Source organism: Euleptes europaea, chromosome 2 (assembly GCF_029931775.1).
Source record: "Euleptes europaea isolate rEulEur1 chromosome 2, rEulEur1.hap1, whole genome shotgun sequence".
Lineage (NCBI taxonomy): Eukaryota > Metazoa > Chordata > Lepidosauria > Squamata > Sphaerodactylidae > Euleptes > Euleptes europaea.
The window spans coordinates 114,085,176-114,229,354 of record NC_079313.1 but is presented as its reverse complement, the minus strand read 5'-3'; the positions used below and the strand labels follow the sequence as shown (position 1 = coordinate 114,229,354).

Here is a 144,179-nt window from a genome sequence, read left to right as displayed (position 1 = left end):
TGTGTGTCCCACACTTTGCCTTAAGCATGGGATCTGTAGCCTATGTATATCAAGGTCCAGATTCAGATCAACACTTGGAAAAACGAGGGGGGAGCTCTTAAACAAATGTGGGTTTTATTTTATGAACAGCAAAACAGACCAAATTAATCAATGCAATGTAGAAAAGGTAGCAATAAAAGTCAATGCCCTGAGATTTGAGAAATGTTAGATTTGCTGTAATGAACTGATCATCCCTGGAACTTTTCACTGTGGCTCAGTGGGTTTGAGTAGTAACTTCTTTTCTTTGCTTCCTGGGCACTGAATAGCACACAAAGAGTCCTTAGCAAAGGGGCTGCCAGGAGTCACCTGCCTGGATGGTAGACAAACACGAATGTATGCCCGGATAGCTATAAGGAAATGCAGTAGATAGCATTCAGTTTGCAGGGATTTTCAAAAGATCCTCCAGCCTGGAATAGCTTCCAAGCAGGGGAGGGAGAAAGAGGAAGGAAAGGAAGAAGGAAAGGAAGAATTTGAAACTATATCCCCCTGCCTTTGACTGCAAGGATGCAAACGTGGTTTCAGAACAAAATTGCTGAAAATCCAGACCAGAAGCTCCTGCACAGCTGAGCTGAACCCTGGGAAAAGACAAAGGGCTGAGTCACAGCAAAAGGGGATTCATCCCAGGATACTGCCTTCAGAGTTTTCAATGCAAACTTCTAACAGAAGACGTACAGAGAGATACATAATAGGTAAGATATATAACAATGAGCCTTTGCAGGTTTCCGTGACCCGCATAACTGTTTGCCAACTGAATTGCTTGCAGCTGCGAACCAACACAGGATTTGCATGTAAAACTGTTCAGCGTCAAGAGTATATATAACCTTCCAGATGCCACAAAACTCTTTGTGAGAAAGAATTGCAGGCATAGCCTTTCCCAAGCAGAGTCAGGTTCACTGAGGGCAGAACCTGAAATACTGAAGCCTGCCCACTGTGTGTGTTTGAGTATGTGTGTGTACGTGTGTGTATGCATCTGCCAATTTTTATGTGATTTTTTTTCTAACACATGCAGCTAATAGCTTGTGCAATCTAGACCTTTTATCTTGTCCCTACATGGGCTCTACTATCTGAGGTGTTTTAATGCAGAAGTTGTAGTACTGACAACTGCTTAGATTATTTTAAATGGAATAGAATCATAGAATCATAGAGTTGGAAGGTGCCATAAAGGCCATCTAATCCAACCCCCTGCTCAATGTAGGATCATCCTAGAACATCCCTGATAAGTGCTTGTCCAGCCGCTGCTTGAAGATTGCTGGTTGGGGAGGGCCTGTGGCTCAGTGGAAGAGCATTTGCTTGGCATGAGAAGGTCCCAGGTTCAATCCCTGGCATCTCCAGTTAAGGGACTAGGCAAGTAGGTGATGTGAAAGACCTCTGCCTGAGACCCTGGAGAGCCGCTGCTGGTCTGAGTAGACAATACTGACTTCCCCAAGACAATCCAATCCCCAAGACTGATAATGCAATCCTGAAGGCCTCTTTAACCCATGGACTTCAATGTATTTACTGACTTCATTTATACACCAGTTTTCTTCCCAACCGGGACCCAAAGTGGCTTACAACATTCTCCCCTTCTCTATTTTATCTACACAACACTCCTGTGAGGTAGGTTTGGCTGATAATATGTGACTGGCCCAGCCAGTTTCTCTGGCAGAGTGGGGATTCAGACTCCCAGATCCTTAGGCTTGCCAACCTCCGGGTAGTGGCTGGAGATCTCCTGGGATTATAACTGATCTCCAGGCAACAGAGATCAATTCACCAGGAGAAAATGGACGCTTTGGAAGGTGGACACTATGGCATTATACCCCATTGAAGTCCCTCCCTCCCCAAACCCCACCCTCCTCAGGCTCCACCCACAATATCTCCAGGTATTTCCCAACCTGGTGTTGGCAACCCTACAGATCCTACTCTGACACTCTGATCAGTACACACCACACACTGCTTAGGATTGTACTGTAATTCTTTTTCTGGTGTCATAAATCAAGTTTAGGATCGCACTGTAATTCCGTTTCTGATGTCATAAATCAAGTTTATGGTTATATGGGGCCAAAATGGCGTTATAAATTTGATTTATGATGCTGCAATATTGTGCACTGTAACTGGCTGCAGCCACACATTGTAGGATACAGCGCTATCATTGCGCTACTAGCAATCATTCACAACTTGAGTTGCAAATTATCGCTATCGTGCAATGATAATGCCATATCTAACAACGTGTGGATGCAGCCTTTGAGAATACCATCCTAAGCAGAGATACATCCTTCAAAGCCCATTACAAGGGCGGGGCAGGGGGGAGCAGGCACCCTGTTTTTGCCTTGTCCCCCTTTGGGCATGGTTGGGAGGAGGGAAAAACAGCAAAACTACACCGGAGAAAAAGGTTAAACCCCTTTTCCTTCCACACCACAGTTGTGATCTGAATCAGGGCCCCACCCAGCCATTTTCAATTTTTTTAAAATGCTGGGCTCCATCTTTTGATCTCCTGATCTCTTGTCTAGCTTGGCCTTAAAAAAAAAAAAAACCACACACGCACACACACACACACACAAGGCCTGTTTGTTCCGGAATAATTGCTTACCTTACCCTGGGAATTAATCTAAAAGGTTATGAGACACTCCCCAAAGCAGAGCCTTGTAAATGAAATAAAGGGGGGGGGGTGAACGCAATACCTTTAGAAACAACACCCAGTGTGGCTGCAAAATAACTATTTGTGTCTTTCATTATAGGCGCTCTGAAAGGGGTGTTCTTGCCCAACAGGTTTGCTACATGAGCTCACTCTTGTTTACTGGATAAGACACTGTGTCACTCCGTCTCTTTGGCACCTGGTTCTGGCACCACACCCTGCCACGCCCCGCACCCGAGTCCCACACCCTTCCTCCCTCCCCTTCCAGGAAGGGCTCAGGTTGGCCTCACCTGACAAGCCTATCGGAAGGAGGCCAGGCCTCCGCCCGCGGGACTGAAAGGTGCTCTTTGTTCCTCCGGGCAATTACATCCACAAGAGGGAATAAAAATGTGTTGCAAGTGCCGGAGTGAAGGGGTAGCCTCTCTGCTTCTTGTTTTTTTTTTTTTTTTTTTAATTTTTAAATTATTTTCCACTTAAATCACATTTCGTTTCATCATTCAATTAACATATTTGTATAACGTAAACAATTTATGTCTGATCGCTACAAATAATTCTATCTTATTGAGTTCCCCTCTCTCCTCCTCTATCTATTTAATATATCTGTGGTTCCCTTTGTAATTAAGTTCTAATTCATCATTCAATAAACATATTTGTATAACATAAACAATCTATGTCTAATTGCTACAAATAATTGTATCTTATTGACTTCCCCTCTCCCCTCCTCTATCTATTTAATATATCTGTGGTTCCCTTTGTAATTAAGTTCCAATTCATTATAATATTTCATATATGTTTAACTATATATCACACTATCTTATAATCTAAATTATAACAGTAATATTTTTTTCTACTTGGATCGTTTGAATTAGATCAAAACATAACCTTTAATAGTTCCCAAGTCAAATTCATTAACACAGTATGTTGTCCATGCCTCCCATTCTCCCATAAATTCCACATTTTCTTTTTGATTTACTAATGCTGTACGTTGTGAAGGTTTAAAAAGAAAGACAGAAAAACCACAACTCAGCTCCAATACTAACAGTGAACCCTTTGTTTCCCCTGGCGTTTCTAAGCTTTTCGGTGCTGGTCCCCCCCACCCCGCCCCACAGGAACGGATTTTAAACGTTAACTGGGAATAATCGGTCGTGATAAAACAAGCCTTGTGCCTCGCAGAAATTAAGAAGAGGGCAAAGAACATCTTGAAACATTCTCATTCATACGCAGCAGAGGATCAGGCTTTATGGGGGATTACTAAGGAACACCGTTTCCTTTTCGTTTTTCTAGACAAGCACAAAAGCTGTCTTCTCGTTGCATATAAAAATATATCTCAGACTGGAGAAAGTTATCAAAACTCCTATTTATGAGGGAGAATATTGGGGTGGGGGGCGCACACAGCACCTTCCCTTGCTTATAATGCAATGTTTATGTGCTTTATTGGAAGGATAAAAAGGTGGCATAACTGGTGCTTGTGAAACTTGTGTGTACGTGCATGCCCTGCTTTCCCCCCCAATGGGGACCCAAACAGCATGCAACGTTGCTCTGCCCTGCTCCATTCTATCTTCACAATATGGTTGCTTACTCCTGCTTTGGAAATTTGCAGAGATTTGATGCAGCGTTTGGGGAGGGTGGGGTTTGGGAAATGGAAGGAATGCAGCAGGGATTTGATGACCTGGAGTCTGACCCCCAAAGCTGCTGTTTCCCCCAGGGGAACCAATCTCCATAGTCTGGAGATCGATTGTAATTCCAGGAGAACTCCAGGCAACCCTGGCAACCCTACTTTACAAACACACCTGCGAGGGAGGTGAGTGAGAGAGAGAGCAACATAAAACCCTAACCTTGTGATTAGGGTTGCCAGGTCTCTCTTCGCCACCAGAGGGAGGGTTTTGGGGTGCAGCCTGAGTAGGATGGGGCTTAGGGAGGGGAGAGACTTCAATGTCATAGAGTCCAATTGCCAAAGTGGCCATTTTCTCCAGGTGAAGATCAGAGTAATAGCAGGAGATCTCCAGCTAGTACCTGGAGTCTGGCAACCCTACTTGTGAGTTAGGTGGGGCTGAGAGAATTCTGAGAGAACTGTAACTAGCCCGAGGTCACCCAGCAGGCTTCACGTGGCGGGGTGAGGAACCAAACCCGGTTCTGCAGATTATAGTTTACGGCTCTTAATCACTACACCACGCTGGCTCTCAAGGTGCTGGTTTTGTCCTTTAAAGCCCTACATGGCTTGGGACCATGATATCTGATGGACTGTCTTCTCCCATATGTTTTTGCCTGGGAATTAAGATTGCGGGGAGAGGCCCTTCCTGACTGCACCAATGAAAATCGCTCATTTGGTATGTACAGGAGACAGGGCCTTTTCCGTGGCAGCCCCACAGTTGTGGATCAACCTCCCACGGAGGTGTGCCTGGTCCCCTCATTGTTGATCTTCAGGAGGCAGTTGAAGACAGTTTTTTTAAGGGCTGCGTTTTGACTGATGTAGCTTTTATCAGCAAACCACCTCTGAACTTCTCTTGCAGTTGAAAACCCTACAGGGTCACCGTAAGTCAGCTGTGACTTGACAGCCAAACACACACACAGCTTTTATTATTGGCAGTCCAGTTTGGAGTTTTTAGACTGTGACTTTAATGGATTTCATCATTGTTGTTTAATTGTGCTTTTATCATGTTTTATTTATCCTGTAAACTGCCCTGAGTTCCGCAAGGGAGAAAGAGGGCTACGAAGGGTTATAAATAATAAATAAAAGAACCCTACATGCTAATAAAGATGCACTGAGCACTAGAATTTATATCTATAGCTTGTCAAAACTTGGCTGCCTTGCCAAACAGGTACAAGAGGCACCTGTTAGAACTTGCAGATATCAACATGTGCCTGTATCCTTACCGACTTTCTTGCTGTTTCCTCCTTTAAAGAAGGAAAACACGGAGAATATAGGACAGAAAACTTGGGTAAAATGCAGAAATACGGGGATCTAAGTAGATATACCAACATTCCTCAATGTGATCTGAATGCTGTGGAAATTTAGTAATTTCAGGCAAGGGGCAGGGGGACTCATGCCTGCAGTGAAAGCAAACTGATTGCCATTTGGCCCAGAGCTAGGGTTGCCAGGTGCCCGGTGGTGGCGGGCAAACCCTCGGCAATTCGCCCCTCTGCCCACCGACCACCTGAGGGTCGGCAGGCAAACATGCACGCGCATGCCAAAGTGCCACCTTGCGAGGGGCCTTTTCCTCTTAGTTTGAGTGGTAAAGGGCCGCTTTACCACGCAAACTAAGAGGAAAAGGTCCCTCGCGAGGCGGCACTTCCGGCTGTAAACCAGAAGTGACGCGCACAATCACACCCACAGCCCCATAGCCTCCTGCCAGAGCAGAGGAGGGACCTGGTCAGCCTACCCAGAGCTCATTTACTGCATTTGGTTTGATGTGGAGATGGTAGATGGTTACACACTAGGACCAGTCTCTGCAAACATGTTGTTGCTGTTCCAGCACTGAGTGTAATTACCATGGAGGAACCACACCTTGGTTGGTATTGCACCTTTTGAAATAATTTACTTCCTAATTTTGCTGTCCACATAGGACCTCTTCTGTTGGCAATGGCATCATGAACCCATTCCCTTCTGTTTATTTGCACTTGTGGAGGTAGGCCTTCTTCATTTACATTTCCAGTTAGAGCTGGGAGCAAGAATATCTTCTAACAGTAGAAACACACACACACACATCATGCTATCTTGAAAAAATGGTCAACTAGCACAAAGACCAGTCACACAACAGAGACTGCTTGTATTCCATGCACAAAAAATCACAACAAATCAGCGTGGTGTAGTGGTTAAGAGCAGCGGACTCTAATCTGGTGAACCGGGTTGGTTTCCCCACTCCTACACATGAAGCCAGCTGGGTGACCTGGGCCAGTCACTGTTCTCTCAAAACTCTCTTAGTAGGGTTGCCAGGTCCCTCTTCACCACCAGTGGGAGGTTTTTGGGGTGGAGCCTGAGGAGGGCAGGGTTTGGGGAGGGGAGGGACTCCAATGCCATAGCGTTCAATTGCCAAAACAGCCATTTTCTCCAGGTGAACTGATCTTGATTGGGTGGAGATCAGTTGTAATAGCAGGAGATCTCCAGCTAGTACCTGGAGGTTGGCAACCCTATCTCTCAGCTCTACCTACCTCACAAAGTGCCTGTTGTAGGAAGAGGAAGGGAAGGAGATTGTAAACTGGTTTGATTCTCCTTAAAAGGTAGAGAAAGTCAGAATATAAAAATCAACTCTTCTTCTAGAAAAAAATGGAGCCATAATAGGAAAAGAACAAAAGAACAGCAGATTGAGGACAACAACATCTGGAACCTCTGTGTGTACAAATAAGGGTAATTGCTCTACATTTTGCTCAGGTAGAACCACCCCTTATTAATGTTGTTGTCTTCCTATAGATATTACAAATTTTGCCAGGGATGTGTTCGACAGCCGGACTTATCATGTTCAAAGGCATCTATCAGAAATGAGCCTATCATCCCCCCTGTTTGGGTTAATGCCAAACAGCTGCAAATACTGCCAGACAGGACTGCATCTCTCTCTTTCTCTCTGAAAAACTGCACATGTGCAAAGATGCTGCTGATTCAAACCAATCAACAACCAATACACTGAAGCAACCTGCTGAATAACTATGAATGGACTGATGAACATTTAAACTTGTCATAAAAAAATCAGTTCCCTGTTCACCACAGTAAAAAAAGGACCTGAGGAAAACCTGCGGATGTTCAAGCATCCTTGCCCCTAAATGGAAGTAGAATGGTACACTGTGTTAACCAGTTTGATTCCTCTGAAGTAATAAAAGTAATCTTTATGCTTTATGCCCCTTTTTTTCAAAATCTTTGGTGACAGTGCTATGATTGCCCATTTCTTCTGTTTTTCTGTATCATCCTTTCTGTTTTTCTGTATCTGCTTCACATCTAGGATTGCCAGCCTCCAGGCACTAGCTATTACAACTGATTTCCAGCCAACAGAGTTCAGTTTCCCTGGAGAAAATGGCCGTTTTGCCAATTGGACTCTATGGCATTGAAGTCCCTCCCCTCCCCAAACCCCACCCTCCTCAGTCTCCGCCCCAAAAACCTCCCGCCGGTGGCAAAGAGGGTCCTGGCAACCCTATTCCCATCATATTGGCTGCATTGGAATATTGCGCAAAGCCGGGGGGGGGGGGAAACCAATTAAAACAATCACAATCACATGGAAAGAATTGCAATTGTGTCTGCTTTTTTTATATTTTAAATGTTTTTGCATTTAGACAGTGGCACAAATTATATTCAGAAAAGCTCCATGCAAACATCTACTTTTGAACTGGGTGGGGGGAGGGAAAAGTTTGTGCAAAATAGTTATTATTGGTGGGATCTAGCTAGACCTCAATAGGCCATTGCTGGAAGAGGCATGGCCACCCTGGACCACTGCCATTGATTGAAAAGTGTCACGTTTGCTCTTACTCATTTTGGGTGAGCCATAGGCTTTACCTCCCAAGGAGGGCAGAAATTACTTTCCTAGCTGATTTCCTCCATGACTCCTTCCAGTTCACCTCCTCCGCTTTGCCATTCCACGGCCCAGTTGGGGGGTGGGGATAATCTCCAATTTGCCAAAACGCCGGCATTTGATCATCGCAGCACACTGGAGCAGCATCAGACTGGGAAATGTTCGAGCAAGCCCCCACACGATAGAAGAGGAGGCAGGTGGCAGGATCGAGGGGAGCGTGCGAGCACGGCGAAGAAGCTGCGTTTGTGCGCGACCCAGACAAACATCTGTTTAATCAGTTTGTCATCACAGCTGATTGTAGCCATACCGCCTCCTTTGCGCAAGGGATTAGAAGCGTCGACCCCTACGCATGGATCACACACCTTGCATTTACACAGGCAGGCCCTGCGCAAATGTCCTACTGTATACACGGACCGTGGGCACGTGGAGGAAGCGAGGCCAGCTTTTGCAGTCATGATTCCCCCTTCCTCCACATGAATATTAAATGACTGAACATCTGTACAGGACTTGTGAGCGACAGAAAGAAAGCTTTTGTAATTATGCTGCATTATGCGACAGATTATGTTCAGCTCTAAAGTATATATTTCAGAGAATTTGGCTCAGCAAAAAATGCCCCTTTTGTTAGCCAGATTGTCTTCCTGATAAACAAGCTTTTCTGGTAAACAACCAACAGGTTTGTTCCTGTCATTGATGGCTTTTTTCCTCCCAAAACACTTCCCTTTAATCTACCTATGCAGGCTGCAGATAGGGGGCCAGTAAATGCAATCTCTTGACACCTATTTATTGGCTGCACATTTCTCCCAGCGAATGAATGCCATTCCTTTGTTCAGCTTGGTTTGGTTTGTTGATTTTTCTCGCCCATAACAAAACAGTGTTACTTTGCGTGTTTCCTCTTTCCGTAAATCTGAGCAGGGTATTACTGCTGTTGTGAAGGGCCATGGAGTTTACCTTGTATATATTTGAGCTTTGCATTGAAACGCCACCGACTTTATCTCTTGCATTTCGTTCAATTTTGGCCCCACTATTCACAATATTTTCTTTACACATCGGGGAATATATATGCATCCTCAACTGAGGACACATTTCATATATCTGATGATATTGGTTTTAGTCCAGGAAAGCATGTGCTGCAATAAGTCTTTGCAATCCCAAATAGAATCACACCCTTCTAAGTCCACTGAAGATTTAGAAGGGTGTTATTCTGCTTAGGATCGCACTGAAAGGTGGCACAAGACTCACTTTAGTTTTTGCTCTGATTTTTACAGCTGGTTGTCAGAAGACTGACAAAGTTCAATCTGTGTGTTTTTAAACCAGCGGTCAGGACCCTCCGGTAAGTTATGGAACCCCACCTGCTGGGTTGCAAGCCCATTTTTTGCATTCAAGTCACAACTGACTTATGTCAGCTCTGTAGGTTTTTCAAGGCAAGTGACTTTCAGAGGCGGTTTCCCATTGCCTGCCTCTGTGTAGTGACCCTGGTATTCCTCAGTGGTCTCCCATCCAAATACTAACAGTACACTCCTAGGGGAGGGGCTGTGGCTCAGTGGTAGAGCATCTGCTTGTAGGGCTGCCGAACTCCAGGTACTAGCTGGAGATCTCCTGCTATTACAACTAATCTCCAGCCGATAGAGATCAGTTCATCTGGAGAAAATGGCTGCTTTGGCAATTGGACTCTATGGCATTGAAGTCTTTCCCCTCCTCAAATCCCACCCTCCTCAGGCTCTGTTCCAAAAACCTCCTGCTGGTAGCAAAGAGGGAACTGGCAACCCTAAGCCTTGTGCTTCTTATTGCTGAATTGCCTTCTCACGGGCCCACTTTCTCTGTCACACTCACCGGATTGGGGGTGGGGGAGAATTGAGGGACTGGTAGTCCAGGATTTGGTCCTACAAGGCAGGGAACTGGATGTCCTGAATTCTAGCATGTTGAGGGCATTGCCCGAAGCTAAGCCTTCAGGGGTAGACCCGTCGACTAGGGTTGTCAGCTCCAGGTTGGAAAATACCTGGAGATTTTGGGGGTGGAGCCTGAGGAGGGCAGAATTTGGGAAATGGAGGGACTTCGATTGGGTATAATGCCATTGAGTCCACCTTCCAAAGTGCCCATTATCTCCAGGTGAACTGATCTCTGTTGCCTGGAGATCAGTTGTAATCCCAGGAGATCTCCAGCCACCACCTGGAGGTTGGCAACCTTGCCTTCGACTGAGGCCTTGGGATCCAGAGGCTTTGGGCCTGGAAGAGGCTCTGGGTCTGGAGGGGGTCCAGTACTGTTGGGTATCCCCTGAACTTCCTGGTCTTCCCTCAGAATGGCCTTTGGCTCCCCCTGGTCATCAACTGAGAAATCTACCCCCGAGTCTGTCCCAGGGGGTAAATGACAGGTGAATACTCAAGAGAGAGCATTAGGAGTGGCATCATCTAGATCACTGGTTCCCAACCAGGGGTCCATGGACCCCCAGGGGTCCGCGAGAACTAAATTAAGGTCCGCGAAACAAAGTTATAAACCCATAATAAATTAATATTTTCAATTAAAAGTTCTCTATTATAAAAAAAATATTCAAATATTATTCTAAGCTTAATGTTTAACTAACAGTTATGATTAAAGTTTATTTTCAAATTCTTGGAATTTTTATTTTGAATCTTGGGGTCCCTGCACTGAACAAAAAAGTCCTAGTGGTCCCTGGTCAAAAAAAGATTGGGAACCACTGATCTAGATGGTGGAACTCCAGGGAGGCCCATTAACCTCCCTTTCTCCTAGCTTTCATGTTCCTGGTTAAAGCAATCCTTTTCAAACAGGCATTTGGCATTAATTAATGTTAGCTTTCTTGCTCAACTGGGTGTTCTTCTTTTGTTTTGTTTTCCTCTGCTGGGCCTTGAGGCTGACTAATTAAAGGTTATTCTTTATTGGTGTCCTGTGGGTTTTTTTTTTTTTTAATTATTGGTTTAAATTTTGTTTCTGGTTCCAGTAGGCCAAAAAGTAAGGTAGGCATTTTAAAGTTCAGTACAAATTAATACTTAGCTTTGTTGTCGTGATTAATGGAGGTCCGCAATAACGTGAGCCATGTCTTGGATTTATTCTGAGAACAGTCCTATATAGCTCTATGTTGGCCTGGGCAGCTGAAGAAGAGTTGGTTTTTATACCCTGCTTTTCTCTACCAAAAGGAGTCTCTAAGTGGCTTACAATCACCTTCCCTTCCTCTCCCCACAACAGGCACCTTGTTTGTGAGGTAGTTGGGGCTGAAAGAGTTCTGAGAGAACTGTGACTAGCCCAAGGTCACCCAGCAGTCTTCATGTGGTATCAAACCTGATTCTCCAGATTGAAGTCCACCACTCTTAACCACTACACCACCCTGGCTCTTTAGGGTTCTGTTAACTACAGTCTGATGCCTTTAGGGGACTGTTAACTATATGTAGGGTTGCCAGGTTCCTCTTCGCCACCGATGGGAGGCTTTTGGGGTGGAGCCTGAGGAGGGCAGGGTTTGGGGAGGGACTTCAATGCCAAAGTGGCCATTTTCTCAAGGGGAACTGATCTATACCAGCTGAAGATCAGTTGTAAGAGCAGGAGATCACCTACTACCTGGAGGTTGGCAACCCTAACTATATTCCATAAAGCTTTAATACACAGTTCTACACTCTCACATTAGAAACCACGCTACGTGAAAGGAAGATCCCATGGCAATTGGAGAAGATGAAATTCAGGTTGCCTCCTGGCAGATTGGTGGTTGTGGGAGGAGGGACTGTTTATAGAAATGCTGCAATCTGGGTCTCTAAAGCAGAAGCTCTAAATTAGGATGTTAGGAACGTACGTAACTGGAACGTTTTCATGGTATCTATGCAAGTGTCAATACCTTATGTGTCCAGGAAAGACCAGATGACGGCAATGCGAGCAAGCAACGTATTTTTACACTTGTCTAAATTCCAATGCTAACCTTTTGTGCTACTTTGAATCCTTGTAAATAAATGGCTTTGCCTGAAATAAGATATGTTCTATCCTAGATTGCTCTTTAAGACTCTGCTTGCTCACAAAGCTTTTGAGCCATCTAGAAAATGTCCTGCAAGTTTCAGGAACAACACCAGAGGGGCTGGTGAGAATTAAGCCCAATAATTCAGACCACAATCCTGTGCACACTTGCCTGGAAGGAAGCTGCTTTGAACAAACTGTATACTTCCAAATAAACATACTTTGGGTTGTGTTGCATAGTACAGTTTATGCTGCAGTTTATGTACACTTTTATGTACACGAGAACAAGTCACATTGAGCAAAATGGCTAGGGTTGCCAACCTCCACGTACTAGCTGGAGATCTCCTGCTATTTCACCTGATCTCCACCCAATAGAGATCAGTTCCCCTGGAGAAAATGGCCGCTTTGCCAATTGGACTCTATGGCATTGAAGTCCCTCCCCTCTCCAAACCCAAAAACCTCCCACTGGTGGCAAAGAGGGAACTGGCAACCCTAAAAATGGGGCTTACTTCTAAATCAACACACATAGATTTGCACAGTAAAGCCACTTAAAGCGCTATTCAGCCCCTCTTAAAGCTCTATTCAGTGGCAGAGCACACGTACTGCATACAAAGGATCCCAGGTTCAGTCCTCCATATCTCCAATTAAAAGGCTTAGGAGCAACTGATGTGAAAGTCCCCTACCTATCCAGGTGCCAGTCTTAGAGTAGGCAATACCAGCTGGCCAAAATGGTCTAGACGACAGGCAGCTTCATAGATTCATTGTTATCACACACATGGGAGAAAAAAAAGCTGTTGTGTTGATATCACATTTCTGAAGCAACTGATGGTTATGGGAAAAGGCTGGTTTAATACCACATTTCATCCTTCCTGCATTTTGCAATGCATGTGTGATTTTGGTGCTAGTTGGTGGTTTCCACTTACCTGGAATATGTAAAGAAGCCAGTAGGTGGCAGAGTGGGATCTCCTCAGATTTAGTAGTATCAATGTAGAGGAGGAAGTTCCATTTCCCCTTTCATGAAATGGATGAAACATCCCATGCAGGCAGTGACCCCCATGAAAGTAGAGTAAATGGTCTACTGAGGATACTAATAAAAATGGATATTAGTCATGATGCATACGTATTATCTCCAGAATCAGAGGAGCATGCCTATTATATTAAAAAGGTAAAGGTCCTTTGTGCAAGCACCGGGTCATTCCTGACTTAATGTGTAAAAAGGGCAGGTGAAGCTCTTCTTGGTGTGGAGGCAAATAACATCACCTGGTACATGAGAACATAAGAAAAGCCATGCTGGATCAGACCAAGGCCCATCAAGTCAAGCAGTCTGTTCACACAGTGGACAACTAGGTCCCTCTAGGAAGCCCACAAACAAGACGACTACATCAGCATTGTCCTGCCTGTGTTCCACAGCATCTAATATAGTAGGCATGCTCCTCTGATCCTGGAGAGAATAGGGATGCATTTATACAAGCAGCCATGAATAGCCCTCTCCTCTATGAACTTGTCCAGTCCCCTCTTAAAGCCTTCCAAGTTGGCAGCCATCACCACATCCTGGAGCAGGAAGTTCCACCATTTAACTATTTGTTGTGTGAAGAAATACTTCCTTTTATCAGTTTTGAATCCCTCACCCTCCAGCTTCAGCAGATGACACCACATTCTAGTATTATGAGAGAGGGAGAAAAGCTTCTCCCTGTCCACTCTCTCCATACCGTGCATAATTTTATAGACCTCTATCATGTCTCCCCTTAACCCTAGTAAATAACAGCCCATTACACACTCTTTAAGAGACAGGACATTTCCCTCCAGACCAGTCTGCAATAGGGTTGCCAGGTCCCCCCTGGCCACCAGCAGGGGATCGGGGCGTAGGGTTGCCAGATCTAGGTTGGGAAACTCCTGGAGATTTGGGGATGGATCCTTGGGAGGACAAGGACCTCAGTGGAGCGCAATGCCATACAGTCCACTCTCCAAAGCATCCATTTTCTCCAGGGCAACTGATCTCTGTAGCCTGGAGATGAGCTGTAATTCTGGGAGATCCCCAGGTCCCACCTGGAGGCTGGCATCCCTAGTCTGCAACCTTATCCTACCCACATCAGCTTTTAGTTTTAAAGTGATGCTTGAGTTGAGTTCTACCTCATCCAAAGGAAACCAAGCTCAGATAGTGTTCTCTCTGAAACTTCTCATAACCCAGGAGAATAAATACCCTTACAACTATGGTTGCCAACTGGCTGAGAAAAGACTGTAGACCTGTTCCTTTGTGTGTGTGAAGTGCCATCTAATCACATCGGACTTATGGCAACCCCAGAGGGATAAACAGAGATAAACAGAGTTGTTTTTGCCAGGACCTCCCTCTGCATACAGACCCCGGACTTCCTTGGTAGTCTCCCATCCAAGTGCTAAGCAGGGCTGACCCTGCTTACCTTCTGAGATCTTGTGAGAATCGGGCTAGAATGGGCTATGGAGGTCAGAGCCCGGTTCCTTTAGCAGAGGTTAAATATCATGGCATGGAGCCAAATAACATCACCTAATAATTGCTACACATCAAACTGCTATTACAGGGACATCTGGAGGAACCAGTTTAAAAGCTGTCAACCCGAATCACAGCAAGAACACACCTATGGTCCCTAGAATCTGTACGTACATCCCATTTTCTAGGGAATGGCTATTAGACTAGGAGAGACATTCAATCACGTGAATCTCTACTTAATATCTGAACACTTTGACCGTGTGCTCTGCTGACGGTGTGGTGCCCTGGGACTTCACAACTCTGTCCTCATTTAAATGTTTTCCCAAGTGGCCTAAAATAGCCCTCCACCGGATTGTGTCCTGACCTAGACAGGCCATAAAGCCTTCAGGCTTGGCTGGGTGCCTAAAAAACCAAGTGCGTGGCAAATGTTTATCAACAAATAGCATGCTGATGCATGTGCAAAGATGAGAGGTCAGAAGGGCCTTTTTTCAAGCTTGAAGACTGCCATTTAATAATTAACCACGGGCAGTTTCCAATGAAAAAAAAAATATCTGGCGCACCCCAGCAATCAACATTTATCACAAAGGACACACTGGGAGTTATATTTCAGGGTGTGGCTGGTTCTTATTATCGAGCATTTGGGTTTTCTTCCTTTGACCATAATGTGTGCTTGGTCGCAAAGTGGAGTAATGTATGCAGCATCCCAGATATGTAGGTATATTAGGATTGCAAGTTTTCAAATTGCACAGCACTCTTTTTCAGGCAAAACCACGAGGAGCGCTGTGCAATTGGGCAGGTTGCTATTGTAGGAAAACTGCCCCAGCTGTGTGTTTGACAGTGCAGACAGGTCTGTGAGGTTTACTTGGCTTCATTTTCTAAGAAGAGGTTATTATTAGAATACAGAACTGTGCACGGGTAGGGAGACAAAGTCTTCCTGGCAGCCAGGTCAGGAGAGAATGTTCCAAGCTGCATCTGACTTAAACTAGCAAGTCAATAGAAGCTTTCTAGCCAGTCAAAGGGCTACACTATAGGCCAAAAACGCATGGTCCCTTAATCCACTTTATTCCCTATCTCAGCCAGGATCACGTTTACCCGGGCTGGGGGGGAAACTGTATGTATTACCTTGAAAAGCAAAGACGAAACTGTGCCAATCGATCCATGTAAACAGAAAGTGCGGAAGACACGAAGTTCCTGTTTAGTTTGGCACACACACACACACACACGGTGATTGGTCGTTTCAAATTGACCAATGAGGGCCTTCCCTGCCCCGGGAAACGACCAATCACCGGGGGTGGGGGTGTTGCAAGCTCAACAGGAACTGTGCACGTCTCCCGCACTTTCCGTTTACATGGATGGATTTGCACACAGTTTCGTCCCTGCTTTTCAAGGTAATGCGTACAGTTTCCCCCCAGCCCGGGTCAATTTGATCCTGGCTGAAACGGGGAATAAGTGGATTAAGGGACCATGCGTGTTTGGCCTATATACATTTTCTCGATGCTGTTCTTGAACAGGCAAAGCACCTGATGCAAACAGATTTCTGTTGCAGTCGGTGCCTGTGGATTAAACCCTTGCCACCAACTTAAACTGCAAATAGCCAATTAAACTCCTACTTTAAGAGACGCTGTGTTGGCTCAGACCAATGGTCAGCATTCCCCCAGCTCCTGTTTCCTGTCGCCACTCCACTGACTTTTTTTTTTTTTTTTGGTGCTATCAAGTCACAACTGACTTATGGCTACCCAAGGCAAGAGACATTTGGAGGTGGTTTGCCATTGCCTGCCTCCGCGTCACAACCCTGGTATTTCATGGAGGTCTCAGGGCCAAGCTTGCTTAGCTTCAGAGATCTGATGAGATCAGGCTAGCCTGGGGCTATCCGGGTCAGGTCACTCCACTGACTGGCAGGAGAGAAAAATTGCAGTTGGCGCAATGGCATTACATCACTTCTGGGGAAAACCGAGATGTGACATCAGTCCACTCTAGGAATTGCTGGAAATGCTATGGTAAAAGCTGATGGTGTTCCCTGGGTTTCTCCGTCCTCCCCCAAAGTCCCAATAACCCTAGTGAGCACTGCTGGTTTAGCAGTTCCTCTAGAGTTGGGATGGGATGGCCTAGCTTCCCCCTGAGTCTTTAACAAAATTATGATTTGTTGAAACCCACCGCTGAAACTTTTCACAGCATGGGGGAAAGTATTGTCACCTGTGAAGTTTGCCTCCCAAGCCGCTGTTAACGACTTAGGAGAAAGTTAAAAATGTGGCAACCTCACTTTCATTTTGCTTGCTGTGATGTCTGAATTCGGAGGCACAATCCTTAGGGTTGCCAACCTCCAGGTAGCAGCTGGCTCTCCTGCTATTGCAACTGATCTCCAGCTGATAGAGATCAGTTCACCTGGCTGATACATGCCAGGAGTGATTCAGGGTCCTCCCCCCCCCCCGCCGCCGCCACCCATTTCTGAACTTCTAGAGCTAATATGCCAATCAACGACATAGGACTGTTCCACCCACAGGCTGGTGGCTCCTCACAAAACAAGGCAGCGTCTGCCCCTCCACCCCCGCTGCTTCTGTTCTCTTGGGCAGCAGCCCGACAGTGACCAAAAGCTGAGGAACTGCTCCACCTCCTGGATCGCAAGCGGAAAAGGACAGAGCCCACCCTAACATCAGAAAAATGACTCCAGAAACCAGCCACATAAGGTGCACAATCCAGCTTGCCTGCCAGCTTGCCAGGCAGGATGGTGCTGCTGCGCTCGTCTTGTTTGTGGGCTTCCTAGAGGCATCTGGTTGGCCAGTGTGTGAACAGACTGCTGGACTTGATGGGCCTTGGTCTGATCCAGCAGGGCCTTTCTTATGTTCTTATGTGAAAGACCTTTCTCTGCCTGAGACCCTGGAGAGCCACTGCCGGTCTGAGTAGACAATACTGTGTTCATGATGCATACCTATTCTCTCCAGGATCAGAGTAGCATGCCGAATATATTGGGTGCTGTGGAACACAGGCAGGATGGTGCTGCTGCAGTCGTCTTGTTTGGGGGCTTCCTAGAGGCACCTGGTTGGCCACTGTGTGAACAGACTGCTGGACTTGATGGGCCTGGGTCTGATCCAGCATGGCCTTTCTTATGTTCTTATGTTCATTCTTGGCAATATTCTGCCACGGTACCACTGCTGTTTCACTTCTGTTCCTGCTTCCATTCTAATCTTTTTGGTAACTCAGTAAGGGTGCTGTTACTCTTGTGATTCTACACAATAAGTGACACAAGCCGACTGTCGTATTCTTGAAATTTATTTACTTAGTGTATACCCTGCCTTTCTCCCCAGTGTCATTAGAGATACTCAAATTTTTAATCTCAGCTTTTGTATATTCCTTTAAACATATTATGCCAATAAAGGTATTTATATTGTATTGTATTATTAGAGATAGAAGTCCATTCTGATATTCATCCGCTGCCAATCAAAATGAACAATACAGACCTGTATGGATAGATAGATAGGGTTGCCAACCTCCAGGTACCAGCTGGAGATCTCCTGCTATTACAACTGATCTCCAGCCGATAGAGATCAGTTCACCTGGAGAAAATGGGCGCTTTGGCAACCGGACTCTAAGGCATTGAAGTCCTTCCTCTCCCCAAACCTCACCCTCCTCAGGCCCTGCCCCAAAAACTTCCCACCGGTGGCAAAGAGGGACCTGGCAACCCTATGGATAGACCAAGGGTCTGAGTAAATATAATGCAGCTTCATGCATTCATGTGACTTCAGGGGAATATGGAAATGCATATATCACATATCAAAGGTTAAAAAACTAGAGGACCACAGGCCAAATCCATCCTACAGACAATGGCCAGTTTGCCCAGTACTTTCCTTTGCACATTTCCTAAAAGGAAACAACTGATCTCTGTCGCCTGGAAATCAGTTGTAATAGCGGGAGATCTCCAGCCAGCACCTGGAGGTTGGCAACCCTATTCCTGGGATGATAATGCTACAAGCCTTCCTCATGACAGATGTGATATTATTCACTGGCATTTGAGTCAAATATACTAGCTCAAGCCACCTTAAGCCCGATGGACAAAGCATCAGCGAAATAGGAAAATACCGGAATCCTATTTCGGGCTTAAAATATTCTAAGGAAATTCTCCTCAAAGTAAAGGGCAATTTAGCCCCAATTTTTGTTACAATTTACTTTAAAATCAAGTTTTGGCTCAAAATTCTTCGGCTACATACAGCCAATATCGATCTGCAACTACCTTTGCCTGCAGTACCTGTTTCATTTGCGGCTTGGCATGCCGCTAGTGCCGCCCCAGTGAACGGATCTCCAGCCTTCACCTGGAACTTGGCAACCGGGAGACCTCACCTGGCGAAAATTATTTTCACCACGGGACTTTGTTTGCTTCTGTTTCACTGTATAAGGTTTGATTTTTATGACTGAATTATAAAAAGTCTTATTGATGTTTCCAGTAGCCATCAGTGCTTGTTATTTTCCTTCAGCACCTGGAGGTTGGCAACCCTATTCCTGGGATGATAATGCCGTGATGTGAACCCGCTTTCCCTCCTTAATAGCTCAAGTGTTAAAAACACAGGATTGGGGCCAGCAGGCCTGTTGGCAATCCTGGCCACCAGGAAGAAGACAAAGAGGTGATGCGATTCAAAGCTGCCGGGAGCACGACATGATAACGTCACCGCTTGCCAACTTGCAGCTCATTTCAAACAAGCTTTGTTGGCAAGGGAGAAAATATCCCGGCACTGCCAAAGGATACCAGAAAGTGAGATGCAGGAGGATGAGGGCCAGCAAGCATGGAAAGATGGGAGGGGGAGGAAGTGTTCCAATCACCATGTCAGGGGGGCTGCTGAGCTTTTCCACCTCCCCGGCTGAAGTGAAGGCTTTACCATTCCCAAAAGAAAAAAGCAGATCACAGTGAAATCTGACTCATTCTGAGAGGAGCAGAAACTTGGGGGACCTGCGGGGACTCACATGGGAGGGGAAATCCCATTCTCCCCTCCTCTGCTGGCCCAGTTAGGGTTGCCAGGTCACTCTTCGCCACCGGCAGGAGGTTTTTGGGGCAGAGCCTGATGAGGGCAGGGTTTGGCGAGGGGAGGAACCTCAATGCCATAGAGTCCAATGGCCAAAACGGCCATTTTCTCTAGGGGAACCGATCTCTATCGGCTGGAGATCAGTTGTAATAGCAGGAGATCTCCAGCTAGTACCTGGAGGTTGGCAACCCTAATCTCCCCCCTTTGATTCCAATTTCCCTCCCATCCGCCTTGCTCCAGCTCCACTTCCTTCCCTCTCCTCCCCATTCTCCTTGCTGGCTGCTTTCCCCCCTACTCTCTCTCCAGCTCTACTCTCCCCCCACAGCCTCTATGGTTTCTCCGCCCTGCCCCCCACCACATTCCACTAATGGTAGCCATGGCTTCGAATATGCAGGTTTATTTTTTATCATTTGTGGCAATTTTAACCCCAATTTGGGAAGGGTATCAAAAGCTAGTTTTTACTGCAAATCTAGATTTGCCTAAATCCTTTCCCTGGCTGGTTGCATTATGCAGATTTTTTGATCCACCTGAACATTAGGGTTGCCAGCCTCCAGGTGGTGGCTGGAGATCTCCTGGGATTACAACTGATCTCCAGGTATGGTCGCCAACCTCCAGGTACTCAATGACCTTCAACATACAAAATGCATCATGTGTCAGACGTAAAAATATGTGATACAGTAAGGTGAGTACACTTCAATTATCAGCCTTTCTTTTTTCACAGAGGCAGGTATGCATGGACGAGAGGATGTCAATGGACGAGAGTTCATCAAGAGGATACGATCGTTTCGAAGTCAAAAAATTCAAATCTTCATCAGTCCTTCATCACAGCGTCTCATTATTTCATATATCATCATCCATAGCATAAAATCCCCATAGGGTAAACATTCAAGTATTGCAGTATCCAATATATCCCAAGGAGGGTAAGATCCAGAATTCCTTCCACACCGGGTAAGGTCTGAAAAAGGTCATTGAGACCACCATTGTTAATTAATGTGTTTAGCTGTAATATATTTTGCTATTTTTCACTAGTATTCGTTCCTGTACTGACTTCCTTATCCTCCAGATACTTGTGCAGAGGTGTCGTTTTTTCTCCTCAACCTCCAGGTACTAGCTGGAGATCTCCTGGGATTACAACTGATCTCCAGCCGATAGAGATCGGTTCCCCTGGAGAAAATGGCTGCTTTGGAAATTGGACTCTATGGCATTATACCCCACTGAGGTCCCTCCCCTCCACAAATCCCACCTGTCTCAGGCTCCCCTCCCAAAATCTCCAGGTATTTCCCAACCCAGAGCTGGCCACACTACTGAACATACATGAATACCTGTCTTATAATGAAGCAGAATGTTGGTCCATCAAGGTCAGTATTGTCTATTCAGGCTAGTGGTTGCTTTCCAGGGGTTTCTGGCTAGGTTTTTCACATCACCTGCTACTTGATCTTTTTATCTGGAGATGCCAAGGATTGAACCTGGGACCCTCTACACACCAAGCAGTTGCTCTGCCACTGAGCCATGCCCCCAGCCCTACCCCTTGGCTATTGGATATAAGGATGAGCAGATTAGGGTTCCACTTGCTTTGTGGCTTTGTGAATACTGAACGCCTTGTGGTTATCCTGGTCTGCTTCTGTTCCATCCTCTATTCTTATACAACATTCCTCCAGGATGAGAGGAGCATGCCTATTATATTGGGTGCCGTGGAACACAGGCAAGATAAGGCTGCTGCAGTGGTCTTGTTTGTGGTCTTCCTAGAGGCACCTGGTTGGCCACTGTGTGAACAGGCTGCTGGACTTGATGGACCTTGGTCTGATCCAGCATGACCTTTCTTTAGTTCTTTTGTTCCTAGTCTAGTTGTCCTTTGTAGGGTTCATGCAATCATCTCCCGAAAGCAACAGTTATTCCGTAAAACTTTGCTCAGGTGGGAGAGGTGGAAAGGATCTCCTCTGTGCTCAGGCAGAGGGAAGCTACTCAGTTGCTCTTTTGTGCAGAAATGTGAGTCAAAAGGTTAAGGCCGGCCATTCCGATAACAGTCAAGCCTGAAATGATTAATAGTTCCCACTGGGGAAGCGTGAACCAGACAGTGATAAGGGAAGTTCTTTGGCTAATTTTCAGGTGCTTTCCAAAAGAGGTGTGGGTGGAATACATCTCTTTAGTTCACATCTGCACAGTCCAGGTGCTTAAAACTTGGGATCTTGTGGTGATGGAGATCTCTTTCATGGTTAATCCTATGGATTCAGATTCTAAGTTCTCTCACTTTCTGGACAAGTAGATGCCTTTTATTTCGTATTTGAAGGGAATGGAATGTCATAAAGAGTGGGAAATCCCCTCCAAATATAGGTTTCTTTTTTCATAATGTTCAATTTGTAGTCCCTGAAATTGTGTATTTTACTTGCTTGGTCTAATGAGCATAGGATTTGACATTATGTCCAAAGTCACCACTTTGTTATGTGTGCTGTGTTTTATTTGAAAGTTTGTTGTTTTTCTATAATTTTTTTTAAGCTTAAAAAACACACCTGTATTGTCCAGGTTTGTTTATGTTGTGTATCTGTTGGACGTACTCCTTGTGGTTCCTCCAAAGACCTCAGAGCAGTTTAGAAAAGCCTCCCGGGTGGTCTCCCAACCAGCCAGCTTACGAGGCAAAACTTCCTTATCTGTGACCCCGGAGCTGCCTTGAGGCATTCCTTCGCAATCTTCTCTCAACTTTCACCTCCCCCTCCAATACATTTGGAGAAAATTATAGGCCAGATGTGAGAAGAAGAGCCTTGGTCACAAAAGCAGATGGTGCTGCACTTCTATTATCTTCAGAGATGTGGCTTCTTGTTTGTCGCTTCCATAAATCTGACCATCTTTAAGGTGACCCAAAAACTCCTTTTGGTCCATGTCTCCATTGTGCATCCCATTGAGTGTTCAATGCTGGTGGTGGAGGGCACTGCTCAAGAGGAACATAAGAAAAGCCATGGTGGATCAGACCAAGGCCCACTTGGATGGGATACCACCAGGGAAGTCCAGGGTATCTATGCAGAGGAAGGCAATGGCAAACGACCTCTGTTTGTCTCTTGCCTTGAAAACCCTATGGAGTTGCCATAACTCTGCTGTTGACTTCATAGCATTTTACATACACAAGATTTTAGGGCAAAGCTAGATCTGTCATTTTTCCAGGATCATCTCCCTCTTCTCTAGAAGGTAAATCTTGGATATAGCAGAAGATGGGGCCCTGGATAGTCCCCACTGAGGTACAGTTGAACGTGTTTTCTGTTCATGCTTGTAAATGAACATGGAGGCTATGTGTAATGCACAGTGTTCAGTTTCACACCCTGCTGCTGCGGTGTAGATTTTTAATTGCTGATAAGCTATGCTAGGATAATTTCCTTTCTCTAGCATATCTTTAACCAAAAGAACAAGCACACTCTTGTCTGTTACAGGACAGCCGATTGCAGAATGAGCAGACCGAGCATTTGGCAAAGCACCCAGTGGCGTAGCGTGGGTTGTCAGCACCCGGGGCAAGGCAAGTAATTTGCGCCCCCTAACCCGTGGATTTTAGCACTCGAGTCTCTTCCACTAGATTAGTTAAAGAAACCCTTACCCCCTAAGCACATGTATTGTTTGTGCTGATGTAATTAAAGTAAAATGACTGAACCTGGGGCCTTCGGTATACCAAGCAGCTGTGGGACTTGCAAATACCTCTGTACTTAATAATTTGTGTTTAAGAGGTGTTTGGAAGATGCAATACAAACCTTATGCCTGCTTGTCTTTGGGCCATACTCCTCCTGTGTTGTTTAGGTGGAAAGCAGCCACTGGCTTCCTTTTGGGACTTCATGTACCCCCCCCCCCATTCATTTTCATATGCCCAAAACATATATTTACTGTTTACTGATATGATGCTTGCTATACACCTCTGTGCACATCCTGGCCACAGGAGGCAAAGATGTATAGTAAATTGGCCCATGCTGCAAAACTAAATTAACTGTATACAATTCAAATTCACCAATTAGTAATAAGTGGAAGATGAGTTTGAAAAAGAAAAGTCCAGGAGGCAATTCTCACTAAGCATCAAATTCTAATCCACAAGTGGTTTCTCTAACAATGTGTGTGTGTGTGTGTAAAGTGCCGTCAAGTCGCAGCCGACTTATGGCAACCCAGAGGCCACTTACCGGCATCATCTTCGCCCCGAACCGCATTGAGGCGGGTGGCGCCGGCTCCCACCACCCGGGACCGAGGCGGAGACCAACGGCCGAGGCCTGGAGGAGTGCGGCGGCCTCGCGTGCCCAGGAACCTGTTGCAGGCGGCGCTCCCGGGCCGGTGGGACGGCCCTCGCGGGACCGGCGCCTCTCTCAGGGCCCAGCGCCGCCCCGCGCCCTTCAGCTTTGTCTCGCCTTCGCCCCCCACCCCTCCTTCCCCGCCGCCTCTGCTCGCCACAAACAAGACGGCCGCCGCCCTCCAGCCTCCTCTGAAACTCCCCCCCCCCTTCCGCTGGCCCGGCAGGGAGGAGCTGCTGAGTCCCACCCCCAAGGTGGGCTGGGCCGGGTGAGGCCGACGCTGTGGGCTCCGCCGTGCGGCCCTGCCTCAGCGGCGAGGGGGAGGGAGATTAATGCCTGAGGCGGCCCTGCCGTGAGTTGGGGAGCGGGGCCGCGGCTTTCCCGCCCCCTGGAGGCCTGCTGAGAGTTTGAAAATGTTATACAAAAAACACCGCTTTGAAAGGGTTTTTTGGATACCGCGGCTTATGAATGGTTGGAAGACGTCTTCACTGCAGTGAGAGAGAGTGAGTGAGTGAGCCAGGCAGGGGCAGAGAGCTGCGAGTGCGCCCCCCCAGATGTTGCGCCCGGTGCGGCCGGCCCCCCCTGCACCCCCCACGCTACGCCACTGAAAGCACCACCTTCAGCGATGTATGATGGTCGGAAGAGGCAAAGCAGCAATCCTTGGTGCGAGAACATAAACGTTACAGGCAGGTCCCTGTTTTCATCTGTGTAATGTTGGAAAGCAAGCAGCGGTTTTTTTCTAGGGTTGCCAACCTCCAGGTACTAGCTGGAGATCTCCTGCTATTACAGCTGATCTCCAGCTGATAGAGATCAGTTCACCTGGAGAAAATGGCTGCTTTGGCAATTGGGCTCTATGGCATTGAAGTCGCTCTCCTCCCCAAACCCCACCCTCCTCAGGCTCCACCCCAAAAACCACCTGCCGGTGACGAAGAGGGACCTGGCAACCCTAGTCTTTTCAGGTGATCATTTGGATGTCTATATGCACACACATGGAAAATTGAATTATTTGCTTCTCTACCGCAGAAGATCCAGGCATTTCCAAGAGAAGGACTTCTGTGAGGGTGTTTTTTTTTTTTAAGTAAGAGTCCAAGGCACTTAAAAGAATAAGTTCACACAATATCAATTAAAACCATTCAAACCAAATGAAAACCTCCAAAATTACAGCTTGTCAAAACCTTGGCAGATAAAATAATTTTAACCTGGTACCTAAAAGATGTCAGGAAGGTGTCTAGTCAGTGAATACCTCTAGAGCAGGCATCTTACAGGTGAGACCTTCAGCAGAGAGAGCCAGTCTTCCCACTTTGCCTTCCAAGGAGGGTGTACCTTCTCAGAGCTTTCCAAGAAAGCCTTGACAATCTGGCAGGTTCTTTTGGGAAAAGGCTGCCCTTCCCCCAGATAAGGCCAGCCCTTACAGTCTGTCGTGTTTGTCAATAATTAGTGGAATGCCTTTGCAGGAGAGAATGTGGTTTTGCAAGCATCCCAGACCCTGTGACGTCACATATGTGAACAGTGGCATACCCCACGTGCTGTTAGCCTTTGGTAAACTTCCAAAACATTTGTTGTTGTTAGAGACTGTACAGTCCTCCATTGTGCTGCTCCAGAGCTGGAGTGCTAAGCTAAAGTTTCAAGCAAAAAGGTGGGGGGGGGCAGTGATGAAAGCCCCTTCTCTCCCTATCAGTTCCAATTCCATTTTGAAAACCTTTTCGCTATTTCAATCAAGTGGCCAATGTGACTCTTTTTATATACAGGACCATCTACATCCTTGGTGCATCACAGTGAAATACCACCCTGTAAATTATATAGGGAAGAGCCCTGTGGTGCAGAGTGGTAAGCTGCAGTACTGCAGTCAAAGCTCTGCTCACAACCTGAGTTCAATCCCGACGGAAGTCGGTTTCAGGTAGCCGGCTCAAGGTTGACTCAGCCTTCCATCCTTCCAAGGTCAGTAAAATAAGTACCCAGCTTGCTGGGGGTAAAGTGTAGATGACTGGGGAAGGCACTGGGAAACCACCCCGTAAACATAGTCTGCCTAGTAAACGTCGGGATGTGACGTCACCCCGTGGGTCAGTAATGACCCAGTGCTTGCACAGGGAACTACCTTCTAAAAGCAAGGCCACACAGGTTTTCACAATAAAAACAAACAAACAGAACCATCCCACATCTTTACCACCAAGGAGATTACAGGATGAAGGTTAATGAGGGAAGGGAAAAGGTTACAAAGGAAGGAGGTAGACGTATTTCGGTTTGGGGGGAATGGATGGACACCTATCTCTCCTGCAGCAAGGTTCAGATATGAATATCAATGGGGGGAGGGGACAGGGAGCACTTTGGCCTCCGTGTTGGTTTTCCCGTGTGAGAGATCCTGCAGACTTGGTCTGATCTTGCAGGCACCTTCTTACACTTTTTAGCAGTCCTATCACTGGTGCTAAATTGATCCTCCATCTTCAAAGGCAGTCTTTCCCTGATTGTCAGTTATAGAGGACAATAACAGGTAAGGTTGCCAACTCTAGGCTAGGAAATTCAGAGAGATCTGGGGGTAAAACCTGGGAAGGCCAGCGTTTGGGAAGGGGAAGGAGCTCAGTGGGGATGTGATGCCACAGAGTCCACGCTCCGAAGCAGCCATTTTCTCCAGGCAGCCTGCTCTCTGTAGTTTGGAGAGCAGTTGTACTTCTGGGAGATCCAGGAGGTTGGCAACACTGCTGACAGGATAGGCTCTGGCCTGTGTCTCTGCTGTGCGCTTCTGCACACATGATGCTGCCTTATGCTGACTCAGAGCATCAGAACGTCAGCTTCACTATTGTCTACTCTGAATGGCAGTGGCTCTCCAGGATCTCCGGTAGAGGGGTCTTACTCAACTCCTACCTGAGTCTTTTAATATGAACTGCAGGGGGATGGGACTCAAGTCTTTCTGCATGCCAAGCTAGGGTTGCCAGGTCCCCCATGTCCACTGGCAGAAGGAGGGTGGGTAGGTTTGCCCGATCCAAATTGGTTAACGTCTGGGGCTGGAGCCTGGGGAAGGCAGGGATCTCACACTTCAAAGCATCCATTTTCTCCAGGGCAACTGGTCCCCGTACTCTGGAGATGAGCTGTAATTCCAGGGGATCCCCCTATCCCACCTGGAGGCTGGCATCCGTATGCCAAGCAGCCTATGCTCCGCTGTTGGACCACCTCCTCCCACCCCGGGCCGGCCACTGTGGGAAACAGGATGCTGGATTAGCTGGTCTGATCCAGCAGGGCTTCTCACATGCTTGTTCAAGCACGGGAGGGTGGTTTTCTCCACGTTTTTCCCCCTGGGGAAAGGCCCTCTACCAAAGAGAGCCCCTAGTGTTCTCTGAAAGAGAAGAGGAAAGCCAGAAACTGTATTTCCACGAGGCTTCCTCTTTTGCAAAGGGCACAGCCGAGACGGTCATCAGCCACAGCCTGGAAAGCCCCCCCCCCCATTCTCATCCTTCCTGTTTTTGTAGCTGTTGGAGGGGTCAAGAAGGAAATTGAGAAGTATGTGGGACAAAAGGGATTTGCGTGTAGAAACAAGCCGTGCCTGGACGTCGCTGAGATGATCTGGCTCCCTCCAGGTCCGTGGGACAACTGGCCCCTCCCGCCACCCTACCTGGGGGGTCAGGATGACGCTGGGAGCCAGAATGAAAACAAGAGACATTTCTCGGAACCTGCATGGGGATGCAAGTTGAGAGCCCAAGCGGCAGGTGGCAGCAGATTACAAAACGAGCCCCAGGGAGTCACCCGTCCAGCCTCCTTTTTCAGTTTAATAGGATACAATTCGCAAAGTTGGTTTTTTTAAATGTCTTTTTGTCAAAGGCTTTGATGGTCAGAGTTCATTGGTTCTTGTAGGTTATCCGGGCTGTGTGACCGTGGTCTTGGTATTTTCTTTCCTGACGTTTCGCCAGCAGCTGTGGCCGGCATCTTCAGAGGAGTAACACTGAAGGACAGTGTCCACAGCAGTGTCCACAGCTGCTGGCAAAACGTCAGGAAAGAAAATACCAAGACCACAGTCACACAGCCCGGATAACCTACAAGAACCAGTGTTTCTTTTTGTTTTCTTCTCTATAATTTGCCGCACGGTGGGTACACCAGGTGCCGCGTGTGGCTTCTAGGAGCCCAGGCTCCGAACTACAATATTAAAGAGCATCGAGGGTGTTTACAGCTCACCGGCATCTGGCTTTGCTGGCAAACACGTCTAATAATTTATAAAGCCCTGATCCCAGGCTAAGCCCAAGTCGCTTCGGGAAGGCTCAAACCTGTCCCTGCTGTTGCTTTTCCACCGGCGGCAAAACGCCCCCCCCCCCCTGCTGTTTCCCGTAGCAGCATCCGACAGGTTCATATTTGACGAAAAGGCATCTGGAGCCCCGGGGCTGGCGAGCAAGCAGCTTGCGGGGATGCTGCGGGGGCCCCAGCTGGAAGGGTTCCGTCCCTCCCCACCCTTTCTCTTAGGGTTGCCAACCTCCAGGAACTAGCTGGAGAACTCCTGCTATTACAACTGATAGAGATCAGCCGATAGAGATCAGTTACTCTGGAGAAAATGGCCACTTTGGCCACTGGACTCTATGGCATTGAAGTCCCTCCCCTCCCAATCCCCGCCCTCCTTAGGCTCCGCCCAAAAAATCTCCAGGTATTTCCCAACTCAGAGCTGGCAACCTTACTTTCTCTGCATGGTGTAGTGGTTAAGAGCAGTGGTTTGGAGCGGTGGACTCTGATCTGGAGAACCGGGCTTGATTCCCCACTCCTCCACATGAGTGGCGGAGGCTAATCTGGTGAACCCCACTCTTACACATGAAGCCAGCTGGGTGACTTTGGGCTAGTCACTCTCTCTCAGCCCCACCTACCTCACTTTTACACATGAACCCAGCTGGATGACCTTGGGCTAGTCACGCTCTCTCAGCCCCACCTACCTCACGGGGTGTCTGTTGTGGAGAGGGGAAGGTGATTGTAAGCTGGTTTGAATCTCCCTTAAGTGATAGAGAAAGTTGGCATATAAAAACCAACTCTTCTTCTTCTTCTTTAAATCACCTGCTCCTGAAGACACTGTGCAGTGGTGGTGCCACGCTCATGGTTTCGTTACTTGCATTTCTGTACCACACAGAGAGAGACAAGCAGCATCGTTTTAATAATCAGTCAGCTTTTGATACTCACTGCCTCAAGGTGTGGTGCTGGCCCCTAGATTCGAAAGCTTTAAAGGGAACTGGAAAAATTCACAAAGCCTGGATTTATCGATGACTAAATGGAACCTCCATGAACAGAGGCAATGTACCACAAAATCCTGGTGACTGGGAAGCAACAAAAGGGGAGGGCTGCTGCCTTCCTGCTTTTTTTTATAGGATTCCCGGGGGCATCCGTTAGACTGCTGTGTGATCCAGAATGGTGGTGGAAAGTACCATCAAGTCACAGTTGATTTTGGGTGGGCTGTATGGCATTGTACCCTGCTAAGGCCCCTCCCCTCCCCAAGCCCCATCCTCCCCAGGCTCCACCCCCCAAAAAAAATCTCCAGGTATGTCCCCATCCAGAGCTGGCAACCCTAACATTTGACTTGGATCCTGCTGGTGGCAGTGTGGGCCTAAGAGAGGATGGGTGGACATTGCTAGGGGGTGGTAGAGGAAAGTACCATCAAGTCACTGCTGATGTACGGTGACTCTGTAGGGGTTTCAAGGCAAGAGCTGAACAGAAGTGGTTTGCCTGTGCCTGCCTCTGCGTAGCAACCCTGGACTTCCTCGGTGGTCTCCCATCCAAGTACTAACCAGAGCCAACCATGCCTAGCTTCTGAGATCTGATGAGATCAGGCTAGCCTGGGCCATCCAGGTCAGAGTACGATCCCATATAGCATCTTCTTATATTAACATGTATTTCAATCCTAAAAGAAAAGGTACTAGTGCTCAAACCTAGCTCATATTCCTTCTCCTAGATTGTGAGTGAATAGGAATTGGTGTGGTCAAGGATGGATTTAAGACATGCTAAGGATCTGACTTGGCTGCCCTAGGCTAGCCTGATTTCATTAGATCTCAGAAGCTAAGCAGAGTCAGCCCTGGTTAGTAATTGGATGGGAGAATGCCAAGAAATACCAGGGTTGTTGTGCAGAGGAAGGCAATGGCTAAACCACCTCTGTTAGTCTCTTGGCTTGAAAACCCCACACGGTTGCCATAAGTCGGCTGCGACTGGACATCACTTTACACATACACAAGGTTCTAAACCATGTCCAGTTTAAGAAACTCCACAGCATCACCAAAAATGGTAATTCAGTAATCTTCCATTCGTTGTTTGTATATTAGAGGCTCGTCGTAATTATGCCCCTAAACTGTACTTATTTTGATAACAGAAAGCCACTCTGCACATGCTCGGAGACATTCTTGCCTGTCTTTAGTTCACAAGTTGCAGGTCGGCCTGAGCTCTCACACTGGAAAGGGGTTCCAGGTGTGAAGTCTGCACAGTCCTCCCTCACATTAAGTGCTGCCAATACTGGGTACTGGTTAAACTTTGTTTAAAAAGGTAAAAGTCCCCTGTGCAAGCACCAGGTCATTCCTGACCCATGGGGTGACGTCACATCCCGATGTTTCCAAGGCAGACTTTGTTTGCGGAGTGGTTTGCCAGTGCCTTCCCAAGTCATCTTCCCTTTACCCCCAGCAAGCTGGGTACTCATTTCACCGACCTCAGAAGGATGGAAGGCTGAGTCAACCTTGAGCAGGCTACCTGAAACCGACTTCCGTCAGGATCGAACTCAGGTCGTGAGCAGAGCTTTTGACTGCAGTACTGCAGCTTAACACTCTGCGCCACGGGGCTCCTATAAACTTTGTTTATAGACCTATAAAAGTCTGCAATTGAGAAGAGTTGTTCAAGTGTAAGCTGTTCCCACAGACTCAGGTGAAGGTATCTGATGCAGATCACGCTCGAGCTGAACAGATCTGGGCTCGGCAGCTATCTGGAGGAGACTGGCCTGAGTACAGAGCAGGTATCTGGATGTAAAAGCTACCAGGCCACACCAGATCTCTATCAAACAGTGAGCATTTTGATTCTCGACACTTCCCTAGCAACAGTTTGGCGGGGGTGGGGGGGGTGGGAGCAGAAATCAGATGGGATCTAGGGCCTGCCTTCTCTTTCCATTGGAACAATTTCCAGCAGGATAGCCATATTAGCCTGTTGCATCTTAAACAAGAACCCTGTGGCACCCTAAAGACTAAAACATTGATTGTAGCAGTGTGGTTAACACCAGTGGTTTGGAGCAGTGGACTCTAATCTGGGAACTGGGTTTGATTCCCCACTCTTCCACATGAGTGGCTGACGCTAATCTGGTGAATTGGGTTGGTTTCCCCTCTCCTACACATGAAGCCAGCTGGGTGACCTTGGGCTAGTCACAGCCCTCTTAGAGCTCTCTCAACCCCCCCTACCTCACAGGGTGTCTGTTGTGGGGAGGGGAAGGTGATTGTAAACCAGTTTGATTCTTCCTTAAGTGGTAGAGAAAGTCGGAATAAAAACCAACTCTTCTTCTTCTAGCACAATCTTTCAGGGGTTCAAGCCCTCATTCCCTGAGGTGGCAAAAGGAATCCTCTCACAAAGAGATATTTATACTGACTGAAGAAAGGTAGACATGGTGAACCTTCACTTAAGCCGTTTTGGATTATTTATTTTGTTTTATTTACTTTATTTATACCCCACCTTTCTCCCCAATATGCCATTTATATGCACAACTGGAAAATAAGATAAGCACACAAGTCTTTCACAGCCACCAAGAGAGGTGATAACGGAGTGGTTCAATTTAACCCAAATATGGACTGAGAAAGTTATCAGATCTCTTGAGTCCTGGCCAAGGCAATCAAACCTGTTGATAAATCCCAATTCAGCCATTTCCTGTCGGAGTCTCCCTTTGAAGTCATGACTTTGAGATATCCAGACATGTTTGTCTTTTTTCACCACACAACCCCCAGATCAGGTGCCGGAAGGGGGTGAGACCCAGACTTTAGGGTTGCCAACCTTCAGGTGGGGCCTGGAGATCTTCTGGAATTACAACTGGTCTCCAAACAATGGAGATCAGTTTCTCTAGAGAAAATGGCTGCTTTAGAGGGTGGGCTGTATGGCATTGTACCTTGCTAAGGCCCCTCCCCAAGCCCCACCCTCCCCAGGCTACCCCCCCCCCCCAAATTCCAGGTATTCCCCCATCCAGAGCTGGCAACCCTAACATTTGGCTTGGATCCTGCTGGTGGCAGTGTGGGCCTAAGCGAGAATGGGTGGACCTTGCTATGGAGTGGTGGAGGAAAGTACCGTCACGTCACTGCTGATGTATGGTGTAGGGTTTTCAAGGAAAGAGCTGAACAGAAGTGGTTTGCCACTGCCTGCCTCCACATAGCAACCCTGGACTTCCTTGGTGGTTTCCCATCCAAGTACTAATCAGGGCCGACTCTGTTTAGCTACCGAGATCTGATGAGATTGGACTTACCTGGACCATCCAGGTCAGGACACTTTGCTTAGGGGTGACAAGTTTTGCCTTGAACTGGCTCCACCTGCCACTCTCTCTTTGCATGGAGTATCCAGCAAGGTCAGAGGCCATGCCAGAGAATCCTTCATGATGAGCCAAATAAGGGTGATTTACCTAAGAGATCCCTGACCTTTCAGAGGTTCCTCATTACTGAGGTTTACCTGACAACCAGAGTGGTGTAGCAGTAAGACTAAGGATCTAGAAGACCCAGGTTTGAATCCCCTCTCTGCCATGGAAGCTCACCAGGTGATCTTGAGAAAAGGGAGAGCCAGGGTGAAGTAGTCTTTACTCGGCCATGACACCATACCCAGACACACATACTCTTGGCTTCACCTACCTCATCAGATTGTTGAGATGTGAAAATGGAGACTGGGAAGACGATGAATGACAGCACCACCTTGACCTCCTTTGGGAAAGTACAGAATTTTAAAAACATGATAAAAACTCTGTTACTCTGCATCCACCCCACTCAACATTACATATACTTCTGCAGTTCTTCCCCTCCCCCTCCAGTAAAACTGTGGCTTAGGATGGAGAAGAGAAACAATGTGGGGGGGGGGGCTTCTTAACCTTTTCCATCACAGCTATTTGTCCATTCAAAAATCTTCCTCCCCAGCTGTTTGGTTGTTTGGCCAAGAGAGAGCCCACTTTCCGTTGTTCTCATTGCAGAGAAAAGAGGTGAAGCAGCCAGCCCAGATAGTGGTTTTCTTAGCCCAGCTGTTACAAACAAGTAGAACTGCTTCGTGACACCTCCCTGCTTCTGTATGGTGCAATCAGGCCCTCCCTTCACTCTACCCTACTGCTCTTGGTAATACCGTTCTCTTTCTGAAAGATCTCTCAATAATTTTCGATAGATAGATAGAGAGATAGAGAGATGGTGGACGGATATATCACCAATATGTTGCATAGTGCCATGAGCCAGCATGGTGTAGCAATTAAGAGTGGTGGACTCTAATCTGGAGAACCAGGTTTGATTCCCCACTAGGGTTGTGCATATCGATAAACCCGAACCGAAAATAAACCTGAAATTAGCCATTTCAGCAATATTCGGGTTTCAGTTTTACCGAACACCAAAATCTGGGAATAAAGCCAAAGCTGGATAGCCGATCGCCGCGTCAGCCAAATAGGTATTAAGCTTTTTTCAGCTTCGGTTTTCCCCAGGCTTTTTCCTATGGGAATTTTTTTTAATGAGCTCTGGGGGAGGCATTTGTGGAGATAGAGTTCCGAAATTTTCAGGGTAGCTTCAGGGGACTCTCTTTGCATTAACCGCGACGTTTGGTTAAGATTGGGTCAGGGGGTCCAATTTTATGTGGTTCGGAAGGGGTCACCCCCTCCTCCATAGAGAAGCATTGTAAACTTTACCATACTTCTCTATGTAGGAGGGGGCAACCTGTTCCAGAGCCCATAAAATCGGACCCCCTGTCCCAAACTTTACCAAACATTGGAGCTCATGCAAGGAGAGTCCCTTGAAACTACGCTGTGAATTTTGTGACTCTACCTCGAAAAATACCCCCCACAGGAGAATTTTAAAAAGAGTTACTTTTCACAGTCTGTAATGGCTGCTTCCTCTCCAACGAATCGTGGGAAAACTCAGTTTCCCATGAATGCTTGCAATGGGCCAGTCACAGTTCTCTCAGAATTCTCTGAGCCCCGCCTACCTCACCTCACAAGGTGCCTGTTGTGGGGAGAGGAAGGGAAGGTGATTGTAAGGTGCTCTGAAACACCTGAAGTTAGAGAAAAGTGGGGTACTACTCTTCTTTTTCTTCTTCTAGTAACTGGAAAGGTCCTCCAGATGCTGCTAGTCATGTGCATGAGCTTCCTAGAGCATTTGCAGTAAGAATATATGAAGCTGCTTTATCCTAGGTCCAACCATTTACTATCAGTATTGACTTCTTTGAATGGCAGCGACTCTCCCAGGTCTCAGACAGAGATCACCTAGTACCTGATCTTTTTATCTGGAGATGCTGGGAACTGAACCTGGGACCTTCTGCATACAAAGCAGATGATCTGACCCTGAGCCACAGCCCTTTCCTCTGATGATGCTAGGGCTGCCAACCTCCTCAGGCTCCACCCCCGAAAAATCTCCAGGTATTTTACTACTCGGAGCTGGCAATCCTAGTTGATGCAGGCTTGGAACTAATGTCAGATCTGTTCAATTACTACAGTCATCTGCAGCGGCCCATTATGCAACGATGAATTCCATAACACATTATGTTCTCTGAACATTCGGGCTTTCCCTGCCTAACTTTTGCACGCTATAGCAAATGGTCTTGCATAATCCCAACCCTTTCTTTCTGCTGTTTTCAGATCCATCTTGCCCTAGCGAGGCCTTCAATGCAAGACTGCCTGCTAAGCCTCACAGCTGATGACAAGTTGGACAGACTAATTGCCCAGCCTTGCACCCCGCATGACGCTGGGGCAAGCAGAGCACTTGCCATTTCAGGCAGCCACCTCCCTTTGACTCACAGTTACTTCTGCAGCGGTAGCAGCCATGACAGTGAAATGGAGAGTAATAAGAGGTCAGGCCTTAGGGTTGCCAGGTTCCTCTTCCCTACCGGCGGCAGGTTTTTGGTGCAGAGCCTGAGGAGGCCAGTGTTTGGGAAGGGGAGGGACTTCAATGCCATAGAGTCCAATCGCCAAAGCGGCCATTTTCTCTGGATAAACTGATCTCTATTGGCTGGATATAGGGTTGCCAGGTCCCTCTTCACCACCGGCAGGAGGTTTTTGGGGTGGAGCCTGAGGAGGGTGGGGTTTGGGGAGGGACTTCAATGCCATAGAGTCCAATTGCCAAAGTGGCTATTTTCTCCAGGTGAACTAATCTCTGTCGGCTGGAAATCAGTTGTAAGGGCAGAAGATCTCCAGCTACTATCTGGAGGTTGGCAACCCTAGCTGGAGATAAATTGCAATAGCAGGAGATCTCCAGCTACTACCTGGAGGTTGGCAACCCTATCAGGCCTGGAGCAGGCCAGGGGGACAAAAAACTCCACAGAAGCAGGCAAATTTGCAAGATAGCCGGACAGGAGGAAAAGAGAGTACAGGGGCCAATTACACACTTGAGTTTTAAAAAGGGGTTATAGAAACAAAGATTCGTCTCTTGTGATGTATGGCTCTGTCACACCCAAAGGCAGCCTGCCCAGTTCCTTTGCTGAGTAGGAGTTAAACCCACAGAGTATTAAGTCTCACCTAATCCCCATCACTGGAAAGATCCCAAGCTTATAGCACTGTTGAAAAGAGATCATCAAATCAACCCAGCTAGTATAACTGGAGAGACACTGTCAGCTTGAAGGGAGGACTGGCAGCACAGACTGAGAAACTGTGCACACATCAGACATTGCCCTGTTTACTCTGGTAATCATTCCAGAGGGGGGGTAACCACATTGCAACCAAAGTAAACAGGGGTCATATTAGGGTTGCCAACCTCCTGGTATCAGCTGGAGATCTCCGGCTATTATGACTGATCTCCAGCCGATAGAGATTAGTTGCCCTGGAGAAAATGGCTGCTTTGGCGATTGGACTCTATGGCATTGAAGCCCCTCCTCTCTGCAAACCCTGCCCTCCTCAGGCTCTGCCCCAAAATTCTTCAGGTATTTCCCAACCTGGAGCTGGACACCCTAAGTCACATGGCACCTTGAAAACTAACATGATTTTATTCCAGCATGAGTTTTCATGGGCATGAGCCAACTTCACCCAATGAATGCAGTAGATCCTCATAGGGTTCCTCCCTCCCCATAATCTGATATGTAAATGTCTGCCTAGTGAGTACCCTCTACACCAGTGGTTCCCAACCTTTTTTTGACCAGGGACCACTAGGACTTTTTTGTTCGGTGCAGGGACCCCAAGGTTCAAAATAAAAATTCCGAGAATTTGAAAATAAACTTTAATCATAACTGTTAGTTAAACATTAAACTTAGAATAATATTTGAATATATATTTTTATAATCGAGAACTTTTAATTGAAAATATTAATTTATTATGGGTTTATAACTTTGTTTTGCGGACCTTAATTTAGTTCTCGCGGACCCCTGGGGGTCCACGGACCCCTGGTTGGGAACCAGTGCTCTACACACATATAATGAGAGAGCTCTAACAGAGCTGTAACTTGCCCAAGGTCACCCAGCTGGCTTCATGTGTAGGAGTGGGGAAACAAATCCAGTTCTCCAGATTAGCCTCCGCAGCTCATGTGGAGGAGTGGGGAATCAAACCCGGTTCTCCAGATTAGAGTCCACCACTCCAAACCACCACTCTTAAACCACTACACCACGCTGACCCATTGAGGTAGGTTAGGTTCAGCGAAGTTTATGCTTGCTTATTGATTTATTGATTTATTTACTAGCTTTATTTACATCCCACTTTTCTCCCCAATGGGTCCCCAACGAGGCTTACAACAAAGTGGCTTCTCCATTTCATCCTCACAACAACCCTATGAGGTAGGTTAGGTTAGGTTGAGCGTGTGTGACTAGACCCAGGTCATCCAGTGAGCTTCCATAGCTGGAATGCAGGAATAAAGCCATCATTATCTTCTCCTCCTTTTCTTTCTTCTCATCATCATCATTTTATACACTGCAATAAAATCTTGTCAGTCTTTAAAGTACCACGAGATTCCTGTTTATTTGGGGGGGGGGGTTTACCTCCAGGTTGTGGCAAGTTTATCACCAAGCATGGTGATTCCCAAACTGCCCCAAGACAGACTGGTGTGTTGCAATGACCAATACACCAAAGTCGCCATGTTGCTCATATCACTTGCCCTAAGGGAACTGGGTGGCTCTTACATAGGGTTGCCAACCTCCAGGTACTAGCTGGAGATCTCCTGCCATTACAACTGATCTCCAGCTGATAGAGATCAGTTCACCGGGAGAAAATGGCCGCTTTGGCCATTGGATTCTGTGGCATTGAAGTCCCTCCCCTCTCCAAACCCCGCCCTTCTCAGGCTCTGCCCCAACAAAAACTCCAGGTATTTCCCATCCCAGAGCTGGTAACCCTAGTATGGATGCAGCTGGATTCCCCGGCAAAGTCTGCATCGCAGGTAACAATTGTGGAGGAATCCTAGGGGAAAATATTGCAAGTACCCAGAAATCAAGGTACCATCCCTGAACCCTGGCAAGATATGATTGCACTATCCTAGAGTTGCAGAAAGGATGCTTTCCCATTGTGGTAGCTGCCCAAGAAGAGAACTCTTTAAAAATGCAAGCCTGCCTCCAATCTTACTCGGGGGGGGGGGGAAGCTGTGCCTCAAAAGTCTAAGAAACTTGCTGCGTGTAAGGACATGAGCGTGCAGGTCTCTGTGCAGTGCTCAATCCTCAGGCATACGCCTTTGCCTAGGAATGTCCCTGCCACCTCCCATAGCCCCTGGCTCCTTTAATCTAGCTCTGGACCTGATACTGGCTGCCCTCTTCCTTGGACAGGGGTTCCACAGAGCCTTTCTACAAAATAGCTCAGCATGCAAGGAATTGAGCAAGACACCTCTTATCTTTCCCCTGTTCAGAGGAATTCCTCCTCCTTCTCCTTTTGTTGGTGCATCATCTCCATAGTTTCCATCTCTGGTTAGGCTTCCCAGAACTCTTTTCTGTCTGCCAGAGACCAGATGGGAGTACCGCTTCGGAGTTGTGAAACTGACTAAGGAGGAGATCCTAATCAGTCTTCTCCCTGGGCTGTTTCCCCACACAAAGGCCCAGTTCAGGCACCATCATGAACTTGATCAAGCCTCTCTTTTGGGAGCTTGGGAAATGGCCGCAGGGTTCACAGGCACGCTCCTCCCCTCTCAGCATCACCTCCGCTTCCTGGTTTTCTCTAACCACAGTTTGTCGGGATGTCAGAACTGGCAAACGATGGGGAATGCAAACCTCGATTTGAAGCATGGCTTTTGAAGAGGATGTGGAAGCATGCAGAGACCCTAGTTTTTCAATTCAGACAGGAAGGCAAATAGGATTGCCAGGTCCCTCTTTGCCACCGGCTGGAGGTTTTTGGGGCGGAGCCTGAGAAGGGCGGGGTTTGGGGAGGGGAGGGACTTCAATGCCACAGAGTCCAATTGCCAAAGCGGCCATGATCTCCAGGGGAGCTGATCTCTATCGGCTGAAGATCAGATGTAATAGCAGGAGATCTCCAGGTCGTACTTGGAGGTTGGCAACCCTAATTCTACCTTACAGGGTTACTGTTATGAGGATAAAACAGGCAAAGGAAGAATGATATTGTAAGCTCCCATTAGGGAGAAAAGCAGGGTAAAAATATCTAAATAAATTTATAAAAAGAAAAGCCTCAGTGAATAGCCACTGAGGAAGTTCAAAGAGACTTTATTATATGAACATGAACAAAGGTTTTTGCACCATACATTTTTGAAGTTGTATTTATTGTTATTGAGCCACGTGCTGTTGTTCTTATCTACTCAGTTCTTGTCAGCATAGGTTTTGTGTTCTTTTTAGAACCTCCAGGTACTAGCTGGAGATCTCCTGCTATTGCAACTGATTTCCAGCCAATAGAGATCAGTTCCCCTGGAGAAAATGGCCACTTTGGCAATTGGACTCTATGGCATTGAAGTTTCTTCTCTTCCCAAACCCCGCCCTCCTGAGGCTCCGCCCCAAAAACCTCCCAGCTTGCCAGGTCCCTCTTTGCCACTGGTGGGAGGTTTTTGGGACAGAGCCTCAGGAGGGCAGGGTTTGAGAAGGGGAGGGACTCCAATGCCATAGAGTCCAATTGCCAAAGCGGCCATTTTCTCCAGGTGAACTGATCTCTATCGGCTGGAGATCAGCTGTAATAGCAGGAGATCTCCAGCTAGTGCCTGGAGGTTGGCAACCCTAAGGCACGGGTGGGAGGGGCGACAAGAGCACCTCAGCCTATTATGCTGAGGGCCCGATGCCTTTTAAAACTACTTTAAAATGGCAGCAGCTACCTTGTGGCTACCATGAGGACGCCGTGATGTGTAGTTTGGCCCTGAGTGATTTCCTTGATGCAATTTTTTTCTGTACAGTCCTGTGTGGGTACCTCTCCCAGTGGGCAGGCAGCAAACACTTCGGTGTTTCCAATCCTTGGGAGTTGTTTTCACGCTCCAGTTAAACAAGCTTGGCAACAGCCTTGCTCATCCCTTTGCAGTTTTTTCCCCTGGATTGTTTTCTCCCCCGCCCTCCCAGTATTGCTATTTCATCTCTGTGGTGTTGGGAAGTACATTCACGGATCCCAAGAACGGCTGGCAGATCCTATCGCAAACCTTACGATTGCATATTATTAGGGCAGTGCTTGCAGCCCCTGTCTAAATATTAAAGTTTTTGTTTTTATCAGTGTCAGCCCAAAGAAGGGACAGTCAGAGCCATTAATAGGGTTAGGCTCTCGAGACAAATAGCAGGAGGAGCGAGGGACAAACTAAAGGAGTCAGTAAAGAGTCAGACAGCAGAATCAGCCAATGCAGCCCCTGAGGTAGAACTGGGGACACTTGAATCCCTGCCAGTGCTCTAAAGCAGCTGCATGGATTCTCATTCCTGCAGGATGCTCTAAGATCAGGACACAGGCTATGTGCACTTAATAAGGCTGCCAGGTCCTTCTTCACCACCAGCAGGAGGTTTTTGGGGAGGTGCCTGAGGCGAGCGGGGTTTGGAGAGGGGAGGAGGAAGAAGAAGAGTTGGTTTTTATATGATGACTTTCTCTACCACTTAAGGAAGAATCAAACTGGTTTACAATCACCTTCCCTTCCCCTCCCTACCCTGTGAGGTAGGTGGGGCTGAGAGAATGTGACTAGCCCAAGGTCACCCAGCTGGCTTCATGTGTAGGAGTGGGGAAATAAAACCCAGTTCACCAGATTAGCCTCCACCGCTCCTGTGGAGGAGTGGGGAATCAAACCCGGTTCTCCAGATCAGTGCCCACCACTCCAAACCACTGCTCTTATCCACTACACCATGCGGGGGGAGGGATTTCAATGCCATAGAGTCCAGTTTTTCCAGGTGAACTGATCTCTATCCGCTGGAGAGCAGTTGTAATAGCAGGAGATCTCCAGCTAGTACCTGGAGGTTGGCAACCCTTGTACTTAGCAGTATACCCTTCCCCCACCCATTAAAATTTTGTACTCAGACAATCCAGATTCTGTACAGACTTCTGCAGCCTGTGTATATTATGCAAACTGAGAAGATTTTCATAATTTCTCTTCTTTTATGTATTTATTCTGGTGTTGGTTTTTTTACTGTTTTGTGTCATTTATTTAGTGAGACAGTGTGGTAAAATAGCTGAAGAATGTCACACTAGTTCAAATCCCAACCCAGCCCAGAAGCACACTGGGTGACCTTGGGCCAGGCACACTTTCTCAGCCTAAACGGATCTCACAGGGTTGTTTAGAGGATAAAATGGGAAGGGGGAACCATGCACACTGCTGTTGTGAGCTCCTTGGAGGAAGGCTGGGGTAGAAAGGTAGTAGATTCCGGTTTTGCTAGTCAAGGAGAACTGCAACATTTATGGACTACAGTTGCCCAGTTGCTCACCACTGACAATCTTATTCCACCCTCCTACTATCTTCAATATGCATTGGTCATAGCTTTTCAATCATATCTTTACAGTCCTGAGGATGAGAAACTTTCTTTCCCCCCCCCACACCCAAATGACAGCCAAGAGTCTAACCAGACAATACACAGAGAGTTCCATGTACAAGTTTTTTTAATTCACTTTAATAGGGTTGTCAGGCAAGAGACCAGTGGGCATGGGCAAGGGGTATCAGTGATGGCATGCCATCCCTTCTGCAAAACCCTGGCAATGATGTCATGCCTCTCTAGGAACCACTGGGAACTCTATGGTAAAACCATAGATTTTTCTGCCATTCCTAGAGAGGAGTGATGTCATTTCTGGGTCCCATCCCCCCAAATGATGTCACACTATCAACCTGACGGCCATTTTTTAAAATTTTTGTCCTTCTTCCAGTATGAGTGGTGTGCAGGACCTTATTCAGATTAGAACCATAGGAGGATTGGTTAAGCCTCACCTCTACGGTTGCCAGGTCTCTCTTCACCATCGGCGGGAGGTTTTGGGAGTGCAGCCTGAGGAGGGCAGGGTTTGGGGAGGGGAGGGACTTCAATGGCATAGAGTCCAATTGCCAAAGCGGCCATTTGCTCCAGGTTAATTGATCTCTATAGTCTGGAGATCAGTTGTAATAGCAGGAGATCTCCAGCTAGTACCTGGAGGTTGGCAACCCTACTCACCTCTGCTATTTCCTGAAGTAAAATGGGCCATAGGGAGTATGCCATTTGTCCCATTGGGGAAATGGGCATATGGTGGATCTGATCCTTAAGAAGCTGTATTCTGCAATCTTTACCCAATACCCCATTAGGAACATTTTCTTCACTCCTAAAAAACTGCAATGTTATGCTCAGCCTTAGTTGGGATTGGAAACAGAGGGATCCTTAGGGTTGTCAACCTCCAGGTAGTGGCTGGAGATCTCTTGCTATTACAACTGATCTCCAGCCGACAGAGATCAGTTCAGCTGGAGAAAATGGCCACTTTGGCAATTGGGCTCTATGGCATTGAAGTCCCTCCCCAAACCCTGCCTTCCTCAGGCTTCGGCCAAAAGCCTCCTGCCAGTGGCGAAGAGGGACCTGGCAACCCTAGGGATCCTACAAGATGTTTCAGGGCCTTGCTGACAGTGTTCTTTGCATTGTATAAATCATACAAAGAGAGCATATGTGTGAATAAATGTGACTATTTTGATTTGGTTTACTGATGCCTCGGCTTGTGTTAAAACAGGAAGACCCTGTCTTATGGCACAGGGCAGAATAAAAGCCAAAGTAAATCTTCTCTCTTGCAACCCCTTCTCTTTGCTTTTGAATCTCCACCATGTTTTCTTTCTATCCTCAAACTACAGCTGTTTTGTTTCCTTTGGAACTTGCTTTGCAAATGGGGGAAAAAGATCCCACTTGGACTCAGGCCTGAGCTCAGCCTCCTTCCTCTGAAGAGCATACCTGCGGCGCACACCTGAGCAAGCCACCTCCTCTACCAGCCCCGGGGCTTGCCCCCTCCCTCCTGCAGATTTAACTCCATCATCCAAAGGCCAAATTGATTTCTTCTCAGATCCAATTTGCAGGGGCTTTAAAAGGGGCTCATTCGCTCCAGGGAAGGGGAACAGCCTGGCTGTATGGAGCAGACAAATAGAACAAGGATTACATCACTTTTGGTTTAACATAAAGGAGCAGCCTTAAGAATCACCTCAACACCTGGAGAGCTTTGCCAATCCTGCACTCTTGGCTTTTTGCTCCCTGGCTCACTTCCAGAGAGAGCACGACGCACTGCGCAATAAGGCAGCACATCATTTCTGACAAACCCTGAAGAACAGAGCTGCAAATTCTGTTGCCAGTTTTTACAGTGATTACAATGTACTAGAACTGCCATAGTTTTCTCCACAGGGGCTTGGGGTCTTAAAAGCAGAATCGATAGGGTTGCTTCCGAATGGAGACGATTCCCCTTTCTGCTGTCGTTGACACTTCTGCACAAGAGTATTTCTTGCAGTAAGAACATAAGAACATAAGAAAAGCCCTGCTGGATCAGACCAAGGCCCATCAAGTCCAGCAGTCTGTTCACACAGTGGCCAACCAGGTGCCTCTAGGAAGCCCCCAAACAAGACGACTACAGCAGCACCATCCTGCCTGTGTTCCACAGCACCTAAGATAATAGGCATGCTCCTCTGATCCTGGAGACAGTAGGTATGCATCATGACTAGTATCCATTTTAACTAGTAGCCATGAATACCCCAGTATCTCCCCCAGATCCCCCATTTCCTCCTGTCAGTGCCTGAGTGCTTTTTTTTGCCTCCTTTTTAGAAAAAAAATGTTTGTAGCACTATAGTGGAATGATGCTACAGCAATGTATCTACTATTGATAACAATAGCCAGCAAAAAGTCTGCCAGCAGTATGATGGTGAGGGTGAGGGTGGTGGTGGTGGTGGTAATGGACTGAAGGAAATGGACCCAGATGTGGTATCTAGTGTGGGCAGGGAGGTGCAAATACCCACACTTTCCTGTCTACACTTTTCCAAAATCCACTTGGTGTACAAAGATGGTACCAAAGCAGGTTTGTGACATAATAATGGAGCTGGCAAAAACCTGCAAGGTAGGCAACCACGTGATAAATGTCATGTGGAAGCCCCAAATACAACTGTTTTAGTTTTTTTGGGGGGGACGAAGATGTGAAAGCAACCCAGGAGAGATCAACAAGGGACTTCTTGCCACTAGGATGGAGTGACAAAAACTCCAGAGCTCAAAGTAGTGAGAGATCCAATACAGGATAGTGTGGTATAATCCTACATTTTGGGCTGGGGATACCTGAGTTAGCCATGATGTTCAGAGTCACACGTAAGCAGTCTATTGTACCTAGGGTTGCCAACCTCCAGGTACTAGCTGGAGATCTCATGCTATTATAACTGATCTCCAGGCAATAGAGATCAGTTTGCCTGGAGAAAATGGCCGCATTGGCAATTGGACTCTATGGCATTGAAGTCCCTCCCCTCCCCACACACACCCTCCTCAGGCTCCACCCCAAAAACCTCCCGCCGGTGGCAAAGAGGGACCTGGCTACCCTAATTGTACCTCACGTGATTGGTGTGAAGATAAAATGGGCTAATCTCCACGTACACCTCACTGAGCTCTATGAAGGAAAAGTGGAGTGTAAATGGAATTTACTAAGTAAAAATAAAGTAAGACTTCACACAGATTCCACAGCTTTGTCTCCTCCGTCAAATACCTGTTCTAGACTTTGCATTACAGCAGCTAAGATGTTGGATTTCCATATGGGTTTTCCACTTAACGCCCTAATCCTCGGATTGTTTACTGAGAAATAAATCCCACTGAATTATGTGGGACTTGTTTTTGATGTTTAGAATGGCAGCCCTGCCTTCCAATCCCTGCTCATCTTCGAAGTTCTCTCTGGGTGGCCCTTGGCAGGTTGCTGTCTCTCAGCCTAACTCTGCTGCAGAAATGTTGTGAAGGTAAAATGAGGTCAGCATATACCTTAACCTGCTCTGAACCCTCAGGCTATGGAGGGCAGAAGGGGGGAAAAACCCTAAGCTGCTAAAAAAAAAATTGCCTTCTGTCATCAGTCTGTGACAATAGTGCAAACTGGGGACAAACCTGCAAAAGAACAACAACAGACAGACAGCAAACCAAATACTTACACGTGAGACACCGTTGAGATGTTGCTGTACACAACACATAGTTAAATTGTGGAACTCCCTGCCCCAAGATGTGGTGATAGCTGACAACTTGGAAAGCTTTAAGAGGGGAGTGGACATATTCAAGGAGGAGAGGGCTATCTACAGCTACTAGTCAAAATGAATGCTAGTCATGATGCATACCCATTCCCTCCAGGATCAGAGGAGCGTGCCTATTATATTTGCTTTGCATGCAGAAGGTCCCGGGTTCAATCTCTGGCATCACTTATTAAAAAGAACCAGTAGGGATGTGAAAGACCATTGTTTGAGAACCTGGAGAAACACTGCCAAATAATACTGACCGTGAAAGACCAATGGTCTGATTCAGTATAAGGAGGTAGCATGTGCTCATGATGATCCCATGATTATTCACCTGTTGTGTAAGCACATGATTTGGGCAACCAACGTAATCAGAACTTCCAGGTGTTACCAGCTGTGATCACTAATATGTGCACTTGGGTGCAATCGTACCCACCAATGTGTTCCCTGGTACCCAATTCCTCCTTCCCCAATGCAAACAGACAGTTTGGGCTTTTCTCCATCTTCTTAGAGATGCTTTCAAAGAGTCCAGGAGGCATCCATTCATGTCTGCGCTGGGAGCATCCATCCAGAAACAGCTGGCCCCACTGTAAAACAATGGTCAGCTTGAAAAATCCCAATATTTTCTGACTGGCTTCAGCCCACAGGCAGCCATTTTGTAGTGGCCCCACTGCGTGGCCTCATAATTCCAAACATGTCCACAAGAAGAAGAAGAAGAAGAGTTGGTTTTTATATGCCGACTTTCTCTGCCACTTAAGGGAGAATCAAACCGGCTTACAATCACCTTCTCTTCCCCTCCCCACAACAGACACCCTGTGAGGTAGGTGAGGCTGAGAGAGAATGACTTGCCCAAGGTCACCCAGCTGGCTTCGTGTGTAGGAGTGGGGAAACAAATCCAGTTCACCAGATTAGCCTCCGCCGCTCATGTGGAGTGGGGAATCAAACCCGGTTCTCCAGATCAGACTCCACAGCTCCAAACCACCATTCTTAACCACTACATCAAGCTCAATATAGTTGGAACCTCTGGGCTAGAGTCTTCGACTAGGCCATGAGGAAACCAAATTCAAATCCTTGCTTGGGATAAAATGGACTGGTGAGCTTGGGCCAGTCATCCTCTCGCCATCTGACCTACCTAGCAGTGTTCTTGGGTGGATACACATTAACACGTGAAGCTGCCTCATACTAAATCAAACCCCTGGTCCATCAAAGTCAGTATTGTCCACTCAGACCGGCAACTGCTCTCCAGGGTCTCAGGCAGAGGCCTTGCACATCTCCTACTTGCCTAGTCCCTTTAACTGGAGATGACGGGGATTGAACCTGGGACCTTCTGCATCCCAAGCAGATGCTTAGCCACTGAGAGGAGGCGAGAGACATCTACGTTGCCCTGTACTCCTGGGGGGAAAGGCAGAATAAAAATGTTCCAAATAGCATAGCAACTACATGAAACAAGCGAGTTTTGGTGGTTATCACACTGCATCAGGAACTTAGGAACTAGGTCACTGAGAGAACCTTTGAATCTCCAAACTTTCGCCCTATGTAGGTTTCATGGTATATCTTCTAAAACTATTGCAAGATCTTCTTATTTGATATATAGGGGGTCTGGGATGAGCCTATGACTCTGTGTTTTTAGTTTTAAATTATTCATCTGTATTTTTATTAGCCTTCTTAACATGTTTTTAAAGTCCTGAGTCCTGGGAAAGACTTTGAGACTAACAGTCTAAAGCAGAGATTATTGAACTCTGGCCTAGAGGGGGCAAGGTTGGGGTGGGGGATTGGGGGCGTCTTCAAGGATGGCTCTCTTCTGTTGACGTGATGGAAAAAAACCAGGGCTGCCATCTGGTCTTCTCTAGGATTGCCCTCCTAGCCTTGGGGGAGGGTGTTAAATGTTTGCTCTGTATTGAGAGTAGGGAGAGGGGGTGTTGGCCCTGTTGCAAAGAAGGAATTTTCCTTTCTCCGGTGAAAGCAAGCTGCACAGGAGATAAACACCAACATTAGTAACAGCCTGACCGGAAACCGCTCCTCCAACTTGTGATGGATCATGTTTCAGTATTGCAATCCTACTGTTTCTCCAGGGGCACAACTGAAAAAGGAGGGGAATCAAAACCAAGATTTTCTAGTAACAGAAAGGCAGGAAGTGGGGAGGGTTAGCCTTGTAGCATCACTCTTCAATCTTCCTTTTACCATTTAGGGTCACTGGTTGCTGCCTACACGGGCTGATAGGATTGTCGGGTCCCAGATCAGGAACATTTTTAGAGGCCTTGCCTCATCCTTACCTAGGATTGCCAACCTCCAGGTGGTACCTGGAGATCTACCACTGTTACAAATTGATCTCCAGACGACCAAGATCAGTTCCCCTGGAGAAAATGGCCACTTTGGAAGGTGGACTCTGTGACATTATACCTTGCTGGGGTCCCTCCCCTCTCCAAACTCCACCCTCCCCAGGCTGCACCCCCCAAATCTCCAGGTATTCCCCTACCCAGAGCTAGCAACCCTACCCTTACCCTCCCTTTGCACATATGCAAAGCCAACACACTGATTGAAAATTGCGTCCGTATGTAAATACATGACCACTGTCCCTCCCCTCTCTTGTACCCATGAGATTTCAGTTAACATATTATACACTAAATGGATAGCTCTATATCCCCTTCAGGTTGTGAGAGTAGGATGTTGGTTACCTGAGGGCCAGCTAGGGTTGCCAGGTCCCTCTTCACCACCAGTGGGAGGTTTTTGGGGCAGATCCTGAGGAGGGCAGGGTTTGAGGAGGGGAGGGACTTCAATGCCATAGAGTCCAATTGCCAAAGCAGCCATTTTCTCCAGGCAAACTGCTCTCTATCGGCTGGAGATCAGTTGTAATAGCAGGAGATCTCCAGCTAGTACCTGGAGGTTGGCAACCCTAGGGCCAAACCATATTTGGCACTGGAAGCTTCAGGTCTGGATAATGGGTCCCTGAACCCATTTCAGTGAGGAAGACTGCACGTTGGGAAGTCTGAAACCAATGCTTCCCTTCTGCCTCAGTACCAATCCAACCCAGAGCCCCATGTGACTGGTACCAGAATATAAAAATCACAGGGAGCTTCATACACAGAACTCCCTCTCTCTCCTCTCGTGAAATTGGCCCCAAGAATATGATGTTTAACAAGGCACTTTGGTCTCACCTGCCCTGTTCAGGGCAGATAATGCCCATTACTTAGACAGATCCCGGTACTGACTTCGGTTTCACAGGCCATGTGTATCACTGTATACAGTGGCTGTCATAAATAATCTACAGAGTTCTATAGTCATTTACCATTGCGGAAGATCATTTCAAAGTGTGGAATGGCACGGGCTGCTTGCATGATGTTGGAGTTCTGGATGAAGTGAGATCAGTACAGCTGCTTGATCATGCTGATTCATGTCCTGCAATGCGACACCTCCCACAGCATTTCTCAATGCCAAATCACTCCCTCAAGAAGTGGAGGAGAGGAGGATGCATGGGAAAATTCTTCCCAACCCGCTTTGCTATCACTTTTTCAGTCCAAGAACGTAGTCCAAGTGGGTTAACATGCCATCTGGATAAGAAAGTTTGCATTTTTTAAAAAGTCTCACCCCACCCACATCAGCACCATTCTCCTTTGGTTAGCCCCCCAACACCATGAGCTTCCCTAATTTGCCACCAGAGGGCTTTAAAAAAATTAATTGCTAAAGCACAATATATACCCTGACCTGGATGGACCAGGCTAGCCTGATCTCGTCAGATCTCAGAAGCTAAGCAGAGTCAGCCCTGGTTAGTTTTTGGATGGGAGACCACCGAGGAAGTCCAGGGTTGCTGCGCAGAGGAAGGCACTGGCAAACCACCTCTGTTAGTCTCTTGCCATGAAAACCCCAAAAAGGGGTCGCCATAAGTCGGCTGCGACTTGAAGGCACTTTACACACACACACAAAGTACTATAGCAAACATCTGTCCAGTGGCAGTCTGCGGGAGAAGATGTGGGGGAAATGGCAGCTGATGGAGGAAAATGCAGAGAAAAGTCCTGGGAGGGTGCTTCGTTGCCAAGATTAATGCTTTTGTATTTGCGGTGGTAATGAATGCAGAATGGAACATCACCACTTTGTGAATGCAGCCAATGGAAAAAAATGTAGAATTTTCATTCCACACTAACCATCCTCAGTGGCAGAGGGAGCAGCATGCAGTCTTTGATATCCAAAGTTGGGACAGGGAATACAAGAATACAGGAAGCTGAATCAGAGCATTTGCCCATCAAGACTAGTAGTACTGCCTACCCAGACTGGTGGCAGCTCTCCAGGGTCTCAAGTGAAGGTCTTTCACATCACCTATTACCTGATCCTTTTGAACTGGAGATGCCAGTGATTGAACCTGGTACCTTCTGCATGCCAAGCAGATGCTCTGCCACTGAGCCATACTAGAGGGAATATGATAACCATCTCCAAGTACTTGAAGGGCTGTCATATAGAAGATGGTGCCGAGTTGTTTTCTGTTGCCCCAGAAGGTCAGACCAGAACCAACGGGTTAAAATTCAATCGAAAGAGTTTCCATCTAGACATTAGGAAGAATTTTCTAACAGAGTGGTTCCTCAGTGGGACAGGCTTCCTCGGGAGGTGGTAAGCTCTCCTTCCCTTGAGGTTTTTAAGAAGAGGTTAGATGGCCATCTGTCAGCAATGCTGATTCTATGACCTTAGGCAGATCATGAGAGGGAGGGCATCTTGGACATCTTCTGGGCATGGAGTAGGGGTCACTGGGGATGTGTGGGTGAGGTAGTTGTGAAATTCCTCCATTGTGCAGGGGGTTGCACTAGATGACCCTGGTAGTCCCTTCCAACTCTATGATTCTATGAGAGGAAGTCTGACTAGAGACTGCAATGAAGATACAAAGAGAACCAAAGCAACACCAGGAAATGTGAACTGTTGCAGGGAGAAGGGAATTAATGGACATTCTTGGCCATTTACCATTTCTGATCCAGTTAAAGAAATGTGCAGCTGTAGCCAACCCAAAGTTCTCTACTTATACTTGTGTCAACAGAGCTTCAAGTGGGTGTTAAGCTATGTGGAAAATCCTGCTGGGTTTTGTGGATATTCAGCACTTTTCATAAAGACTCATACTTGGAAATAAGTGCAGTTGGACTCTGGGACTTAACCCTGTCAGATGATGCATTCAGGATTGTAGTCCTAAATGCAGAACAGAATAGCTACATTATGAATAAGATTTTGATAGATGAGATGTAACATTAAGACCAAAAAGTAATAGTCTGTATTGTGTTTGTAGGGTGTCAGTATGGTGTTTGTGTTTATGTTGCTTAAAGTTTGAAAAATAAAAAAATTATCAAAAAAATAAGGAGAAGAGTTGGTTTTTATATGCCGACTTCCTCTGTCACTTAAGGAAGAATCAAGCCGGCTTACAATCCCCTTCCCCTCCCCACAACAGACACCCTGTGAGGTAGGTGAGGCTGAGAGAGCTGTGACTAGCCCAAGGTCACCCAGCTGGCTTCATGTGGAAGAGCAGGGAAACAAATCCAGTTCACCAGATTAGCCTCTGCTGCTCATGTGGAGGAGTGGGGAATCAAACTCGGTTCTCCAGATCAGAGTCCACTGCTCCAAACCACCGCTCTTAACCACTACACCACACTGGCTGTCTTTGTAGTCCTAAATGTCATTGTAGCTTGTTTTGCAGCAGAACCAGAGAGATTAGCTTTCATCCTGCACTCTTAAGGGTTCAAACATGTCACATGCATTTCACAAACAGTCTTTACAATCTTATATGGAAGGTCAACCCCATCTTGTAGATAAGACAAAGCTTTAGAGGAAAGGACCAGTTCAAGGTATTTTGTTGGCCGAAGCAAGGTACAGCTGTGATGGGCTTTCCTGGTGGGCTAGACACCAGCCCACCCTGACCTGGATGGCCCAGGCTAGCCTGATCTCGTCAGATCTTGGAAGCTAAGCAGGGTCAGCCCTGGTTAGTATTTGGATGGGAGACCACCAAGGAATACCATAAGAACATAAGAAAGGCCCTGCTGGATCAGACCAAGGCCCATCAAGTCCAGCAGTCTGTTCACCAGGGTTGCTGTGCAGAGGAAGGCACTGGCAAACCACCTCTGTTAGTCTCTTGCCATGAAAACCCCAAAAAGGGGTTGCCATAAGTCAGCTGTGACTTGAAGGCACTTTACACACACACACACACACACACCAGCCCACAGGATTTTCTCTGTCATAATTTCCTGCCTAGCTCAGTGCAAAGGGGGTTCCAATGTGACTGAAAAAAGACTGAGGGAATAGGATCTGACTCTGGTGTAAACTCGCCGAAGCCTGGATTGATAGCCGACAGATAGCATTGTAAACTGACAGGCACATGAAGCACAAATCAGTGGTAAATATTACTTAACCAGGAGCTGTAGGATGTTAAGTTTCAAACAGTACATGCCTGCGGAAAACCTCTCAGGCAGGTTTGTGACATACAGCACTCCACCGCAACTAAGTTGCACACCATAAGAACATAAGAAAGGATCAGACCGAGGTCCATCAAGTCCAGCAGTCTGTTCACAGAGTGGCCAACCAGGTGCCTCTAGGAAGCCCCCAAACAAGACAACTGCAGGAGCACCATCCTACCTGTGTTCCAGAGCACCTAATATAATAGGCATGCTCCTCTGATCCTGGAGAGAATAGGTAAGCATCATGAATAGTACCCATTTTTACTGGTAGCCATGAATAGCCCTTTCCTCCATGAACATGTTCACTCCCCTCTTAAAGGCTTCCAAGTTGACAGCCATCACCACATCCTGGGGCAGGGAGTTCCACCATTTAACTATGTGTTGTGTGAAGAAATACTTCCTTTTATCAGTTTTTTTGAATCTGTCACCCTCCAGCTTCAGCAGATGACCCCGCGTTCTAGTACTATGAGAGGGAGAAAAACTTCTCCCTGTCCAATCTCTCCATACCATGCATAATTTTATAGACCTCTATCATGTCTCCCCTTAACCGCCTTCGTTCCAAGCTAAACAGCCAGAGTCAGCAAAGTGTGCTTGTCTGCTCTCACGCGTCAGTACACTCAGTTCAGGAGGAGGAGGAGGAGGAAGAGGAGTTAAATTTTTATATGCTGACTTTCTCTACCACTTAAGGAAGAATCAAACCGGCTTACAATCACCTTCCCTTCTCCTCCCCACAAGAGACACCCACTGAGGTAGGTGGGGCTGAGAGAGCTCTAAGAGACCTGTGACTAGCCCAAGGCCACCCAGCAGCAGGCTTCATGTGGAGGAGTGAGGAGGAAACCAACCCGATTCACCAGATTAGCGTCCGCCGCTGATGTAGAGGAGTGGGAAATCAAACCCGGTTCTCCAGATTGGAGTCCACCGCGCCAAACCACCGCTCTTAACTACTACATCACTTTGGAGTTATTCCTCCATCCCTTCACCCCATCAAGGGAAGTAAACTAGAGTGGACTACCATATCTGATACAAGGCCATATTGTAGCTCTGCTGGTATTTGAGCCTCCTGTGAACAAGCAAACACTCTGGTGACTTTGTACAATAGCTACCCAATTACTACTGGTTTGTGACGCTGCAGTTATAACCCTGTCAAGGAAAAAAAATCTCTTCCTCTCTCCTAGATGCTGGAACCAACAACTATTTTTTGGGAACTGAAATGCTCTTTTGAGATGGCTGCCTACAGCAGCTTGACTACTGGGCTGGAATCTGCAAGGGTTTGAAGTTATTTTTTGCCGAGTGGAACGACGCCATGCATTTTCTTCCAAAAGGAGCTGATCCATGCCAGTTCAAATGCCAGCAGGTTAAGAATGACATTAAGTTCCATCTCACAGATCAGTTGTGGGGAAACCGGGCTTTGCAGTGCGGAGGCACAAGCTGTTGTAATACACAGCTAGTCTATAGGATACAGTTTGGAAAGCAGCAGTGCGAAAGCTGAAAAGGGCTTTCTTCATTGGATTGTGGCAAGACGACCACAGTTGGTCTCCACTTGCTGAAAAGCCCCCTAGCAGGCCAAGATACCCAGGGCTTTCTTTGCAAAGCAACACACGCCTTTGTACTTCTGTTTCTCTGTTCCTTTCCATGCTTTGGAGCATTCAGACAATTTCTTTGGCTCAAAAGCAGAGCTAAGCCTGAATGGGAAGCTTCTTTATTCATAAAAAAAAAAACCCTCCACACTGTAAAACAAGGTCTTGGCTTTCCCAGACCTCAGAGCCAGTGCTATTCACGAGATTTGCAGTGGAGGGGTGTCCTTCCAAAAAACTACTTTCCATCTCAAATGATCATATCATTAAAAAAAAGATTCTTGAGACTAAAACTGGAGGCTGAGTGTTTTTGATGGAAATAGGACACCAACACTTTGACTGCAGAGATATCTGAACACCCTACTGGCATCATATGCCGAGAGGGGAGAGCTGTTCACATGTCATTTTAAGATTCCTGCTGTCTCAAGGTGAGTCCAGCATTTTGTTTTTGGTATATGACCAAGCCATAAAGTAACAGCCTTCTCCCATCACAGAACCACAGATGTAGAGGTACAGCGCCCCGGCACATGGACTTTCCTTTAAATTCGCCATTATATTTACTGACCCAACATTCACATATGTGCATGATGCTTCCAATTCTTGCCCTTGTGAAGTAGATTAAATGGTGGCTATTAAGCTTCAATAGGAGCCCCGTGGCGCAGAGTGGTAAGTTGCAGTACTGCAGCGAAAAGCTCTACTCACGACCTGAGTTCGATCCCGACGGAAGTCGATTTCAGGTAGCCGGTTCAAGGTTGACTCAGCCTTCCATCCTTCCGAGGTCGGTAAAATGAGGACCCAGCTTGCTGGGGGTAAAGGGAAGATGACTGTGGAAGGCACTGGCAAACCACCCCGTAAACAAAGTCTACCTAGGAAACGTTGGGATGTGACGTCACCCCATGGGTCAGGAATGACCTGGTGCTTGCACAGGGGACCTTTACCTTTTTTTATTAAGCTTCAAGGTCTAAAAGTGGCAATAGCAGTAGTCACAGGATCCAGATGTAGATTGGACACCACACAGAGAGGTGTTGCTCTGGACTGAACGGGACTAGCTGCTGCCACCTCAGTTCCACAGCTACTTTGGTTGCCAGTGTGGTGTAGTGGTTAAGATTGGTGATTTGGAGCGGTGGACTCTGATCTGGAGAACCGGGTTTGCTTCCCCACTCCTCCACATGAGCAGAGGAGGCTAATCTGGTGAACTGGATTTGTTTCCCCACTCCTTTCCATAATGAAAAGGTTATCAAGGCTTTCAGTAAAGGGAAAGGGGAAACAGTAGGGGGAAAGAAAATGAGACAGAAGTTTTTGTTGGTCCCCTGCTAGGAAGTTTCTCTAAAGATCATCCCCTTATACCCATAAATGTGATGTTTCTCTTCTTAAGGGCACTTCAGTCTCAGCTTCCTCATTCAGGACAGGCATTCTATGTATATAGGAAGAAGACTGGTACTACATGGGGAGAAATTTTAGGACCCTCTCTATTGATACAGGGAGATAACCCCCTCCCCCGTTAGTAATTGGCAACATTCGGTTAATCAAGACAGAAACCAATTTTAGAAAGTACCAGTTTATTTTATCAAATCAGTGACCGTGAAAACAAAGAGCAAATATACAACAAATCTCGCCTAAGCAACCAGAGGCAGATATAGGAATCGTGTTTTCCAAGTAACAGCTACAGAAAAGTGTTCAATATATTTATCCCCCACCAAACAGTTGAACTGTCCCAGAAGCTAAGTTTTAAAGACCCATGCTTATGCCAAAGCAGGTTTCTTCACACAACTTTTATTCCTCCCCCCCATTTATCCTGGCAGGTTTACAAAAACTGATCAAGTCATGGTACGACGTCACCAAGATTAAAAAGAGCGTGTTTCTGGGGTAATATTGGCAAGAGCCAAGAAGCCACAAAGTCCAGTTTTTAAAACTACTGCTCTAGGTAGGGATTCCATAAGAGAAATTCAACATTATGTGCAATGCAGGGCTTGGTGAATTCATACCTCCTGTTGTATGGCAATTCCCTTTAAAAAACATAGTTGGGGAGGACATAAGAAGATTCAACTGAGACAAGTTGGGCCCTCAAAGTGAACGTTAGAAGTGACAAAGATTTCGTGGGATACCTGATCATAACTTCCATCACGCACACAACATGATTCTGAGAATCACTAATCTCACACGGCAGGTGCCATGATGCAACATAAAGGACATTGTGAAAGCACTGAGCTACGTCCTCCCTGCATCCCACATCAGGACATTAAATCCTCTCTGGTGTAGCAGCAGCAGCAACAACCTGACCCCTGCTTAGCAAAGGCATGCCATCCGAAGGCTTCCTTATTCTTCTGCCAGGAGCAAGTAAATGGAAGCTAGGGATGCAATGAGAACTTGCAACAGCCATAGCCAAGGAGGAATCAAGATTCCCTTCAATGTGCACAAGTCCAGTCAGCAGTATTCCGGGGGAGGGGGGAACACGATGGGACACCCACACATCCCTTGTTCCCAACAGCCTTTCTTCTATAGAAGAGCAATAGCTAAACCTGCCATTCCGAACTGTGAAAACCAATGGCCTCAACTAATACAGTCTTGAAGTCTATTTTAAGAGCTTAATACAGTCTTGAAGTCTATTTTCCCCCCACCATTAAAGCTGAGAACTATAAGTGTTCGTACCAGGTGCTGCCAAAGTTTTCTTCCTACCACCTCTTGAGCCGGCTTGGAGACATCTACAGGTGAGAGGCAAGAACCACAGGATGTGGCCCAGCTGTACCCAACCTGCCAACAGAGAATTCACCCTGCCCAGGCAGTAGAAGCAAGTGCAAGCTCTACATCCCACCCTTAGCCCCCTCTTGTGGAATTGCTCCGCTGCCATTAATTGGCGTTAATTAACGTATGTGATGTGATTACTACATTCAGACTGGGAAGACATTAGAGAAAGTCCACAGATCAAGACAGAATACCCACTACCCATGCGGGAAAGATGCACAAAACCCATTCTGGTATTTACTTTTATAAAAATTGTGCACTTTTCACTGAAAAAATATAGTTCTATAGCACTGATAATATATTACAAAGCTAAAAAATGATCCTCCCCCCCAATTATTTTAGTCATGTTCAAAGAAAATCTGATTTTTGCATATAAACATTAATTCTAGTAGAGGTTATTGCCTTCGGAGTATAATACACAGAATAAAGCTTAAATAGTTTTCACAATCATTAGGAGATTCATTATATTAGTGTTTTACATATAAAAAAAGAAGTTACCAAAAAATGGAGCAGCCATTTTAGAAACTATAAATAGTTCTATAAAAAAAAATCAACACACACATCTTTGTTTTTATTCTGGAAAAAATATAAATATTTTCTTCTCAACTGCCTAGGGTAACCAATGATTGGCGCTTAGAAACCTGTAACAAACCGTAGTTGCTGCTTCAGTTCTGGCAATGAGCAATATAAAATACGCTATATGCATCTAGAAATGTCTCCAGCCAGAAGAAATAAGGGATCAAAAATCAAGTTTATGAAAATTACAAAAAAAAAAAGCATTTTATTTAAGGATGTTTTCTACATACTTTTATAAGCAAGCTATTATTTTAAAGGTTTTTTTTAAAGAAACCCTCCATTTAAAAAAAAAGTTCTTCAGCTAGAGAATGGGTTAAGATTGCCTCCCCGATCCAGCCAGCCCAAGAATTTTCTGCTTTTGTACCTACCAAGCCCTGCTCCCCATCAGAGAAGAGCCCTGCTTCTTCCTGTGTAGCTATTCCTTCCAATTAAACCCTGCTGTTATATGTAGAGATGTTCAGCTCTCCTCTCTATCAGGACAGTTACTCTGTAGTGTAGGAGACTGCATAAATAAATTCTTTACAAAAATGCCTTGAGCAACTGGCCTGCAGCAAGACTATCTTTTTTAAAAAAAAAAAAAAACCAGTTGAACTGAATTTATACCTTTTGCAAAGCAAGGCAAGTTGGATCACAGCGACCAGATGCAATTAGCTTCATACTATCTGCTCCCTACGTCTAACCTGCTCCAGTCAACCAAATATAAAGATTTGGCAAATTTGCTTTGCATTTGAAGAACACACATGTACCGCTGCCCCACCCCCCAACCCAACGGGGTTCTTTTTTATACACTGCTTTTTTTTTTTTTTGCTTTGTGTCCTCATTAGTTAGTGGGATGGAAAGGGCCACAAAACAGATTTTTTTTTTTACAAAAAAAAATCACTTTGACATTAGATCCAAGGAGAGGCATTTTGTTCAGGGCTTCCTGTCTGCGGTCCAAAAGCTTTTTACAAAGTCTGTCTCTGTCTCCCGAGTGGGTATGCGGCATTGGCAAGCCTTAGGCATAGAATTCATTTGTAGGCGCTTTCTTGTAGATTGGTTTCTTGCCAAGGTCGTAACTACCCTCATCCTTTTTCTTCATGCGATAGATCAGGAGGAGGACCAGGAAGACGGCAAACAGCAACCCGACCGCCCCACCTGCAATAAGAGCTGGGGTGGGGGAGAGAAACAGAGTGAATACACCGGAAAGCAGAGCGTTGTCATCCATACTTCTAGCAAAAATTCCTACCAATTAACTTCCAAATCCTAACATCTGAACAGTGATCAGTCTCCCTGCTGTTGACTTGCTGACAACTGCTGGGACTAGAAGCAATTTTCTACCCAGCTTTAGTTCTATTCGTTATCTCAGTTTGTATTGCTGGACGGTACTTAACGCAGTTTCTACTGATTAAGGGAGAAAGGGATTTCCCCCCCTGATTACTTCCAGCTAAAGTGGGCAACTGCTCGGTCCCAAGGGAAGCCAGGGGCTGGAAAGCCTGGAGACAGCAATTTCCTTTTTTTAAAAAATGCTTATTTAAAAAGCCCCTAAGGTTTCACACTACGAATCAGAATGGATTGGCATTCCTGCTAGAGATGCGCACTAGCACCAAAACCCAGATTTGGAAATCGGACCCTCCAGATTTTGAATTTAGAAAATCTGGAATTTCCAAAATTCCATTAAAAATCAATAGAAATGGCCATTTTCCACTTAAAAAAACAACAACACACAGTCAATACCCCCCCCCCGATTGCTTCGAGGCTTTGCTGCGATTATGCATGCCTTTTCTGACTGTCAGAGGTCGCCGTGCTCTCCCCGCCTATTTTGCCTGTGTTTTCTGGAAGCGGTTTCATCCAGCATCCAGAAAATGCGAGCAAAACACGAAGGGAGAGCGAGGTGATCTCTGACGGTCGGAAAAGGCATGCATAATCGAAGCAAAGCCCCGAAGCAGTCGGTGGGGGGGGGATGACTGCCAGGGAAACAGCCCTGCATAAAAGGCAATGGTGAGGAAGAAACCTAAACAGTAAAGTACTACGTAAGACAGATTTAGACTGAAACAGCTGGACATGTTCTTTATTTTTTAAACACAGGGCATGGAATTCCTTAGTAGCTTTCCCTATTACATAAGACTCAAGTGAACGTAGCAACTTTGGCCAGAGTTTTAACATGGATAAAATGTGCCAGCTGCTGCGTTTCCACAGTTTAAAGGTATTTTGTCCAGACCTTTTCTCCCCTCTGCCCCTTTCTCAAATAAAGAGTTCTCCTATTATTCATGTAACACTCATCTTCGACTCAACACCCGTGTCCTTTATTTTATTAGATTTTTATCCCGCCCGTTCCCAGCCAAGGTTGGGCTCAAGGCAGCTCACATCAATAACAGCAACAATACATACAATTTAAAATGCAGCACAACAGTACATAATATAATAAATTATGGTTAAAAAAACTTAAAGTAAAATCCACCTAAACAGATTATGACCGAAAATCTAGATGGCGACTGTAACACTTGGCAGTCCTGATGAAAGCTTCTCCTTAAAAGGACATTTATCTTCCCATTTTGTGGCCACGCCATTTTAAGGAATGCGAAAGGGTTTAGGGTGTTTACCTGCAAGGACTTCTGTTCTCTCGAAGATGCTGCCGGTGGCTGTGCTGGCCATCGAGATCTTGTTGGACACATCTTCTCCTTCAGGAGGCACAGCTTGGTTGGGAACTATAATCTCGTTTTCGACCATAGACGGCTCATCGTTACCCTTGCTGTCTTTGTTGCTATCAGGGATGTAATTGCTCACAGAGTCCTGAAGGGAGAAGGAGAACTGGCCTTCTTAGTATGCAGCTGATGGCAACATGCCGCAGTAGAAAGAAAGAAGGCAGAGCTGTTGGGCCCGTTTAGGAGTCAGTGCATATTTCTCTTGCTCTGAAATGATGATTGTTAGCAGCCTCTAGAGGCACTGTGGCAATGCTGACCTGCAGAAGCAAGACTTGGCTGAAGGGCAACTCAACGCTGGAATAAGTGGACAGGTTTATTATACAGCACGACAGCGTCTACTACACCGCATCCACTATGTGCATACGGGGTTGGACTAACAAGTCTTCTGCTGTCTCTCATCCAGCCTCCACTCCTTGCTGAAGCACCCACCCCGCGGAGCTTTCACCCTCAGAGGTCCCATGATCCTCTACACAGCCTTTTCAGTGGTCAAAAAGGATTTCTCCTCCCGGCTTTGCCAGTGGAAATACTGTTGACTAGCATAGTATATGGTGTGTCTGTTCATGTTTTGGAATACAACTAAACATCCCAGAAGGTAACCCAGAGGTCTTTAGCATATATCACTTACTCATGCCAAGAAATAGATACTGCATATGCATTTAACCACCACTTCTCATTCCCAATTTCCCAGGTTGTTATGGAATTCTGATTACACATTTTGGTAGGTATAATTTTCTAGTCTCTTCAGACAAGACACTATAAAATATACTAGTTTGTCAAAATGTGCACATACAGACAGACATGGTTGCTACAGCAGGGGTGGGCAGAAGACCAGACCCTCTCCAAGCAATTAGAAGTAGCTCTCCACCTCTCCTCCAGTGCAGCTGTAGTCACTTTCTTATCCTTCCCTTTAAAACTACCGCATTGGCTCCTCTCCTCTTCTATGCAAAAGAGGAGACATGTGCGAATGCGCACCTTGGCTTTGAGAGGAAAATGGCAGCACCTGCACATCCCCTCGCATTGCCTCTCCTCCTCCAGATGCATCAACATGCACCCTTGCTCTGGACAGGAAAGGAGCATGCTCTTGACTTTTGCCTCTTCCAGGGAAGACATACAGGTAACTGTATATTTTTCCCCTGAAGGGCAAGAAACAATTTTGGGAGAGGATGCTTTGGAAAAAAACACTAGAGGAATACTGCACACACACACACACACACACACACACACACACACACACACACACACCAAAAAAACCACTGCACCCAAGCACTGCAGACCTGCTCTGAAATGCTGCAATTTTTATACATTTTGTAACTGGTAGCTCCCGTGGCTATTAAAAAAAAATTAAGTGGCTTCTAGACACATGAAGTCTGACCTCCCCTGTTCTACAGTAAGTTAAATGGCTTCATTGATGCTGCTTTACAGAAGGGTATACTTCATGCAAAATGCACCTGTAAGTACTTACATCAGGATGGGCAGGGACTGAAGACAAGACAACCTCCTGATCTGTGTAACCGGCAGGGGGGAGAAAAACAGAATTTGATGAAAATAAATATAAACCGCAAGCATTTACACCATCATTAGCTTTAATTTCTGCATTTATAGGGTTTGTTTTGCCAGGCTGTGTCAATCAGCACATAGCTACATCATACAAGCTCCTTCCCCCACTCCAACTTACTGAAGGTTGCTCCCAGCAGCTGGTTACGAGGAGTTGCACTACAAGTCCACACAGTGTGCAGTTTTACTTGCTTTTCAAAGGAGCTGCCTTCTTTTCAAACACCCATACCTTGGGGATAATTGGCTCATGAAAAAAACCACCAGATATGCCTCAACTTGTCGTGTGCTAGTTTCAGAGTTGGTTCCCCCCCACACACACACCCACACACTTGAGAACACAACGTGCAAAAGGGCAACAAGTTGTTGAATGAGCCTATGCTAGAATTTTTTTAAAAAATGAGAGCATAATGTTGACTATCCAACCTTAAAGGACATTAAGAGAAGAATAGGGTTTTTGGGTGAGATACAGTCATCTGAGATCAATCCAATGAACATCAGAGGAAGTTTCCCTCAAATACAGTATCTCTCAATTGGGGACGGGGATCTGCAATTACATTCTTGACACCTTGTGGCTAAATTATCTGGTCGATGTGCAGTTTTTCCAGCTAGCTGAAAAATGCTTGTCCTAAGGCTGGTTGCTTCAGGCTTGCTTGAGGCATATTCTCCGTGAAGGGATTATGCATAAGGGGAGCCCTTGGTTTACTTTTAAGGCAGGCATGGGCATCAGAAAGGTCTACTTTCCACTTCCCCACCAACCCAACCACAACTCCCACCCACATCCCCCTGGCTAAGGGGCTATTCTACCTACGTACCTACCAACACAAAACTAGAATTCTTGCTCTGATGCCCTAAACTTACAGTTGGCTGAATAATCTTCAGCAAGACAACCAATATGGATGAGAGGCGTATTCATTTCAGGTTTATCAGCTGTGGTCTACTACAAGTCTAGACAGGAGCACTACAGATTGATCACACCCACCCACACAAAAAGGCCACTTGGCTTGAATTAAGCTAGTTAAGGAATGAAAGACCCTCTTTCCTTAATATACCTGCATCATCTCCCGACCCCGATGACTCATCATCACCTTCTTCATCAATTGTGAAGTCAGGCCTCGCATCTTCATCATCTGGCAAGTCACCAGAAGCAAACTCCTCTGGATAGAGCTGAGGGTCCATCGTCTCTGTTTCTCTCACCTAAGAAAGGAAAGGCAGAGTCAGAGATTAGTCTATCAGAATGATCAGAGTGCAGGCAATTCATTCTCAAACAAAAAGATGCAAGAGATTCAGGGCTCCAGCCTTTGTAGTGCAGTATCACTGTACCTGTTGCTTCATGTTTGCCTGCAGCAGAACAGAGTCAGGGGAGCTGCAATTTTTTGATAGATAGATGCCGGGGGTGCCAAGAAAATAACTGGTAGTGCATATTGTTCTGCTCTGGTGGCGTGCAAATACCTTGAATAGGTAAGATTTGGTTGCCCGATTATCAGCTGAAGGTAGCACCTGTCCCTCTAGGAGCCAAGAGAGAGCTGGAGGGGATACAGATGCTTCCTTCGTTGCCTTGCAGGAGACCAGCATACTGTAGCAGGCAGGAAGAGAAGGTGGGTGAACAGGAGCCAATGGAAGAGTTGTGAGGGGACGGGGCTGTGTCTTTTCCACGCCAGACAGACTTCCACCTTGCCCACACTGTCCATGAGCTGAACAAACCTCAGGCCAGTCTTCCCCACCCTGCTGATGCTTCAAGCCAGCCATGTTTAAAGTGGCATTGTTTGCTTCACTAAGGCTTTTGAATTTCAAATACCATCACTATACAAAGGCTGGAGCTGATAGATTTGTTTGCTTCCCCATCTGAAAATTCTGCTGACAGAGGATCAAAGGGGTTTTTTTTTTTGTAATAAACACTAACTCACTTGAATTAAGTGCTCCATCAAGAACATACAATTTAAAAAGCAAACTCAGCAGCTGCTCTTTGGAAATAAAAACCCCTCGATGCTGGGGCCCAATACGACGACCGATACGGGCATTAGTACACCACCAGCAGCCACAGATAAGCTGCTCGACAGCACATAAAAGCCAAAGTGACTTTGCCGTGGGTCAGATGTCAGACTGAATGATTTCATCAGAGCCCGTTCGCCCCAAGCCTTCAAAGAACCAGAGCTTTAACTCAGAGATCCAGGCAACTCCCCAGTTCAGTTTAGTACTTCTTGCCATACCAAAACTGCCAGCACCTCACCATTCCAGAATCACCAAGTCGCTTCTAGTTTGGGAGCTTAAATCTAACTGGGAGCACATGGCCGAGGAAGCAGCACTTTCCTACCGCAAACTACCTTAATATGCTGACTGAATAGCAGCAGCCACTTAATTAGAGCTTGCTAAGAACAAGGAGTAATGCCAGCTTTGTGCAAGAAGAGCTGGGGACCAGAGTGGGTTGCCAGAATCGATGGCACTAGTCACTGTAAAAAGACAATAATGCTAGGAAAAGTCAAAGGCAGCAGGAAAAGAGGAGGACCCAAGATGAGATGGATTGACTGTGGGAAGCCACAGCCCTCAGTTTGCATGACCTGAGCAAGGCTGTTAATGATAGGACGTTCCGGAGGATGGTGATTCATAGGGTCTCCATGAGTTGGAAGCAACTTGACGGCGCTTAACATACACCGTAAGGAGGGAAGAAGAAGAAGAGTTGGTTTTTATATGCCGGCTTTCTCTAACACTCAAGGAAGAATCAAACCAGCTTACAAATCACCTTCCCTTCCCCTCCCAACAGACACCCTGTGAGGTAGGTGAGGCTGAGAGAGCTCTAACAGAGCTGTGACTAGCCCAAAATCACCCAGCTGGTTTCATGTGGAGGACTGGGGAAACCAACCTGATTAGCATCCTCTAAACCGCCGCTCATGTGGAGGAGTGGGGAATCAAACCCGGTTCTCCAGATCAGAGTCCACCACTCCAAATCACCGCTCTTAACCACTACACCACCAGGGATTTATACGGGGACCAATTATACGGGGACCTTCTGCCACTCCTCCTTAGTACCAAGAAGTCTTGTTATGCAGCTCTAAACGATTAGATGCAATGCAAGTTCTGTACCAATTTCAGAAGGTGCAAAGCAGATCAGATAATGGTAGGCTAAATGGCCACTTGTCAGCAATGCTGGTTCTATGACCTTAGGCAGATCATGAGAGGGAGGGCATCCTGGCCATCATCTGGGGGTGCAGAGGGTTGGACTAGATGACCCTGGTGGTCCCTTCCAACTCTATGATTCTAGTAGGCCAAAGTTGCTTGGATCTCCGACTTCTGCCCATGCTCCCCAGAGGCTTCCTTGCTTTGGCCACTCCCTCCTCACAGCCAGTTTTAGTTCCAGTTTTGTCAGCAAGGCCATGCAGCAAAGTTCTAGAGACCTGATGCAGAATTCTTTATGCAAAACTCTGCAAGCAGAGTAAAATCCAAAGTATACAGGTGCTGGACAGAGAGGGGGGAGAAGAAAGGAAAGAGAACAAGATGCGAGTCTACATTCTGAAGTTGACTTTTGTTCTCTTTGTAGGGCAGACAGAAATAAACAGGTGTTGACTGCTGAGACACACCTATATGCCAGCTCAGGCTGTATTCACCGCAATGAATCACAGCTACGGACTTTCTTTTGTGCCCATGTCGCCCGACAAGAGGCTCAGGAGACTAAGCAGGAGGGCTAATAAATGGCTGAAAAGAAATGGGTGGCACGGATGATCAGAGCAGAGAATGAGCAAGACAAGAAGTAGTCATGTAGAGACATTCTTGGGCGCTTTGAGTAGCTGTTGCAGGAGTCCAGTCATCAGAACGCAGAGGCACTTTTATGATTCAATGTTGTACCAACCAAAGGTTTTGACCTGGGGAGGGGGGTGATAATATAGTTAGCCATTAACAAGTGATCAGTCCGTGTGCTCTAGAGCAGAGGTTCCCAAACTGTGCTCCGTGCGAAACGTCTCCTAGTACTCCATGAAGAGATTGGAAAGAGAAATACTACTGTCATTCGGTTTAGTATGTAAGTGCTAGGTGAAAATTCGTGCTCCGTGACTAATTTCTCTCCTGAAAAGTGCTCCATGACTCAAAAAGTTTGGGAAACTCTGCTCTAGAGGAACCTGGTTCTCCTAGACACAAAGTCAACTCAAGTCCCTCTCAATCTTCCTGCCCCACATCTGTAGTTTTTGAGCTATTAAAACTGTCTCCTTTAAAAGAAACATTTAATAGATGGCAGAAAGGCAACTCAGTTGCTGAAATGAACAGTGTTCACTTGAGAAATCACAGTTTCAGAGGACTCCAGGATATCCAGATCCACTCCGATAGGAAACAGGATCACGCCACATCGTTCACAGAGCAGGAGTTCGTTCTGAAATCTCTCCCCTAGCTGGGGCCTCAACCACAGCTCCCAAGGAAAGAAAAAAGCCCTGCCATGCCCTGAGGGAGGAGCAAGTCCAGCCTTGCTCAGCAGCCTCATTTCTTGCTCACTCCAGGCACGGCCCGCTCTTTAAGGCAGGTCGGTTTACACTGTGTGCTCCCCACACACACTAGGGTAAGCTGTCCTGCATGCGTTCATGCACAGTTCTTTCAAATGCAACAGCTTTGGCTCATGGAGAAATGCAGAGCCAGTTAGGGTTGCCAGGCTCCAGGTGGCACCTGGAGATCTCCCACTATTACAACTGGTCTCCAGACGACCAAGATTAGTCCCCCTGGAGAAATTGGCTGCTTTGGAGGGTGGACTCTATGGCATTACACCCTGACCGAGGTATCTCCCCTCCCCAAACACTGCCCTCCCCAGGCTCCAGGTATTTCTCAACCCAAAGCTGGATACCCTAGAGCCAGTCAATGAAACGGAGAGTTTATTTCAAACAAGTATGCACCAATGTACATTAACGTCGGGGGGGGGGGGGGGAACGAACACCCATGCTCCTGTATGAGCACGCATTCCTTATAGAGAAGGCGGTTCTGTCCCATGCCCAAGCAGACATTTAGTCATTGCTGCCTTCCCTTCTGCAAAAACTGCACCGGAGGTGACTCACATCTCCTTGCCTTAAATATGGCCCTATTTACATTACTGTTTGCGGACAGATGTTCACGCACACTGAAACTCTGCTAGCTTTTTTTAAAATCCTCTGTCTTCCTATAGATGCTTTTTTTTTAGTAAAGCCCTCTGGACACCCTTTGCTGTAGCAGAATTAGACGACAATGTCACACAGGGGACTGTTTTCATCCCTCTCAGCTTTGGCATCAATTAGACAAATTCTTCAACTAGACTTCCTCTTCTCCCCCACCAAACATTCAACAGCTGGATTTTTACTACTTTTTCTCTAGCTTGAATTTAAAATCTTTTCGAATGAACGAATGCATGCTGCATTTCTCATAGGGATCGGGAACCTAGGGAGGAATTGGGAGGGGGGTGATTGACGTGGTAGAGGGATCGAGCTGCGTTGCCTGCTAGCCCCTGACCTCACTCATCCTTAAAGCTCAGTTTCAGAGTGCTGTCTCCGGGATGCCGACTTCTACGTTTTGCTTTCCCCTTCATTATTCCAACGCAACAGCTGAACCAGAACAGGCTGGAATGCTTCTTATCACGGTCAGATTTTTGACCAGAAAATTATGGCAACATACACAAGCTTTGCTATTAATATTCTCCCTTTGGCAGAATCCTTTAACTACAGGAGCCTGTCACTTTGACGTTTAATCCATTGGCAGCATGTTTTCTGACTGTTAAGCAGCTTTTTACGCAGAAGGAGTGTCAAGAGAGATTTAAAAAACACCATCATTAGGAGAAAAAGGGTCTGGTCTACAAATTGCTGAAAGGGTTTCCTTCTCGGCTGCAGGCCTCCGAACGCACAAGCCTTGGCACTGCTAGCCTGACCTACTACTGCTGCAAGATACTAAAATATTTTGAGTATTGTGGCAACTGATTTGCACTAGAACCGGGGTCCTCAAACTACGGCCTGAGGGCCGGATCCGGCCCCCGGAGGGCTTTTGTCTGGGCCGGAGACCGAGAAAGCCAGCCCCCCCTTGCCCCCCTCCCCAGAGCTTTTCTGGGCTTCCTGGCCATGTGCGCACAGCCGGAAGCCTCCCTCCCACCCCAGTTGCCCCCTTCCCTGCTCCCTCTCCAGCCCCAAACCCCCTTTCCTGGGCGCACGAGGCGTCTTGCTGCCTCACGCGCCACCCGGTCGCCCCCTTCCCCCTCTCACCCTCCCCGGCCCAAAACCCCCTTTCCTGGGCCCGGTCACCCCCTTCTCTTCCGCAGCACGCCCCACCGGGAGACCTCTCTTATTGCCTAACTTTGTGGCCTGGCTGGGCCTGGCCTCCTCCAGCTCCATGCAGCTGCGCCTGGTCCTTCGGGCCCTCCGCGATGCAGCCCAACGTGGCCCTGGCGTTCCTGTTTTGGCTGCAGTCGGCAGCGTTCTCACTCTCCTCCCGGGGGTATCCTTGTGGCCTGGAGGTTATTGTAGGGGCCCCTTGGGGGAGGCTGGGCATATCTCCAGGGAGAAGAAGAAAAAGACTTGTGGCCATTTCTGCACGGGAGGTTTTGCCTTGGATTTGCCGCTCTCCAGATGCACATTTTCCCCATCCGAATTCTCAGAACTCAAAAGCAAGCTCCCCCCCACCCCCAGGCAGGGTTCTGAGAATTCAGATGGGGAAAATGTGCATCTGGAGAGTGGTAAATCCAAAGCAAACCCTTCCATGAATAAATGGCCTTGGTTTTTACATGCCGACTTTCCCTACCACTAAAGGGAGACTCAAATTGCCTTACAATTCCCTTCCCATACCCTCCCACAACAGACGCCCTGTGAGGCAGGTGGGGCTGAGAGAGCGCTAACAGAGCTGTAACTTGCCCAAGGTCAGCCAGCTGGCTTCGTGTGTAGGGGTGGGGAAACCAACCAGGTTCACCAGATTAGCCTGCGCTTCTCATGTGGAGGAGTGGGGAATCAAACCCGGTTCTCTAGATCAGAGTCCCCGCTCCAAACCGCCACTCTTAACCACTACAGGGGGAAGGTCCGGGCTTGCGAGGAGGATGCTTTTCCAGAGAGCCCCCTCGCGCCGCCGCCTCCTCCCCCGCACACGCGGGGAATTTGTTCATATTTTTTTCAAACTATAGTCCGGCCCCCAACAGTGTTTGAGGGACAGTGAACTGGCCCCCTGTTTAAAAAGTTTGAGGACCCCTGTACTAGAACATGCCAAGAGACAGCAGGGATGATTTCTGGTGCGGGGATTGTGGCCAAAAATGCATGGGGTGTTGCAAGCTAAACAGGAACTGTGCACGTCTCCCGCACTTTCTGTTTACATGGATGGATTTGCACACAGCTTCGTCCCTGCTTTTCAAGGTAATGTGTACAGTTTCCCCCCCAGCACTGGGTCAATTTGATCCTGGCTGAAACGGGGAATAAAGTGGGTTAAGGGACCATGCGTTTTTGGCCTGTTAGTAAAAACTACAGCTTGTAAAAAAAAAATTGAACTTCACAACGAACAACTGGTTCCTTTAGCACAGCCTAACACTTTCTACTTTAACACAGGCAGTCTGACCACAATTCGTAGCTTTTCAAAATGAGCCTCTCACCTAACCCAGCAAACACATCTGCACAGTCCACAGCAGACAACCAACTGAATTAATGGGGTGGGGGGGGGGGACGACACTACTTTTAAACCTAACCAGATTCCCATGATAGGCTATGGGATGTGGATCTGCAGTAGTGACTTGTAACGAAAAATTACGTTCCTTTCAAGCTTCTCCAAGGCCAGTAGGGCTTTGCTCTTTGCTGTTTATTCACCAGCATATGAATCAATAGGATTTCTTAAGGGACAGATTGAAGCTTTAGAGTTTACCATAACTTGCACTTCCCAGGATAACATATGTAAAGTTGCCAACCTCCAGGTAGTAGCTGGCGATCTCCCACTATTACAACTAATCTCCAGCCAATAAAGATCAGTTCACCTGGAGAAAATGGCCGCTTTGGCAATTGGACTGTATGGCATTGAAGTCCCTCCCCTCCTCAAACGCTGCCCTCCCCAGGCTCCGCCCCAAAAATCTCCAGGTATTTCCCAACCCGGAGCTGGCAACCCTAAATATATGTGAAGTCAGGGGAGCAAACAGTCAAAGCAACCAAAGTGATACCTTCAAGAACAAGTGGAAAGGATCTCTTTCACACTGAATCCCTCGGGGCGGGGTGTAGTACGTTTATTAGAAACTTGCAGGCTATAATCAGCCTTCTCAAAAAATCCACTCCAAACATCTTAGCCAGATTAACACATCCTTCATCTTGGAGTGAAATCCATATTCAGGAGGGGTGCTTTTTTTTGTGTGCTAAGGCTAGCCTGATCTCGTCAGATCTCAGAAGCTAAGCAGGGTCAGCCCTGGTTAGTATTTGGATGGGAGACCACCAAGGAAGTCCAGGGTTGCTATACAGAGGAAGGGACTGGCAAACCACCTCTGTTAGTCTCTTGCCTTGAAAACCCCATAAGGGGTCACCATAAGTCGGCTGCAACTTGACGGCATTTTACACACACACACACAAAGTGTGAGAAAAAGAATAACCATTCCAGTTTTGCCTGGGGATCCTGCTTTATCCAATGGCGAGCAAAAGGGCGTGGAAAATACACAGCCATCACTTGCCTGTGTGGGGCCAGGAAGCTTTAAGAGCCATTCAGTAAACAATATTGATTTTAATAGCCTTTGATTCTTGCAAGTCTCAATTCTTTCGCATGCTTGCTCTTGACTCTCTTCTGACTCACACAGGAGGGTGTCTGGAAAGGAGGAGCGGCAACTACGGGCTCCAGGTCAACACACCCCTGCCTCCTCCCAGATGGACTAGAACTGTCCCACAAAAGGCCTGACAAGTGTACCTTTCCTTTGACTAGCACTCAAGCATGAACTTGCACTGACAACCGTTGCACGATTTCTACTAGCCACTACTTCTGCTAGCTTGTGCCGTCTACACCCAATATCGCCCCTATCCAGCCAGCGTGGTGTAGAGGTTAAGAGAGGTGGTTTGGAGTGATGGACTCTAATCTGGAGAACAGGGGTTTGATTCCCCACTCCTCCACATGAGCGGTGGATGCTAATGTGGTGAACTGGGTTGGTTTCCCCACTCCTACACATGAAGCCAGCTGGGTAACCTTGGGCTAGTCACAGCATATAAAAACCAACTCTTCTTCTTCTATCCTATTATGATTTGATGGGGGGAGGAGGAACCTTAGTGCTAAAATGAGTACATGACACTTGCTTCAGTGTAGTAGCCGCACCAACAATCCTAAATATTTCTCCTCTTTTTCCATCTCAGCCATTACTCCATCCTTTCCCTTTCTCCCTTATTTTTTCCTTTTTTAATCTTTTAGTCTATGCATGCTCACGGTTCACCAACAGACAACCCAATCAACTTTACGTGTCTCAGGTTTATTTTCCTGTACATATATATTTCCGTTTATTTCCTGACAAGACCACACAACAAATTCACAACCCGTGCTATAAAGGTAGTAATGACAAGGATAACCCCCACACACACTCACACAGTATGCTAACTTTATTGTAATTTAATAAAGAAAAAATTAATCATGCCCCAAAACTCAGCAGCCCACAAATCATACAACGAAACAATATGCATGTATTGTACACCAGATATATAAAGACACTTAGTACTTAATCTCTTCTACTATAATGCCTTAAAGGCGCCAGTGAAGTGGTACTTTTAGTAACAAACTCTTGAAAATGTTTCCCTGGTCAAGCACAACATTACAGCAGTAGTAGTAACCTAAAACCAATCCTGCAGTCCTAAGAACACTTTCCTGAGGGTAAGAACATAAGAAAAGCCATGCTGGGTCAGACCAAGGCCCATCAAGGCCAACAGTCTGTTCACACAGTGGCTAACCAGGTGCCTTTAGGAAGCCCACAAACAAGACGACAGCAGCAGCATTGTCCTGCCTGTGTTCCAAAGCACCTAATTAATAAATAAATAAATTTTATTTGCGGCTAATATGCCAGATAAAACAGAAACTGACCATACAGAGTAGACAAAGCCCTTAATATGTTCGGCATGCTCCTCTGATCCTGGAGAGAATAGGTATGCATCATGACTAGCATCCATTTTGACAAGTAGCCATGGATAGCCCTCTCCTCCATGAACATGTCCACTCCCCTCTTAAAGCCTTCCAGGTTGGCAGCCGTCACCATATCCTAGGGCAGGGAGTTCCACAGTGGTAAGCCCCACTGAATAGTCCTATGTAGGATTCTGAGTAGACAAGTTTAGGATTGCTCTCAAGAATGATCAATTAGAAAAAGATTCACATTTTCACATACAAGTTAACGTACCCAAAGTGGAATGGAGAATTATTTCTTGATGGATAGAGCAGTTTCCCCTTTCAACCTGTGATCATGCTTCTTGACTTAATTTTCACATTGTGTTATACCACATCATTAAGCCCTGCACAAAACTGTTACACAACCAAGCAGTAAAGTACGAGATGCTGAGCACATTACAGTAGTGTAAGCGATCCCACTGGGCGTCAACGCTAGTTACACACACCATGCATTATAAAGGCCTGTCAATGTGAATGTTGGCTCTCTGGTCACAAATACACAGACTTCTCGTGAATCCCATCTGGCTTTTCAGTTTCAAATCCTTATAGATTTAAGATGGAACAGTGCAGTATATAATCCTGCCTCAGTAATGTAGACTGAGCTTGCATTCTATGTATCCTTATTGAAACAGCAGATCCACAGTTAGCCTCTTGGTTGAACTGCAACAGCACAGATGGCAAGGAAACTATAGACAAGAGTCAGCTGCTACCTCTTAATGTGGCTACCGCGGGAGAAGCAAGGCAGGTGCATTATTAAGTTACACATGCAACTTGGGTCACCAATGCTTTTGGCCAAGACACTGTTTAGCCACAAGCATTACCACCAACGCCAAGTTTACTCACTGCATTTGAGAATCAGGGACAGAAAAGCTCTCATGGCCTTCAGCGTTAAGAGCCAGCGTGGTGTAGTGGTTGAGAGCAGTGGACTCTAATCTGGAGAACTGGGTTAGATTCCCCACTCCTCCACTTGAGCGGCAGACTCTAATCTGGTGAACCAGGTTGGTTTCCCCACTCCTACACATGAAGCCAGCTGGGTGTCCTTGGGCTAGTCACAGTTCTCTTAGAGCTCTCTCAGTCCCACTGGCCTCACAAGGTGTCTGTTGTGGGGAGAGGAAGGGAAGGTGATTGTAAGGGAAGGAGATTGTAAACTGGTTTGATTTTCCTTAAAAGGTAGAGAAAGTCGGCATATAAAAACAAACTTATTATTATTCATGATTTCATCTTGGTTAAACTGGTCAGATTTTGTAGTTATAATGCACTTCTATGAAGTAATGTATTTTCTCATATAGCTGCACATTAATGTGTTCATGACTGAACTGTAGCTCTATGAGCTATTCAGTTCTTCAATATGTACATGGTTGTTTTTGTTCCTGCAAGTATTCTGAGAAAGTCTGGATTCCTTAGCTTAAATAGTTGCTCAATAGGATTATTTAGTAACTGTATTAGTAACTGTAGATAACTGTCTCTAAAAGACATCTGTCCCACAAGTACTGACTTCCCACTGCAAAGCACAGCCAGAGGAAGCACACTGAGTATGGTGCAGACTTCGCTGTCAGTTCATGCAGACCAACAGCAAAGGTTTTGCATGAACAGAATACACACACCTAGAATTTGACCCAGAACTGTCTGAAATATATAGGTTCCAAAGGTAAGGAAAGGCTTTCCTGAAGGCAGAAAGTTTGAATGGCACTGCTGACATCCATTGCCATTCTATCCATTATAGGAACCCTAGCAAAAGGAAAATAAGCAATTTCCCTCCATCCTAGACTTCACGTGCCTTCTCTGCATGAACAAGAGTCTTATTTTGAGCTCGGAGCATGACAGAAGCAACAGCCTGCCTGCTGTTGAAGTAAAATATCCTCAAATCATCTATCAGATACAGCAAAGCAGTGTGATTTGGGGAAGATTAGAGAGATTCACCACCAGCCATCTGCATTCCTCCGCTTAACAACTCTACGGGATTCATCTTAGTATCTTGTGGCTCTTTAGCTGTTGTCAAAAGTGTGTGCCTCATATTTTCCAGTCTTGTTCATGTTGTGCATAGGACAAGACCATTCCAGAAGCTAGAGCCAGAGACTTCTCAAGCATCCGTTCACATAACAGAAAGGATTCATACAGCTCAACGTTTTGAAAAGAGAACAATTCACAACTCACAATTTAATAAATTTTAAAAAGAGCTTTTACCAGGCCAAACAGAAGATCTATCCTGACTAGGGCTGTATCCTATATCATCACCAGGCTGCCCAGGAAACAGACTTGAGGACTTAAAATGTAGTCAAAACTGTTTATTGGCTAACATAAGAACATAAGAACATCTTCCTATACTCCCCTAAAATAAATTCTATACCAAAACTTGAACTTGCGGTCTATGTTGTGCTTCATATAATAAATTTGCTGCTAGTAATGGAGCAAAAGGAGCCCCGTCGCGCAGAGTTGTAAGCTGCAGTACTGCAGTCCAAGCTCTGCTCACGACCTGAGTTCGATCCCGACGGAAGTCGGTTTCAGGTATGCCGGCTCAAGGTTGACTCAGCCTTCCATCCGAGGTCGGTGAAATGAGGACCCAGCTTGCTGGGGATAAAGGGAAGATGACTGGGGAAGGCACTGGCAAACCACCCCGTAAAACAAAGTCTGCCTAGTAAATGTCGGGATGTGATGTCACACAGTGGATCAGGAATGACCCGGTGCTTGCACAGGGGACTACCTTTACCTTTAACGGAGCAAAGGCATGCAAGGTATTGAAGCCCAGCCGTGCCACAAAAATCCTGCTCCGCCACCTGCCCCAACGTGTTACCAGTGTCTACCCCTTGTGCTAACAGAGAACCAAGCCAAAACCACCAACTACACTAGGATTCTGCGGATGGTAGAAGAACATATATAATAGTTTTTAATTATTTGTACAATTAATACTGAAGTCAGGCAGCTAAGATCCCTGGCCAATGCTTTAATTGCTGTTTTTATGTTTTTGTAGATATATTAATGTTTTAATTGTTTTAATGATGCGTGGTTTGGAGGGCTTGGTTTTACAGGTTTTAAAATGTCGTTTTATCATATATGCTGCACTTTGTCAGCAGCCTTGCTGACCGCTGTGAGGGCAGAAAGGAGGGATAAATTTTGTAACAATGGTTTTTTAAAAAATAACCCCACCCCCACACAAACAGTAGGAAGAAAAGACATGCAGGTTGACGGCTGAGAGCATTGCAAGAGTAGCATGAAAAATGGGCGCAGAAATCAGCTCTCCCTGTCTGAGATTTAAGCACCTTATTTGCTCCTTCTACCACTGCAAGGACTAGAAGCTTGGTTTAAAAGAATTAAAGTAAAGATCCTGGTGTGCTATACACACACACACACACAAGAATCGGATGGTTATATGATGCACCACAGTACATACGGTGCTGGCAGTTACCAGACTCCTGACCCTAGCACCTTGGCATGCCAGTAACAGCAGCACAGTTCAAGATTTTAGTTGTCTGGATTAATAACTAGTACCCTTGCCTTCATTAGCAATTTTTTTTAAAATCTAGGAATTAATTTAGACAGGATGTAGCAGCTTTTTTCAGCTCCTCCTTTGAGGCAATTTCTTTTGCCTTTAGCTATAAAAGGGTAAAAACCTCAAAACTGGCTGTAGGCAAACTTCACCAAGCAGCATTCTCCCCCCCCCTTTTTTTTTTTTTTTGCTGTCAAGTGACAGCTGACTCATGGCAACCCTGTAAGGTTTTCAAGAGACCTTCAGAGGTGGTTCGCCATTGCCTTCCTCTGCGCAGTGAGCCTGGTATCTCCTAGTGGTCTCTCATCCAAATGGGAGACTATGAACCTAGGCAATCCATGAGAGGGAGGGCATCTTGGCCATCTTCTGGGCACTGGGCTTGTGTGGGGGAGGCAGTTGTGAGTTTCCTGCATTGTGCAGGGGGTTGGGCTGGATGACCCTGGTGGTCCCTCCCAACGCTATGATTTTATGATCCTATAAAATACTAATCAGGGTCAACCCTGATGAGTTCCGGTGAGATCGGGCTAGCCTGGGCTGTGCAGGGCTTCAAAACATATTAGCCCATGTTCACAAGCTTCAGTTCTGCCTCACAATTGCGCGAAGCTCCCTAGGTTTGCCTAACGTGACTTGAGTAAACCAAACATGCTGTTTAGACAGGACCCTATTGACAGAGCCGTAAAGGTAATCTTTGCAGACCAGCGCTGGCACTCCCCTCCACTGCTCCTCCCTCCCCCATTCGGTGTCACGTAACCACTTGGCTGTGGCACCCTCCGGACCACACGGACTGCCAAGGTAAACTTAGCGCTTCTCAGGTTCTGAAGCCGGCGCTCAGAAAGCTGCCATTTGAGACTCCCCCAGTCCATTTGGGAAGCTAGTACCAAGCAAAGCGAGTTACAATTCTGACTCAGACTTCCTCCAAAAACCCCGCGCGGGGGCTGGGGGACGGGACAGCAAGGCAGATGCGAGGTCACGGCTTAGAAGAACAGCTGAGAAGGAAAAAAAGAGAAGCATCACTTGATTCAATCTTATGACTTGTCAGTTCCAAGGAAGTTTAGGGATCCCTCCTGTCAGCAGACCTTCTGGTGAAATTACAGTCATGCGTTCATTTCGAACACGTTGAGTATCAGAGACAAGGGCTTACTGTGCAGGAAGCTGGAAGCCACGGTGGAAGAAGACCAACTACGTTTTGAAACAGCGGTTCTCTTGATCAAATGAAACCAGGGCAGGGGGCCCCAAGTAAGACAGCTATTGGGCACGAGTAGCTGTACTTGCTCTTTACTCATAGGCCGGGCTGCTAAAGCCATGTTTGGGGCAAGAGGAAGAGGTTTCCCCCACCCCAAATTATTTGAGTGTTACCATCAACACAGAAGTTGGGGAAGCCGGCACCCAGCTTTTTCATAATGGGAAAGCAACAAGACAACATCACCCAAGTAGGGCCAAAGCATCGTTTAAAAGGGCTGTTGTTTTTTTGAGGTGGGGTTGCCATTTGTCAACAAATGGTAGAGCTACATTTTTTCCCCCAGCCACAGAAGATTCATAGCTGGTTGTGACAATCATCTAAAATTCTCCCCAGCAGGCACAAAGGTGCTCACTATCTCCACGTTTTGCCTATTGCTTCATGTTCACAGCTCTGATCTGGTTTCTCGACACTGAATAAGATTCCAGTGCCAAGATAGCTCAGGTTTAATTGTTCATGTGTCTGGCACCCCAACAGTTATCAGACTCCAGATAGGCAAGGAGATCAGACGTGCTAGAGAGATTTTAGGCAGCAACTTGGCAGCTTCGCAGCAGATATGACCTGCAGGCATCTAGGCTTGTTTGTACAGCTGAGCTCCTACATAATCTTATATAGGTGTCTATTCAACACAACACATATTAATCTAATCGGGAGGCCCAGAGATTTAGTAGAGCCTTCCTCATCTAGACCCAATTAAGACACACCCAGGCAACCCTAGGCAATTCTATCTTCCGGAATAACATAAATTGCACAGGTATGGGGGAAGGGTTGCCCACAAGGTGTAAAGACCATCAACTAATAGGTACTTCATCCCAACAGCATGATAAGTGCTGCACCTGCCACAGAGCTATTTGGCCTTGAAAGTTGACAGGTCAAAAATCACACAGGGGTTCATTAATGTTAAATAAGGGAACAAGAAAGGGTTAACTGACAGCAGGCAAGTGGTGGGCTGTAGAAGCTGATGTAAGGGCCTCGTTTAAAGTTTAGACAATAACCAAGGATGGTTAACTTTGCTGGCTTATCCGCTGTCCTTACAAAACGCTTAACTGTTAAGACGGCCATAAAAGTGAAGTGTGACTTGTTTGCAGATCTCACTGAAAAGCTTGAAAGGTCAATTTTACCAAGAAGATTCAAGGTTTCTCGGAATTACTCTCTTTTTGAAGGTCTTTTTTTAATTTGTTTCAGTTTTCAACTTAAGAGGTACTTTACCCCAGCTCCATTTGATTTTTACTCCATAGAGTCACAGTGTTTTCACTACAGCCCTGCTTTGTTGAATACTACCCTTTTGTTTAAATAGTTAAAATCCATCCAAGAAAGTATATAACCGACTAGTAGTCCAAACAAGAACAAAATGATGACCAAGCACCATTTAAAGATGACTAAATGTTGTATACTTTTGAGCGTTTTCATTAAGTTCAGAAAGGGAAGCTTTGTAACTTCCACCCTCTGTTGTCTTGTACAGCACGGTTGAATAAGAGATACCAAGTTACCAGAGGCTCTCAGAGACCTCAGCACATGGGCTGGAGGGAATAAACAAATCATGTTCTGGCCTCAGGGTCACCAATGTTACCACACTTCATTAGTCCAGTTGTTAAGATACATTTCCGGCAAACCTTTTCGGCTGCATAGCGCAGGTTCACTGCCCAATCCTGCAGAGGCAGAAAACTAGAAGCATCCATAACTGATCTCACCTATTACAAAATGCCGATTAAGAAAGGGACCGTCTCAGTCTAGGATTTTAAACAGCCACTGCAATAAATGCTAAAGATGTCTGCCACCCAAAGACTAAAAGGGCGAAAACACATGGTCGCTTTAGCCTCCTTTATTCCCTGTTTCAGCCAGGATCGAATGCATGCGTTTTGCCAAACGTGCATTCTATCCTGGCTAAAGGAGACCATGTGTTTTCGCCCTAAAAGTTTTTCCAGACACGCCAGGCTACCTACTTTGGATTTAAGACTAAAACAGTGATATGATTCCCAGTGCAAAGGAAGCAGGCCCAACTCTTCACAGCACCTATTGGTAGTGAGGTTAAACCGTGGCCTCCGTTTCCTCTGAACTAATTTTTTTTATTGCCTGCAATTATAGATGCTCTAGTGAGCCATTACATTATAAAGGCTTAATCTCAGACTAGGAACAGCTTCCAAGAGGTTAGCTACATTGTCTGAAGTTTCTCTCTCCCGCCTTCCCCCTCTGTGCTCCTAAACGGTATGCCCAGGAATGTTACTGCTGCAACCGTCAACTATGATCTTTTCCCTGGAGCCATGCATGGGCAGCTTTTCACTAATACTCTAATTAGATCAAGGTTTTTTGAAGTGGAATATGTGGCCCTCCAATGTGCGTGATCTTCATTTGCTCAAATGACTCTTCCTGTCGAATAAACCCACCCATTCTTGACTCCGTATACGTGGAGGGACTGTGGCTCAGTGGTAGAGCATCGTCTGCATTGCATGCAGAAGGTCACCACTAAAAATTACAGCATCCACTGGTCCTCCTCTAATGTCAAGTTCTCCAGCCAACCTCTGACATTTCCCCTCCAGCATGCCTTTTCAACTACTGAAACAGCAACTGGGGAGGGGGGAGGACAAGGGTGCCTGTTCCCATTGTGCTGTGGCCCAAACAGGAACGGGCCCTCAGAACGCTTTTAAAAGGCCTGAGTACAGATCTAAATGCTAAAGATGTCTTTAAGAGCCCCGTGGCGCAGACTGGTAAGCTGTAGTACTGCAGCCCAAACTCTGCTCACGACCTGAGCAGGATCCCAACGATAGTCGGTTTCAGGTAGCCGGTTCAAGGTTGACTCAGCCTTCCATCCTTCTGAGGTCGTTAAAATGACTACCCAGTTTGCTGGGGGTAAAGGGAAGATGACTGGGGAAGGCACTGGCAAACCATGCCGTAAACAACATCTGTCTAGTAAGTCGGACTGTGACATCACCCCATGCGTCGGGAATGACCCGGTGCTTGCACAGGGGACCTTTACCTTTTTTACAGATCTAAAATGGCAGCTGCGTCCCCGCGCTGTACCCAGGGATGCTGTGGCATCTAGTTGCGTCCTAAGCCCCTAGCATCTCCTGTTAAAAGGAACTGGTAGCAGGTGATGTGAAAAGCCCTCTCTACCAGAGATCTTGGAAAGCCACCGCCTGTCAGACTGACCTTGACAGACTAATGGTCTGACTCAGCGTAAGGCAACTTCATGCGCTCATGCAACCCCTTTCCCGCATGTATGTGGCCCCACCTCTTTCAAATCCCATCTCTGTGAATTTTCCCACTATCCTCACTTTCAGCTAAAACAAACTTTTAAAACCATGCAACTGCATCTGCCCCTATTCATTCCTTGCTTTTCCTCCCAAAGAAGCATGAAGCACCTGCATTATAGCAGCCTAGTTTCAAGGAGTTTAAAGAAGGGGCAAAGATGGAAACAGCTAAGTAAGCAGCTCCTAGAAGCATGGGCAGTACAGGGTAACAATATGGGATCCAAAGCGAACATACTACAGTGTGGGGACATGTGCACGACTGTTGACTCCTTTCCCCTCTTTTAAATACTCAGCTTCTATGATCAGCCAGCATGGTGTAGTGGTTAAAAGTGGTGGTTTGGAGCAGTGGACTCTGATCTGAACCGGTTTTGATTCCCCACTCCTCCACATGAGCGGAAGAGGCTAATCCGGTGAACTGGATTTGTTTCCCCACTCCTACACATCAAGCCAGCTGGGTGACCTCGGGCTAGTCACAGCTCTCTCAGCCCCACCTACCTCACAGGGTGTCTGTTATGAGGCGGGAGAGGGAAGGTGATTGTAAGCCGGTTTGATTCTTCCTTAAGTGGTAGAGAAAGTCGGCCTATAAAAACCAACTCTTCTTCTTTTTCATCACATGCTGGAATTGCAACATCAAGGCACACCGAATCAGGAGCTCCACTTGTACATATGAAGAGGACATTCATTCACATATGGTGTAGCTAATGAATAAAAGAGTTTTCTAAACAACGCACAATTCTCAGAAGCCTGAGTCAAGCAAAAGTCCTGTTCCCCATTACTAATAATTCCTGGAAAAATCTATTTGAACAGTTAGCAATTTACAGCTTTACCAAGAGCCATTTCACCAAATGCACATTTACACGTATACCGTCCTGTGTGCACAGACCTCTTCTGTGGGGAAGGGCAAACACATACCTCAGTGTGCTATTCCGCTGGCCCCCCATGGCAAATCCTACACACCCCCTGGCCACTACACATTTGAACTTGCATGAGCTTATTTATGTCCAAGTTCTGCCAAGGACAAGCTCACACCAACCTTAGCCAAGCAGATACATCATTATTATTTTCTACACACTAAACCTCTGCGCTTTCATAACAAAACATCCGCAAATAATAATCTTGTGGTTATTTCTTTCCCAAAAAAGGTTTAGACTTTCCATAACAAACCCAACCCTGGACAGCTGCTTCTACTATCCCTCAGCTCCTACAGTCAAGGAGGGTAGCAGAATAGGACAAAAGAAAGAAAGAGGGGGAAGAAGCCACAGAAGAGAAAAGGAGAACAAGACATGGGCCCACCTGATCGCCACACTAGTCAGCAAACAGGTGAGCACTGGGAAGAAGCAAAGCTCTCCCTGTATTAACTTGGACAGCACGTACAAACTGTGTCCGAAGGGACCTCAACATATCTTCTCACTTCTCTACCACTAACACAGTGCAATTTCACCGCCTGCCTGAAGCAGCGTTCAGGTCCCTGGGCAAGAGAGGCTCTGCAGCCTTCGTTTCAGGGAGGCCAAAAAGGCAGCACCGGTCATTCCTGCAGGGATTACTGTGTGCCTTACTTTGGCGATGTCCACACACATTAAGATCAGTATATAAGAGGGGTCATGTTTAATGAAGTCATGGAGGAACACCTCAGAGCCATTCTTGGCTTTGTTCCCAAAGCTGCACACAGCAATACTTTCTTGGATAGGCAGAAGCACCCCGGGAAGCAGAACAGCACACCCTACTGAAGAAGAGAGAGCGGAGTAATAGTTGTAAACCCAGCACCTACTCCTGTTCCTTCCTCACCTAGCGCCTCACTGCACCAACAGCACAGGCATTATATTGAACACATGAAGCTGCCTTCTACTGAATCAGACCCTTGGTCCATCAAAGTCAGTATTGTCTACTCAGACGGGCAGCAGCTCTCCAGGGTCTCAGGCCGAGGCCTTTCATATCACTTACTTGCCCAGTCAAGGAGCCCCGTGGCGCAGAGTGGCAAGCTGCAGTACTGCAGTCCAAGCTCTGCTCACGACCGGAGTTCGATCCCGATGGAAGTTGGTTTTAGGTAGCCGGCTCAAGGTTGACTCAGCCTTCCATCCTTCCAAGGTCGGTACCCAGCTTGCTGGAGGTAAAGGGAAGATGACTGGGGAAGGCACTGGCAAACCACCCCATAAACATGGTCTGCCTAGTAAACATCGGGATGTGACATCACCCCATGGGTCAGGGATGACCCGGTGCTTGCACAGGGGACCTTTACCTATTTGCCTAGTCCCTTTAACTGGAGATGCCGGGGATTGAACCTGGGACCTTCTGCATGCCAAGCAGATGCTCTACCACTGAGCCACAGCCTATCCCTGTTGTACTGCGCTGTAAAAAAAATTTTTTGCCATCAAGTCACAGCTGACTTATGGTGACCCCATAGGGTTTTCAAGGCAAGAGGCGTTCAGAGGTGGTTTGCTATTGCCTTCCTCCGCGTCACGACCCTGGTGTCTCTTGGGAGTCTCTCATCTAAATACTAGCCAGGGTCGACCCTGCTTAACTTCTGAGATCTGACAAGATCAGGCTAGTATGGGCTATCCAGGAAAGACTTCCGTGCCTTTGTTAAACTGAATTTACCGCTTGCAAGAAGATAGCCAGGTTGGGCAGCCTTCTCCATTGACACGTCTTTACATGACTAGTTGCAGGTGAACATCAGTTAACAGAGGTAGCTTAGTTCATGGTGTGAGTTCTCGGAGTGTGATTTTTTTTATTAAACAATCATTGATTTGTATTTCGCTATATTTACATGGCCTAGAATTAAATTCTCATACTGTGTATTAATCCCTTCAAGTCAGACCTTGTGTACCCTGGTGCAATAACTACTGTCACAATTTAGTGTGAAATGTTGCATAGGCTATGCCTCTTGCCTTATCACCATCAGATATTGTGCAAACCACTTCTAGCTTGTAGAAGTGCAGGCCTAAGCAAATGCCCAAAATGGCATCACAAAAGCAACTGCCAAGAGGTCAAGCTGATTCAGAAAAGCCTTCTTCTTACAAATGTGTAACAATGCACGTCCAAAAAGGAAGGAGAGATGAGTTTTCAGATCATATGGACAATCTAGTTGTGCACAGAAGGTACCCAACACTCACCAGTTCCTCTCGTGTCAATTCCTTGCTGTTGTGGGCAGAAGAGTTGCGCCATTAAAATAGCCCTCCTACAGTACTACACAACAGGGGGTAGGGGCCGAACAGAAACATGGTGCCTTGCTCTTCAAAGCTCATTCCCGAGCGTGTTTGCAATGCAGTCTTTCCCCCGTTACCTATGTGACATAAGCACAGCGCTTGGGGATAGTATCCACCCCCAGAAGCAAGTTTCCACTAATTCACCTTCCTTCTCATGTAGCAACTTGCCAACAGTTCCCATAAACCACAGTAGTGTGTCATACTGTCTCCACATGTTTAATCCTTCCCTATCCAGTTTGATGCAGAGACAACCAGGTGTATCTGGCCAAACAAGCTGGATAAGATGGTTCTATCATTTCTCAAGCTACCGACACTTTTTTTTAAGGAACAAGCAAGTGGTCATGGCCAAACAAGCTGGACAGAAGATCCTTGTTCTTCAGCGCAAAGTCTGATATACTAAGGGCCTTGTGTCAGGCTGTCAGCATCCATCTAGCTCCTGGTATTAACAATTAAGATACAAGGTATGAACTTACTGGGTTCTGTGCTTTAAAAAGAGCAAAGATAACAATGTAACTTGCTCTGTCCTGGCACACCGCTGATGTTAGCAGGCTGAAACAAGTTTAACCATCAGCAGCATTGGTTTGGATTGCTCCTCTTTCACATGCACCCTCGGACGAGCTTAACACTAAGAGCATTATAAGAAGCCCACTGGAAAATCAGTAAGATTCAAATTCTGGGCTCCTAGCCACGAAAGTCTCGGCAGTGCCTTGAAAGGAAGGACTTCAGCAGCTGAGCAGCACAGAAATTTAACAGTCACGACTTGGCTGGCAACCCATTCAGCTTTTCCTCTAGACCTTGAGAAGTTTGTCACAACCACACATACACCAACAGGGTCATGAGCTTCTTACAGGAGAAGAAAGTTTGCAAAGCCTCCCTACAATACCCCATATCAAAGTGTGTGACTACAGACTGGCTGCTTACCTGGTGGTCAGAAAGGTTTAACAACAATGTGGTTGGCTTGGTCATCTAAATTCCCACAAAGTATTATTTCTCTCGTGCATATTATTTCTCTCCTGGCAAGGATTACGGTCTTTATCAGGTGGTTAAGGAAGGCTTTCCTAATTTCCTCTGTGGCTGGGCAGCCATCTGAATTACTGTACTGACTGCTGGCTGATGACACTGAATAGGGAACCCATAAACTGTAGTGTTTGCCAGCTAGCACCTTTCTAAAGTTTGAAATCCACACTTTCTTCATTAAAAAAAACTCATAATATCAAATGTTTGCATCCTTTGCCACACATGTACCACCAGGGTCATGAAGAGCCAGCGTGGGGTAGTGGTTAAGAGTGGTGGTTTGGAGCGGAGGGCTCTGATCTGGAGAGCCGGGTTTGATTCCCCACTCCTCCACATGAGCGGTGGACGCTCATCTGGTGAACCAGGTTGGTTTCCCCACTCCTCCACATGAAGCCAGCTCGGTGACCTTGGGCCAGTCACAGCTCTCTTAGAGTTCTCACAGCCCCACCTACCTCACAGGGTGTCTGTTGTGAGGAGGGGAAGGTGATTGTAAGCTGGTTTGATTCTTAAGTGGTGGGAAAAGTCGGCATATAAAAACCAACTCTTCTTCTTCGCGATAGTTAAATACTGGCAAATTTTGAGGTATTTTTCAAGTCTCCCATACACACTCAAATGCACAGGGATTTTTAAAAAGTGAACTGAAACCATACCCTAACCTCTAACATTATGGTTATTTATGCATTGTCTGATAAGAGAATTAGGTAGGGCATATATATGCTTCATTGTAATGTTTTTAAATAACCTTTGAGAGGATTTTTTCTCTACTCTGCAAAGGAGCACACTGGAGGCATTTTTTAAAGAAAGGAAAATCCACTTGATTAGATATTACATACCGAAAATGTATGTGATCCGTGCATAATGTGGACTTGTTTAACCTCCTATTCAATCACCTACTTCTGTAAATAAAGAACCAGGAAGCCGCAACAAAACACCGCCGCACTGCTTGCAGGGTAAGGTAGAACCAATATTGTCACCCTACAGCCAACAGGACAAGTCAGTAACTAGGGGTGGGGCAACAGCAAGGACAAAATATGACCACTAAAACAATTAGGATCTATTTTAACTACCGTATAAGGAATCTTCCCCCATCTGTATTCACCTGGAGTTTCATCCCACTGTTGGCAAGGCCTGACTTCAAATTGGGAAGCAGGACATCAGTAGCTCTCGCCATGTTGCAGTGAGGCTGGTAATGCAAGACCCTACTACATCACTGACTGATCAGACTGTGATCAAGGAAGAAAAGCTATACCACTTGACTTGCAAGTCAAGCGCCTCCACGTTCCCCACTACTCCAGTCCAAACACTGGCATTGTTCCTTTAGATCAGGAGCAGGTAACTTCTCAATTACCGTGATCCAAGAGCTGAAGCTAATTTATACAGTCAGAGAGCAGTCTTAAGGGGGGGGGGCTAACTCAGAATACTACTCAGGTCTATTCAACAGGGCTTGCTCCCAGTAAAGTGGGACAGCACTGTTCGTAGTCTGGAATCTATGTGTATTTCACATCAGTAGCACAAACCCAGCAGATGTCACTTCACCATCAATATAATCACTTACAGTATTTTTATTCAGAATTTATACCCTTCAAGTGTCGAAACCTTGAGGCAGCTTGCTACATCAGCCTATACAGAGCTAAAAAAATGGAATTCAGACTTTGCTTGTTATCTTGATCCCAATTTAATACTTTCTTCCATCTTGCAGGTGGCAAACATTCCACTCCCCAACCATGAGGACTAGAAACTTCCACAAAAATTAATAGTTGGGATTAGCAGAATTGCTAGCACCCACATGGCACATTAGGAACCATAAAGACTAAACTATACATTTCCTGAGTCAGTTCTAGAGTGCAGTGTAAGGTTCATAATCAATTCCATGAAGCTGGAGAAGACTTTGACAGACGTCAAGGCCCATTTCTTACCCAGCCTCTGTAGAACGGGCCGCTGTACACATTTGCCAAATGAGGGCGCACCTGAGCTTCATTCAGCTGTCTGAGCCTGTCAAAATCTTATAGTACAGGCTGAAAATAAAAGTTACATATTCAGGTTAACAATCCTGATTTGATTGGGAGAGACAGAAAAGAAAACTGGGCAGGAGTAGAAAGAACAAGCCCGAGGGATTCATGGCAGCAAGACGGGCCAGACCGGTTTGATCATTTATAATACTGCACTGCTTTTCAAAAACACTAAACTCAGCCAATCTGATATTTATATATTTGGAAATTCTACTACTGTTTTAACACTTCGTGAACATTAAAAAGGGAAGTCAAACTGGCATGTTTCACTCAGGCACCTTTACTTCTCATGACATGCAAGATCTAGATATAATTTTACACAGCATACCTTCCTATACAAAGAAAACTAACAGCACTAGGAAATATCCATTGGGATTTGTTCACTTCATTTATACCCCCCTTGCTCCTCAAGGGGTACTAAAGCAGTTTATACTGTTTCCCTCTCCTCCATTTTTATCCCACAACAACCCTGGGAGGCAGATTAGGCTGGGGAGGGGCTGTGGCTCAGTGGTAGAGCATCTACTTGGCATGTAGAAGGTCCCAGGTTCAATCCCTGGCATCTCCAGTTAAAGGGACTAGGCGAGTAGGTGATGTGAAAGACCTCTGTCTGAGACCCTGGCAAGCCGCTGCCAGTCTGAGTAGACAACACTGACTTTGATGGACCAAGGGTCTGATTCAGTATAAGGCATAAGACAACTTCGTGTGTTCAAGCTTCCATGGCAGGGTGAGAATTCAAATCCAATAGTCTGACACCCTTAACCACTACACCACATCAATAGTCCAATGCTGTTGTGGACAGATCTAGGCAGATCTGAGCTCAACAGATTATACACAGGGCACTGCTTTACAAATGCATCACACAGATACGTTTTCTTTGAAGCAACCTGGCCACTCCGAAGTTCCAGGTTCTCATTGCTACCAAAGGTTCTCAGCAGCAACCACTGCATGGAGACATTTTTAAGAAGAGTTGGTTTTTATATGCCGATTTTCCCTACCACTTAAGGGAGACTCAAACCGGCTTACATTCACCTTCCCTCCCCCTCCCCACAACAGACACCCTGTGAGGTAGGTAGGGCTGAGAGAGCTCTAACAGAGCTGTGACTTGCCCAAGGTCACCCAGCTGGCTTCGTGTGTAGGAGCAGGGAAACAAATCCAGTTGTCCAGATTAGAGTCCACTGCTCCAAACCACTGCTCTTAACCTCTACACCACATTTTGACACACCATCCTCTTCAGACGAGCTAATTGAGATGGCTCCAGTAAAAAAGAAGAAAAGTTTCTTTTAATTACCATGGCCAAACAGATAAGATTCCAGCAGTATGTCAATAGCACTTTACTGATAAGTGCTGAAGAAACCTCTGAGCTAAAGTTGCTGATCTGGCTTGATTTTGAAAATCCCTTGATTTCTTGAAGGTCCCTCACTAATGGGGAAAAAAAACAACCCTGCTAATTTGGCTGTCCCTCCTTAACTGGATTTTTGCATTCTGGCTTCCATTGTCCACCAGTTATGGGATAAGTTACCTACCCAGCCCCCTCTTGTCAAGGACAAAGCCAACATCCAATTCAGTAGATTAAGTATGTATTTCACCAGCTAGAACCAACACAATAAGGACAATGAGGCAAAAGATGCCTAACAACACATACGTGTATTTCGACTGAGAAGATACGTCCACATCTTTCATTCTATTACCACTCTTGGTCACCTATTTAAGGGAAGCTAGTGTTTGGGACGATCACAGAAAACTACCTGCAAACACGGGCTCACACATGACAGGCAGGGATTAAGACACAGGATTATTGGGGGGGGGGAATCCATTGGTAAAGAGGGAGTGCAGGTGGATCTGCAAGAAGCAGGTGGGAGGGGTCACACTCAAGCCCCCTTTTATAAACATCAATCCCTCCAGCAAGGCAGGGATCTTATTCAACCAGCCAAAACATCGCCAGGTCCTTTCTAAGTAAGGGACGCTGAAGTCACAAATCGTCCTGGATTATGCCTCTACTCCTTTCGACCTTGCTTTGCAAGCTCCCCATCCCTCCGGAAGCAGAGTTCCTCCTGCTAGCGTCTACACAACACCATTAAATCAGTCAAGGCAAAGCTCTCTCGCCACCCTCTCTGCCTTCCCATTGCCCTAGCAAGTCTGCTTTCGATCAACAATACACACAGTGTGAGGAAATTTGGCATGGCCAAAGGTCGAGAGGCAAGGGTGTTTACCAGGGAAAACTACCTGTACAAACAGCTAAAGGTGTATGGGGCGAGGAGGGGGGGGAAGAAGAGGAGGAACGGCAGAAGAGGGAAATTTATCATTAGCAAACTAGCAATCACATTCAGATTTACCGGAAAACCCCAGATTTGTAACTTGCCAAAGCCTTGGGGATTTCACTTAATGGGTTCTCTATGAAGTTAGGCAATTGCGCCAGCGCCAGGCTTTGGGTCAACGGTTACTCATTCCACAGCTATGAGCCGGAGGAAGTGCTAAATAAGGCAGCGGCGCACATTATTTGCCAAATGTGCTGGTATTTGAAGTTTTTAGGGAAAAGAGGGGGGAGGAGCAGAGGGACCCTCAAGGCAGCTAAGGGAGTGACAAAAACCAGCCTGGATAGAAGGTGGGGGGAGAGCGTAGGGGTCTCCTCCATTAGGCCCTGCTCAAGAAGAGAAATAACCCCCACAGCAGCCGCTATACAGGGTGAGAAAGGGGGTGATCTAAGAAGCCCCTTTGAGGGATAAGGGCACAAGAGCTGCGAGCTCATATCGAAGAGTGTAATTTGAATTACGAGGGGCTCATCTAACCTACCCCTAAAATCAGTCATGCCTCACTCAGCTCTATAAATCTGGGGAAAGAGGGGAGACCCTTCCCAGTTTCTTAAGGATGAAACCAAGGCCATTTCTGCCTGGGAGGTTTCGCCTTGGATTTGCCACCCTTTAAACGCACATTTCCCCCATCCAAATCCTCAAAACTCAACAAGCAGCCCCTATGCAGAGTTTGGAAAATTTGGATGGGGGGGAAACGTGCATCCAGAGAGCGGCAAACCCAAGGCATAAAATCTCCCGTGCAGAAAAACAGTTTTTCCTTCCCCCCTAAAAAAATCTCCCGTGCATAAAAACAGTTTTTCCTTCCGTCCTAAAAAATCTCCCACGCATAAAAACACTTTTTCCTTCCCCCCTAAAAAATCTCCAGTGCATAAAAACAGTTTTTCCTTCCCCCCTAAAAAATCTCCCATGCATAAAATCACTTTTTCCTTCCCCCCTAAAAAAATCTCCCATGCATAAAAACACTTTTTCCTTCCCCCCTAAAAAAATCTCCCATGCATAAAAACACTTTTTCCTCCCCACTTCCTAAAGGGGGGAGGACCCGCGATCTCCCAACTCCTCAAGCGATCCCCCCCCCCAATGCTCCTCTTTCCTCCCGGGAAGCAACAGCTCGAAAGCCCGAACAATCACGCCGCCAACCTCCGAGCAGGGACCGCCGACCGCCCGACCGCCCATTCACTCACCGACTCTGCCGTCAAGGCGGCCACGAAGAGCAGCAGGAGGGCGGCGCACAGGCCGGCGGGGCGACGCAGCTGCATGGCGGTCCGAGGGCGGGACGGGGGGATCTCCGGCAGCGGTTGTGCAGCACAAGGGAGACGACCGGGGCGTTTGCAATGCAACCAAGCGCCCCCCCGCCGGCGCGCCGCGGTTTTATAGGCCCGCGGAGAGGAGGAGCCCCGGCCTGGGCAGCAGCGCGGTAGGCGGAGGCAATCCCCGCCCCGGGTCCCTTTCTCTCTGTCCCCGCCCCAGGCCCAGGTTTGCACGCCGGGATGTGCCCCTTCGACGGTGACTTCGGACGTCACGGCTGTCCTGTTGGCTCTTCGCGTCTTCTGGCCGGGGACAAACCCCGGAGGGGCGCCTGCGATGCCTTTGGGTCCGGCCGCTGGCAGCAAAACGCCGCACAAAAGTCTCGGGGCGCTTCCCAACGGAGGGCTGCAAACCGCCCCGCCCGCTTCTCACCAAGTTGGCCGCAAGCCGCGATCTTTGGCCATTTACGCACGGGAGGGTTTGCCGCTCTCTAGATGCACCTTTCCCCCCCCCCCCGTCCAAATACTCAAAACTTTAAAAAAGAAGCCCCCGTGCAGAGTTTGGAGAATTCGGATGGGGAAAATGGGCATCCGGAGAGTGGCCAGTCCGAGGCAAAACCTCCCCTGCATAAATGGCCTTGAAATTGTGTGTGTGTTAAGTGCCGTCAAGTCGCTTCTGACTCATGGCGACCCAATGAATGAAAATAATTCACAGTGGGTAGCCGTGTTAGTCTGTTTGCAGTAGTCAAAAAGGGCAAGAGTCCAGTAGCACCTTAAAGACTAACAAAAATATTTTTGTTAGTCTTTAAGGTGCCACTGGACTCTTGCCCTTTTTGACTATGAATGAAAGTCCTCCAAAATGTCCTGTCTTTGACAGCCCTGCTCAGATCCTGCAAATTGAAGGCCGTGGCTTCCTTTATTGAGTCAATCCATCTCTTGTTGGGTCTTCTTCTTTTCCTGCTGCCCTCAACTTTTCCTAGCACCGTGTTGGCGAACCTATGGCACGCGTGCCGGACTTGGCACGCCGAGCCCTCTCTGTGGGCAGTGGGTAAGTTGAGCAGCTGTCGCGTCTGCCTTCCCTGGACTCCCCGCTGCCCAGCTTAGGAGCTTTGAACAAACATTAATTGTTCAAAAGCATGCCAAATGCAAACTTTTACCTTTCAACAAAAAGTTGTTTGTATCATTGAAAGCTCTGTTATTGTGTTTTTCTTTTAAGGCAAAAGATGTTAATAATGTATGTGTTGTTTTTTCTAAACTAAAACCTCAATATTCAGGTTAAATTGCCGTGTTGGCACTTTGCGATAAATAAGTAGGTTTTGGGTTGCAGTTTGGGCACTCGGTCTCTAAAAGGTTCACCATCACTGTCCTAGCATGACTGTCTTTTCCAGTGACTCTTGTCCTGTCATGACGTGACCAAAATACGACAGCCTCAGTTTAGTCATTTTAGCTTCTAGGGTCAGTTCAGGCCTGATTTGATCTATAACCCACTGATTTGGGGTTTTTTTTGGCAGTCCACGGTAAACGTAACACTCTCCTCCAACACTACATTTCAAAGGAATCTATTTTCTTCCTATCAGCTTTCTTCACTGTTCAGCTTTCACACCCATACATAGTAATAGGGACTACAATGGCATGAATTAATCTAGTCTTGGTGGCCAGTGACACATCCTTACACTTCAAAATCTTTAAATTACTCCTTAGGTTTTTATTTACTTTTTTAAAAAAAATAATAATTCTGTGCGGGCTTTTCACCCAAATAGGGTCCACAGCGAACATTTTTAAATTATATATATTAAAAACAGCATTTAAAACATGTAAAATGTTTAACGAGACAGTAAAAAGAAATAGACGGGTTGCCAACTCCAGCCTGGGAAATTCCTGGAGATTTGAGGGCGAGGTCTATGGAGGGGGGAAATATGGAGAGGGATTTGTCCTACAACTTATGATGCACCATTCATAGATGCACTGTGAAACTACCACTTTCTCCAAGGGAATTAATCTCTGTAGGCTGGAGATCAGTTGTAATTCTAGGAGAACGTCAGACCCCATCTGGAGGATGGCAACCCTAAACACCACAAGGGTGGAGAGCCAGTAAGAGTTTACTGGGGGATACACCAAATGAAACAAAAATGTTTTCACTTGCTGGGGGAAGACAATGACATAGGGAGACAGAAGAATCTTCCAGGGAATCTCCAAAGTTTCGGCACCCTGACCAAGAAGGCCTTTTTATTGTCTTTCAGTCTTACAACAATTTATATGGGTTTGAAATGATCAGGGGGGCAACAGTAGAAAGAGAAATTTACATTTTGTGAGTTTTTAAGGTATCACTGAATTCCTGTTCAGTTTCTCTGCAACAGATGGCTACCTCTCTGGAACTATACCCCCACCTCTTAGAGACCCAGTGCTAGCTGCCGGACAGGCATAAATTCAACAGATGCAAGGCTTCTTCCCCATGGCAATATAGTTATGGGAGAAACAACAACTTGTCCTATTGTACCCATCTTGCTTTGTCCATGAAAATAATAGTGGCAACAGTACCTGAAGGCATATTTCTATTGCAGTTGCCATTTCCATTTATTTTGTGCATAGCTGCCATTTCCAGTTATTCTGAGCATACTTTCATCCAGGTTGCCATGCTCTAGAGCTGCTCAGGTGCATGTCCCATATGGAGCCAAACCAGACCCATACTTTAGAAAAGCAAAATGAATAGCAGACACAAGAAGTTCAGAAATTACCAATTGTGGACTCTGTCTAGGCACCTCTGTGATGGACAACACCCCTATGCTATTTATTTATGTTATTTATAGTCAGCCTCTCTCACTGGGACTCAAGACAGATTACACAGAGTGCAATGCTCTGGATAGGTACATGCCTGGTGCAACGCAATTTGAAAAAGCCCTGAGAGGGTTGTGCTAATACATCCTGGAAAAAAATAGTGATTTGCCCAAGGCCACATGAACAGGCGGTGGCAGTGGTAAAACCAGATCATCCAGATCCAAGTTCAGTAATGGTACTTATCTCTCTCATCTCTTGCGTATTGCACATAATAACAAAAATGTCACTGATATTTTAATATTAGTCTGTTATCCATTAGAGCAGTGGTTCCCAAAGTAGGTGGTGCTGCTCCCTGGGGGGGATTACCTGGGGGCCGTTAAGATGCAAGAGGGTGGCAAGGGGCGCTGGAGATGGGCCCCTTCGACCAGAATGTTCACTTATTTATGACTGACCGCATTATGGCACCATGCTGGCAAATGGCACTCCAAGTTTCTTCCTCTGCATAGTGCTGAAATCTGGTGGAAGCTATGGGAATTTTAGTAAATGTGCCACCAGAGCTCTAGTCAGACCAGTATACTGCATTTTGAGAAACTGTCATCACTGCATATATTTTTGTATTTTTGTCATTTTTCAAAATTTTGCTGGGGGTAGGTGTCTGGGGAGGGGGGAGTTTATGGGGGAGGGGGGAGCTCAGCAGGACATGTGAGGCCAGAGTCCATCCTCTGAGTCCAAAGTTGCCATTTTCTCCAGGGAACTGATCTCTGTAGTCTGGAGGTCAATTGCAATTCTGTGAGAACTCCAGGCCCCAACTCGAGGTTGGTCCCCATACTCCCCTGTTAGCATGGGACAGGGGGTGAGAAGAGGCAGAGAAATGAGGGGAAAGCCACCATGTAGAAGCCCAATTGGTGCTGTGTTGAACTGATGGCTTGCAGGAATGAAGAAACCCCGTGAAATCACTGCTGTATGGGGGACCCATGTAGACCGGTAACAAAGCAGCACACTATGGAAGTACATTAATTTAAAATTTTCTTCGCAGCAACAGAAAGGAAAAAAAGAACAGGTACAGAATATGGTGTGCCCTGACCTGGATAGCCCTAGGCTAGCCTGATCACGTTAGATCTCAGAAGCTAAGCTGGGTTGGCCCTGGTTAGTATTTGGATGGGCAACCTCCAAGAAATACCAGGGTTGTGAAAGTGAGGCAGGCAATGGCAAACCGCCTCCTACCGTCTCGGGGTCGCCATAAGTCAGCTGCGACTTGACGGCACCAAAAAGTATGGTGCCGCAATTTCCTCTGACGCTCAGCCCCAAGGGAAGATGCATGGATCAAATAAACAGCAAATGCGCACAATGATTGAACACCAAGGCCCCGGTTTCCCTTATCCTTCTTTCTTAATTCCCGCAAGTCTCCATTTTCCATTCTGTGACTGTGTCTGCTTAGGAGCTCCCCAGTATTTGTGTGTATTGTGCAATGTGTTGCCTGTAAACAAATAACAGCTGATTATCACTGAAGGGGTGAGCTGGTGTTCACATGTTGACAAAGAGTTTGTAAGGAAATGCTCACAATGGGAGGTTCAAGGAAGAAGAAACAAGAAAAAACAACAGCAAACACACAACAGATGGCTCCCTGTAAGCCTTGCACGCTGCCATCCTCACATGGAGTATTCACAATGAGTAATTAATGCCAGGGATGTTGATTAATGAACTTAGAGGATTCCTTAAAACCTCACGTTTCATGTACATAACAAAACACGATGGTTTTCTTGCCGCAGTCATAATTTCTTTTTCCTGATTTAATTGATGCGTCGCCGTTCCAAGCCCAACGTAGCCCACAAATAAAACACGAAATACCATAAAACCACCATGGCATCTAAAAATGAAAACCAACAAAACAAACCAATTATTAATTGCCAAATCATAAAACCAGTACTGCTAAAACCTGGGAATAAAATCTGTTTTCCTTCAAGGCCTTCTGGGAGAAATACGTTTTCAGTTGTCTCTGGAAGACTTATTAGAAGAGAACTAAGGAAAACTCCTGGAGAAACAGTTACCAAGTTTAGAAACAACTGCCAAGGCGGCCTGCGTGCGGGCCCCCACCTGATATACGTGTGACAACGTGGGTTCCCGCAATAACAAAGCCCCCCTCAACTAATCTTGGAACATAAGTGGAAGCTAGGATTGCCAGCTTCAGTCTTGGAAATTCTTGGAGATTTGGAAGTAGAGCCTGGGGGAGGGAAGGGTTTGGGGAGGGAAGGGGACAGGCCACAATGCCATACAGACGACCCTAAAACCAGTCATTTTCTCCAGGGGAACTCATCTCTGTCATCTGGCGATCGGTTGTCATTCCAGGAGATCTCCAGGCCACCCCTGGAGCTTGGCTAACCTCATAGGAGCATAAGTGGAGCCATCAATCAATCAATCAATTTGGAAAATTTGTATGCTATCATACTAGAGACCTGCTTGAGATGGCTCACCAAGTAAAAACAATACAATAAAAGTGGCTTCGGTGAGAGCTCTGCCACTAGATTTCTTGCAGGCCCCAAATCTCCTTCATCACTAGGGTTGCCAGCTCCGGGTTGGGAAATACCTGGAGGTTTTGGGAGCGGAGCCTGAGGAGTGCGGGGTTTGGAGAGGGGAGGGACTTCAATGCCATAGAGTCCAATTGCCAAAGCAGCCATTTTCTCCAGGTGAATGGATCTCTATCGGCTGGAGATCAGTTGCAATAGCAGGAGATCTCCAGCCACCACTTGGAGGTTGGCAACCCTACTCATCACACTCAAGAGAGAAAAATTGTCCTGATCATATGGAAGGAAGTGCTGGCAAACACCTTTAGCTGCTGTGAATGGAGTTTCTTGTTCTGTGTCCAGAACAAGTCCAACAGAAGTAGAATGACAGAATCATAGAGTTGGAAGGGACCACCAGGGTCATCTAGTCCAACCCCCTGCACAATGCAGGATATTCACAACCACCTCCCCCCCACACCCCCAGAGACCCATACTCCATGCCCAGAAGATGGCCAAGGTGCCCTCCCTCTCATGATCTGCCTAAGGTCATAGAATCAGCATTGCTGACAGATGGCCATCTAGCCTCTGCTTAAAAACCTCCAGGGAAGCAGCACTTACCACCTCCCGAGGAAGCCTGTTCCACTGGGGAACCGCTCTAACTGTTAGAAAATTGTTCCTAATGTCTAGATGGAAACTCTTCTGATTTAATTTTAATTTTTAATGTCAAACTGGAAAATCACAGCAAAACAAATCCCAGCAATGGGAGGGGACACGCACAAAGCAACTCTGGCAAAGAAAAAAAAAACTCTTGAAACTGACAAACAGACTTGAAATAGACAGAAACAGCCTGGCAGCCAATACAAACCTTGAGAGACAGGGACACAAAAAAAACCAGAGGTGGGGGGGGGAACAGTCCCAGGAGCCTGCAAGTGCTCTCGCCCAATCCTCCTGGTTAATCCCAAATATTTCCGGGATTTTTTGGGACAATTTTTTCAGTATACCAAAAAATTCCCAGATATATTTGGGGTGCCAAATATACCCAAAAATACTGATATTGTATTTTTGGGGTGTATTATTGGTTTGGTTTTACCTGAATGCACATCCCTAGGTGCCAACACTGAAAAAATAAGCCATCTCTGGCTACCACCCACCTGACTTCTGCAGGCAGGGCACCGACAGCTAGACTTGGGAGGAGAATCTTAATGGGAGGAGGCAGTTCTTCCGGTCCACCAACAGTCTAGAACTGCTAACAGGCCTGGAGCAGTTTAATAGAGGCTTAATATTTGGAAACGGGCAGCTGACTCTTTTCAAGGCATAGAGATAAATAACATCAGTAAATACATTCAATTAAGCCTCTATTAAAGGGACAGGACATTTTTTTCTCCAGGCAGTTGGCAACCCTACCACAACTCTTCTCTATTCAGAGGACTGTGCTCAAGTAAACATTTGTTACCAGAATACTACCTATATACTTCAGTAACATGTAAGTTTACAAATGGGTACAAATGTCTAAAATGTAACCTCTTTTGTTTTCTTGGTAGCCACCTTTCCCGAAACCCAGAGAAGTAATCTTCTGTATAATGCAAAATGAGAGAAAGTACTAATTTTCCACTAAACCACAAAAATGGAAGCTTTAAGAGAAAATAACTGAATTTACATAGATAGACTGTCAGAAGTGCAAAACCTAACTGGAACACAAGTTTTATCCGACCTTTATGAAAAGAAAACGAAAATAGGTTGGTTTGGGTTAACAATTTAAACTTCCCCTGCTGTGGCTCTCTACTTCTCTTCTCGGGCGTTATGTCACTGGAAATTTCTCTGACATCTAGAAAGTCTAAGCTACTAGTTAACATTTTACCCTTACTACTACAATCTAAGGTTTATTTAATGCCAACAGTTTGCCATGGGCTGTGCCAGACACAGAAATGACATGCCTGTTTGCACTCTGAGGTCATGTGATGACAATGTTTGCGGACAGTCTGCAGGAGCGATGACCCTTTTCCTGAGTGGTTCGGTGGCTGTGAATATTCACCCAGCAATGGACAAAACTCTTAGAACTGTACAGAGTACACCTTTTCAGAAACGTGCGAATGTTTGAGTCTTCCTCTTGCGCGCTTTCTTTTTGTCTCTTCAGTTTCATCACCGTTTCAGCACCGATAGACAGGAGCCGTTGCTCAGTGGTAGAACTCATGAACTCCCAGGTTCCATCCCTGGCTCTCAACTTAAAAGGATTTTGGATGGAGGCCTCGGAAGACCTCTGACCATGGCTGAAACTTTGAAAGAACTACTGCTTAACAGAAGAGACAATACTGGGCTCGATGGACCGAAGGGACAACAAGGCAGCTTCAGATCTCTGGTTTTCCTGCTGTGATCTTAGATTTTTAGGCCCCTTCCACACAGGGATTTTTTACTGCATGAAGAACAGGAAACCTCCACAGTAAAGGAGATCATCCAGAGGACATTATGCCCTCTGGCTCTTGTTTTTTTCATTCCAGAGAAAATATAAACTTCATTTCTCCAAAGGGGAAACTGGAGTGGAGAAGCCATCTGGACACTCCCTTGTAGCCACTATCGGGGCAGAGCCAAGTTCCACTTTCAACATGGTGGAGCTAAGCTTTGCATTCCACGCTTGAGCCCTTTAAAGGGCTTCTCATTTAATTATGACACAGCTGGGAGAAAAAACAAAGAAAAAAGCCCTTTAAGGCCTTTGTAAAGAAGCTGTTGGCTGTCTGGATTCTGCTCAATGCAGAGACAACAGGAATGGTTGTGGGGTGGGGCACACCATTTGCTGCAGCTGCCACTGCCATGGCAGGGATATGTTTTCACACCTGCAGGCTGAAATAGCTTGAGAGTGGATTCACAAAACTATTTCTTACCCAATAAAGAGCTGAGCTATTTGGTGACAACAAGAGTTTCCAAAGCCTAACAGTACTCGGGAAGAAAAATATCTCATCCTCCAAAGAGGTAGAAAGTATCAAACCAGGATCTGACATATTCAGGGTTGAATCACTACTCTACTATGGAAGCTCACGGGATGATCTTGGGCTGGTCACGCATTCTCCACATAAGCTGCCTCACAGGTTTGATGTGAGGATAAAATGGAGCAGAGAAGAATGATGTAAGCCATTTTGGGTCCCCATTAAAAAGGAAAAATAAAGGGAAATTCCCCATTGAAAATAGCAAGGCCGTGCCACCCCAAAAAAGTGGTGCAGCCCTGCCGCTGCTCAAGGGGGTGTTCCTGGGGCGAACAGGGTTAGAAAGCTGTCCAAAGGCAGCTCCGCCCCTGGGAATGTCTCCCTCACACCGGCGCGGCTGTTCTCAATGGGAATTTCCCTTTATTTTTCCTTTTTAATTTTTTAATACATTTTTTCCCTCTGTAGCACCCGGGAATCCTCAGAGAAGGTGGCGCGGCTCTGCCACTCCCAGCTGCTGCGGATCACACACCCCTTTAGGAATGGGCTATAGATACCCAAAGATCGGACCATCACATTGTATAGTGAAAATGACTTTTGAACAAAAGTGAGAGGAAAGAAAATCCACAAAAATGGGTCTCAGGCTTCAAATTACTTATTTCATCTGCTTAGCTTTACAAACCCTTGCTATTTTTGCTAGTGAAATTCAACATATCTGTATGTGCAACATAGACGATCATATTTTCATTTTAATCATCAACTAGTTAATAATACCAGCAAAGGGATTTAGTTCACTCTTAATTCTTGCAGTGAAAGAATGCATACAGCTCAGTTTCTCTGGTCTGTGACCAAAATGATAAAAATCTCTGCCTTGAGGTCAGTAAGTAATAAAAGAAATAGGAAATGAAAGTCGCTGCTGGGGTGTTTTCTGACCTTGAAATATTTGCATGAATTAAGACCCTCTGATGCTTTTTCTCCACAGTTACTGGATGGAAACTTTCTTGATTTCTGCTACATAGGAAACTACATTGAGTACAAACTGTATGTACACACACACACACACACACACACACACACACACACACACAAACCCTTCTAAGGAATACCAGGGTTGTGATACTGGAGCCATGGACAGACAAGCCAGATCTCTCTATGAACCTATAAAAAGCTCCAGGTATGCAGAAACCATCCAAAATTATAGAAGCACTGCCTTTATCTCTAAGAAATGAATGTCCTCATTGGCTGTTGCTAGACAACCACAATAGTCTTCCCAACATTCATGCCTTGGCTTCTGTCTGTAAAAGGCAGGAGGACAGGGTAGGGCCCTTTCTAGGGATGTTGGGGGTTTTGAGGGAGGACTCATCGGGGCCGGGGCCAGTAGCAACCAACAAGCAACTTGCTGCCACCCAACTTGTATGACTCACCCAGGCCTGGCTACTTGCTATTGTTCAACAGCCACTTCAGTGTTGTGTAGTGGTTAGAGTTTCAAAATAGGATCTAGGAAACCCAGGTTTGAATCCCCACTCTGCCTTGGAGACTGACAGGGTGACTTTGGGCCAGTTACATATTCTCAGTTGAATCTACCCCACAGGGTTGTTGTGAGGATAAAATGGAGGAGAGGAGAAAGATGTAAGCTGCAATGGGTCCCCATTTTGGAGAAAGCAAATGAAGTAGATAAATATCAATATAGGCAAACATGGGGGGGCACATAAAAGGTAGGTTGCTTGGTGAGTTGGAAAGAGAGAAAGAAGCAGGAAAAGATGAGGATATGGGGGTTGCAAGGCAAAGAGAAAGAGGAAATAGTGCGAGAAAAGGGATACAGGGGGAAGCAAGGTGTCCTCCAGCAAGTCCCTGCTGGTTCCCCACCATGCATTTGGCCCCAGCAGCTGCCACTGTGCAAGTGGGCCATAGTTTTCCTGGGTAGAGGCTGCAAGGGGGAGGGAAGGAAGGAAAGCTGGAAATGGGGCAGATAAAGGTAGGCTGGCTGGTGCATGGGAAGAAGAAAAGGAAGCAGGAAAAGGGGAGAGGCTGCCAAGGCTGCCAGGGAAGGTAAAAGAGGAAATAGTGGGGGAGGGTTAAACAAGATGCCTCTCACAAGTCCTTGCAGGTCCCCCACTTGTGTATATTTAGTTGCCATAAAGAGTAGCTTAATTACTTTTGTCCTTCAAACGTTCCTTTGTCAAATGTTTACATTCTTGGCTCACTGAACAATACTGGCAAAAATCTTATGCATATACGAAACTCTCAGAAAGCAACAGAATAAATGGGGCAAAAGGTTATGTAACTGATATTGCTTTGCCAGGGAGGTTGCACAAGAAGTCACAAAATCATGGCCAGCTTTCCAACTGAGCAATATATCAAGACATGCTGTAGTGCAGAGGACTCGTTTTCAGCCACAGAAAACTACTGTTTGGAAAGCAGAATCAGAAGAGATCAGTTTGACTCAATTGGGGTTTTCTCCCAACTCCCAATGATTCATTCACATTTTAAAAATATGATCAAAAAGGACAACTCTCAGGACACGTTAAAGACTGACAGGTGTATTGTGGCATTAGCTTTCGTGGAATCTGAGCCAGCTACATCAGATGCATAACTCTGCAAGTCAGAAGATTCCTTTTTGATTTTCCAGCAACAGGCTGACAAATACTCCAGGTGGTGGCTGGAGATCTCCTGCTATTACAATGGATCTCCAGACAACAGCAATCAGTTCACCTGGTGAAAATGGCTGCTTTTGAAGGTGGACTCTATGGCTTTATACCCCATTGAAGTCCCTCCCCTCCCCAAACCACACCCTCCTCAGGCTCCATCCCCAAAATCTCCAGCCCGGATCTGACAACCCTACTAACAAGGCTGATGCTATGAAACTTAAAACTGTATGGGCTTTTAGCTTTCAGTCAGCAAATACAGGCACATGCTCCAGGCAGCCACTGGAAATCCCCCCCTCCCCAGTCCAAAAATGGTGAAAATCACATGGCGTCCCACTATTCTCCCCCCTCTCTCATGTGCTCCTTGTGCCATTTTCAAATGCAATTCCTGCCCGGTTTTGCAATGAAAATCCCTGCCTTCCCCAACTCAAGCCTGGTTTGGAACTCCTGCCAGCCAACATTCCACCTTTTGTGTGGCTTGGCTTGCTGCGTGGTGGGATGCTGGTTGTTATTATGAAGCTACTTCCCTGTCCAGCAACCAGGGCCAAACATATTGTTATATGCACCCACTTCTTTGAGCAGCGGGAAATTCCAGAGGCGAGCATTCACCCAGGTTGGTTTCTTCAGAGGAAAGAACGCTGGTGGCTTATGGTGTTGTTGTATTTGCTTTATTTACAACATACAGGAAGACCCACAGATGCAGGAACAGAGGCATTCCTACGGCGCAGCAAATCCTCTCGGTACCTCAGATCAGATCCTCAGAGAGATCCTGCAGCTCCAAGGTACTTCGGCCAACTCTCATCAAAGTCTGTCTGCTCCTCTCTCTGTCTCTTCCAGCATCCAAACAGTGCTTTCTTTTTCACACAGGTACTCGCCTGCCCCTTCCCTTGAGCTAGGAGCGGTGGGAGGTCACCTCCTCCAAACCCTGACCGACATTTGAACAAAACCATTTCCTGACACTCATTGTCCATGGAAGAGATATCTACTGTTGTTAAGACACATTACTGCTCCTTTTGTCATACAGGATAAACTGAGCCACAGTGATCAGAGACCAGGAGGGGATCCCTATATAGTTCTGCCATTGCTCTGATCCTGCAATTATGACATCCAAATATAATGGTGAGGTAAAATCTGTTTGCCTTTTAAAAAATATATCAAAAGTTCTAGAAAGGTTCGAAGCAACTGGAAAAGCGCGGCGGCGGGGGCGGGGGGAATAAACATGTTTAAACACACACACACATGGTGGACAATACCTTGAGGAGTTGACAGATTTCTTCATGATAGCCACTTTCTTACCTTTCACTCAATCATTTGGGTTTAAAGCCCCCAAAGTGCAACATTTAAAGATACACATTTTTAAAGTTTAAAGTCATCAATATATCTAGTTCTCAGCATAGCCATATCTGTGTATACTTAAATCCAGAGATTGGGACAACAAACAGACAAGTCAGATCTTTCTACACCCTTGAGGAAAGCCCCAGGTTTGCAGAATAATCTGAAATCTGGAAGAAAAAAAGGGGGGTTAACCTCCCCCAAAAATAGTAGAAGCAGCCCCTGTAGCTTTAAGAATCTTAGTGGCCATTATTTATTTATTTTATTGGTCTTCTATCCCATCCTCCCCAGCAAAACTGGGGATTATGGGGATTGCTTCAAAACCACAGCAGTATTGCCAGTCTTCAAGCCTTGGTTTCTGTCAGTAAAAGGCAGGAAGAGGGGGAAGGGCCCTTTTCAGGGTTCTTTTTGGCCTTCAAGGAAGGCCTCCTTGAGGCCAGGCCTGGCAGCAGCCACCACGCAACTTGCTATGATGCAACTTGTAGGATTCACCCAAGACTGATGACGCTAATATTCAGCAGCAGCTACCACAAGGAAGCCAGTGTGGTGTAGTGGTTACAGAGTTAGACTAGGATCTAGGTGACCCAAGTTCTAATTAAGGTTCCCATCTTCCTACTTGGGGTGGGGAATCTCCTACTCCCAGCTCCTGTTGCCTGCTTCTATTCAGCTGGATTGTGAGAGAACATGCATGGGGAAATGAAGGGGCACAACTGGTGTCTCTGGAGTAATGATGTCATATCCAAATCATGCCAGAAGTGACATAATTGCACAGCCAGGATGGTGCTGCTGCAGTCATCTTGTTTGTGGCTTCCTAGAGGCACCTGGTTGGCCACTGTGAGAACAGACTGCTGGACTTGATGGGCCTTGGTCTGATCCAGCAAGGCCTTTCTTATGTTCTTATTGCCCTCCCCAAGCCATAAGTCCCTGCCTCCCTCCTCTCCCAAGAGTTGCCAGACCATGCCTGGCAACCCTATTTGAATTCCCATTCTGTCATGGAAGCTTGCTGGGTGACCCTGGCCAGTCAATCTCTCTCAGCCTAACCTACCTCAGGGTTAAGGTTGCCAGCTCTGGGCTGGGGAATACCTGAAGATTTTGGAAGTGGGATCTGGGAAGGGCAGGGTTTGGGGTGGGAAAGGACCTCAGCTGTGTACAATGCCATAGAACCCACCCTCCAAAGCAGCCATTTTCTCTAGGGGAACTGATCTCTCTGGAGGTCAGCTGTAATTGTGGGAGATCTCTGGGCCCACGTGGAGGTTGGCAACTCTACTCTGGGTTGTTGTGAGGATAAAATGGAGGAGGGGAGAATGATGTAAGCTGCTCTGGGTCCCCATTTCACAGATAGGTGAGGTATAACTGAAGTAATAAATATAGCTGCAGATGTGGAGGCAGATAGATTGGTGGGCAGGAGGAAAGAAGCAGGGAAAGGGGAGACAGTGTGAAGCCGGCCAGGATGCAGGAAAGAAAAAAATAGTATGGTGAGGGGGATACAGGGAAAGTGAGGTGTGTCCCCCACCCCCGGCATATCCAGAGTGATAGCCAGGTTACTAGGTTGCAGCAAAATTAATTATCCCATGCACCTTCCACCCTCCACCCCCATATATATAAATTTTTGGAAAGCACAAGTCAGTCTTCATGCAAAATCCATGTTAGCTTCTTACACCTGAGTTACCGCAAGTTACTGCAAAGTTAAGTTCCCAGCGCAAAACTTGCAACACATGCCTGATCATGCAGACCCAGGGAAGACGCTATGAATGTTATGTTTACTAATGGTTTAATAAGTTCCAAATAAACAAACATATGGATGGTGTGTGTGTGTGTGTACATAAAGAGGTGCATTCAATCACATGAGTTCTCAGCGGCAGTTTGAAACGGTACTGCCCAATAATAGCTTTATATGCTCAGTAATTAATTAGGCCACCCTGACCTGGATGGCCCAGGCTAGTCTGATCTGGTCAGATCTGGCTGGTACTTGGATGAGAGACCACCAAGGAATACCAGGATTGTTGTGCAGAGGAAGGCAGTGGCAAACCACCTCTGTTAGTCTCTTGCCATGAAAACCCCACAGGCTTGCCATAATTCAGCTGTGACTTGACAGCACTTTACAAACACAAGAATTGGGCCACGGTTCAAAGTTCCTGACCGAGCACCTAGAGCCAAAATTGGAAAATGGAAACGGGTGGCTTCTCTAAAGCTCTAGAAAGGGGAAGCTTTGTGGTTTGTGCTTCCTTGCAATGAGCAGACGGCGCAGCTGAGCTGGGACTTTCCCAAACGTCACTGTGCGTTGCATCAAAAATGACATCACAATCAAATCATTTGGAACGTGCTGAGCTAGCCTTTGTTGCCCGGAAAAGCTATGGCCACATACTGCACCTCTTCCTCTCCATGGCAAGTGGTACTTGTTGGGGAAATATGTGATGCTTGTGGTGTAGTCAGCGGTGATGACACACGGAACAGCAAAGGGAAAAGAGAAGCAGGAAAAAATAGTATACGGAACTTCCCTGCTAAGCAACAGGACAAACTCAGCTCTGCACTGGAATCTGAGAGAGAGATAATAATAGTGAATTTTTTACTATTCACACAGACCTGGAATTTTTACCTCACTGAGGATTTTTTTTCTTCAAAACATCCCACATGGTTAGTCCTACTTCTTCAATTCTGCACTGGAATCCGAGAGAGAGAGAGAATTATAGCAAACTTTTTACTATTCACACAGACCTGGAATTCCCCCCCCCCAAAAAAAAAATCCCACACAGTTAGTCCTGCTTCTTCAATTCTGCACTGGCATCTGAGAGAGAGATAATGATTGCAGACGTTTTACTATTAACACAGACCTGGAATTTTTACCTCACTGAGGATTCCCCCCCCCAAAAAAAAAATTCCCGCACGGTTAGTCCTACTTCTTTTTCGTTCCACATAACATTTTCTCAGCCTCCCATCCCACACTCACCTGGGATTATCTCTCTCCATTATCCTGTGCACCTATCCCCCTCCTCCCTACATAAAACTTTGGAAAGCACAAGTCAGTCTTCATGCAAAATTCATGTTGGCTTCTTACACCTGAGTTACTGCAAAAGTTACTGCATAGTTAAGTTCCCAGTAAAAAACTTGCAACACATGCCTGATCTTGCAGACCCAGGGAAGATGCAACATATAGATAGATGTAAGATATCCGCCAGGACAAAAGCAATCGTAAGGTTTCTTATGGACAGTGGGATGTATTGGCTCTGGTCAAGCAGCCACCAGGACCCACCTTTCTCAACTGAAGAGGGTGGGCTGGTGTACCTGTCTGTGAAAAGAAAATGCAACTAAGATGCTGGGAGAGACAGGGAGAAGGGCAGACAGACCCTATGGGGGGTCTGAAAACCTTCAGGGAGCACGATCTCTGTCTGGGGATCAAATGTGGGGCAGGTGGCTGATTGGTAGGAGGACTTCTGTGCCTCCCCCTGTATACCTGGAAACAAAGCAAATACTACAAAATACCACAAGTCTCCAGCGCTCTTAGGGTTGCCAGGTCCCCGTCCCCCCCCCGACCACCAGTGTGTGTGTGTGGGGGGGGTGCTGTCTCTCCCCCAAAGCAGGGATGCTAGCCTCCAGGTTGGGCCTGAAGTTCTCCCAGAATTACAACTGATCTCCAGACTCCAGGGATCTGTTTCCCTGGACAGAATGGTAGCTTTGGAGAGGGGAGTTGATGGCATCCCGACCCCACTGAGCTACCTCCCCTCCCCAGGCTCTGCTCCCAAACCTTCAGGAATTACTCAACCTGGAGTCGTCAGTCCTAACCTGTGAACCAACCCTGGAACTTCTCACCCCTCGGAGAAGTGAAGCATGTGTAACAATACAGCAAAAAGCCAGGCAGGTGCTGTTGAACAAACTGAAAAAAACCCTGCAGTCAGTGTGATGAATAGGTGCCATGCGCTGGCAGAAATTCCCGAGCACAAAAACTCCCCAAGCCTACACAGAGGAAACTGGCATGGCCATTTCCATTTTCAAAGGTAAGAGATGGATTGACTCTATAAATGAAGCCACGGCCCTCAATTTGCAAGATCTGAGCAAGGCTGTTAAGGATAGGATGTTTTGGAGGACAGTGATTCAGAGAGTTGCCATGAGTCGGAAGTGACTTGACGGCACTTAACACACACACACACACATTTAACTTGTGGCAAATGGAATAGCTGCACATAGTGTGAGAGAAAACTTGCAGACACTGTTTGTTCCATGTTGGTCAAAGAAAATTCAGTCCGAAATTTGAAGTTCAAACAAAAGCTCCTTTGCGTGAGATTCAGTTTCCTCTTTCAATCCCAGCCATAATCCACACCATAAGAATTATCAACACCAACAACGTTTGCAGATCTTCAGCAGGAAAAAACCCAATCCCCAGTTAATGCTTGTTATCTGGAAAGTAGACAAAGGAAAGGACAATGAAAGGGAAAGAGGAGTAAGAAAGACAATGGGGACATCTAAAGGGGTTACGTGAAATCTGAACGAGAAGGTACACATTACAAGGTACACACCACCCATATATTGTGGTCAGGTAGCCCTCCTGTGCATGAAGACACATCCACAGAGACACATCTCTGTCTCTTCCTCCAGAGGAAAAACTATTTTAGAACTCCATGGGAAATGTCACTACAAGGGCTGAGCGTTTCTCTCATAGGCTCCGCTCTAGTTTTGGGTCTAAAATCGAGTGGGCTTTTATGGTGTCCTAATCGTCCTCTTTTCTGTATTTCCCCCCACTGTGCTGCAATCCTTCCCAAACCTGCTTTGGGGTGAAGTGCCTTCACAGTCCGTGTGGACAGGAAAGTAAGTATATTTGCAGATCCCACTCACATCAGCATCATTTCCTTTTCTTCAGTCCCTCTGGCAGCTGCCATCCCAACCCCCCACCATGCCACTGGAGGGCTTTTTTTTTTAAGAGATGGAGGCCATCCGGTGTCAGAAGAGCATGAACAGTAAGATCTAACATTTTCCCAATTTCCCAGTCACGCATTACACATCCACCATGTTCTTGGAAGGTCAACTCACATCGAGTCCTGTCACCAAACATAATTTGGGAGTTCGCATCTCAGAACTTAAGTTCCAGGTGCACACACGGACACACGATTTGGATTGGGACTGTGGTGTCCGAGGAGAGGGGACTTCCCCTCACGCCATTTTCCTGATCTGAAACAACCCTGGGGGAGCTGCCATTCATCCTGTGAGTGGCCACAAGCGTAGTGGTGGGCTACCGTAACTTTCCCCAGTGGGGAAAATAGCAACTCCTCAGGACCGTTGGGTCAGGAAAATGGTATGGGGGAGGCTTAAGCCCCCCTCCCCACAGTCTGTGCTCCTCACCTAGGGTTGCCAACCTCCAGGTATTAGCTGGAGATCTCCTGCTATTACAACTGACCTCCAGCTGTTAGAGATCAGTTCACCTGGAGAAAATGGCTGCTTTGGCAATTGGACTCTATGGCATTTTTTTTCAATGCTGGGGATTCAAAAAACCTGTTAACACATATTGTTGTAAGATTATAGCCATGTAGCAATATTCAACTGGCAATTTAAAAAATAAACATGAAGAAGCCCAGGGAAGGGAGATGGGTGCTGTTGGGGGAATGGGGTGGGGAAACTGCAGGGAAACCTGCCATGAGGAATCCCCCATTACACTGTATCAGTAGCCACATCCACAATAAGGAAAACATGCAAGGATGTCTCCATGGGGAAGCCACCTCTAATCATGGTTTTCCTAGACCAGTGGTTCCCAACCATTTTTTGACCAGGGACCACTAGGACTTTTTTGTTCAGTGCAGGGACCCCAAGGTTCAAAATAAAAATTCCGGGAATTTGAAAATAAACTTTAATCATAACTGTTAGTTAAACATTAAACTTAGAATTATATTTGAATATATATATTTTATAATAAAGAACTTTTAATTGAAAATATTAATTTATTATGGGTTTATAACTTTGTTTCGCGGAACTTAATTTAGTTCTCGCGGACCCCAGGGGGTCCATGGACCCCTGGTTGGGAACCAGTGTCCTAGACGAATGCTGGGAAGGCTGAATGAGATAATATATAACTGATACAGTAGATATGAGATGAGGCAAAAACTCTTACCTAAGCTAGAGGTTCATTTGCAAATCAAACTCAGAAGATTGTTCCAATGAGGTCTGATCTTATCTCCTAGTGGTGGAAAGTTACACTACTGACTTTTGGAAACATTTTCTGCCTTTCACCTCTGCATATGGCCTAGGGTTGTCAGGTCCCTCTTCACCACCGGTGGGAGGTTTTTGGGGCGGAGCCTGAGGAGAGAGGGGATTGAGGAGGGGAGGGACTTCAATGCCATAGATTCCAATTGCCAAAGTGGCCGTTTTCTCCAGGGAAACTGATCTCTATAGGCTGGAGATCAGCTGTAATAGCGGGAGATCTCCAGGTAGTACCTGGAGGTTGACGACCCTAGGGTCTGGATGCTCACAGCAGTCTTTCCTCTTTCTCACCTGACCTGATCCACAGTAGTGGACAGCTGCAACACCAGGCTCCTCACCCACCTGGTCAGACATAACACAATTGCACGCTACTTGTGTGTCCATCCCCTCTATCCACATGTGTACCCAATTTGCATCCTGCCATGATAGGGATGGCTTCATTCCCACCTCCTCCCTGTGTCATTTTCCCAGCCTAAAATAGTTGGGGGGGTACCTGTTCAGAAACCCCACATGTTGGTTTGCAAACAACCTGGGGGAAAATGTCCTGCCCCTTTGAGGTTTAATGTGTTGCAATGGGTAGCTGAAGAATTTCGTAGCATGGAGGTAAAAATATCACCTGGTATGTAACAACCCATGAAGCCTCCATTAAAGGGGCAGGACATTTTTCTCTAGGCAGTGATCATGGAGAACCCACAATTCACATGTGATTGTGTTATAGCTGACATTTGCTGGGAGCCCAGAGGCAACCTGGTCTAACCTTCTGGGGCAATATATATATTGCCAAGGGAGGGTATACCTGAGCTCTGTGGCAACAACTGAGAGGGAATTGTTCCTTATATAGACCTGTTTGACTTCCCCATAAGTTAGTACCGGAAACAGCGCCTCTATCTGTGTTGAAATACCCTTCATAAGTACACTCTTATGCCATTAAAGGTTTTCAATCAATCAAGTACACTCTCACCTTTCCAAAGTTGCACAAGAACGCATGCAGCTGCTTTATACTGAGTCAGTCAGACCATTGGATTATCAAAGTCAGTCTGATTGGCAGTAGCTCTCCAGGACTTTGGATAAAGGGCTGGTCCTTTAACATCAACCGGTCCTTGAAACTGGAAATGCTGAGGATTAAACCTTCTGAATGCCAAGCAGATGTTCTGCCACTGAGCCACAGCCCCTCCCCTAATTCCTTTTCTGTTTGTTGCTCAGCAGGGTCTGAGATTACCTAAGTAATGAAGCGCGTGTGGGTTGCATGCAGCTCCTGTGGCTTTTAGATGCCCCTGGCTGTTTGTCCCGAAGCTGAAAAACCCAACTTTCAGTTTTTTAAAGATTAAATTTCTAATCCTTATGATTACACAAATAATGCAATGCCTTGTCGATACTGCATTATGCAGACTCACCACTTTGTATTATGCCTGGCATGAGAAACAGAAGGAAAAGCTTGTCCTTTGAAAACACAGAAGGTCTGAGGAGACTGCATGCAATGGCTGGATTGCCCATCAATTAATCTGGTATGGCAGAGCTTGGCTGCCAACTGCCTGCAGAATACTCCCCCAATGCAATTGAACCTTAAAGCTGATGCCATTCCCAGAGAAAAGCATCACGTTTTCCCTTTCAAGGGACTGAATTGTGCATTCCGCTAGCTTATAATTAGGGCTGCCAACCTCCAGGTGGTGGCTGGAGATCTCCTGCTATTACAACTGATCTCCAGCCGGTAGAGATCAGTTCACCTGGAGAAAATGGCCACTTTGGCAATTGAAATCTATGGCATTGAAGTCCCTCCCCTCCCCAAACCCCACCCTCCTCAGGCTCCACCCCAAAAACCTTCCACCGGTGGCAAAGAGGGACCTGGCTTTGGTGGCTGCTCTTATGATCAAAACTAACCCAATCCCGAAGTTGTCGAGTTTCCATAAACTCTCGCACTGATTCCCAGTCACTTTCTTCCTCAAGGTCAAACATTTGGACCTTTTGTTTCAAATTCTCTACTTCTTTGGCCCACAGACTTATTACAGCAACAATTTACAGCATATTATCATCTTGTTTGGTGTGTGTGTTTTGGATGTGTATTCTTCATTTCCGATCGCACTGTGCCTGTTCAGACTGCTCCCAAGACGGTTTATCGTCATATCGTCATATCGCAAGGAGGAGCGTGGGGGAGCACTGCATCATGTCCACGTCGCTGATGCTTCCCCGCCTCCCCTTCCCTTTTTTTTCAAGCACGCGCAATATCATTGATTTGAAGGAGCGCTGTACACCATTAAGAATTGCCTCATTTGCACGGCAGGGAAACCCTAATCACAACCTATGCAGGCATTCCCCCCCCCCAAAAAAAAACAAAATGAGCCGTTCCTTGCACAGTGCTAATCACAGAGCTGCCGTCTTTTCTGGCGTTGGTCCAATGATCTTGCATTTTTTCGTTGGGACAAGCACATTAAAAAAAAATTTTTGAGAGCAGGGAGGCACGCTCTCAACCCCGGCAGCGGAAGAAAGGGAGGAACAGGTGAGGAGAAACTTTGTGCTGGCAGGAGAGCCCTGACGTGTGTGTGTGTGTGTGTGTGTGTGTGTGTGTGTGTGTGTGTGCGGGCTCTCTCTCTATCCCTCAGTCTCTCTCCCTTCCTCCTCCTCCTGCTTCCCCCTCCCCCATCTGCCTCTTGCAGCAATTTCGCTACTTTTCCAGCCCTCACCCTCCTCTGCATTCCTTCCCCCTCAAGCCCACGAACCGTTTACAAAATCCACTTCAAGGACATTCCATATGAGGGAAATGTTTGATTGGGACCCTGCACAAATAAAAATGGTTGATCTAATGTTCCAACATTCCCGTGTTCCTTTGTAAGACCACAAGCATTTATGGGGGGGGTATTAAATAACAATAATGATTGGTGGATGCAAACGGGAGGGGAGGGGGAAGGTGGGATGGGAGGAGAAAGGCTTTTCATTGGGTGTTGCAAAAAGAGGGGAGGAGAATTGAATAGCGTATGTAACTGAACGCACCCCTTGGATTGCCGGTTTTTAAACGACATAACTAAATACATCGTGGTATAGGCGTTTTGGGAAAAAACAGATGTCTGGCGCTTCCAAAGCATTTCCAATCCGACATGGGAGGTCTGAGATGCGATCTAACACGTTTTTTTAAACGTAGTATAAACTGAGTGCGTTACTCCCCCCAAACAGATCTCCTTCCTCTGTCTTTTAAAAATATACCCCTCCCACGGTCCCACCAGGTCTCTCAGGCTGCACCCACGTATCACTGGACATTGTGCAATCCTTCACCTCCTGGATGGTCTTGTCCACACAATGAAATCCAGTTGTGAATATTTACCATAGCACAATATCCAACAATGTATGAATGCAGCTTTCCTGTCCTCTCTTTCTGCACTTTCGATCTTCAGGAATCTCCTGCTACTTTCAACAGAGCAGTACTAAGTCAGCAGCTGATGCTCTCCTTTTTCTTTTTTCTTTGCCATCAAGTCACAGCTGACTTATGGCGACATCTGGTTGGGTTTTCAAGGCAAGAAACTAACAGGGTTGGTTTGCCATTGCCTGCCTCCGCATAGCGACCCTGGTATATCTTGGTGGTCTTCCATCCAAATACTAACCAGGGCTGACCATGCTTAGTGTCTGAGATTTTACAAGATCAAGCTAGCCTGGGCCAATGCTCTCCCAGCACTTCTGAATTAGCCATGGCCGGATGAGGAAGGCATTTAATAGGTCATGCGATCAGTCTTGTTATTGCCTCAAACACATCTGGCCTGGGTAGTCATGGGTATGCCTTTCTTATACCCATTACACTGGGCCATGCCCTTTTTCTGTCTCTGTTGCAGTGTAGCTTTCCCCTCTTTTTCTGTCAAAGATTTCTTCCATTTCCTCCTCAAAGTGTTGCTTGAACGAAGCCTTCCTTAAACACAATAACATATTTTTGTCTACAACTATGGCTGTCAACTGCCTTGAGAGAAAGTGCCCCATCCCTTTAATGGACACTTAATAATCTGTTATCTACTAAGTGGTGTTATTTACCTCTATGCTGGGGAAAGCTTCAGCTGCCCGTATCTACACATTAAGCCACTATTAAAGGGACAGGGTATATATCTCCAGGCCTGTATCCCCATAACAGTATCACATCCTGGAGGAAATCTAGACAACATGCAACTGCACACGTCTTGTGCTTAAAGCTAGTTATGAACAGAAGTCTTAATGTTGTCATATCACCCAAAAAGCACATAACAAAACAGAGTTTCCACCTAGTGACGACAAAGCACAACTACATCAAGACAGTCACAGCAGGGGTTCTGGATCTTTTGGAAATGACAGCCACTTTGCAAAAACTACTCCAGGGTATTTTCCCCTTCTCCAGTGCAAGAATCACATATTAGTTAACTCTACGTTTTTATTTTCCCCCATTTTACAGCATTTTTGAACAACAAGCCACATTCCATAGACATTTTGAATATTTTGCAGAGGCAAAAGCAGAACTAATTTATTTACTGTTTAAGATGCTTTTATAGCACTTTTATCTGCATGTGGACTCAAGGCTGCTTACACAGATTTAAAATAAAGTTTCATGGGGGAAAGAATTAATGGGGTTTTATTCTATTATAAAATGTTTTTAATTTAGAATTGTTAGCAGCCTTGAGCCACAAGTAGAATTTCTCCAGGCCTGAATAAAAATGTTCTGTGCTTTTAATAGAGGCTAAACAGAATGTATTTGCATCCATACCATGAAAAGCTTCAGCTACCCATTCTATTAAAGGGACAAGACATTTTTCTCCAGGTCTGTTGGCAAATTCAGCCACAAGCAAAGGCAGGGCATACATATTTTAATTCATTAATAAAAAAACATATTTATTTATTTCAACTTACCATCCTGCTCTCCCCAGCCAAGGCCGGGCTCAGAGTGGCTTACAAAGGAACATAAACATTCTATTACATAGATAAAAACCTTAATACAGCAATTAAAATAGCCCTACAAAACAATCATATAAAACAATGTCCTAATTTATCTAAAGGAGCCTCTAGAGTAGGGTTGCCAGGTCCCTCTTTGCCACCAGTGGGAGGTTTTTGGAGCAGAGCCTGAGGAGGGTGGAGTTTCGTGAGGGGAGGAACTTCAATGCCATAGAGTCCAATTGCCAAAGCAGCCCTTTTCTCCAGGTGAACTGATCTCTATTGGCTGGAGATCAGTTGTAATAGCAGGAGATCTCCAGCCACCACCTGGAGGTTGGCAACTCTACTCTAGAGTGTTAATATAAAACTGCATCCAGGCAAGCAGGTGAATAAAGACCCAGTTGAATGTGGGGGAGAATAGCAGTAGTGGAGGATAGGGAGGCCAGCATTTATATATATAAGGGAACCGTAGCTGGCCTCAACCATAGGCCTGGCGGAATAGCTCTGTTTTATAGGTCCTGTGGAACTCTTTAAGGTCCCACAGGGCCCTGGTCTCACTAGAGAGGCTACTCTATTGGGCAGGGGCCAGGGCAGAGAAAGCCCTGGCCCTGGTCGAGGCCAGCCGGATACTCCTTGGGCTGGGGACCTAGGGCTACCAGGTCCCCCCTCTCCTCCAGCGGTAGACATTTGTGGCAGAGCTGAGGGGATCTCGGGCACACACGTTAGTGTGCACGTCACTTCCAGTTTACAACTTCTGGGTGTAAACGCATTGCAAAGGGGCCTTTACCAGTGGTACAAGGCCCCTTGCAATGTGTTTACACCCGGAAGTGCCGCATCGCAAGCGGCCCTTTACCACTCAAACTGTTGTAAACCAGAAGTGACGTGCCACGTGTGTATGCACATGCACGTTTGCCCGCTGACCCTCAGCTGGTCGGCGGGCAGAGGGGTGAATTGCCGGGGGTTTGCCCGCCACCATCGGGCACCTGGCAACCCTACAGGGACCACTAAAAGGTTGGTAGTTGAACAAAGATCCTCCAAGGAACATACCAGGAGAGGTGGTCCAGCAGATACGAAGGTCTGTATTGTAAAATTATAAAATATTGCAAATTTGCTACAACAATCAAGGCCAAAACCCACAAACTACATTCACAAAAACTGTCAACACTCTATTCACACAATGAACCAACAATTAAAATTAGGGTTACCAGGCTTCCTGCTATGGTGGAGAGGTCTCCCACTGTCAGTCCTCTTAATCCCTTCTAAACAATTCTGTTTTCTGTAATTGCCTAAAATTTAGCAGGGCAGGCATCTTCTTTTGAAGAAGAACTTGCAGTTTTAGAAAGTGAAGTGAAAGCTGCACTCAAAGAAATCAGGAGAAACTAATCAGTAGTAGTTGGGACATCAAAAGCTATTTCAAGCCACAGAAACAGGGTCCACCAAAATCTTAACAGAAAAATGCCAACAAATTTGGAAAACAAATAAATGGTCCACAGGCTCGAAAAAAAATCAACATTCCAATTCCAAAGAAGGAGATGTCAAAGACTGCAGCAATTACTGGACCATAGCATTGATTTTTCACGCAAGTAAAGTGATGCTCAAAATCTTTCAGCAAAGACTATTATCATATATGGAATGAGAAATGCCAGATGTTCAAGCTGGATTCAGCAAAGAAAGGGGCACTAGAGAGCATATTGCCAATTTACGATGGTTACTGGAGCATACAAGAGAATTTCAGAAGAATATCAGTTTGTGTGCCATAGATTACAGCAAAGCTTTTGACTGCGTGGATCATCAAAAGCTATGGGTGGTTTTGAAAGAATGGGTGTGCCACAGCATCTGATTGTTTTGATGCACACAACCTGTACTCCGGGCAAGAGGCTACTGGTAGGTCAGAATATGAAGAAACAGAATGGTTTCCAATTGGCAAATATGTCAGACAAGGAAGAATTTCATCTCCCTATCCCTTCAATCTACATGCAGAACATATAAAAAATTGATTAGGTTTAGATGAAGGTGGAATGAAAATTCTTGGAAGGAACATTAGCAATTTGAGATATGCAGATGACACCATATTACTGGCAGAAGATAGCAACTCCTGATGAAAGGAAAAGCAGAAAGTACCAAAGCAGGGTTACAGATGCACATCAATAAGGAAAAAGGAATGACTACTGTGGAATTAGATAGCTTGGAGAGCAGTGGAAATACTGATAAAGGACATAGATAGATTATTATTCAAATAAATTAAATAAATATCCAGTATGATATGAATGATTAACTCAAAATGAATTCCCTGGAAGATTGATTATACTGTATGCATGTGTATGGTTATGTTTTCTTTTTTGAAAATCTTAATAAAATGTTTTTTTAAAAAGAACTCAGGTAATTGCATCTAACATGCCTTTCCCACAGATTCCTCCTGTAGGGCACGATGATAGGTTTTGAAGCGTTGAGCCATGATGCATAGCATAAGAAGCCCAGCTCTGCACCTTTGGCAGGAGCTAAACCACTGCAGAAAAAGTTAGCTGCATTAAAAGTACCCAGTGATGCAATGTCCACATTTCCTTGGGATATTAGCCTATAAAGGTAAGGTAAAGGTCCCCTGTGCAAGCACGGGGTCATTCCTGACCCATGGGGTGACGTCACATCCTGAAGTTTCCTAGACTTTGTTTACGGGGTGGGTTTGCCAGTGCCTTCCCCAGTCATCTTCCCTTTACCCCCAGCAAGCTAAGGACTCATTTTACCTACCTCGGAAGGATAGAAGGCTGAGTCAACCTTGAGCCGCCTACCTGGAACCGACTTCCGTTGAGATCAAACTCAGGTCGTGAGCAGAGCTTGGACTGCAGTACTGCAGCTTACCACTCTGCGCCATGGGGCTCCTATTAGCCCATACACATCATTAATCACCCGAAGAAGAACTGGCTGTTGATGATGAGACTTAATTCTGGATTTGCCCCAGCTTTGTCCTTCCTCTTGAGCTAGAGCTGATCTGCATGATACACACGTGAGAGACAACAGGGCACCTAATCAGTTCAGGGCTGAGGTGAACTTCCCTACTGCTTAAAAGCAGAGCACAGAAATGGTGGGTATACTTAACTGAGGACCATCCAAATACTTGCTTACTTAGATGATACTACTCATTTAAATGAGACCTGACATATTGCCTTCTACCAATGTGATACAAAAAGGCTAGGAGCTCTGAGCTTCCAAAATGAACATATTTAATAATTCTCCAAAATAAAATAAACTCATACACTGAATAAAAGCTTTTAATTTCTTCACTGTCTTTTTAAAAGATATTTTATTAACATTAAAAAAAGAAAAGAAAAAAGTATACGTACACTTACATTCACACAGATCATGCTCCTTCAGGGAGTAAATGTCACCTTACATTTTCAAGGTTATTTCAGTGTTATTTGCTTAATAAGTTCATATACTATATACTCAATTTTAAACTGATCATTATATATGTTATCTATATTTATAAATTTTAATCTACCCTTTCCATTTAACATAATCAAAATAACATTCCCATTTCTTCCGTGATTCTTCAATCGTCTTTTCTTTCTTTATGCTGGTCAATCTGGGCCATCTTCGCTGTCTTTTTATTCCCCCCACACAGCAAAACTCCCTTTAAAAAACCCAAATAAATTCTGTCCCAGCAATCAGCGAGAGAACATTCTCAACCAATCAGCAAAAGAATTTTCTTCGAGTAGGACATGACTATTTTCTCAGCCTTACAAACGCAAGGGTCTCTAACGTTTTATTAATTACGCACTTCCGCCACTCTAGCATCACACAGGGAGAATTCTATTTGCAACCGGAACTTGGGGGTGTCTGAAACTTTGACCGGAAATTCCGAGCCTGACGCATCGTCATACGCCCGGGGGCCTCACAGAGCCGGATCCTCCTGGATAACGGCAACGTCGCCTCTTGGGCGCCTCTCTAGGCGCTGGAAGCGTTCTCTGTGGTCGCTTCTCGTCGCGGCCACGGCGTTTCCCTTCCGTCTCTATGGTTGAGCCCGGTTCCGTTCTAGGCAGCGGGGTGCCGGCTCAGTGATCGGCCCAAGGCATCCGTCGCTGGCTGCGGAGACGGGCCTGACCGGCGTTAAGGTACGACAGAGGGGCACAATGTGCTGGGAGAGGAGTCAGGAAGCGAGTGGCGTGTTTGGGGAGTTCGGTGCCAGAGTAGCCTGTCAAGAGGAGGAGCTGCGCTCTTGGAAATGGAGGTGAGGGGAGACCGCAGTGCGCATTCTTCCCTCGCAGAGCTCCTGTGTCTTTATACAGTTTCTTTTTATATATATAAAGTTTATATATAAAAGAAACTTTATACAGTTTCTTTATATGTATATATATGTGTGTGTGTGTGTGTGTGTGTGTGTGTGTGTGTGTATATATATATATATATATATATATATATATATATATATATATATATATAATTTTCTTCATTTAATATATCAGCATATACATCAACATCTATTTTCTAAAAATTTGATAAAGTAGTAAAAAACAAAAAAAATAGTAGTAATTTCAACTTAAAACTTAAAAGGACTTCCCCCTTCACTCTTTTCCATCTAAAAATAAATTGTATATACTTTTGCTAACAAAATTAATCCCCATCTTTATACGGTTTCTTGAAGGGCAGCAAGTCAACAGGTGCAGCTTTCCCTAGTGTATGAGGATGTAAGGATGGGGGAAGCCATGTCCGTTCGAGGCCCAGTGGCTCTGGCTGGGAATAGTGGTGGCCCCGTGAGTGTAGGGTTGTCAGTCTCCAGGTACTAGCTGGAGAGCTCCTGGTAGAGATCAGTTCCCCTGGAGAAAATGGCCACTTTGGCAATTGGGCTCTATGGCATTGAAGTCCCTCCCCTCCCTAAACCCTGCCCTCCTCAGGCTCCACCCCAAAAACCTCCCACCGGTGACAAAGAGGGACCTGGCAGCCCTACGTGAGTGTGTGTGTGTGTATAGAGCAGAGGGGCTAAGAGAGTACGCTGCGATCTTGGAGGTTGCAAAAAGAACTCTGCTGGCATCCGGATCCACATAGTGGCCTTGGAAGGACCCTGAGTGGGTGGCGAACAGATCTTATCCTGGCTGCAAACAAACTAGGTGGCCTTAGAGTCACTTTTTCTCAGCCCCCCGCACCACCAATATTAAGGTAATGCTGGTCTTCATGCTTACCCACAATGTGCTTCATAATTAAGAGTAACTCTGAACATTGAAGAATTAGTATATTAAAAGGCACTGTGAACAATTTCTGCATGAAAGTAGAAAAGTACATTTACTGCATACACAGGATTCATACTAATTCCTGCATGGTACTGACTTCTTTGTAGGAGCTCTGCCCTGTGTGAAGGCATCCTGAGTCAGAATTCGACCTTTGCTGCCAGAGTTCCAGCACTGCAGTGTTATCTACTGCATCATCCTTTTGACTTGGTAAAGTTTCCATGACCCCCGTTTCAAAACAAAAGGACACCTTTTGGAATTGAGATAAGAAAAATCTGGTATGCACACGAGCAGCGTTAATGGGTGGGGGTGGGGGGTAGCACATCTGCTTGCTTTGGGGTTTCCCATGGATAGAGAATGGGCTTAGAGGAGACATGAATACTAGTCATGATGCATACCTATTCTCTCTAATGACTGACTGATGTATTTAAAAGATCTATGCCAATAAAGGTTTGAATATATAGATGCATACCTATTCTCTCTAGTATCAGAGGAGCATGCCTATTATTTTGGGTGCATTGGAACACAGGCAGGATGGTGCTGCTGCAGTCGTCTTGTCTGTGGGCTTCCTAGAGGTTCGTGGTTGGCCACTGTGTGAACAGACTGCTGGACTTGATGGGCCTTGGTCTGATCCAGCATGGCTCTCCTTATGTTCTTTAAAGCCCTCATGCAAGGACATGTGTGGTCATTAAGTGAGTCACCACTACTGACCTGTAAAACCTACCTCTCTAGGTGTACGAAAGTATGTGCACAATAAGGTTTGTGTTACCTAGTAAAACTGAAACTGGTATATAAATAAGTAGTGGTGGTAGAGATTCAGTCCTTCTACTAATAGTTTAGATGGCTGTAATAATATTGCTTGATAGAAGTATCTTATCAACAACTCTTAACCCTGAAAAAGCAAAACGGAAGAACCTCCGTGTTCAGAAGCAGTCTACCTCTGATTACCATATGCTGGGGACAAACAGGATGTGACAGCTGCCTCACCCATTCCCTGTTTGTGAGCTTTCAGAGGCACCTAATTGGCCACTCTTGGTCATAGCATGGTGAGGTAGATGGATCTTTGGTCTAACTCCAGAATGCCAGTTCTTATGTTCTATGCCTATGGAGCAGGACCCTATTGTGATATCAGTTGTATTAATTTTATTGGCTGCATTGTGTGAGTGAGATATATTTGGACCAGCGCACAGTCGTTTGGGCTTTAAAAAGACCTGTGTTTTTTTCTAAATCCTGCAATGCTCATCTACCCAGGATCAGCTTCTGTTTCTTGCCTCCCTTCTGTGAAGCACCACTTCACAGTGTCATCCATACAATGTTGGGTCAGTTTTGTGCTGATGTCACTTCTCCCATCCTGATTCTGTTTATACTGTCTGGAGAGACAGCATGGTGTAGTGGTTTGGAGCGGTAGACTCTAATCTGGAAAACCAGGTTTGATACCCCACTCCTCCACATGAGTGGTGGATGCTAATCTGTGAAGCGGGTTGGTTTTCCCACTCCTCACATGAAGCCAGCTGGGTGACCTTGGGCTAGTCACAGCTCTCTTAGAGCTGTCTCAGCCTACCTACCCCACAGGGTGTCTGTTGTGGGGAGGGGAAGGGAAGGCCATTGTAAGCCGGTTTGATTCTTCCTTAAGTGGTGGAAAAAGTCGCCATATAAAAACCAGCTCTTCTTCTTTAAAAAGACCTGTTTCTTAAGAATCCTGCAATGCCCATCTAGCTAGGCTCAGCTTCTGTTTCTTGCCTCCCTTCTGTGAAGCACCACTGCCCGTGTCATCAGTGTAATGTTGGGTCAGTTTTGTGCTGATGTCACTTATCCCATCCTGTTGCCATTTGTACTGGCTTTCTCATGGGGCCTGAGGTCATGCCTGAGGTCTTGCCGCGCCTAAGGAATGCCAAAGGATGTAAATGCCAGCGCCACTCTTGAGTATGGGCCAGGAGCATGGTGGGAAGTTTTTACAAGCCAGTGCTACAGGGGTCGCTCAGCAGCACCAGCAAATAGGCCTTGGCTCACCCACTGCATTTTCTCATAAACCTGTGGCAGAGAGCAATTTGTGAGTTAATGCCCATTATCATTGTTGCAGCAGCCCCCAGGGCACCAGCCCATTGGGAAATTTCCCAGTAAGTCCCAGCGTGGTGTAGTGGTTCAGAGTGGTGGTTTGGAGCGGTGGAGTCTGACCTGGAGAACTGGGTTTGATTCCCCCACTCCTCCATATGAGTGGCGGAGGCTAATCTGGTGAACTGGATGTGTTTCCCCACTCCTACACACGAATCCAGCTGGGTGACCTTGAGCAAGTCACATTCTCTCAGCCCCACCTACCTCACAGGGTGTCTGTTGTGGGGAGGGGAAGGGAAGGTGATTGTAAGCCGGTTTGAGTCTCCCTTAAGTGGTAGAGAAAGTCGGCGTATAAAAACCAACTCTTCTTCCTCCCTTTGGTCCCCATATTACTATTTTATTCCCACCAGTATCACTGCATATTAGGGTCTGTTGATCCCCCCTTATGGTAATATTATTTGATATTGGTTTCTAATCCATATTCTGGGGGAAACTTAGGGCACCATCTGTTTTAGTCAGGGTTGTGTTTTTTTAGGATTTTAATGATGAATAAAAATGTAGATTTTATCACATTTATCCTGTATTAAGATTTATGTTGTATTGAAGAGCTGTAAACTGCCCTGAGCCTGGCTCTGGCTGGGAACGGGTGGAGTGTAAATCTAATAAAATAATAATAATATCTTCTCTCAATGGAGGGTGAGTTGGTTGATGATCCCTTTCTCTGTAATGAGGAGCGGCTGTGGCTCAGTGGTAGAGCATCTGCTTGGTATGCAGAAGGTCCCAGGTTCAATCCCTGTCATCTCCAGTTAAATGGACTAGGAAAGTAGGTGATGTGAAAGACCCCTACCTGAGACCCTGGAGAGCCGCTGCCGGTCTGAGCAGACAATACTGACTTCGATGGACCAAGGGTCTGATTCATTATAAGGAATAAGGCAGCTTCATGTGTTCTTGTGATTCATTGGCCTGTGTTCCCTTTCAGGTGCTGACGGCCTTGCTCCGTGTGGTCTTTGGGCCCTGACATGCGCACTAGGGGCGTTAGGATATTATTGGCTTGTGTGTAATCAGCCAGCTGGCTCCTGCGTAAGGAATGGCTCCCCAGTTCCGCAGCTACGTCTGGGATCCTGCTCTCATCGTCTCCCAAATCGTGCTCATGCAGGCGGTTTACTACAGCTCTCTGGGCCTTTGGTTGGCTCTGATGGACAGCCTGCTACGGAGCAGCCTGTCCCTGGACCAGATCTTCAGTTACGAGGTAGGCACTTAGTTTGGGGGCAGGGACGAGTGAAAGTTCTGATCATTAAATATGGGACGGGATGGAGGGGGGAGAAAATCACAAAGTTTTGAAGATCAACATTGCCGCCCAGCAGGATTGTTGCCACCTTTGGGCCCCAGGATTTCTTAGATGTTTGCCTTAAGGTTATGGGCATGATCCAGATTCTGTGCTCTCCCTTCCCAATACAAAAGAGGCCCCCACGTTTCTGTCACTTTGCAGAAGCTGCAGAACAGAAATGTTCAAGAAGGCATTTTTGTAAATGGACTGGAATTGTAGTACAATGGAACAGCTCAGAGTGCGCTTGTACAAAGGAATAGGATTATCGTCTATTACAATGATTATTGTACGTATCTCCTTCCTTTTGACTGCTCTGCCGTCTACTTTTTGTAACCCGTTTTGTGCAATATTGTATGTTAATGTCTTAGACCGTTTTTTGTTTGCATTGTTTTCCAGTTTTGTAATACTCGTTCCCACTATATTATTTATTGGAGGGCTTTGCAGTTTGTATGGATTTTTATATTTTGTAATCTTGTAGTCTCAGTGAGAAAGGCAGGCTGTAAGTGAAGAAGAGTTGGTTTTTATATGCCAATTTTCTCTACCACTTAAGGAGACTCAAACCGGTGTAAGGGTCTGTAAGCTTTTGCTTTATGTGCTCCCCCCCCCTGGACTCATAAAAGCAGTCCAGGCCTTTTGCCTTTCCTTGGTTCAGGCGCTGCGTCCAGCAGGCCCCAGGTTGGAATGTCTCTTCCCACGATCCTCCTCCCTTGCTCTCTCCGACTCCCTCCCACCAGCTATGGCCTTGGTGTGTAGATAGTAATAACGAGCTTCCTGAGGTCTTTGATGTTCCTGTACCATGCACAATTATCTCGTAGATTCCCATAACATGCTTTTGACATCTGCTTCCCTGTAGGGGTTATAATTCTGTCTTTGTGAAATTGCTAGCACTTGCAACTTTGCCATTGTAAGGCCTATACTAACCTGAAGCTTCCAATAAAGTTCCTTGTTTCTGCATGACCGTCTGAGCAAGTGATTTTATGGAGTTTGTACAGGGAGGTTGGGAACCCTCACAACCGGCTTACAATCACCTTCCCTTCCCCTCCCCACAACAGACACCCTGTGAGGTAGGTGGAGCTGAGAGAGTGTGACTTGCCCAAGGTCACCCAGCTGGCTTCTTGTGTAGGAGTGGGAAACAAATCCAGTTCATCAGATTAGCCTCCGCTGCTCATGTGGAAGAGTGGGAAATCAAACCTGGTTCTCCAGATCAGACTCCACCACTCCAAACCACTGCTCTTAACCACTACACCATGCTGGCTCATTCCCGCTATATTGTTTATTGGAGGGTTGAAGATGGAAGTGAAGGAGTGGCTGTGGATTGGAGACAGAGTCCTGGAAAGGAAAGGGGATTGGTCAAGCAGAGGCTTGCCTGAGGCGTGGATCCTGGGGTCGGGGGTGAGTGAGAATTGTGGGATGAGGGAAGTTCCATACAGCTGTCACTCATGAGCACTACTCTCATGCCTTGCACAGCCTTTTAAAGGTACACGGTCAGCTCTACACTTCTCAAACAGTAGCATCCTTCATTTATCTTTGCATGTATTTTCATTTGTGGCTATGGGCACTTTTTTTTAACAGAAACAAAAGTGGGGGCAGTTATTTTACCGCTCAGAGCAAATGTAGGGTTGTGGGAGGACACATTCAGTTATGTTTTCTTGCCCCAGGGTCCGCAGTGATTTCTAAAGAGAGGCATGTCTAGCCCATGCCTCTGCTTCAGGAGTTGGAGCTGACCAGCTTTAGGACTCTGGCTACTTCCGGCGTGCGAACTTCAGTATGTTGCGTGGGGGAGTGACCTGCCAGTGATAGGCTGGATTTCTGGGACGGCTGTAGGCCTTTGCTGCATTAGTGTATATTTACAAAACAGCTCATAGATACTGGCCAAGGAGCCAGCAAGCCATATCTTCAGTTCATTAATTCAGTATCACCAGCCCAAAGGGTTTCATATGGAATCAGTTGATCTGCCCATCACTTAAAGTGTGTAGTGGTGTGTAGTGGTTAAGAGCGGTAGTTTGGAGCAGTGGACTCTGATCTGGAGAACCGGGTTTGATTCCCCACTCCTCCACATGAGCAGCGTAGGCTAATCTGGTGAACTGGATTTGTTTCCCCACTCCTACACATGAAGCCAGCTGGGTGACCTTGGGCTAGTCACACTCTCTGCCCCATCTACCTCACAGGGTGTCTGTTGTGGAGAAGGGAAGGTGATTTTAAGCCGGTTTGATTCTTCCTTAAGTGGTAGAGGAAGTCGGCATATTAAAAACCAACTCTTCTTCTATGGAGAGTCTCAAGTCGTACTTCAGAGCATTTTAGAAATTCATTGCAGAAAATCAAGGATTGTTCTCTATGACGGTTGTGTGTAATATCATACATTTTCAAATAGAGAGGATCCAGCCTTAAAACAGAAAGAGAAAAAGGCTTGCTTGTTGAAAGCTAGATTTCAGGTCCTCCTTGGATAACTGCACCAAATTCAACCGTGCTGCAACTTCCAAAATGTTTGCAGTGCCATTAAGTGTCTACTTCTATGCTCTATATCAGTGATGGTGAATCTTTTAGAGACCGAGTGTCCAAACTGCAACCCAAAACCCACTTATTTATCACAAAGTGCCAACACGGCAATTTAACCTGAATACTGAGGTTTTAGTTTAGAAAACTAAAAAGTCCCGTGATGGACTTTGCCTCCAGACATTTGTCCAATCCCCTCTTAAAGGCATCTAGGCTAGATGCCATCACCACATCCTGTGGCAAGGAGTTCCACAGGTTAATTACATGCTGGGTAAGTGGGTGTTCCTCTTTTAGTAGGAGATTTCACTGAAAGGTGGGAGGCGCCGCAAAGCCCGCGCTGTGGCCCGAGCGCTCTGCTCCCCTCCAGCTATGCCACGCTGTGAGCTATGCTCCCCTCCAACCTAGCTCCTCTCCAACCCCACCACGGGAATCACCTTCGCCACAGACTCAACAGGCTGCCGTCCGTGCTGCACCCTCACGCCGCATGTGAGCCGCCCAGCATGTGAGCCGCCCTGCCACATGTGACGGGGAGGGAGGAAGCGCTCCGATTGGGCTGCTGGGCAGAGGGGCGGGTGAGGTGAGAAATGCCGTCAGGAACGCATGGAGAGGGGGAGGGGAGCAGCCCGGCCCCGTGTCCCTCTGGCTTTCTAGTAACGAACTCAGGTGAACTCTGTGCTGGGGCGACGGCGCGCGTGCCCACAGAGAGGGTTCTGAGTGCCCCCTTTGGCATGCGTGCCGTAGGTTTGCCACCACTGCTCTATATGATTTATTCAATTTGGTTTCTTCGTAACGTTTATTTAACGTTACATTCTTAGAAGAAGGATTTGCTTGGATTTTTTTTCCTGCCCTAAACTCAAGAAATGTGTTTGGTTTTATGAACAGGATGCCTGGAAGGGGAAGGGTTGTACTTTATAGATGTTGAACTGATTTCTGGTTTATCTGCATGACTTCTTGTCTTTGTAATCCTGTATAGATCTTGGGATTCTCCACACCTCCTGGGAGAGTTTCTATGATGGCATTTGTTCTAAACGCGCTAACCTGGTTAGTATTCATCTCCAGCATTTCTAAGCGGTGTCTCCTGTTTTTCTAAGAACGCATTATTACAGGGATAAAGTAACAGACTGGTGATCAGCCAGCTTTTACTGAAGACACAGACATATCATCTATATCAGTGGTTCGCAACCTTTTTCGGGCCGCCACCCCTTTGGTTCCATAAACTGATGTCCAGTGCCCCCACCCTACCCTATAAAAAACATTATTCAGAATTGCGGTTTGCATGACCTACTAAGGAAGGTAATAATAAAATTCAAAAGAGAATGATTAATTGCACATTTATTCAAAATTCAATTAAAACTTTTTACTTTCATTTATTCTACAAAATGGATGAACTTGATCCAGTGATACCAGCTTTTCAATGTCTGATAGTCATTTTGCAAGAATCTTAGATACCACATTTAGTAACAGTTTCACTGTTCGGTAAATTTTTAATGCGACAGATAGGCTTGATGAAGTGGTACCAGTTTCCCAGTGTCTGGTTTAAAGTCACTTAGCAGGAGCCTTAAATCACCACATGTATGGTTTGGAGCGATGGAGTCTGATCTGGAGAACTGGGTTTGATTCCCCACTCCACCACATGAGTGGTGGACGCTAATCTAGTGAACTGAATTTGTTTCCCCACTCCTACACATGAAGCCAGCTGGGTGACCTTGGGCTAGTCACAGCTTTCTCAACCCATCTACCTCACAGGGTGTCTGTTGGGAGGAGAAGGGAAGGTGATTGTAAGCCGGTTTGATTCTCCCTTAAGTGGTAGAGAAAGTCGGCATATAAAATCCAACTCTTCTTCTTCTAATCAGGAGTCAATTTTTTTTGGTTAGACAGAAGCTGGATGTTGACACTAAAATCACGTTCCACCAAATATGATGTTGGAAATTCAGCAAGGAACTTCTTAACCACTGTCCATAGTGCTGCATAGCGATCAGAAATTTTCTTCTGTAACCAAAATTCTTAGTATGATTTCTTAAACTTTGACTTCAGGTCAATGTTATTTTGTAGCTCAGTTTGTTCTTCCTCCACTACTCTCAACTCCCATAGTATCTGCAAATAGATTTAACACCCAATCTGGAATTTCCATCGAAGGAAGATCCTCAGATAGTATGCAGCGTATCCCAAAGGTCAAAAAACTTGCAGATCATCATCTTGTATTCCACCTTTCTCTTCAAGCTCAGACAGGCTTGGAAATTGGTACAGCTCACAGTGGCCTATATTGTGTTTGAATAGAGTTACCTCTTAAACGTAGAGATTTGGCCTTAATAAGTCTTATTTCATTGAGCAGAACTGTTTGCAAAGTTCAATAAGCAGTGTCATCCTGATCTCTTTGAGTTTATCACTGAACAAATCATTCATGTCTTCATAAAACTCCACGTATCAAAAAGGTCATAAAACATCTCACACAGTTGTCTTTTGATAGCCAACAAACTTGAATATGAAGCAGCAAACATTCAAAATCTTCATCATTCTCAGCACAGAGCTCCAGAATAGTTGATCATTGAAAGCATGGGCTTTGATTTTATTCACTGCACTAATGATAGTGTATAAAGGTTTGTGCAGGCAATCACAAAGGTTTTTTACAACCAGATGTTGGCGATGAACGACACCTTGAATGGTAAAGACATTTGGCACTGCTTTTGTCGAGTAAGCAACACAACCAAGGTAGTGATCAGTCATTGTTGGTGCGCCATCAGTTGCACAAGCAAGTATGTTAGCAAGGAGAACTGGTTTTTGAAAAATGGCTCAACGACATGAAATATTGGCTCCCCTTTCTGTTCTTGGTTGCCTTCCGAATAATAATTCTCGATCCAAACTTTCATCTTTTATGAAGCGCACATGAGAAGCAAAGATTAATTACCCAGCAAACTTGACTCAACCAGCTGTAATGCAAATTGTGTTGTTCCCTAGTTTGCTGCACAGTGTATCTTCCACATTTGCAGTCATTTCATGGCTGTCTGTGGGGATGGGGCTGCTCCTCAGGCTTTTTGTGTTGTTGCAGATCTCTGGAGGCTGCAGCTGTCTTGAGGCTCCTTCTCAGGTCCCTCTGTTCTCCGCCCTCAGTCCCAGATGACTTCTGTCTCCTTTTTTTTTCTCCTCGGAACCCCCTCTTTTCCCTCAGAATTCTCCCACAGCTCCCTGTCAGGGACAAAATACCTTCCGCTGCCTCAAACTCCAACAGCGGCCCAAACCCACATGAAGCTGCCTTCTACCGAATCAGACCCTTGATCCGTCAAAGGCAGACTGGCAGCGGCTCTCCAGGGTCTCAGGCAGAGGATTTTCACATCACCTATTTGCCTAGTCCCTTTAACTGGAGATGCCAGGGATTGAACCTGGGACCTTCTGCATGCCTAGCAGATGCTCTACCACTGAGCCACAGCCCCTCCCTGCAGGGTTACACTTATATAACCGAGAAATATTAATATTGGGCGGAATGTGACAAAAATGTAGCTAAAAAGCGCACTTCATAATCAATAGGTTCAATAACTGAGAACACAGGAAAATAAATGCCATGCTCAATACTATTATGTTAAGGACTGACCAGCAAATGGGTACCAAACACAGCCTCTCAGCCTCCTTTTTTACACAGGAAGAGTTGGTTTTTATATACCGATTTTCTCTGCTTTTTAAGGAGAATCAAACCAGCTTACAATCTCCTTCCCTGTGAGGTAGGTGAGGCTGAGAAAATGATACACATTGTGACGATAGCTTCTCAAAACGTGGTATACTGGTTTGACTAGAGCTCTGGTGGTGTATTTACTAAGAATTCTGATCGTTTCCACCAGATTTCAGCACTATGCAGAGGAAGAAACTTGGAGTGCCTGGTCCATTGTAAATAAGTCCATTGTAAACACAGTCTCCCCCTTGCCTCTTAGCATCCCCCTAAGTAATCCCATCACCCCCCCCCCCGGGGTGGTATCACCCATTTTGGGAACCACTGATCTCTATGTTGTCATGAACTAAGGGATTTTGTGAGGAAGCTTCTGTGGATTTACTAAAGTACCCTAAGCTTCTGGTTGCCACCAACTGAACTGCTCAGATCCTGTAGCCGGACAAGGTGGGAAGAGGGCGGAAGAAGTCTGTGTCCCAAAAGATGACCAAGGGAAGTACATGATAGAGGCTTATAATTTGAAATAGCTGGCTAATTAACCCCCCTAGAGAGCCAGTGGGGTTTGGTGGTTAATGTTGGGCTGCCATCTGGGAGACTCAGTTTGAATCTCCACTCTACCATGGAATCTTCTCATGGGTTGAGCTGGGGCCAGCCTCTAACCGACTTCACAGGGTTGTCGTAAAGATAATATGGAAGAGAGGACAGTGATGTTGCAAGCCACTTTGGTTCCCTGTCAGGGAGAAAAGCAGAATATAAATATCTGAATAAATGAATCTCGTTTATTAGCATAAGGTCTATGGGCACAAGTATTTGTACTTTTCCTTTGGGAAACGTGTGCAGGGTGATATGTAAGGAGAGGTTCTTACCTAAAGCTCAGCCAGGAGAAGTAAAGTTGGCCAAATGAAAATATCCAGAGATTAATTTCCCTGATTTGCCTAAAATAGCTGTAGTTTAAATGAGAAGCTGAAGCTCTAAAGTGGTGGTGATATATTAACTTCTGGCTATGTTAAAAGCTTAATGGGGGGACAGTGTAAGATTTGTCTGTTAGTAGATGATACATACAATGGGTTGTCTCTAACCAGCCGATGAAAAGGGAGGAAAGGTCCTTTTTGGCTAACCAAAAAGGCTATGCTGGGAATTAGGAGAGGTGCATGTGACAAAAGGCATGTGAGATAGCAACAGCAGTAAGAAGAGGAATTGCATGAAGCTGGGTGGGTCCAACCCAATCATTTCAGGTAACTCCTTTCTTGAGTTCCTCCTTGTCCGAGTACTGCGATGCAAATAGAATAACTCTTTTCTTCCCTTCACAGTGCAGTGGGCTTACTGTATTTTGTCCGGCGTGGAAAGCAGTGCTTGGATTTCACGGTCACCATTCACTTTTTCCACCTGCTGAGCTGCTGGATTTACAACAGCCGCTTTCCCACTGCTTTGACCTGGTGGCTCATACATACTGTGTGCACAGCACTCATGGCTGTGATTGGAGAATACCTCTGTATGAGAACTGAACTGAAGGAAATCCCCTTAAGTTCTGCCCCCAAATCCAATGTATAGGAGTCCTGTCTCATCCAGTTGGCTTCTACATCTTGGTGCTAATATGTGGGACATGGGGTTACGGCTAAAGAAATTAAGTGGGGCGACACTAACTTTTTAAAGATAGCAGTGGCTGCAAGAATGAAGTTTGTGATCCCCCACACACCCCGAACAAGATGGACAAAGCAGATGTTTCATTTTGATGTGACCCACCTTATCACCCTTACAAGAGGACATGCCCATTTGGCTCATGGCACAGTTCTGGAAAACAACATGTAAAAGTAAAAAATGGAAGCTGGATTCTTTTGGGCAACGTGGACCGGGTTGTGGTGATCGGAGCTTTCCTTTCTCTGCAATAGTGGTGTTAGCCTTCCAGGGATTTCCTCAGATATCAAGCAGTGTACTGTGAGCGTTTGGATTTGCTCTTTGCTTCTTCGGAACACCTGACATCTGTTTGACTTCAGCTGGCCCTTTTCGATTTTAAAATTGAGGGGATAAAACCAAGGCGGAGGATATGCCGCTGTACTTCAAAACCAGCAATCCGCAATCCCGGACCGCTTAATTTCTTTTGCAGCTCAAACGTAGGGAAAGAAGAACATAAGGAAAGATTGTGTTTATTTGAGTTGCAGAATTTAAAAAAGTAGTAATAATAGAAACTTATTTTTCCACCAGAGTATTGTAGCTTGCTGGTTGGACATGGTCATGGATTTGCTTTATGCATCAGGAGGGAGAAAAGGGAGCGGCCAGATAGGCTCGCCCTTCGAAAAGCTGCATTTTGTCCCCAGCCTACCAGCTCCAAGCAGTGAACAGCATGAGACAGCCAGCTGCAAGGCTGAGGGTGGAGGGGTAGCTGTCACAAGAGCTGAATTCTAAGCTAGACCTACTTCACGAGCCTGTGCAACATGCATCACGACACATGCATTGCCATAGAGATACAGACCTTTTCTCCGATGGTCAGATTGTCTTCTTTATAACCAAGGACCCTTGTTGTTCTGCGTTGCAGGGACTGTAAACTGGCGTCTTTATATTACCACCATTGGGAGAATCTTGCTTTGTGTACAACATCCTATGGACGGAGGCTTAAGTGGCTACATGACAGCCCAGGTTCCATGCAGCCAATGGAGGGTTAGTCAGAATCAGGCCCCGATGTCAGTGGATCTGTCTGACTTTTTAACTATGAACGTTGCTTCATTTGAGTTATGTCACTGAGATTTCCTTTGTATATAAATATTTGTGAATGCTATTAGTTTGTATAAGTTATACTGGTAAATTAATTATTCACTTTGTAATTACTGAAGGGATAATTTTGCAAACAGGAATTTGATAAATCGTCTTGAAACGTTCTAAGGGGTTTCTGTACATACTCTGTAGCTGGCAATCCTTCACGCACAGTTCTTGTCCTAGATTAAATGTTTGCTCTGCCTTGCATTGGGAAGAAGGCAGCTGTTTTCTTGCCCTGTGGTTATGGTCAGGGGAACACACCTGAATCAAAATCCCCCTTTCAGGGTTTGATTAGGCACATATGATATTGCCATTTTTTCCAGCAGGTGGCACTATTTCCCTCTTGGTTATCTTTAATGTTTTAAAAAAAACTCTTTAAGTCCTATTGTAAACTGTCTTTTAAGAAATCTGTTTGCAGCAGTTTATTACCCAGCATGTCATGAAAGCCCGTCCCTCTTGAAGATCCCCCTTGAGGCTTCATTTAGCTCAGTATTGTCAGCTAGAACTGGCAGTGGTGCTCTATGGCCCTAGGCAGGTGACTTTTAACTGCAGAGATGCCAGGCTTAGGGCCTTGATCCTTATGCAGGCAAAGCACATGCTCTCCCAGCGAGCTGGAAAGGAGGAGGGAGTAATTGCCAAATACCTTATGGATGGTTGATGCTGCTTTATGCCACCAGGAATCAAAGGTGCAAACTAGGAAATGTGGCACTTTTGAGGTTGATGTTTTTGAGGAAAGTAACGCCTTGCCTGAGATAGCAAAGGGGGGGTTAACTCCACCCTTCAAGAAACAAAGGATGGCTTACCTGCCCCCACCCCCTCCCCATACTGTTTTATCCTCAATGCAAGTCTGTCAAGAATCCGGAGGTCTGGTCTACCATTGAAGAGGGGCTGGAACCAACCCTGGGCTGACTGGGTACCAGCAGCCAGTTGTCAGCCACGCTGTCAGCTGCAGAGCCACGCTGCACCGTGAAGTGGCCAAAGGCCTTCCAGGCCTTCCTGCCCCTTAATGGCCCTGCCACCACTATCGGAGGGGGCAGAGCCTACCCTGACATTAGGGAAATGGTGAACACATGAAGCTGCCTTATATTGAATCAGAGCCTTGGGTCATCAAAGTCAGTATTGCCTACTCAGACCGGCAGCGGCTCTCCAGGGTCTCAGACTAAGGTCTTTCCCATCACCTACTTGCCTGGTCCCTTTAAGTGGAGATGTCGGGGATTGAAGCTGGGACCTTCTGCATGCCAAGCAGATGCTCTACCACTGAGCCACAGCCCCTCCACTTGGCAGGCAGGTTCCTCGACTCCCATGAGGCTTGGTTCAGGGTTAACTACAGGGCAGCCAAGAGAGTGAGAGTCAAGCCTTGGGCCTTTACATTTTTTTAAAGGGCGCTATTTTCTAGGGGAGACTTGGCTTCAAACTAGGGAAGCCAGGTCTACCCCCACAGAAAAGAATGCCCCTTTAAAATTTAAAGGCCGACGCCTGACCCTCACTTCCCTCCCAGTTTTCATTCCATGTGAGGAAAGGCATTCATGCCTTTTTTATTAACCATCAGAGGTATTCTGATTATTTCCTAAATGACTTTCTGATATAACAATACTCCCAATATTTACTGATAAGCAAGTCCTTCCCAGTATGGGACTAAAGCAATTTTTTTTTTTAACTTGTATTCCCTTAATTAGACGTGCTTTGAAAACTTAGAGCTGCATCAATGCTGAAGAATTATTATCGGGACCAATCAGGGTTTGTAAAGCATTGTGAAAACTTTGGGATTACAGAAAACTCTCACTCAAGCTAAAGAAGAAAAATGAAAGAAAGCGGCAAAGAGGAAAATGTTTATATGTGAGGGTGCTGTCCAAAACCTTTAGTTTTCCAGTCCTGACTCTAAAATGGCAAAGAAGGAAGCCCTCCTCGCCAGCTTAGGCTGCAATTCCATGCAGGCATCCTTGGAAATTAAATCCTGTTGAATTAAGTCCGTGTTAAGCTCTATATTTCTATTTTGTGTGGCGAATTTGGACACCAGCCTGTCTTTGAGTAGAGGTGTAATATTTGGAGGGGTTTTCCCCCAAAGGGAAAAGACTGTTCTTCCTCCACCTCTAGCCTTTGAAGTCCAATTTCCATTCCTCATATATTTGTGCTCCTCTCTGCTGCCTATTCACTGGCCTGGAGCAGGTGAATGGCAGATGGCTTCTTTTCCTTAATGAGTCTGGTCTAGCACTGGCCCTGGAGGGTTGTTCTCAGAGAGAGCGCTTCTGCTCACCTGCTTCTGTTGTCAGGCCCAGCGGCCAAACCCCAACATTTCATACAATGTTGCTAAATCAAGGAAGGGGTTTTGGAAATCTGCAGCAGCAATTTGAAGAGGGAATTACCAATCAGCAAGAAATGGGCTCCCACAAAGTAAGCAGGCCTGGATTCTTAAAAGCAGTAGATATTACGATCAGGATACGCTAAAACTGGGTGGTGCTTCAGAAGATCTGCTGTTGGTCTTGAAAGGGTAGCCTGGATCTAGCCATGGGGGTCCTACCCTTAAGTAGCGCCAGTGTGGTGTAGTGTTTAAATGTGCTAGACTAGTATCTGGGAGACCCAGGTTCGAATCCCCACCAGTGCCGCTTCTCTCAGCCTAACCTACCTCACAGGGTTGTGAGCATAAAATGGAGGGGAGTAGAACGATGTAAGCCACTTTGGGTTCCTATTGAGTAGAAAGGCAGGGTACAAATGAATTAAAATAAATAAAAGTTTCCTTTTGACTAAAAGTTGCCTTTTGGTTTAATTTTCATCTCACCCCCCCCCTTCAAGGAGCTTGTGGTTCTGCGTGGTTCTCCTTCCCTCCATTTGATCCTTGTAAGGATAATACATGAAGTAGATTATACTGAAACATCTGCTTTGAAGATAGGGAGAAAAGTGGGAGATCTGCTCACATCTTAACACCACTTGTGTTTTAGTCCCTAGAATGACAGACAATCTCACCCATGGCCATTCACTAAAGGGACTGGCATGCATTCCATTGGGAAGAATTTGCCAGACCATTATCCTTAAATATGAGAGAAGAGAAAAATTGCCAGGAAAAAAAGGTGGTACCGATTGGCAAGTTAAGAAGTGCAAAAGGTCCATGTTTATTAGTAAGTTTGGTGGTCCATCAACCGTCTTTGGTCTTCATGATTACACTCTCAAGCTCCAGGATGCAAAAGCGTTGGGTTTTACCTTTCTGAGGTGGTCATCTTTGTGTCCCAAAGCATGTTTGCAAATCAGCTGATCCTGGGAATGGCCAGCTGAGTGCCCAAAAACGCAGCCACACGTTATGTCAGTGAATGTTCCTCATGACTGCCTCAGGGTTGAAATGAATCCAGGTTAATTTGGTTCTGTAGAGAAAGCCCGTGCCATTCCGTGCAGTTATCCAGCAATCCCATTTGCCCCAAAGGGTGCTGCCAAAGGAAGGTTGTGTATGTATGGGAGGAAGTCAACACTGTGAACATCTAGGTACTTCTACCAAAACATATCCAAACAGGCAGGCCACATTGCAGAGAGCAGGGATTTGAGCGACGTGTCTTTTCCCCAGAATCAACATCTCAGCATCTTAAATCTACCATCAATGTGCAATTTCACATGGGCAAGATCAAGCCAGAGCAGTTGCTAAAGATACTGTTGATGACACAGTGGGGGGAGGGGGAACCAAAGTTTAGCAAATGCTATGGATTTTTCCACAGACACAGGAAATCCCACACACACACACAAATCTAACGATATTTACTCAAATATTTGAGGGGAGGGCATACAATTGCACAGACGTTCAAGTTGCAGATGTTCCCCCTTTATAAGCTAAGCCAAGTGACCATCGAAGTGATGCTTAACAGCAATATATGTGAAATTTGCATGGTGCTGGAATTCTGCAAGGCGCAGAGGTCAAAGAGGCTGCCTTGGAATTGGATTTTCCTAGATTCCTTTTTCAGCATCTCCCAGACGGTTGCAGCCTCCCGCTGGCACTCCCACAGGGCTGTCATAGCGCAGGCGTGAAACTCATCCCAATAACTGCAGTGAGGGGATAAAGAGGGGACTGTTAGTTCCTTCCTGAGAAATGAAGCAAGGTAGCCACAGCTTGTTTTTAAAGTAGAGTACGTACCCTGATAGTGAAACCGTCTGTGTGATTATTATCAAAATAGGGGCTTCTCCCCGCTTTTCTGGAATGCCTTTGCCCTCCCTGAAAAGACGTTCTGTTGACGTCTACAAGTACTTTACAGAGGATTTCTACAATATAAATAATATTCTTGTGTGACTTGCAATGAAGAAGAATAAGAAGAAGAGTTGGTTTTTATATGCCCACCTACAATCGCCTTCCCTTCCCCACAACAGACACCCTGTGAGGTAGGTGGGGCTGAGAGAGTTCAGAGAAAACTGCGACTAGCCCAAGGTCACCCAGCTGGCTTCATGTGGAGGAGTGGGGAATCAAACCCGGTTGTCCTCATTAGAGTCTACTGTTCCAAACCACCGCTCTTAACCACTAAACGTAAACTTTCTTGTGCAGAATCTACCTCTATGTCAGAAAAATATGTGGACAGTTTATGGCAGGACCTCCTGAGTAACCCCTGCAACAGAATTTCATTGTAATCTTCACTGACAACATCTTAACATTTATGAAGTAGCTTGTGTGTTGAAAGTGCTGTACAAATGCTATCATAGTAATACTTGAAACAACCTTGTAAGGTAGGCCAGTATTTCAACAGCCTTGCAAGATCGGGCTGAGAGAGTAGTTTGCCTAAAGCCACCTAGTGAGTTCATGGCAAGATGGCGTTTGAACCTGGACTTTCTTTTGATCATCTCAACACCGCTTAAGAAAATAGGAGGTGGCAGGGGACAGCGATTTGAACGCTGGGAAATCAGCGGTGGCGAGGACTCAGCCAGCAGGTCAGTAAGTGGGGAGGGGAAGCGACGGCAGGGCCAAAGAGGCCCTGAATAATGCTGGGAAATTTGGCATTATTCGGGATCTGCTTTTTCGGCTCCCTTTAACTGCTGCCGTTTTTTTTACCGGTTAACCCCGACCCCCCAAAATACCAGTTATTTTCTGTTCGGCTTTAGCCGAATGCACACCCTTAGAACAGATCAGCAGCACAGGTCTCCTGACTGTCAAAGGAGAAACCTGGCTGAGGCACTTAAGTTTAAGTTAGTGATGGCTTCAGAGCATGCTCTGAATTCTCTTGAATGCTTACAGGTACAAAGAGGCTTTCGCTGTTGGATCCTTTCACTCGCACAGGAGTCCACCCATACCAGCCTGCCCTTCCCCAAGAGTCAGAGTAAATGGTATGAGGTCTGCTCATCTCCAGAGACAGGCCTAACAAGTGGGGGTACTCTATTCTCTCCCAGACGTAGAGTTATACTACTTTGCCACACTACCAGGCAGAGCTGCCATTCAAGTGGTCTACTCTTTTGCTGAGACAGACTCAAAACTATCACTGCGCTCTCCCTAGGGTTGCCAACTTCCAGGCAGTACAAAAACTATTCGCACTGTATCAATGACACGTCAATACAAAAGAACAGCACAGGCTCTTAGCAAAGAACAATGCTGCATTCTAGGACAATAGTATGGAATATAGAATCACACGCTACTACAAATAAAAACAAACCAACTGTACCATAGGCATATAGGCAAAAGCGACATATCTTAACAGCTGAACAGATGAAAATCAACAATGCGTGTAGCTGAAAAGTTCATTCCCAAAACTGATAAGCATGAAAGCTTATCCCGTTTGAAACAATCGAAGGCGGAGATTAATGGGCATGCGCAATGCAGCGGCTACCGGAGTGAAGTTGGTAATGCGCAGTAGAAAGATTGAAGGTAAGTGACTGCTGGATGAACTATTTCGATTGTTTCAAACGGGATAAGCTTTCACGCTTACCAATTTTGGGAATGAACTTTTCAGCTACACGCATTGTTGATTTTCATCTGTTCAGCTGTTAAGATATGTTGCTTTTGCCTATATGCCTATGGTACAGTTGGTTTTTGTATTTGTAGTGGTGTGTGATTCTATATTCCATACTATTGTCCTAGAATACAGCATTGTTCTTTGCTAAGTTAAGAGCCTGTGCTGTTCTTTTGTATTGAACTGCCAGGTAGTAGCAGGAGATCTGCTAATTCAACTGATCTCCAGCCGATAGAGATCAGATCACCTGGAGAAAAATGGCCGCTTTGGCCATTGAACTCTATGGCATTGAAGTCCCTCCCCTCCCCAAACCCCGCTCTCCTCAGGCTCCCCCCAAAAATCTCCCGCTGGTGACGAAGAGGGACCTGGCAACCCTAACTCTCCCGGAGGCAGATCTATACTAACTCTTGCTGTGCTTTCCTCCATCATTCCATCACTCCTCTGAAAGGTGGGGAGGGGCTGTGGCTCAGTGGCAGAGCAACTGCTTGGCATACAGAAGGTCCCAGGTTCAATCCCCAGCATCTCCACTTAAAGGGAGTAGGTGATGTGAAAGACCTCTTCCCGAGACCCTGGAGAGCCGCTGCCGGTCTGAGCAGACAATACTGACTTTGATGGACCAAGGGTAGAAGGCAGCTTCATGTGTTCATGTGAGTGGGTGAAGAAGAATTGGTTTGTATACCCTGCTTTTCTCTACCTTAAAGGAGTCTCAAAGCAGCTTACAATCACCTTCCCCTCCCCACAACAGACGCCTTGTGAGGTAGGTGGGGCTGAGAGAGTTCAGAGAGAACTGTGACTAGCCCAAGGTTACCCTGCAGGCTTCATGTGGAAATTAGAGTCCACTGCTCTTAACCATGACATTGCCGTGGATGCTGGGGCAGCAGTTGCATTGGCTCAGCTGAGTGGCTGTTTTTTCCCTTCAGGGTCAGGACAGGATCAGAGAAGCATGCCTATTATATTAGGTGCATTGGAACACAGGCGGGACAATGCTGCTGCAGTCTTGGTTGTGGGCTTCCTAGAGGCACCTGGTTGGCCACTGTGTGAACAGACTGCTTGACGTTATGGACCTTGGTCTGATCCTGCATGGCCTTTCATGTTCTTATGACAGCCTCCTGTCCAGCACAACTGGCTGCAGGGTTTGGGGGCTTTCTCATAAATTTTCCTCTGGTGGCTCTCCCTCCCCACCCCACCCCAAAAAAACCTGCCTAGGAAACAGGCACACATCCTGGACTGACATTCTGAACGCTAAAAAACGCTCTGGCTTTCACAAATGGTATAAGGATAAGACAGGCCGCAACTGGCACAATGTTTTGTATGTTTAGTGTCCCTATGTAGACTTGCCCAACACTTCTTCTCTTGTGAAATTGGCCGATGATAATCCTTGATATCACTCACATGCAGAGCTTTCAGCCAACAGCAGGCCTTGGCTGTGGGGAAGTCCTCCTTCACCCCTCCTATGCAAGCACCAAAATAGCAATAATTTTGATCCCAGAGCATTTATCCAAATGCCAGCTGTAAAGAGCTCATTAAATAGAACTACTGTGGCAGAATAAACCTGGAGAGAAAATAATGAGAAGGGCCGGCACAAAACAAGGTGAACTCGTTTGGGGTTGTTAGAGACTTGAAGCAGCTTAATTGAAGAAGGGGAAGCGAATTGGAGGGCAGGCAAATTACTCAGGGAAAAGTTCAAAATTCACACTTCAAGCAAGACAGGAGGAGAGTCAATTTTCAGCAGCAGCCTCCCCTGCCCTTTTCAGCTGGGTAATCACATCACAATTCCCAGCTTGCTTCACTTTCGGCACCCACCATCTGTTCAGCGAGACAAACCACCGTCATGTTGTCTTGTTGGTGTTGGACTTCGGCAGGATGCTGCACCGATAAATTGGACCCCTCCCCCATTTTGCTAGTTTGCTTTCTGATGCCTCAGTTATTCTGTCTGTCGCTGCCTTTTCTTACTAGAAGAGACAGAGAAATAGTCTCAGGGGATACAAAGGCTGAAGCCATCTTGTGTGCCACATTCCCGATCTGAATCAGGCCCCCGCAGACCTGGGAGCTGAAGTCAGAGCATGGCACTTGGAAGGCATATCTGGTTGAAAGTACTCATGGTGGGGCCAAGGAGGACCCAAGGTTAACATAATGCCTGGTGGGCAACCTTTTTGGCCCAGGAGCTGAAAAAACGCAACTTCTAGCTGTGGAGACGTTGGTATGCCAGCAAACAAAATTAGAGAGTACTTCCAAGACACACTTGGAACAAGCCAAGCCCCAGTGGTGCTGCCAGCTTTTTGGAGATTCCCCAGGGACTTGGCTGGTTGGCTGTGCAGATGTGGGACACAACGATGGGCATAAGCCATACCTACTGCCTTCTCCCACCTTGCTGGCCCCAGCACTGCTCTCAGTGCCCCAGTTAACTGGGCAGAGATCTGGCCAAGCAAAAAGGTCCGGTGTGCACATGCTAGGGGTTACCTACTCCAACGTGATACAGAGTTAGGTGCTTATAAGGGAGCTCAGCTCCTTTAAGTACCTCGTTTTGCGTCATGGTTACACTGGCATGTAGGAATTGTTCTGTTTTGCATAGCCTATATAGGGTTGCCAACTTGCAGGCACTAGCTGGAGATCTCCTGTTATTACAACTGATCTCCAGCTGATAGAGATCAGTTCACCTGGAGAAAAGTCTGTCAGTCTGTCTGTCTATCTATCTAATTTCTCAACTGACCTTCTTATGCCTGAGTTCTGCACTTCATGAAAAGAAGCCGGGATTGTTTTGTTGCTTGCCGCTGACATTTTCCCTCTTGGAAATATTGTGTGGCCTGTGTGCAAAGGCTCCGTTCAGGTGTGCAGGGCCCCGGTTAGGATTGGGACTGCAGAGTGTGGGGAGAGGGAAGCTTAGAGAGTTCACTCCTCCTGCTGTTTTCCTGACCTGAAATGGCTCCAGGGAGTTGCTTCTGGCCCCTATGGGGACATGTACTCTAATGAGGAGCATATGTGGGATATGAGGACTTTGTAATATGGAATTAGGCCCAATTGATCAATATATCTGATCAGCTAAGAACCTTAGAGACAAGATTTTTGGGGGAATAAGCTTTAGAAAGTCAAAGCTCCCTTCATCAGATACGTACCTGACAATGGGAACTTTGAGTCTCAAAAGCTTCTACCCTAAAAAAAACTTGTTGGTCTTTAAGGTGCTACTGGACTTGAATCTAGCTGTTCTACTGCAGACCAACATAGATGAAACTATATCTGATCAGTTTCTCTTCTCCCTTCAGGTCAACTTCCCTTTACCATTCTTCCTCCCAGATCATTCCTCATTGTCTCCTTCATTAACCCCCTAACCCCGAGCTAACAAAATTGCCTTTGCCTCCCTAACCTGGCTTGTCATTTTGTCGGTTCCTGCTCTTTATTAATGGAGTCATTCCTGCTTTTCCAATCTTCTCAGTTCTTCTCTTGGGCCTCTTGCTGGCTTATGCATCCCCAGAGCTCTGGCTTTTCCCTCGATTGCTTTCTGCATTTCCTAATTTCTCCCTTGCCCTTCTCACTGCCACATATTCATTCTTCAAACTTCCAATGACAACCATTTACTATAAGCAAATTCTTCATTTCTTTCTCCCCCTACTCCCCGTTCACTTTTAATCAGGACCCCTCTACCCAGACACGCTCCAGGCTGAACGTCAAGAGCCTTGGACGCTCAGCTCCTTTATCAGTTTGGATTAGATTACTAATAAACAAATAGCTGCACCCACCTGAACCTCTCAGCCTACAGACGAATAAATCCTTCCCATAGCTGAAGTGTCTGCCCTTGTGTCAAACGGGATTTTTTTAAGCTACTGGCTCTTTGATCAATTCATGTTAATAACTAATAGTGCCATTAATTAATCTATGCTATACACTTTATATAAATGAAGCCCCGTGGTGCAGACTGGTAAACTGCAGTACTGCAGTCCAAACTCTGCTCACGACCTGAGTTCGATCCCTGAGGTCGGTAAAATGAGCACCCAGCTTTCTGGGGGTAAAGGGAAGATGACTGGAGAAGGCACTGGCAAACCACCCCATAAAACAAAGTCTGCCTAGTAAACGTCAGGATGTGATGTCACCCCATGGGTCAGGAATGACCCGGTGCTTGCACAAAGGCTACCTTTTCCTAAACATTTTATATATTGTTAATCTTGTCAAATATCAGGAGACGAATAAGAAAAGATTCCACATCAGACATTTTGGGAGCAAATTAGTTTCCACTCCTGTTCTATCACAAACATGGCAGATGAGCATGGTGGTGGTTATGAGCATGTGTCACTCACCCACAGACAGCACGCAGCTCCGGGCTTCTTTCATCTTCATCCTCCTCCTCTTCTTCAAAGCTGGCCATGTTTTCTCCTAGTTTTAAGATGCAGTCTGAGAAATCTTGGTAAATGTTTTCACATTGAGTTGCTGCAGGCAAAGACTTGAGCAGAGATGCTGTAAATGAAATAGGATTTGTGTAACTTGCTGATGCAAATCTCCTACGAGCAGCTTCATCACCAGATTGAGAACCAGATTCCCGAGGGGTCATACAAGGCTGAAGTTGGTTCCCAGCTCCTTATTTGCACGAGGGCCATATCTATTTACGAAAAAGCAAGTGCAATGCAGTAAACATTACCTACCTGTCCCCGTCCCCACACCAGCCATCAAGTTTACTTGGTGGCAGTTCAAGATTTCTGTACCAGTGCTGCCTCACAGGGTTGCTGTGAAGGTAAAATGTGGGAAAATGGGCACTGCCTTCCAACTCCAGAGAGGAAGAGCAGGATAAAAATGTGGTTAGTAAATATAAAGGTTGAAAAGGCAAATTCAGCTCGATAACTCATTACCCAAGTTCGCAAAGAGTCTCACCAATTTAGCCCCATATATGAAATATTCATAGAAATTTTTTTTGGGGGGGGCTGGGAGTCATTAAAACAAGCAGATGGCTCAGCTTGCTAACGCCCGCCCCCCCAAGAGTTCCTATGTCTTTGATAGAGATGCTTGAGATGGAGAAATTTTGTAGGAGATGTTTTCAGTGAAATTAAAAGTCTGTACTTGTGGGGGGGGGGAGAAGACTTACTTACTAAAGTTGAGACTATTAGTAGCTGTTAACGACACAGAAGTCCTACCAAGAAAAAGTGGGCAACCGTACATCTGGCAGGATTCGCCCCTTCCCCCATCAAAGCATAAAGAAGAAAGAGTATGGATCACATAGAATCACCGAGCACTTTCACACATCCTGAATGCACTTTAAATCTACTTCCAACGCACTTTAACGATCGCTTGCAAGGGGGGTTTGCCCTTTCACACAGCAGAATCCAGCCGCAAGGTGCATTGAAAGTGGATTGCAAGTGCATTGTTCAGGATGCGTGAAGGCACCCACAGAGTTGGAAGGGACCACCAGGGTCATCTAGTCCAACCCCCTATGACAGAGAACGGCGTTACAGAGGAGGTTAAAATGTGCAGGGGGGGAATTCGCCGTTCGCGCGCCTCCTAGAAACGTCCCCCTTGGCTGCTGACGCCTGCCCTTCCCTGGAAACAGCCCACTTTCCCCTGGGATGAAGCCCCCCCCCCCGCCAAAACCAGCCTGACCCTCCAGGAGCATCCCCCGGCCGGCCCGGGAAGCCTCCTCCCCGAGGGCTGCCCCGACGTGCACTTACCCAGCGCCAGGAGCAGCAGCGCCGCGGCCGGCGCCTGGCCCATCCCTCCGCTGCCCTGCTCAGGGGCTCGGGGTGGCCTCCATCCCCACCAGGGTGGGCAGCGCCGCTCTCCTCTAGGGTCCCCTGACCCGGGAGGGGGTGGGGGTCTCCGCCTGCCCGGGGAGCCCAGTTCCTCCTCCAGGGGTTCAGTCCAGGGAGGAGTCTCCAGACTCGGCCAGGACAACTCTCTTGCCCAGGTGCTTCTGCGGCAGATGGGCGAGGAGCTCCGGGGTTGGGGTTGGGGGGGGGGGGAATAAGGAGAGCGTGTAGGGTGGGGAGGGAGCTCCGGGTCGAGCAGGGCTGGTGCACGAAATGCGCGCTTCTAAGCCAGATCTGTGCAGTTCTCATGGTGGGAGGTTGTGCCTTGGATTCGCCACTCTCTAGATCAGTGGTTCCCAACCTTTTTTTGACCAGGGACCACTAGGACTTTTTTGTTCGGTGCAGGGACCCCAAGGTTCAAAATAAAAATTCGGAGAATTTGAAAATAAACTTTAATCACAACTGTTAGTTAAACATTAAACTTAGAATAATATTTGAATATATATTTTTATAATGGAGAACTTTTAATTGAAAATATTAATTTGTTATGGGTTTATAACTTTGTTTCGTGGACCTTAATTTAGTTCTCGCGGACCCCTGGGGGAACCAGTGCTCTAGATGCACACTTTCCCTATCCAAATGCCCCAAACACAACAATAAGCCCCCATGCGGAGTTTTGAGAAGTCAGATGGGGGAAATGGGCATCTAGAGAGAGGCAAACCCAAGGCAAAACCTCCCCTGCGTAAATGGAATGACGGGGATCTTGTGCAGTTCTGAGCCAAACGAAGGAAAGAGATCAAGAGAAACCGAATGTCTTTATTCAAGAAACCAACGGGAGCTTCCAAACACTTTTCAAGGACAGTGTTATCCTGGGAGCCAGGGTGTTGTAGTGGTCAAGAGCGGTGGGACTCTAATCTGGAGAACCAGGTTTGATTCCCCACTCCTCCACATGAGCCACGGACTCTAATCTGCTGAACCCGGCTGGTTTCCCCACTCCTACTCATGAAGCCTGCTGTGTCACAGAACGAGACTCTAAGCAACAAAGCATATACACACTCACAAGGGAAGAGGTACAGGTGTGTTGTAGCGGTATGTGCTGTGTACACAACTGAGGGTCACACACCACCTTGCAGTTCTAAAATTGTCTTGAGGAAAACCCTTGCGCTGAAGCATTTGAAAGGGGGAGACATGGTGCACATTCCTCAAACCACTGGCCTTCCTTAATTGACTTTGGCCATGGTCCAACTAAAGTTAAGCAATTTCAAATTCCATTGATTTTGCTAGAAGAAATGTATTTAAACATGTGCTTAAAATCAATTGTATTTAAAAGTGCTTACCTTTGGTTGAGTTGTGTCCTTTGACTGCTCTTTTGCCCACATCATCAGGGCTGGCTAAAGCGTAACTTAAAGCATGATATTCCATGCTCAGGTAGTAAAACTGATGATCTGTTAAGACTGAGAAAAGTACAGCTTCACGCAGCCCATCATTCATTTATGGGATTAATTAATGGGATCTACGGCAGAGGCGGATCTACTGTGAAACTAATGAACCTTAAGCTTCAGGGCCCCTAATCCCAGAGAGGCCCCTGAAGCAACTTTTTTTAATGAGTGAATTTCTCAACAAAATCGATCAAGCTTTTTAGTGATAGATTCATAAGCCAATGGGTTGAAGTACTTAAAATTGACTTTAGAATATGTTCTAATACCCATTTCATATGGCCTGAAAATGTCCCTGTAATTGGTCAAATTTCAGAATTTTCCCGGGGGCTTGCAGCACATGAACCCCCAGCTGTAAGGGCTCACTGAGCTCACCAGAATCTATTCACAACCTACAATTTGGCAGCGGGATCCTCAAATCCTTCGTTGGTGCACGGCTTAATAGTTCTGTAGTTTTATTTCGGCACTGTATGGCCCATTTTCAAGGACTCCACTGTAGAAGATTCTTGTATGTATTTTGCGTGCAGCTGGGCAGGCCCTTGGCACAAAGGCATTTCATACCACAGTTTTCCACACCCTCGCCATTTTAATATTGGTTCCACTGAACCCTGATTCTTGCCTTATTGAAATATTGGTTCGCAACAAGCTCTAGGCCTCTGGAAATGCTCCTGGCCAAAGTTCACTGACTGTATAGTGACCTCCTTACCTCAGTGTAGTAACCTTAAAGGGATTAGCTTCGGGTAATCCACTCATCCTAGGTAACAGACAGCCAGTGTTTGCTCTAAGGATGCTGACTTTAAGATGGAATGTGTCATTGTCTTTCTTTCCTTTTGATCTCATTAATCATTGATCTTTGTATGCCTTGCCTAAGTTCCATTGTCTAAAATACTGATCAACCTTGCTATTAATTATGTGTCTTTCTTAATAAAAACTGAGAGCTCCACTCAGATGGCAGAGCTGGTCCTCTCACCAATCAAGAGACAGTTGTGTGTGTCTTTTATCAAGGCACTTGCTATGTGCCTTCCCTTCACTCCACCCACCACCCTGTTCTCCAGCATTTCGGCCTTTGGACCTTGTTGGACGTTGCCCTATTGTTGCTGGTTGCGAAGGGGCCCCCATAACAGTTCAAGCTTCAGGGCCCCAAAAATGTAAGTCCGCCACTGATCTACGGGAATGCTGGTGCAGAGGATTTCTCCTTGTGGAGCATGACTTTCTCACTTCCCATATCCCACTGCAGCCCACAATGCCTCCCCCCAAAATGTTGCTCATGAGGGTCTCCTGTCCTCTAGAAGCAGCATTGGAGGGTAGGGCTGTTGATTCGGTTCGGCCAGAACTGAAAATCAGGCGAATTTCCCCTGATTCGGTGGTTTTTAGTTCGGGAGGAACCGAACTCAAAACTGGCGGGCAACCGGGGGGGCCGAATTCAGCGAGTTTGGGAGTTCGCGAATAAATTCGGCAAATTCGGGGCCGTCAGTAAGCAGCATAACCGTCAGTAAGCAGCATTCTCCTCCCCCGGCCAATCGGTGGGCAAGCTGGGTCTTCTTCTGGCCAATCAGTCAGGATTGAGTACTGGAGGAATCAGCTGATGTGCGGCCCGGCCAGGGAGAGAGAGAGAGAGAGAGAGAGCGAAATCCTCGTGTGTGTGGGGGGGTGCTTGTGCACATTCTCTCCTTTCTGTGGCTGCAGGGGGCATATTTTTTGGGGTACAGTCACAAAACTTTCACTGGAGCTTCAGATGAAGCTTCTTAAAATACCCCCCAAGTTTTGTAAACATTGGGTCAGGGGGTCCCGAGAGATGGGCTCCCCCCTTTTTCTTTCCATGGCTGCAGGGGGTGCATTTTTGGGGGTACAGACCCCAAACTTTCAGTGGAGCTTCAGATGAAGCTTCTTAAGATACCCCCCAAGTTTTGTAAACATTGGGTCAGGGGGTCTCGAGATATGGGCTCTCCCCCTTTTCCCTCCCCCCTTTTTCCATTTATGTGGCTGCAGGGGGCGTTTTTTTGGGATATAGCCCCCAAGCTTTTAGCATAGCTTCAGACAATTATTCTTAAGATACTACCCAAGTTTTGTAAAGATGGGTTCAGTGGGGGCAGAAATATAGCCTCCCCCCCTTTTCTCTTTCCATGGCTGCAGGGGGCGCATTTTTGGGGGTGCAGATCCCAAACTTTGAGCGGAGTTTCAGACCATTGTTCTTAAGATACCCCCCAGGTTTTGTGAACATTGGGTCAGGGAGTCCCGAGATATGGGCTTTCCCCTTTCCCCTTTCCCCTTTCCCCTTTCCCCTATTGGGATGAATGGATCAGCCGATCCTGTGCATCTTCTCCAGAGCAAAACGTACCGTGCCTAATTGGAATCATCTTGGATTACAAGTCCTCTTCAGCCCCTCTTGATGGAACAGAAGACAGCCACAGTAAGACCCCTTTGGGGGCTTTAATCTATAATTTTTCTCCTGTGTATGTGTGTGTGTGTGTGTGGGGAAAGCAGAGTCTGTGTGTGTGTGTGGGGAGGGAGCAGTTTCTGTGGGTGGGGGAGAAGCCAAAG

The 144,179-nt window shown here is 46.3% G+C and overlaps 3 protein-coding genes across 3 annotated transcripts; 1 reads left to right on the top strand and 2 right to left on the bottom strand.

Moving 5' to 3' along the window:
• Positions 1-56,668: 56,668 nt before the first annotated feature.
• SDC4 (syndecan 4) lies at positions 56,669-87,855 on the bottom strand. The gene is made up of 5 exons (XM_056845074.1): positions 87,791-87,855; positions 61,084-61,228; positions 59,943-59,983; positions 58,379-58,568; positions 56,669-56,945 (listed from the first exon to the last, which is right to left on the bottom strand). The coding sequence occupies exons 2-5, from the start codon at positions 61,208-61,210 to the stop codon at positions 56,794-56,796; spliced, it is 510 nt and encodes a 169-aa protein (XP_056701052.1). The 5' UTR covers positions 61,211-61,228; positions 87,791-87,855; the 3' UTR covers positions 56,669-56,793.
• A 31,548-nt stretch (positions 87,856-119,403) lies between these two features.
• On the top strand, positions 119,404-127,412 carry SYS1 (SYS1 golgi trafficking protein). Its single transcript, XM_056845214.1, has 3 exons — positions 119,404-119,593; positions 123,138-123,205; positions 127,130-127,412. Exons 1-3 carry the CDS (start codon positions 119,432-119,434, stop codon positions 127,368-127,370), a joined length of 471 nt encoding a protein of 156 aa, XP_056701192.1. The 5' UTR covers positions 119,404-119,431; the 3' UTR covers positions 127,371-127,412.
• Positions 127,413-132,373: 4,961 nt separating this feature from the next.
• LOC130473912 (neuritin-like) lies at positions 132,374-140,167 on the bottom strand. Its single transcript, XM_056845548.1, has 3 exons — positions 140,125-140,167; positions 138,766-138,922; positions 132,374-132,590 (listed from the first exon to the last, which is right to left on the bottom strand). Exons 1-3 carry the CDS (start codon positions 140,165-140,167, stop codon positions 132,374-132,376), a joined length of 417 nt encoding a protein of 138 aa, XP_056701526.1.
• Positions 140,168-144,179: the final 4,012 nt, after the last annotated feature.

Bases quoted from the DNA above. Each gene is read 5' to 3' on its own strand.
- SDC4 (XM_056845074.1), bottom strand. From the start codon at position 61,210: ATGGACCCTCAGCTCTATCCAGAGGAGTTTGCTTCTGGTGACTTGCCA. The intron at 58,569-59,942 runs GTAAGTACTTAC...TTCTCCCTTCAG, and splicing joins CAGTCCCTGCCCATCCTGAT to GACTCTGTGAGCAATTACAT. The intron at 56,946-58,378 runs GTAAACACCCTA...CCCCCACCCCAG, and splicing joins GAGAACAGAAGTCCTTGCAG to CTCTTATTGCAGGTGGGGCG.
- SYS1 (XM_056845214.1), top strand. From the start codon at position 119,432: ATGGCTCCCCAGTTCCGCAGCTACGTCTGGGATCCTGCTCTCATCGTC. The intron at 119,594-123,137 runs GTAGGCACTTAG...AATCCTGTATAG, and splicing joins ACCAGATCTTCAGTTACGAG to ATCTTGGGATTCTCCACACC. The intron at 123,206-127,129 runs GTTAGTATTCAT...TTCCCTTCACAG, and splicing joins GTTCTAAACGCGCTAACCTG to TGCAGTGGGCTTACTGTATT.
- LOC130473912 (XM_056845548.1), bottom strand. From the start codon at position 140,167: ATGGGCCAGGCGCCGGCCGCGGCGCTGCTGCTCCTGGCGCTGG. The intron at 138,923-140,124 runs GTAAGTGCACGT...TTTCATTTACAG, and splicing joins GCTGCTGCTCCTGGCGCTGG to CATCTCTGCTCAAGTCTTTG. The intron at 132,591-138,765 runs GTGAGTGACACA...CCCTCACTGCAG, and splicing joins GAGCTGCGTGCTGTCTGTGG to TTATTGGGATGAGTTTCACG.